The sequence below is a fragment of the Peromyscus leucopus genome, chromosome 17 (genome assembly GCF_004664715.2).
Source record: "Peromyscus leucopus breed LL Stock chromosome 17, UCI_PerLeu_2.1, whole genome shotgun sequence".
Lineage (NCBI taxonomy): Eukaryota > Metazoa > Chordata > Mammalia > Rodentia > Cricetidae > Peromyscus > Peromyscus leucopus.
The window spans coordinates 10,145,098-10,282,450 of NC_051077.1; the positions used below are offsets into that span (position 1 = coordinate 10,145,098).

At 46.3% G+C, this 137,353-nt stretch overlaps 2 protein-coding genes across 3 annotated transcripts; one reads left to right on the plus strand and one right to left on the minus strand.

Moving 5' to 3' along the window:
* Window positions 1-1,126: 1,126 nt before the first annotated feature.
* On the minus strand, window positions 1,127-56,587 carry Ikbkb (inhibitor of nuclear factor kappa B kinase subunit beta). Of its 2 annotated transcripts, XM_028887792.2 has the most exons (22): window positions 56,484-56,587; window positions 56,056-56,182; window positions 44,611-44,705; window positions 43,300-43,417; window positions 40,048-40,117; window positions 29,205-29,293; window positions 28,156-28,245; window positions 25,114-25,238; window positions 21,161-21,268; window positions 18,084-18,213; window positions 17,392-17,586; window positions 16,714-16,828; window positions 15,161-15,284; window positions 14,429-14,580; window positions 14,206-14,267; window positions 12,564-12,673; window positions 11,269-11,318; window positions 11,076-11,175; window positions 10,730-10,877; window positions 5,975-6,102; window positions 3,369-3,459; window positions 1,127-2,435 (listed from the first exon to the last, which is right to left on the minus strand). In XM_028887792.2, exons 2-22 carry the CDS (start codon window positions 56,158-56,160, stop codon window positions 2,382-2,384), a joined length of 2,259 nt encoding a protein of 752 aa, XP_028743625.1. In that variant the 5' UTR covers window positions 56,161-56,182; window positions 56,484-56,587; the 3' UTR covers window positions 1,127-2,381. The 2 variants fall into 2 exon arrangements, with proteins under 2 accessions (XP_028743625.1, XP_028743626.1); XM_028887793.2 differs by lacking the exons at window positions 56,056-56,182; window positions 56,484-56,587 and adding an exon at window positions 44,066-44,166 and having other exon boundaries at window positions 44,611-44,695.
* Window positions 56,588-109,074: 52,487 nt separating this feature from the next.
* On the plus strand, window positions 109,075-133,660 carry Plat (plasminogen activator, tissue type). The gene is made up of 14 exons (XM_028887804.2): window positions 109,075-109,307; window positions 119,962-120,049; window positions 121,061-121,103; window positions 123,703-123,840; window positions 124,243-124,353; window positions 124,656-124,830; window positions 125,649-125,740; window positions 127,221-127,395; window positions 128,658-128,743; window positions 129,944-130,139; window positions 130,268-130,404; window positions 130,505-130,645; window positions 131,111-131,274; window positions 132,763-133,660. The coding sequence occupies exons 2-14, from the start codon at window positions 119,975-119,977 to the stop codon at window positions 132,919-132,921; spliced, it is 1,692 nt and encodes a 563-aa protein (XP_028743637.1). The 5' UTR covers window positions 109,075-109,307; window positions 119,962-119,974; the 3' UTR covers window positions 132,922-133,660.
* The last annotated feature ends 3,693 nt before the right edge of the window (window positions 133,661-137,353 follow it).

The window sequence follows — 137,353 nt, forward strand, 5'->3', positions numbered from 1 at the left end:
AATGTACCTTGAGCTATGAGAAAAGTAAGTGATCCAGTAAAAAGAGACACTATCACACGCTGAAGAGTATCTGGAGCCACCAAAAATAGGAAGAGGCCAGCAAAGGCTCTTTCCCCAAACCTTTAGGGGAAGTACAGTCTTGTTGACGTCTAGATTTCAATTTCTTGCCTTACACATTAAGAATAAATTCGTTTTAGCTATGTCGTTTGTTATATAGAGAATTTTTTTTTCCTTAGGGCCTTTTTTTGGTAGGAGTCCACTAGCAGGCTTAGAACAGGCCCCCAGGGAACTCACTATCAATGTCAGTCCTCAGATCCCTGCATAGTCTGCCTTCTGCTTTATTTATACACAATGTTTCAGGATTTTACCTGTTCTCAGAGGAAAATAAAATGTATCTATTTTATTGTGCTGGCTAGTTTTATGTCAACACAAGTAGAGTTAACTGAACATGGGGAACCTCAATTGAGAAAATGCCTCCATAAGATCGGCTGTAGGACATTTTATTAGTGATTGGTGGGGGAAGGCCCAACCCATTGTGGGTGGTACTACCCTTGGGCTGGTGGTCCTGGGTTCTATAAGAAAGCAGGCTGAGTAAGCCATGATGAGTAAGCCAGTAAGCAGTACCCCTCCATGGCCTCTGCATCAGCTCCTGCCTTCACATTCCTGTCCTGACTTCCTTTGATGATGAACTGTGAGGTAGAAGTACAAGCCAGATAATCTCTTTCCTCACCCACTTGCTTTTTGGTCAGAGTTTCATCGCAGCAATAGAAACACAAACTAAGACATTGGTCTTTTGGGGAAACAGAAGTAACCCTTGAATTTCACTTTGTCATAAATTATGATGGTCTGGCGACAAACTTTCCAAATCACTGCTTTGGGTTAAAGTCATTTTCTTACATAAAGTTTTCCTGTGACTCTTAATTGCTTATTAAACCACAGCTCTTAGCCCAACATTCATTCCCTCCCGAATCTGCTCTCCTCCCATCCTTCCTGGTCTTATTCCCACTGCGCCCTTTCCAGGGTTTCTAAAATCATGCTTTGACTCCGGTACTTCTGGATGTTAGTGAACACTGAGCGCACATGAGGGGCGGGGCTCTGTGGTCTAAATACATTACTCACGGATGCGTTTACATTAGCTAAAGCCAGCGTCTTTATTATAAGTTTTCAGATGGTTTACGAGTGGACAGTATGATTCTCTAAGAAGCAAATAAAATGTGAAGCCCCTTCTGAACACATGACCATTGGTGCTTCATGTTGTCCCTGTGGTGGCCCCTTGGACTTCCTCTGTTCCAGCTTTGTTTATTCTCTAACCAAATATACCTGTTTATGATAACCTGAGACTGTTTTGCTTTTATACATACATGCATGCATACACACACACACACACACACACACACACACACACACACATTTTGTTGAAATGGCTCACAATCTAGATATACGCTATTTAATTTTACAAAATTTTCTATGGTGTTGAATTTTGAACTCAAAAGAACTAGTGATGGTATATTGTAGAAATACACATTTGAGACTAGAATATATATATATCTCTGAGTAATGTTACAAAAATATAGAAACTATTTATAAAATACACCATTTTAATAATGCTGCTAGCTAACGTAAGAGGCAGCCACATCCCATCCCACACACACGCACACTTGTGCATGCACACACCTGACAGGTACGGAGGGGTGGGAGAGAGCCCTTCCGCAGAGCAGCAGATGGCGGAAGCCCTTCATCTTCCTTTCGTCTCCATGACAACGGATGCCAGGTGATCTTTGGGAGTCAGGAGAGGGCAGCTGCCTTTCCGTTCTGCCTGGCTCTGTAAGTGGCTCACTCTGTGGCTTAAAGGGCCAGGACAGCAGGGAGCTTGGCATCACCACAACTGAGTCAAAGGTCATTTGCCACAGCGACCAGCACAGGAAGCAGAAAGAATATTTACCAGCAGTGAGGTGAAAAGAAGAAAGTCGGGACCATCAAACTTATGATTACAAGTCCAAGAGAGGCTCGATTCAGATGAAGCCCGAGCTGTAAGGCGAGGAAGGATGGGCAGGGCAGGTCTCCCTCCCATCAGGGGTCCAAAGGGGACAAGTTGGCTGCTGTCTGGAAACACTCAAGATAGACATTTGCCATATGCCGCGTGTGGCAAACTACTCAGAGCTTTCTTCTTACAGGAGAGGAAGCAGCGAGGAAGCTTTGCTGCTGTGAATGCCTGTAACTGGCACTTCCTGTGCTTCTGGGGTAGAGGAGGTCCGGTGTGTAGACGGGGCCAGCAGAGTAGGCTGCCGAGGGCAAACATCACAGCCGCTGGGAGAGGGGCGCTGGAGACACCAGACCATCATCACATCCAGAGCCATGGCGCCAGTCCGTGGAAACCTCAGTCACAGGCTACCCCTTTCTTCATCCTCCATCTGTAACCAGCTCCAGTCTAGAGTCTGAAAGTTAACAGGCACATTAAGCATTCAGTGGCCTGGCCATCTTTCCTCTTCAGGAGGCAAGCAACACAATCTAGAAGTATGTTTAAACTTTATCAGCATCAGTCCTGGTACTACAGGGCACCTTTCAGCCAAGTGAGTTATATAGTCAAACGTGAGGCAGATTCCCTTCGGACTAGCTGAAGTTCCTGGAGCTCTGTGCCTATGGGACGTGGAGGTCATTTTAGTACTACCTACAGAGTGGAGAGTTCATTTACACCCTCACTGCAGGGAGATGGTACTCATCTCAGCTATCTGTTTCCATGCCAACCGGAGGAGGCTTCCCTTCTCTCTGGTCAAAGTGCAAGCACGTAGTGAGGTGGAAAGCAGCAGGAGTTAGGAAGGCTCACCACCGAGACCCGTGAGCAGTTAGAAATGACGGTGGGCAGCAGGTTCTTCCGATTCCCCCCAAGTTAGACGTGAACACAGTTAGTAACGACTGCAGTAGCAGAAAGGCCATTGGACAGCTGCTATCATTGACACCTTGTCTGAAAGTACCTGAATTGTGACTAGATTTTCTTCAGGTCAGTTTCCCCGACCCTAGTACTGCCTGTGGCTAAACCGTGAGTCCCTGAGCCATGAGGTTATGACAGGTTCCTCTTTTGTCAGGGAGGCCGGTACAGTGCCCATCACAAACAGATGGTCTGCAACAGTCCCAGAGACAGGGAAGGGGCTGCTGGGAACGCTGCTGCCACCTCATCGGGATTAAGTCTCATAAGGGTTAGGATAACGAAGGTACGTGGCGTTTCGATGCATGAAATAATTACAAAAGACTTAAAAATGTATGAGTCCCTGCCCAGCCAAGGCTGACACCAAGTCCCTTCTCCTCCTCCTCCCCTCTTTTGCTGCAGAAAGGAAGGGAGTGGACAAGCCGGGGTCCCCGAGGGTTGTTACCGTGAAGCTGTGGTCTTGCTCCTTCACGGTGTCCTGCAGCGTATTTTCTAGCCGGGTGCAGAGGGCGTGGGCTTCAGCCACCAGCTCCTCACTGAAGACAATGATCAGATCACCAGAACAAGGTTGTCAGGATCTTACCAGAGCTAACATCCTGCTTTAGAATATGCTAGAGAACTCTCATACTGTTCTAAAAACAATGTAGGAATGACTCGGGTCTTAATGAGCCACATTGCTGATCAGTGATTCCTTGTGTCCAGTTAAATACTTTACAGATGCTTAGATCCCATGAGAGACAGATAACACGGCTGAAAAGATGGAACAGGAAACAGATCTTCATATAATAAAAAAGCAAAAGACTTTTAAAATGGATTTGTTTTTATTTTATGTGCATAGACGTTTGCCTGCATGAATGAATGTTTGTGCACATTGTACATGCAGTGCCCATGGAGGCCAAAAGAGGCCATCGGATCCCCTGGGACTGGGGTTACAGATGGCTGTAAATTGCCATGTGGGTGCTAGGAACTGAACTTAGGTCCCCCACAACAGCAGCCAATGCTCTTACCTGTTGGGCGGTCTTAGCCACAGGACTTCTTTTTGATTTACATATAACTAAATTTCTTTCCAAAGTGCCAAAATCTAAAAATGTTTCCATCACCCGTGTTCTGAAGGTTTTTTTGGGTGGCCGGGGGCGGGGGTTGGGGTGGGGAAGAGTGTTGGGACTTGAATCCATGCTAGTCAAGTGCTCTCCACGGAGCTATAGCCCCAACTCAGCTTTTGAAATGGATAACGAGCTTCCACAGTGCAAAGTTCTGGGAAGGGACTACATCTAGACTCAGTTTTCTAGTCTTCGTGGCACAGGGGCAAACCAAACAAACCGTGTCCTTTTCCAACCACAGCCGTGTGACACAAAGATAAGACAGTCACCCCACCCCTGCTCGTACGCAGAGGCTAACCTTTCTGCACACTGGGGAGATCACTGGAGGAAACGGACCAAGAGACGGAGTCCCGGACCTCCCTTCTCCTTCACATGTGACCTTCGTGGGGGAGAGAAGCAGGAGTGCATCAATACGACTCCTAGCTAGGCTAAAGGCTCACGTCATCTCTGGAGATCTGAGAGGTCCAGGACCCAGTGTCTGACCTCCAGAAGCTTACAAGAGATGGGCGAGTTAATTAAGACTCCACAGGAACATACAATTAAATATCAAAGACTATACTCCCTGGGAGCAACAATGAGAGTCTTCAAAACAGCTTTATTGTCATCTAATTTGTTATAGAGTTTGCCTGTTCACATGGTAACAACCCTATGGCCTCGGTATCTGTAGAGCTTCACACTCATCACTATTGATATCTACTTACAGAAAGGTTTTTATCATCCCCCAAATAAACCGTATATCCATTACCAGTCAGTTCATCTCTCCCCACACTCACTGTGGGCCATCATCCACCTCTCCCTATACTGAAAGACTTACCAACGGGAACTGCTTTCAGAACCTGTAACGCAGGGGGCCCAGTATGCAGAAGAAATGAACAACAGTGAGTGCGAAGGCCCGGAAGCAGTGTGCCTTGCAGGGAGAAATCACAACTAAGGACACCTGAGGAAGGCGGGTCTGTCTGGTCAGTGAGCAAGTCTTTGTGCTCCAGTGTACAGCAGAACCGTCAGATCTGCTGGGTACCACCCCGATTCAGAGGGTCTCAGTGGGACCCTACAAACTATTGTTATTGCTGCTGCTGCTGCTTCAGGTTGGACTAGACTAAGCAAGCCATCTGTACGAGACAACAGGCTAACCCAAGAACCACACCGAGGCGTTCGCAAACGCTTTAAATAGTTGAGACCTGATCTAGAATGGAGAAGAAACCCACTGTGGTTACTGATCCAACAACCTGGTCAGAATGTCACCCCAGGTAAACAGAAGACTTGGCTGGAAGTTAAGAGGCAGGAAGCAAAAGAGAAGCTAAAAGCCTTGCCAGGGAGGGGCTCGAGTGTCCGCCAGGAGAAAAGAAGGTCTGTGAGATGGTTCAGCAGGTAAAGGCACCTGCGGCCAAGCCTCGTGACTTGAGTTCAATCCCCAGGACCCACACGGTGGAAGAAGGGAACCAGCGTTCATAAGCTGCCCTCTGACCTCGGCGGCAGTGTGCCTTTGCACACACTCCCACCCACAGAAATATATATAAAAATTTTAAAAAGGAAAAGAAAAGAAGGGCTGACTGGAGGATGAGGGAGGGACTGGGTGGGAATGGCAGCTTGGTCACTCTGGACGGAGGGGCCTGGGAGGGAGAAGGCCAGAGACTCAGGTGTGACGAGGAAGGCACACCGGAAGTGGGTTTTAAAGGACAATTAGCAGCCATGTACAACACGACTAACCATTTCAGCATTCTCGCTAAACAATTTGTCATCCAACTCTTGGACAGGGAAAGTAGTTAGCAAGAGACAAGGGACATCAGGAACAGAATTAAAAACCATGCCTGTGTCCCCAGGACCTGGCAAACACGGACAGAGAAGCACACCCAAGATCCTCAGGCGGGAGGAATTGGTGACGAGCATGGACATCCACCCTCTCCCCGCGTGCCCTTGAACATTACGCTTGGCACTGTGAAGCATGGCTTACCTTTTCTTGGCGGAGTCAGGTAAGCTGTCACAGGCACTGGACGGCTGGGACATTAGCTGGCCCGGGTGACTAAGCCGAGACACATTCATGCTATCCGGGCTTCCACTGACTGGACCTCGAACTTTGCTCTGCATGACAATTAAAAAAGATAATCAACAAAATTATGGAGTCAGTGGGCTGGGGAGATAGCTCGGTGGCTATTCGGGCCCTTGTAGAGGACTGAGTTTGGTTCCCAGCACCCACACGGGGTGGCTCACGAATGCTTCTAACTCCAGTCCCAGGGGCAGGCACCCAATGCCTCTGGCCTCTCAGACATCTGCACTCCTGTGCATGTACTCACACGCAGACATATGCACACAATTTAAAATAAGTCTAAAAGAAGAGGAAGGAGCCGGGCAGTGGTGGTGCACGCATTTAATCCCAGCACTCAGGAGGCAGAGGCAGGCGGATCTCGGAGTTCGAGGTCAGCCTGGTCTACAGAGCGAGTTCCAGTTGAGCCTCTGGCTCTCCTTGGCTGGGTTACCTCATACACTTTTTGCTGTCCCTGCTCTTCCCACTGAGACCCTCTTCTGTAGGGCCCTACAGCTTCTTCTTCTTTTGCCAGAAGCTGTAGGGCCCTAACCTCAGCCCTCAGGTTGGAGTTCCTTTCTGGCTCAGTCCCCTCCCCTCTGGCTAACCGCCAAGGTCCACCCTCAACACGCCTTTTACATCAGCAGCTCTGTGCTGTTTGTTCTTCACCCATCTGCTGCGTCACCGGTGGAGACACACAGATACCTGCTTCCATTTCTACCCTAGGCATGCAAGCTTGGAAGGTCATTCCATACAGACCGGCTCCCACAGCTGGGGTAGCCTACTCCCCACAGGAACGCCTCGACTCTTCTCACCAAAATGCCTTTGTCTCTTCGTGCTGAGATTTGACAGTGCCTCATTCTGTCACTAGCTACCATGTGAGTGATTTCTCCTGAAGTGACGTCATTAGGAAGGGAAAGACGCCCCCTTCAGTGTTTTCTCCACCCTCTAAGAATAGGGGGTGTCCCCCATACGGCAGTATTACCCCTGTCCAGTCTTACCCTCGATGGAACACTACAGCCACTGCTCCAAGCCACTTTTACTGTCTGGACAGCACACACCCTTCTGGAATGTGCTCACCACGCATAACTCCAGGAGCCTTTCTGGTTGTTCCCTCACTTCTAAGAGAGCTGGCGTTCCTGCCCTGAATTCACATGCCACTACTCCCGTACACTTCAGGGTTCTACACTTCTTTACTCAGTCTAGAGTGCTCTCTCTCAAGTCCTCATCTGCGACGCTCACCAGATGACAGAGGACGCCACACTCAGCTCCCCGCGTACCTCTGCTTTCACACTGGACACTCAATGAACGCCGGCGGCAGAGCAAGGCGGCATGTATTATCTCAGATCCCCCTTCCCCCCCTTTCTTACAGGGGGAAATAGCCCCCGGCTCCCACCCTCAGGAAAATCTGCCAGTGGTGCTCCTGATTCTGACTCCCCTCAGTTCTCAGAGGTGACCATGAACTGTTTCCTGCCGCTGGGGATCTCCCCGTACACCGGCTCCTCCCTTGTCCTATAGAGATGCTCCAGTCAAGAGTTTTTACAAAGGGGCTGGAGAGATGGCTCAGTGGTTAAGAGCACTGACTGCTCTTCCAGAGGTCCTGGGTTCAATTCTCAGTGTCCACATGGCAGCTCACAACTGTCTGTAACTGCAGTTCCAGGGCTCCTGAGACCCTCACACAGACATACATGCAGGCAAAACACCAATGAACATAAAAAAACCAAAACAAAACAAAAACACCCCATCATTTTGTATCTTGCTTCTATAATAAGCCACCTCCTTTTTTCCCCCCTTTTGGGTTGGTTTGCCCTCTGAGGCAGGGTCTTACTATGTCATCCAAGCTAACCGTGAACTTCCTGCTCCAGACTTCCCTGTGCTGGGATCACAGGTGTGTGCCACCACGCTAGGTTCTCTCTTTGCTCTTGAAGCTACTAATGACTGACTTTCTTTTGGCATCGTCTCTTTCCTCTTGGTATCTTTTCGACAACAGGTCCCTCTCCCAGCAGCTCCCAGATACCAAGACATTCTATTACTGGCTCTTCCCCCCTTTGCCAGATTTTCTTTGTCTTACTTTTTCTCCCTTAGTAGTACCATAGCTGCGTTACAATAGTGTATACATGTTCACAAGTGTGTGTATGTGTGTGTGTGTGTGTGTGAGAGAGAGAGAGAGAGAGAGAGACAGACAGACAGACACAGACTGAGAGGGAACAAGCAAGTTCACATCTTGGAATAAATCTAACCCAGACAGTGAAAACTTTTAAATAAATTGAAGAAACTTGGAAAATGGAAAGACCCCTGCATGCTCACAGTTTGGTAGATAATTTTGAAAATAGCTATATTACCAAAATCACTTATAAAAAAAAGAGAAATAGAAAAAACAATAAAAAAAAAAGAGAAATAGAAAAACCAATCTCCAACTCATATAGAGGCACAAAGAACCCCAATTAGCAGGAAAAGTCCTGAGCAAAATAAGCAATGCTGGAGTTACCACACACTTCATTTCAGGTTCCCCAGGAGAAGCAGCACGGGACCAGCACAAAAACAGACTCACCGGCCAACAGGACAGACAGAGCGCTGGCATAAATCCACCCGGCTCCAGACAGCTGCTCCATGACAAAGATGCCAAGAACAGTCAGGGAGGAAAGGCAGTCTCTTCCACAAGCGGTACTGGGAGAACTAGATGTCTGTACATAAAAATAAGACGGGTCCCTACCTCCTTCTGCACACACACACACAAAGCAACTCCAAAAGATCAAAAGCCTTAAGGTTTGAAATGATTAGAGGCAAGTATAAGGAAAATATTTCACAGGCACAGGCAAGGATTTTTTTTTTTTTCAAAGAACTCCAAGTGCTCAGGAAATAACAGCACGGATTGGGTGTATGGCATTGCATGAAACTAGAAAACTTCAGCACAGCTAAAGAAACACAACTCATCTGACAGGTAATTAATATCTAGAATATATAAAACTGAAGACCAAGAAATCCACAATCCAATGGGCTAATGAAATAAACAGTTCTCTCAAAAGAGAAAATACAAATGGCCAATAAACGCAGGAAGAAATGTTCAACATTACTAGCTATTAGGACAATCACATTAAAACTACTTTGAGATTCCAGTTATCCTAGTTAACAATGGCAGCCGTCAAGAAAACAAGAAGGTAGCAAATGCTGGCAAGGATATGTACAGAGGGAACATTTATACTCTGCTGGTGGGAATATGCAATGGCTACTATGGAAATCAGTATAGAGGTTCCTCAAAGAAAGCATGGTAGACCTACCATAAGAGCCAGTACACTGCAACTCCTCAGCATTTAGCTGACGGACTCCCAATGAACACACTAAAGAGACTTACACAACAGCTTTATAGTACTAGTCACAATAACTAAGTTACGGAAACAACTTAGGTTTCCAGCAACAGAAATGGACAAAGAAAACGTCGTACATTGACACAGTGGAATTTATCACAGCCACAAAGAATGGAATTATGTTTGCAGAAAAATGGGGCTGGAGACAATCTTATGAAGCAAATTAAGTCATTAGAAAGACAAGTATCACATGTTTTCTCTCGTTTGTGGAGCCCAGAGTTGTCTAAAATATCTACGCATGACATAAAGCAGAAGAGAATGAAGGAAATAAGAGGGTGAGTGAAAATGGAAGACTGGTGGACTACGAAGGAGGAATACATGGTCACAGCACATTAGATCTTTGTATGCAAATGTCTCCATGAAACCCAATTGTTACGTACGACGACTAGACACGAACTGAACATTAAAAAGGAAAAGGTGTGCAGAAGGAGGTCTGGGCTACAGTCGGACAGCAGCACAGACCAGGGTGAGGGCCAACCAGTGCTGAGCAAGAGATGCCCATGTTCTGAGTCCCGGAACCTGCAAATGTGGCCTTCCAGATATGATTACGGCCCGAGATCACCAGGAGTTTCAAATTCAGGGACACCTCTCTTCATCTGGCCCCTAACACCTTGACAGGCTTCATAGCTTAGGCTGGCCTGAACTCACCATCCTCCTGTCTCAACAAGTGCTAGGATTATAGGTGTGCAACGTGTGTGTGTGTGTGTGTGTGTGTGTGTGTGTGTGTGTGTGTGTTGCTAGGGACTGAATCTGGGGCCTTATGCATGAGGCAATCATCTTTCTGCTGAGCTTCATTCCTGTTTTTGAATGTGTTTTTGTAAGAGACATTCAGATGAGAAACACTGATGTCACCTGAGGACACAGACACAAGGCCTGAGTCACTAAAGCGGGGGATGGGGAGGGGTGAAGAGAGGTGGGGAGGGATGGGGCGTGGGTGGCTCTGCCCTTTTTTTGTTTTTGTTTTTTTGTTTTTTTGAGACAGGGTTTCTCTGTGTAGCCCTGGCTGTCCTCAAACTCAGAGATCCGCCTGCCTCTGCCTCCCGAGTGCTGGGATTGAGGGCGGGCGCCACCACTGCCCAGCGACAGCTGGATTCTTAACTTCCGGCCTCTGAAGCTCTGAGAGAGCGATGTCTGCTGTTTGAAGCCCCTCTACTTGTGGTAATGACGACCACATGGGGAAATAAAAACACCTCTCACATAAACCTTCCCCTCAGGAAGCCTCCCTGCCCACTGTCTCGCAGGGCTGAGGGGCAGGCGCCTCCTCGGAGGGCAGTGGCACACACGGGAGGAGACCTGGGAGGATGGAGCATGGGGCACTCACACAGGCGATCTTCAGCAGGTTCCAGAGCTCCTTCTGCCGCTTCTCCTGCAGCCGGGCTACGGTCTTCTCGTCGTCGTTCATGAGGCTCACCACCTCTTCGACCTTGGGCAGCAGCTCCAGCGCCTTCTGCTTACAGACCACGGTTTTACTGTAAAGAATAAATGAGCCACACTCCCTGAGCTCTGGGCTGGCACGGCGTTGCTCCCGACTATCATGGACCCTATCAGCAACCGTAGATTGTTTCTTCTGCTGTGTAGGCGGACCAGAGCAGGAGCACCCATCTGACTGACCCTGGGCTTTGCTGTGACTCCGCATCCCGTCCTGGGGCAGCAGAGGGAGCGCCTACCTGAGCTGTGTGTAAATCACTCGCACTTTCTTCTCGAAGCTTTGGATCGCCTGAAGTAGCAGCCGGACCATTTCCTGACTGTCACCGTCTGTCCTCTGGTCTGCGGAGGAGAGTGGCATAGTTCTCCCCCTGGCCTCCGGGGTAGACCAGTGTCTCAAGGACAAGACAAAGGGCCAGCGCCACATCCACCTACCTCTTGGCTTCTCCCTTAGTCTTCTATAAAGCTCCCTCGCTTGCTCCTCTCTGGAAGAGAGAAAAGGCCCATCCACGACATTTAAAGAACTAGTCTGCTAATTCTTACCAGCAGAACCGCTGCTTTTCAGACAGCTGGTCACATGTTCTCAGTGGGAAAAAGCCTGCCAGTTTGGGTACTGTTCATAAAACCCAAATGCCCCAAACAAGAGCGAACTTAAGGATTACATTCCTTCTCTGCTTGGCTACAAGAGCGATTCAAGGTGCCGTGTTTGGACCTAAGAAAATACTTGCCCTCAAAAACGTTAGGTCCAAAGCTAGACATAGACTGCTATCTCTGCCTTTGATACAGGCAAGAGCGTCAGAAGGCCAGTCGACCCTGGGAGGATGGAGCAAGGGTCACTGACACACCTAGCCTGTGCACTCTGGAAGCTGGAGTAGCAGTGTTTCCGTGAACTTGAGGCCAGGCTTGGCCATCTAGCAAGTGCCAGGTCGGCCAATGCTATATAGTGATACTCTGTTTTGAGAAGGGGGTGGGGGGAACACACAGGACAGGACGGGACGGGGACGGGACAGAGACAGAGAGGAGATTCGTATTTGGAAACTTGAAGAAAATAAAGGGTTAAAAAATAAGACAGAGTGGGAACAAATAGTTCTTTCTTTTCAGATTTCTCACCCTAAGAATTCTAGTAAGAGCTCAGGGGACACTGATCACTCCAGGTGACAGAGCCCTTGACAAGCTGACCCCCTGCCTGGAAGGAACCCTTCGGTCAGCACAGGGCTGCATGCTGGGTGTTCCAGGTAGGGTGGGTCTGTGAGGATGCCTGGACCTCTCTTGGACACTCTGCAAAACTTCTGGACTCAGCAGGCTCCTCCCTCTGTTCTACTTCCTGCTCTGGGAGCCACACCTAGACAAGGGTGGGCTGGATGAGCGGGGATGTCTGCTGCCATGGGAAATCTGTGCGTGCGTGCGTGCGTGCGTGCGTGCGTGCGTGCGTGCGTGCGTGAGTGCGTGTATTCCACAGCCTTTAAAGGTTATTGCTTCTGAAATGTGTGGTTTGAACGGCTCCTTACACACTGTGAGGTCACTTTTCCTTGTCATTTGACAGACCTGAATGCCAAGGTGCAGAGTGACAGCCATTTATCTTGGCTGATCCCAGGGAACGTGCCAAGGTGATACATCAGGATACATGCCCCACAGAAGGAACCTCCTGAGGCCATCCTAACACATCAGAAACTCTACAGGGGGTCAGTGTGTCCTGGGGAACAGTGCAGTCCCTCCCTGGTGGTACTCACAGGTCATCCAGAGTGCCCCCCTGCTTCCGACCCATCGGGCTCCTCTGTAAGTCCACAATATCAGTCTGCAGGGCCATCATCTTCTCTACCAGATGCTTCACGTCGTCATCCTGATGGAAAAGCTGCGCTCATGCCAACTGATGTGAAAAGGGCATCCTGACGTGAGCGATGTGCTGGGGCCGGCTGGGGGGACCCTCCTACCCCACAGGAGACCCTCCTACCCCACAGGAGACTTTCAATTGCTTGGCTAGAATGTGGGCTGAGAAGTGTGTACAGTCTCAAGTTGGATCTCATGTCTACCTCTGTCGAGCTGTGGGACCCTCAGTAGTCACTTAACTGTAAGCCACAGCTTCCTTCCACAAAACCACCTCTAATTGGGCTTAACTGCAGGGTTATAAACGAGAGTAAGCGCACATCTGGCAGAGAAGATGCCCAATGCACAGCACTTCGTCTTCTCTTACTGGGTCTACCCGAAAGCAGGTGCTGTAGCCGAGTGTCAAGTTGGCGAGGAAGACACACACTTCTTCAGGATCAGACAAGGTTTTTAAGATTTATTTCTGCCTGTGTGCATGCCGGCATGTGTGTGCCGTGGTGCCTCTGTGTGCGCAGGTCAGGGGACACTTTCAGGAGTGGGCTCTCTCATTCTGCTGTTGGTGCTGACACATTGTGTACTCCAGGCTAACAGCTGGCCTGTGAGCTTCCAGGCAGTTCTCTGGTCTCTGCCTGTCAGATTGCTGTAGCAGTACGGAGATTACAGATGTGTGCTATTACCAGCTGCTTAAAAAGTGGGTTCTAGACATCAAACTCAAGTCAGGGGGCTTACTGCAGCAGCAAGCACCTACCCACTGAGCCATTCTGCTGGCCTCGTCTCCACATACCTGTAAGTGTGCATTAACCCATTAGGTCTCACTTAGAAAGTCAGGCACTTAGTCACACAGGCCAAGTCCCTGTCCAGGGCACAGGAAATGAAGACAGGAAAAGCTTTGGCATGTAGGGTCTTGGATCTGTGCACGATGCACCAAGTTACACTTACTCTCTGACCTTGTGGAAAGGGGTTTATCTAATGTACACTCTCCTGAGAGTTTCTGCCTCAACCCTTTCTTCTTTACAGATTTCATGTTCCAACGAATTCAAGCAGAAACCTTTGTGAAGAGGGAATATGGATCTCCCATCCAAAGCCCATTTTTATTTTATTTATTTTGGTTTTTTGAGACAGGGTCTCTCTGTGTAGTTTTGGTGCCTGTCCTGGATCTCGCTTTGTAGACCAAGCTGGCCTCGAACTCACAGAGATCCGCTTAGCTCTGCCTCCCGAGTGCTGGGATTAAAGGCGTGCACCACCGCTGCCCGGCCAAAGCCCATTTTAATAGCAGGTGGCCTTGGCTTTCCCAAGGGCATCTGACAATTTGCTTGTTTCCTAAATCTGGACACACTCTGCCCAGCTCTCAAGTCTGGTCCCAGCCGGGCTCCCTGAGGCTACTACTCTTGTCCCCTTCCAGCAAATCTGGCTGAGGTCAAAGGATGTGGTGAGGAAACCTTCAGTTTTGACAAAGCAGCTCAAACCAGTATTGGATAAGAAAGTGGAAAATTGTAGAACAAAGCTCCAGCCACAGCACAAAACAGAACCCTAGGATGGGTCTCCTACCCGCCCACACAGCTCCACAGCCTGCTCCATTTCCTTCCAGGCCAGCAGCAGTTTTTCTGATGCTGGAAAAAAAAAAATGAAAGGGGGAAAAATATGAAAAAAAAATCATAAAACCAAAACAGAAGTTAAAAACTGAACTCTGAGAGGACAGAGAAACTTCAGGATGAAAGCAGCAGAAGGGAGGAGGGAGTGTTTCCAGCTCCCCGCAGAGCACACTACTCACTGATCCCAAACTCAGTCTGCTCTTTGTACTTCTCCAGGTCGATCTGGATGCTGGTTTTAAAGAAATCCAACTTGGCCTTGAGCTGCTGCGCCATGGAGGCCATGGCGTTCTTCATCTTGGAAAGGCAGCTGTTGTTCCGAAGGAGATTCATCCTGCAGGTATAGTAAGAAACAGAAACAGAACCTTGGGACACACTTGGCATCTAAGGATACTTTCTGTATAGTAACAAAACCCCCTGCCAAGAGAGGCCCGGCTGTAATCACTAGCAGTCACCGCTTACCAAAACAGCCTCTTAGAATCGTAAGGACAACTTCCTAGCCCGCACCAACACATAGAGGTCTATGCCAATGTTGGAACCAGGTAAAATACTACACACAGCCCAGTACACTGGTCCTAATTGGAGAATCCATCAGCAAGTCCCCTGCACACCAGCCAGGGCAGCGTCCTTCACCCAAGGCTCACTAAGCTTCTCCAGGCTCCAGATCCCACAGAGACTTTGAGCTGCCAGGCCCAAGTTCTGCATTCCTGCCCCATATGCCAACCCCTGACCTTAGCAAGTCCAAGGGCCGCCCTCCAGCCGGGCCACCCAACCACTCCCTCTCATCCAAACCAGAGTCTCCTCCTGTCCCTCCCTAGAGTTGCTTCTGGATCCCTGCCTCAGCCACCTCTCCAAAGCCAAAGCCCACAAGCCATTTTAAATTTTAAATACACGAAGGAAAACCGGCACCGTACATGGCCGCTCGCTGTCCCTGCTGGAGTCGGTTACAGTCTTCCTTCAGCGTCTGGATGCTGTGCCAGACCTGGCCCCACACTTTCCTCAGCTGGAAGAAAGAGAGGTTCCGCTTGGGCTCCTGAACTGGAAACAAATAGTTGTCAGAGAGTACCTCAGTTCCAGGGAACCGCATCCTGGCCCACAGCATCGCTAGTATTTTTAGGGTTACATAATTGCTATACCGGGAATTATGGTTCACATTAGTTTAAACATTTCGGTGTTCCATCAATAGTGTAGACAGCCAGCAAAAAGCTACCACCAATGTGATTCAAAGAAATCCCATGGGTCAAGCATGGTGACACACACTTGCAATCCCAGCACTTGGGTGGCCGAGGCAGGACGTTTGCTGGGAGTCTGAAGCAGGCTTTGGTCACATAGTTAGTCCAAGGTCAGCCTGGGCTATGGACCACTTGAAGACATCATCCCAAGTGTACATGCCCATATATTTAACAGATGTTCTTATCGTCACCACATTTAGAACTGTGTGATATTTTCATGAAACATGAAAACACACCATCAGGTGAGATGCCTCAGTGGGTAATGGCTCTTGCCACACAAGCCTAGTGACCTGAGTTCAGTCTGTGGAGCCCACATAAAGGGATCCCACAAAGTTCTCTTCTGATCTCTACATGTGTGCTGTGGCACATATGCCCTCCCCAAAATAATAAAGAAATTAACTGAGCAAGCACTTTAAAATGTAGCACTAGCTAGATGTACTAAAAATGTTTAAATAATTGAGAAGCCTGGGAGAACTCTGAGAGATTGGATCTTTGATCTGTTTATTCTAAGTATGTATCTGTGAGGCAGGGGGCCTGAAAATGGGAGTAGGTCCATTATTAAAATGTCCCCCAAACAATCATGCAATGGAATACTGTACAGCCATTCAAAACAAAGCAGTTCTGTGTGCCCTGATATGAGGAAGAAGAAAGGAACATACTGAGCAAAAAGGCAGCTACAGAACAGTGCATATTTAGGTTATCATTTTTTTTAAGTTTTTTTTTTTTTTGGTTTTTCGAGACAGGGTTTCTCTGTGTAGCTTTGCGCCTTTCCTGGAACTCACTTGGTAGCCCAGGCTGGCCTCAAACTCACAGAGATCCGCCTGGCTCTGCCTCCTGAGTCTGGGATTAAAGGCGTGCGCCACTGCTGCCTGGCCTTATTATTATTATTATTATTATTATTATTATTATTATTATTATTTTAAAAACAGTCTCATGTAGCCCAGGCTGTTCTTGAACTTGCTATAAAGTTAAACTCCAGGTCTTCCTGCCTTTACCCTTCAATACACATTTGTTATTAAAATATCAATGCAACTTCAAAACTGAATCACAGAAGTAGGTTGCATTTCCTATCCTTTGTGCAGTACTCTAGTGAGTGTCTGGACTGGTCTCTGCGCATCTCAATTAAAGGCAGCTTTAGAACCCCAGGACCAGAAGAACACAGTTCCTTCATGTCTCCCCCTCCAACTTCACCCTAAATACCACAACTGACCGATTTTAATAAACGATTCACTTACGGATACAGCTGACGCTTTCCGGCTGGGGTCGGGGAGTGATCTGAGTCTCATAGGTGATTTTACTGTTGTCAAAGAGAAAAACAAGGTCCATGTCCGACGTGAGGCCCTCATTCGGCTGCAAAGGGACAAGAACAGAGTGAGACCTGTGGATCGCACTTCCTTCCCAGCTACACGTTGTCAGAGCGCTGCCAACCGCTCACCGAGGACGATCAGCCTACGAAGGACACGTCACAGCCTGCTTTCTCATCTTTTTATCTGAGCCTGCCCCTAACTTACATCATGTTCTACTCAGGCTGACTGATTCTCCTGTGTGGAAGTTCCCTGCACACATCACACTTCCCTGTGAAACCTGGTTCTCAGACGATAATGTGACCTCCACCCGTCAATCCATTAGCACTTCGGGGCAGGCTCCGTGTCGCACATGGACGGGGTGAGCACAGGTGCGCAGCACAGCTGTGTGGTCACAAATAGCTCTGGTTGACCAGAAGGACAGAGCACGATGTTGGCAACCGAGGTGACAAACTGACTATGGAATGACGCGTCTTTCAGCAAGCCACACGGGATTTCTGACCCATCGAGCAAGCTGTAGGGTGTCATTAACTGCTTGTCATGCTGACGGTCTCCTAGGCGACCAAGTCAGGGGGAGACAGGGCAGGGTGCAGGAAGGCAGGGACTCACCTTGCTGTCTGAGATGCACTGAGTAGCAGGCTTGTCGGGGAGCAGCACCAGCCCCGCCTCCTGCAGCAGCTCCTGGTCTTCCTCCAGGATTCCCGTGTCTTCCCGGATTCTGGTTTTCAAACTCTGCAGACTCTCGTCCTCGGTCACAGGGTATGTGTGCACGGTGCCTGTGACCATGTTCAAGATATGAACCAGCTGCAACACAACCGGACGTTACTGGAAAAAAAGTCCTCCTGACATTTATCTGCCTTCCGTGTTTGTACGTGGACTGGGGGAGGGGAGGGCATGTGCATGCCACCGTGCATGTGTGGAGATCAGAGGACAATCTGAAGGAGCTGGTTCTCTCTTTCACTAGGCAGGCTGTAGGGGTTGTCAGGCTTGGCCGCAAGCGTCTTTACCTGACAAGCCATCTCACCAACCCAGAAAGCGAATTTCTTTACAGACAGGTCCACGTATTGGCCCAGATTCTCTCCTACCCCCAATACTTGCTGATCAGGGGCTAGCTTGAGTCCCATTTTCCTCGCCAGCGAGCTGGCAGCCATGTCCGTCAGCTCAGGCTTTCCTGTCCTCTTATCTTAGCCCAGAGACTCAGAGGAACCTGAATTTCCTCACAAGCCAAGGGTCCCATGACCTGCTAAGTCCCACTGGGGACCACAGCGGCTGCCTTGGAGCTGCCTCGACCCTGCTCTCACCTTCAATTTCAAGATGTCATCGAGGGCTTGGAAACAGCCGTTGGGACCGTACTGGGGGTCCGTGCCCCTTTGCCGAGGGTGCCACATGAGCATGAGCTGAAGCCACTTCTCCAGACGTTCAGCCAGGACACTGAGGGGAGCAGAGGTAGAGAGGCCTGAGCCAGGCCGCCTGGAGGTGCAGATTCCAAAGCACAGCCTTGGCGGACGGCTCAGATGGAGTGAGGGGTTTGCTTTGCAAACACAAGGACCTAAGTTCGAGCCCAGATCCCATATATTTAAAAAAAAAAAAAAATGCTAATAGCAGACAAGTGGATCCTTGGAGAGTCAGCCAGCTTAGCCGATTTGTTGAATCCCAGACCAGTGAGCAACTCTGTCTCAAAAAAAAAAAAGAAGGTGGACAGGCCCCGAGGGCTGAAACCCAAGGCTGTCTTCTGGCCTGCAGACACACACGCGCACACAAACACATACACGGACATGAAACACATACGCTCATTTTTAAACGCAGCACAGCCTTGAGTGTGTCTCAGCATCACACACACACACACACACACACACACACACACACACACACACACGGTGGCAACCAAATGATTATCAAAAATGAAGCCAAGTGACCCGACAGAAAATGCATAAACATTTCCAAACAACGTAACAATTTAGGAGCTTCTCTCCTTCTGACAGGGTCACCCCCTAAGCCTTGGGGTGACCTCGAAGCTTTGATAATGCATTCTAGAGCTGGGGTGTAGCTCAGTGGTAGCATGCTTGCCTGGCTCTGTGGTTTCATGATCAGCACAGTTTCTGGGTCTATACGCATGTGTAAACATACACCCACAGAGAAAATATAAAAAAACAAATTTAGCCAAGTTTTAACTCTGTGTAAAAATAGATGAAGCACACATATTTTGTTAATCTTATAAAAATTTAATATTTGTATATACTTAATATTTTTCTTCAATAAAATTTAATATTTGTCTTTCATAAATGGTATAACTATATACACCAAAGAATTTAAAAATGAATAAATCTCTTTACGATTTATCAGTAGATGTTTTATTTGTATACTTTAATCTTTATATATACTTTACTTACTTTTATACGTTTATATACTTTATATACTCTGTATTTACATACCTGGAGTAATGTGAACATTTCTTTGGCACAAAGGGATCCCGAACTATAGGTTGTGTTTTTGTTTTTGAGACAGGGTCTCACTATGTAGTCCTGGATGCTGGTTGTCCTGGAACTCACTCTGTAGACCAGGCTGGCCTTGAACTCAGAGATCCACCTGCCTCTGCCTCCCTAGTGCTGGGGTTAAAGGTGTGTGCCACCATCTCCAAGTAGAAGTTTTAAGTAGCCCTGGTCTGGACCCTGAGCTGCTGATTTGAGAGAACCTGATGGATGTACATGCCAATCTCAAGTTCCTCCTGCTGCCCCGCACTGCCCCCTTAGAGCCAATCCCATGTGCCTCTGCTCAGCCTAACCTTCCCCGCTGAACTTCCTCTGTCTTCATCTGTCCACGTCTTCTCCAACCCTCCCCACCCCTCCCCCAACGACAGCACACCCAATGTCGCTCCACACCACTGAAATCCAGATGGCTCCTTCTCCTGTCCCCGAATATCCGCAGTAGTCTTCAACCTGGAGCTTCCTTTTGTATTATGACCCAATTCTGGTTCACTAAATAACTGCTTACATTCTAGCTCGAAGACTAGACCGCAACGCCATTCAGACCTCAAAGAGCGATTTGTTGGGCCAGACAAGGAACACAAAGAGGAATAAGGTACAATCCCTATCCTCAAATGACCTCCTGTGGAGTTAGAGACCAACCCTAAGCTGAAGTGAACACACTTCAAAGTAGAGACATATCAGTCAGCTTCTGCTGCCAATGTCAAACCCAGAGTCACCTGGAAAAAGGGAGCCTCAAATGAACTGCCTTGAAAAGGCTGGCTGGTGGCCATGTCTAGGAGGCATTTTCTTTTTTTTTTTTTTAAGATTTATTTTATTTATTTATTATGTATACAATGTTCTGTCTGCATGTCACATCAGAAGAGGGCACCAGATCTCATTACAGATGGTTGTGAGCCATCATGTGGTTGCTGGGAATTGAACTCAGGATCTCTGGAAGAGCAGCCAGTGCTCTTAACCTCTGAGCCCTCTCTCCAGCCCAGCATTTTCTTACTTTTCAGTTGACATGGGGAGGCCCTAGTCCACTGTGGGCAGCACCATCCCTAGGCAGGTCAGCCTGGGCTACATAAGAAAGCAGGCTGAGCTGGGTGGTAGCAGCGCTCACCTTTAATCCCAGCACTCAGGAGGCAGAGGCGGGCAGGTTTCTGAGTTCAAGGCCAGCCTGGTCTACAGAGCAAGTTCTGGACAGCCAGGGCTACACAGAAAAACTCTGTCTTGGGGGAAGAAAGAGGAGAGAAAAAAAGAAAAAGAAAGGAAGCAAGTAGGCCGAGCAGGCCAGAGGGAACGAGGGAACAAGCAGCATCCTCCATGGTCCTGTTTCCATTTCTACTCCAGATTCCTGCTTTGAGTTCTTGTCTTAGCCTCCCTCAAAACCAGTAAGGTACACAAATAAATTGTTACGTGAATTTAGCAGAGAGATGGTTTGGGAGCTGGGAATGTAACTCACGAGTAGAGTGTCTGCTTAGCATGAACAAAGACAGGGATTTCATCTCCGCCATATCAAAAAACAGCCAACCAATTCATAAAACAAGATTTCTAGGGAGAACCCATCCTATGTCTAATGTTGAGAGAGATTGGTCAAGTTCTCAAGCACAGGATGGCTTTCTGCTAACCATTCAAACGTTATCAGAGGGTCTAGAGATAGCTCAGTGGTTAAGAGCACTGGTTGCTCTTGCAGAGGACCTAGGTTTGGTTCCCAGCACCCACATGGCAGCTCACAACCGTCTGCAACTCTAGTCTCAGGGGATCTGATCTCTCTTCTAGCTTCAACAGGTACCAGTCACTCAAACATATAAAATTAAAACAAACAAACAAACAAATGCATCCAATGTCACCTCACCCCTGTATTTCTAAAGAAGACAAATGTATTCAAGAGGAATGCCAGGCGGCCTTACCTGTTAAGATTGTTGGGGAAGGGTAAGGAGCTGGAGAACTTCACTGTCCCGTTCAGATCTTCGCTGACAACAATGTCCACTTGGCTCTTCTGCCGGACTTTGGAGTGCCTGTAAAGGCCATGTGGAGAGGTCCCTTATGTCACTCAGGCAAATACCCGGCTTACACTTGTAACTTCACCACTGTGTAAGCTTTGAACTAATGGTCGGTAGGCTGACAGGTTTATGAGTGGTCTGTAGCGTGCTCAGGGGTTAGCTCAGTGGCGTTGAGTCCTCAGCAAGAGTGCGGCTCTGGTTCCGTCCACAGCATTTAAACAAACAAAAAGTGACCAGTGGTACGGAAAGAGGGGCTGAAAGACAATCCCCGGCAAGGTCGCTCATGACCTCATGACCTCAGGAAGCACTGCTGGCCCCGGTCTCATCCTTGATTACGTCTCTGGTTTCCTCTACTCTTCATTTATCAAATAGAAGCCCTCGTTTTTAAAAAAGATTTAATTTTCAATTACACATATACATGTGTGTGGATATGTGATGCCTGTGAGCTGCCTGATGTGGATGCTGGGGATCAAACTCAGGACCTTTGGAAGAGCAGCTAGTGCTCTTAATCACTGAGCCATCCCTCCAGCCCAGCTCTCATGTTTTGATAGAGGATAAAATTGGGTTTCTGAACCATGGTCACTGTGTGCACATCCGATTTATTTGAAATGTAAAGTATGCACACAAGTACTTTGCCTCATTTTAAAATTACATTTATTTATTTATTTATTCATGTGTGTGCTCGAGTGTGCGCATGCATGCACACTCATGCACATGCATGCACATACTTGCCATGGCATGCATGGGGCATCAGAGGACAATGTAAGGGAACTGGTTCTCTCTTTCCACCACTAGGGCCCCAGAGACAGACCTCAGGTTGTCAAGCTTGGTGACATACGCCTTTGCCACTTAGCAACCTAGTAAAGCAAGGGAAGCCCATACTTTATAATTATGTGGCTAAGCATTTTTTCTAGAATAAATGAGCTTTCATATTTGCCAATGTAGGGAACTTTCAAAGGTATTTGAGGTAGTGCTGGAAGGAGAAAAATTAAATCCAAGTGGCTTCCAACCTTTCTTGGTAACAAGGCCAACTTAAATTTGAATAATGCTTTATAAACAACCAAGCACTTTGCCAGGTCCCTTTGGTTTCAGCGGTAACCCCATGTGGTAACATTATTTTTAGTCTGCCACTTAGTGGTAAGGAAATGAGTAGGTGTTGTTCAATATTAGACAACCAGAGAGGGCCAGAACAAAGGACTCAAATTCTGGTATAATTTCTAGTGTATGAAAGTCCAAATACATCTCTCCCCTAAATAGGGGGACTCAAACTGAAAAGAAAATGCCTCAGCCTTAAACAGTTATCATTGGCAACCAGCAAGCTGGCCCGTCTAGGGCAGAGAGGAAGTACGAAAAGGTGGTATGTGCTTGGCAAAGGCCACTGGCATCATACGGCTCTAGTAGAAACAGACGGGTGGAGTCAGGGTCTCCTAACGAAAACGGGATGTGCTCCTAAGAAAACAGTCTTTCTTTCTTTTTTTTTTTTTAGATTTATTTATTATGTATACAGTATTCTGCCTGCATGTGTCCCTGGTGGCCAGAAGAGGGCGCCAGATCTCATTACAGGTGGTAGTGAACCACCAAGAGGTTGCTGGGAATTGAACTCTGGACCTTTGGAAGAGTAGTTGGTGCTCTTAACCACCGAGCATCTCCTAGGAAACCAGAAGCAGCTGTGTCAAGCAAAGCACGGACTGCTCAGGCTGCATCTTGTTATTTGAGAGCAAGTGATGCTAACAGCAGAGTCAACGAGGTCCTCTGGGAAACCAGCCCACAGAAACTGGGTTTCAGTGAAGGTGACTTCGAAGCAGCCAACAGTAAGGGTGGTTCTAGGGAAAAGATTTTGCGGACAACAGACACACTGCGAAGATGCTGAGCCACGAAGGGCGTTTTTAAACAGTATTTTTCTTTCAGTTCCTTTTTTTTTTTTTTTTTTTTGGTTTTTCGAGACAGGGTTTCTCTGTGTAGCTTTGTGCCTTTCCTGGATCTCACTCTGTAGCCCAGGCTGGCCTCGAACTCACAGAGATCCGCCTGGCTCTGCCTCCCGAGTGCTGGGATTAAAGGTGTGCACCACCACCACTCGGCTTCTTTCAGTTCTATTGGGTCTCATTTATCTTGTTATAAGCAGAGAAAAGGTCAACATTTGTGACGCTTTCCTCCATTCGAGGTATGGAACCCACCAACTTTGAAAAGTTAACCTTTGAATTGAAAATAAAACAGCCAATCCCTTGGCCAACTAAAACCAACAGAGTACAAATAAGTTGAAGCTATTTTACTACTTTATGGTTACATTATAATGTATGACTATGAACTAAGTACCTAATTCTCCCATATCCCAGGACCCATGGGCCTAAAGACCAAAGCCTGGTTTGTAAGTAGTTATCATAGGACAGTGGCTTTCCAGAGTGTTCTCTGCCTCTGCCATGCCAGCATGTGGCTCTAATTGTGGAATTGATGTCTGTTGCCACCATCCCAAGCTTCCTTCTAGAACTGATTCCAAAGGCCATGGTTCCTTTTTTATCGGAAACTATTTTCATGGAGATGTGGCTCAGTTGGTCTTGGGTTCCATCCTCAGCACTGGATAAAACGGTGTGGGAGCACATGCCTGCACTTCCAGCATTTGGGAGCTGGAGGCAGGAGGACCCGAGGTTAAGGTCATTTCTGCTATATAGTTTTTCTTGGAGTAAATACTTGTACTTTGAAAAGTTAGTGTTTTTTACTAATCTTACAATGTACTTAGGAAAATGAAGACCCCGGCATTAAGAATGGCAAAGGGAAAAGGTCAGATGGGTGCACTCCTGCAGAAGTATGTTTTTGTACAGCCTTTTCTGGCAGGTGGCACAAGACACCTCAAAGCCTTTAAAATGTGTGTGCTCTTTAAATCTGTTCATTCTATTCATAGGAATGTATAAATAAACAGATGAATAGCTGTGAGCAACAGCTTACCTACAAGGATGTTATTTGTGGTATTATTTTAAGAAGCACCAATTATAAACCACTCAACTTTCCAACAGCGAGCTGCATTTCAGTGAGTGAGTGGAACACCAAAGAGACCTTCCAAAGCCCAAGAAGACAGAGCATGTTCAGTGTGAGCCTGAAAGCAGGCTATATCAAAGGGCGAAGGAGCTAGTCTTTAAGAAGTGTGTGTGTGTGTGTGTGTGTGTGTGTGTGTGTGTGTGTGTGTCTGTGTATGTTAAATAAATTGCTCTGAAGAAAGTTTTGGTGTCAAATGCTTTCAAAGCACACACACAGCAGTGTTCAATTATGACACCCCTGGAGTATAAAGAGGGGCCGACACAAAACAAACAACCAGGACGACCTGGGGGGAGGACATAGGCATCCCTGAAGAACACAACACTAGTGGTCATCACATCTTTGGGGAGGGAGACCAGGGGTATGGAAACTTTCACGAGACAATCTTTTACACTATTATTTTTTTATACTTCGACGTTTAAAACACGTAAACTTATTACTACTACAAAACTACTTTAAGTAAAAACTTTCTACATAGAGACCTACTGTTGACAAATTTTACTACAAGGGTAAATATTCCTTCATTACTTGCTGTGTGTACACCTGTTCTCTTTACTAATCATTTGCTAACAGTCCTGCCATGGTCTGGAGTGGACCCCCTTGTTGACACTGACCCTATTAGGACCAGGGCTCTATTTACAGACGTTGTTAGCAACCGGTCCTCTGTCCAAGGCTGAGAAGCTTGAACAGCCACTGCTGGGTCCTAAGGGAGAACAGACCACAGACCATGTGGGCCTAACCTGGGGACCAGAAAGGACCGGGTGACAAGACGTGGAGCCAGGGGCTCGCTCTCCCCTCGAGATCGCCCTCGCCCCAGTACCCGGTCAACTCACCACTGCACGGGCTGCCAGTTCGGCAGAAAGGGCCGGAAGCCGGTAATGCACTCAAAGGCCAGGGTGCCGAAGCTCCAGTAGTCCACAGTCACAGTGTACTTCTGCTGCTCCAGCAGCTCTGGAGCCTGAAAGACACAGCGGGGCTGCCTACGCTGCCCTCTTTCTGGCTGGAAGAGCTACCAGGAGGAGAACCAGCTCCCTGCCTTCACCACCAGGGCAGAGTATGTCCACTCAAGAGCGAGATGAACCTGAACAGGGTCCGCTGTGGGTACGTAAGGGCTTTTGTACTTCATATCCTTTTGTTTGTTTGGGTTTTTCAAGACAGGGTTTCTCTGTGTAGTCCTGGCTGTCCTGGAAGTTACTCTGTAGACCAGGCTGGCCTCGAACTCAGAGATCGGCCTGCCTCTGCCTCCCGAGAGCTGGGATTAAAGGTATGCGCCGCCACCACCATCCGACTCTGTACTTCAAATCTTAATGAGACTGTGTTAATGAGAAGTGTGGACAGGACAGCTGAGGAGTCAGGATCCTGAGGAATCACTTCGAGGTAGACCAGAGTAAATCTACTGTGCATTTCACAGTCATTTAATCTTTCCGTATTTAAAAATGAGGTTGTAGTATTTATTGAAGATTACATGCAGGACCCAGAACATAGGAGACGGAGAGCCAAGCTATGTCCAACAAACAAAAAGACATCAGCTTGTACACACCCAATGCACAGTGCATATATATTAAACCAGATAACTCTGAATCCAGTAACATAGAGCCATACAATGAAATGGGATATTTACAATCGAGCAGGAGAAAGCCGAGATGCATGACTGCTGTCCAGGTTAAGAGAGCTACAGTGACCCAGGAGGGTGAGGAAGTCGAGGCAGGACAGTAACTGGGCTCACAAGGCTTGCAGGAAACACACAGCAGAACCATCCCAGGAAGGAATACCACCAAGCAAAGGCTCAAAGACAGGACCAGTCATGATCTATGTGGACATGCAAGAGTCATAGATGGGTCAGGGAGTCAAACCCAGGAGGAACTGAGCTAAAATGGCATGATTAGCTCAGTCTCCAGGTGTGGCTATGGGTGGGCCTTTAATTCACGCAGGTGAAAAACTGTTAGCGTCTTGAGTGGGAGCCCTGAGTGAATGAAGACCCGAGTGAACGTGTGCTGTTGACATGGCCGCCACCATGTCAAAGGGCGTAGCCTCAGACTCATGGGAAAAACCGCAAAGCCTTCCCAACTAGGGTGAGGCTCAGAGAGATGGCAAAGATTTCCTAGAGGGTCCAGGTATAAATGTCGTCAAATGTGTGTGCCAAAAAATGTCCACCGTAGCTTTTCCCATGCCGCAAATATTATGGCTTGAAGATTGCTCCAACCCACACCGATCTCCTTGACCCACCTCCGTGTTCAACTGTAACCTCGCCTCTCTGTGAACACAGTGAGCTTCTGAGGTGGGGTTGTTTCTCCACCAGAGAGCTCAGTCCACCCAATCCCAGCATTCCTGATGTCAGTCATGGCTTCATTCCCTCGCTATCTCTCGTCAGGTCCAGTTCCTGGAGCCATACGAGGATTTGCCAATCGTGGTCAGAGCATGGGTTCACCTCACCTCACTGTTGCTGAGCTAGTGAGGACTCCAGAGGGTACTTAGCAGGATGTATATAATTACAGTATCACATGGATGCACTGCCTGAATCACATCCCACAGTCCCGCTGGGAAAGCCGCATTCCATACAGCAGAAGAGAAACAGAGGGATCCCATTCTAACTGGTAGTCTACATAGGAAACATGAATGAGTTCAGAAAAACAAGACATAATTTCTTTCTTATGAAATGGGATGCTTAAACTTTTTTAAGCCCTGAGACCTTCAACCTTTTTTGTTCATTGAACTCGGATTCCATTATTCAACCCCAATCTGACGGCCATTATCACCAATAAGTCATCTATTACTAAGTCTTCCTTAGTGTCTGTTACCTACCCCCACCCATGGTTTATTGAAGACAGGCTCTCACTATGTAGTCCAGGCTGGCCCCAAACTCATGCTTTCTTGTCTCCACTATCCAAGCACTAAGGTTACAGGCAAGTGCTGAGATGACAGACAGCTATGCAAAACCGTGTCCCAGCCGAGCAAGAGCAAGCTTGCCTCTAATTGAATCATTCTGCACCTCCTACCCTCCTTGCCCAGCTGTGAACGTGTCTATTCCAACGGCTGCCTTACCACCCGCCACTCACTTGGTGCAATTCACTCTCCACATCATTCCACGGCAACTTCTTCAGTGTGGAGCCCCCCCAATGCTGTTCCACAGGTTTTTACCGTATGGTTTAAAACCCTTCAAGCCAGTAGAAAGGGATAAGAACTTGTCCCTTCTTCCTCCCCAGTTTCAACTTCAGACCCTCTCCGCATCCTCTAAGCCTGAGCCGCACTAGTGTGTCTTCCAGTGCGCTCTGCTTTTGCCAGGGTCCCCTCTCCCCATCCTTCCACGGCCTTCTCCTCACACAGCCCTCGACACCGTGCTTTTATCAGTGGCACTCGTGGCAATGGTGGTTTCTGGGTTATCTGTATATCACGGTGACTAATGCCTGCGTTCTTCTCGAATGTTAAGCTCTCAATGAGTAGTGAAATGCTTATCTCTTTTCTCATTGTACTGCCAGCTCTGTGCACACTGTCTGGCACACAACGTTCCAGAAGAATGAGTTGATCAAATCAGACTGCAGCATTCAGACCACACAACACACAGAGAAGTCACAGCCCCACCTCTTCCTCACTGGTTCCTGTGACCCTTCAAGAAACACAGCCTCTACAGATAATCGGAACTCCGTGGCACAGAGAGGTTCCGGGATTTGGGTAAAGGCACACAGGCCAGCCCTTCTCACATCAGAGCAGAGGGCACAAAAACACTCACGTGAGTGAATTATCAATTGTGAACTCACACAATAATTCTGAACATCCACGGAGCCAGCAGGCCTGAGATGCAGGCAGGCAGGACAAACAGACCCACAGACAGGAGCATCAGAGAGACTGAGAAGCAAACACTTGGGCCCATTGCTTACCAGGTATTGCAGGGTCCCCACAAAGGAGGTACACAGGCTGCCCTGATCCAGTTCCTTGGCATATCCTAGATCAATAATCTTGTGTATTAACTGGAAAAAAAAAGGGGGGGGGGAGAGAAGAAATCTGAAGTCTGTAAGAAGGCAGTCTCCTTCCACAGCATGAGTTGGTTTGCCATTACAACAAAGTCATTCTGAATTCCCAAAGAATGTTGGTTCCTAAATACCTTAAGGCCACCATATTCACAGGAGAATGCCCTCAGCAGGGTACACTTGGGGCACTATAAGAATGTTGGGCAAATGTTTTCCTTGCTTTGCCATCTATCAGTTAAGAGCCTACCTATCGGACCTCAGGGTCACCGAGCCTGGATCTGTAATGTGAGAGGCCAGGCCAGGCCCTGCTCAGGAAATATCCGGAATGACTGGAAGAATGAGTGTTCGATGAGCCTGCCACAGTCATGGGCTGGGCTAGGAACAGTGAGGGAAGCTGTATTGGGAGGGATGGGTGACCCCTCGTTGAACAAAGTTGGGAAAGACTACGGTATCTAAGCCCGTGGGGAGGTTATCACTGAGAAGGGCCACGAACAGCTTGTGTGTAATGGCAGAGCTGGAGCAGGCCCACGATGGGCGGGTGCCAGCTCTGCCTGCCTCTTCTCAACCACATCCACAACCAGCTTCAGCTCATTGTAGCAAACAAACGAAAAAGAAAAAGTCTATCTCCAAGAGGTGTCGGGTTGAGGCTGGAATAATAAACATTTTCCTTATCGGGTTCCTGCAACTTGGGCGATTAACAATGTAATACATTCAGAGCTGGAGAAAAATAAATAAATAAATAAAAAGAACGTGATACATCCGAGCTTGCCTCAATCTGCCAGCGAGAACAGTTTGCACCGCTGATTCAAAAACAGAAAGGCATCAAAACACAAGAAATTCTCGAGAGAACCGGAGTGCGGCTCGAGGAGATACAGAAATGAGCAGCTTACGAAGCCCCCCCTGCCAGAGCCGACCCCAGCAGCCCTGGGGACCCCCCAAGTCCCGGGACGGCCACTCACTCTCTGCTCGCCCTGCTGCAGAACGATGTTCTCTGGCTTCAGATCCCGATGGATGATTCTGTTGTCGTGAAGGTATCGAAGAGCCGAGGCTGAGGGAGCGCAATGGGGAATGATATGTTTATTATGTCTAGCACATGCTTTTTTCCCTCAGAACTGACCGGCCTGTAAAAGACGATATAGTGTTGTCTTGACACGTTTTCTGGCTTCTGGTGTATCAACTCTCAGGGGACAGAAGCAGCCTGGAGCGGACACTGCTCAGGCCAGGTGAAGGGGATCAGGCCAAGAGAGCAGAATTTAACTGGGATTTTTTGGATCATCCACTGATGGTGTAGCTCAGTGAGGACAGTGCTCGCCCAGCATTGGTCACGTGCTGAAGTACTGCATAAAAAGACAAGCCATGGTGGGATATGGGAGCACTTGGGAAGTGGGGGCAAGTTTAAGATCCTCCTCTGGGAAGGTCAAGGCCAGTCTACAGGAGGCCCTGGTTAACAAAGGGCAAGAAAGACAAAACATTTCGAAAATTCCTGGTCAAAGGCATCGTAAACAAAGCTCAAGCAAAGGGACTAGGGCGTCTGCAGTATGAACCCCACAGCAAACACAGCTAACACACAAACAGCCTTTAAAAACCAGCAAGAAGCAAAGAGCCAGGTGGAGCAGCACAGGCCTGTGATCCCACTACTCGGGAGCCCGAGACCAGGGGTGGGGGTGGGGTGGGAGGTGGCGGCAAGTTCACAGGTAGTCTGGGCAACTCAGTGAGACTGTCTCAAAATCAAAAGTAAGAAAAAGGGCTTTGAGATGTAGCTTAGTGGTAGAGAGCACTTGCCTAACAAGAATGAAAGCCTAGGTTCAATACCCAGAAATGGGAAAACAAAACAAAACAAAACAAAAAAACAAAGGCAAAGAAAACAGTGATTTATAAAAGAAATATAAATGGCAAACAAGTTACTGAAGAGTTGCTCACACTTGTATCAAAAACTGCAGAGCAAAGCAGTAACAAGGAAACTCCACTGCACTGCTGGGAGGAATACAAACGTGTAGTTTTGAAAAGTAATATGCCAAATAAATGTGTGTGTGTGTGTGTGTGTGTGTGTGTGTGTGTGTGTGTACATATAAAGTAATATGCCAAATGTGTGTGTGTGTGTATATATACACACACATAAAGTAATATGTCAAATAAATATACATATCTGACTTGACCTACAGTTTCCACTCTGAAAAACTAGCTTATAAAATTGAAATCATCACTGCTTAGCAGGTGCAGGGCTGAGTTCAATCCTTCCTCACATCATCAAAAGAAGGGGAGCCAGGACTGTGGCTCAGTAGCAGAGAGGGAGGAGAGGGAAAGAGAAAATCTGGATGTGACGGTGCCTGTAATTCCAGGGCTCAGGAACTGCAGGGTGATGAGTTCAAGGTGAGCACGGGGTTCTGTGTGAAGAACCTGCCTCAAAAGATCTTTCTCCCAAAACAGCATCATGACACACACATATGGGTACTGCATAATGTAGAGTAACAGTCAGAAATAAGCTGAAATTTAGTTAATAATCCAGGACTGCCTAGCTAAATTACGATAGAGCCACATTATGCTAGGCAATTCTTTGAGCCTGTGTGTACTGTTATGTGTTGACATATGTGACGTCATGCGCATGTGACGGTCAAAGACTCAGGTGTCTTCCTCCATCGTTTCCTATCTCTTGTGGGGTGTGTGTGTGTGTGTGTGTGTGTGTGTGTGTGTGTGTGTTTGTGTTCAAACAGAGTTTCTGAACCAGGAGCTCAGCACTCATCTACCTCGGTTTACCTGCAGTTCCTGGGACCCCTCTACCTTCGCCTCCCTGGGGATGGGATCACGGGTGCATGCTTCCACTCTTTTCACTCTGGGTGCTGTAACTGAACTCAGGTCCTCCTGCTTGCACAGTGTGCTGGCAAGTTTTACATCAACTTGAAACAAGCTGGACTTGTGTAAGAGGGGACTTCAATTGACAAAATGCCCCCAGCAGATTGGCCTGTGGGCAAGCTTCTAAGGTATTTTCTTGATTGATGACTGATTTGGAAGGGTCCAGCTCACTGTGGGTGGTGCCATCCCTGGGCTGGTGGCCCTGCGTGCTTTAAGGAAGCAGGCTGAGCAAGCCATGAGAAGCAAGCCAGGAAGCAGCATGTCCTCTTTCTGTTTCAGTTCCTGCCTCCAGGTTCCTGTCTCGACTCCCTGGATGATAGACCGTGACGTGGAAATGTAAGATGAAGTAAACTTTCCTCCCCATTGCTTTCGGTTATGGTGTTTTACTGAAGCGATAGACAGGCAGCTTCATTAAAACAATTTAGGTGTATGGCTTTTGATTTAAAAGGATGCTGATGATGTACTGCCAAGGGGATAGTATCAGACCCCACAAGTTTGTTGTTGTTGTTGTTGTTGTTTTAAATAATAGTTGGCATATGCCTATAATCTTAGCACGAAGATTACTATGTGGTAGAGGTCACCCTAACCTAAATATCAAGTTCAAAGCCAACTTGGTCTACATAGAGACCCCGTCTAAAATAGGGCAGGGGATAAAATCAATAACACTGAGAGGTTTAATATCAAGCCCTTTCGGTGACACATCACAAATGTACAAGCATGTCCACATACTAATCTATACCTATACATAAACATACGACACACAGAAACCACCCCTATCAGGATGGACTGAGTCATTTGGAATCTCCGGCAAACTGAAGAGGTGGTCATCTCTGCAGGCAGGGGGAGTGGGGGGAGATGGGTACCCACCAGCAGAGAGCAGAAGACAAGCCTTCCACAGAAATCAAGAGAGCAGGCTGACTCTGGGAAGACTTTCAGATGGTATTTCCTAAAACCATATCTGGCAGTCAAATATCGAAGAGAGTTCACACTCAGAATCACTAAGCCACATCAGCCACACTGAGTGAAGAGAGTTCACACTCAGAATCACTAAGCCACATCAGCCACACTGCAAAACCACTGAGTGAAGAGAGTTCACACTCAGAATCACTAAGCCACATCAGCCACACTGTAAAACCACTGAGTGAAGAGAGTTCACACTCAGAACCACTAAGCCACATCAGCCACACTGCAAAACCACTGAGTGAAGAGAGTTCACACTCAGAACCACTAAGCCACATCAGCCACACTGCAAAACCACTGAGTGAAGAGAGTTCACACTCAGAATCACTAAGCCACATCAGCCACACTGCAAAACCACTGAGTGAAGAGAGTTCACACTCAGAACCACTAAGCCACATCAGCCACACTGCAAAACCACCGAGTGAAGAGAGTTCACACTCAGAACATTAAGCCATACTGCACTGATTATATTTCTCCATTCAAACCTGGCCCTATCATTTCCTGCTTGCTTCTTATTTTCGTTCATAATGGTCAACAGTAGACTGCTATATCCAAACAAAGCCAAAGATTTGCTGCTGACCATGGACCCAAAGAATTCCACTCAACTGTTGACTTATAAAACCTAATGCTTCTCAACAGTACTTTGATTTTTACTAGTAAAATTGGTCATGGTGTTTTCTTGTTTGTTTTTTCCAGACAGGGTTTCTCCATATAGCCTTGGGTATCCTGGAACTTGCTCTGTAGACCAGGCTGGCCTTGAACTCAGAGATCCACCTGCCTCTGCCTCCTGAGTGCTGGGATTAAAGGCGTGTGCCACCATGCCCAGCTGGTCATGGTAGGTTTTTTTTTTTTAATTATTTTTATTTTATGTGCATTGGTGTTTTGCCTGCCTGTGTGTCTGTGTGAGGGTGTCAGGTCCCCTGGAACTGGAATTACAGACAGTTATGAGCTGCCATGTGGGGGTGCTGGGAATTGAACCCGGGTCCTCTGGAAGAAGAGTCGGTGTTCTTAACGGCTGAGCCATCTCTCCAGCCCCTGGTCATGGTGTTTTATTGAAGTGATAGAAATCTACGTAGAACACATAGGCAACAATTCAACTGAGCCATCTCTCCAGTTACTATAACAGGCAACTTTACAACAATTTAGGTCCATAGATTTTAACTTAAAAGGGTGTTGATGTACTGCCGAATGGATCGTATCAGACCCCATGACCATTTTTTTTTTAAGTAAAGCTTGGGCACGGTGGCGCAGGCCTACAATCTTAGCGTGAAGATATAAAAAGTCGAACCATGACACTCATACAGCGCAGCAGAGAGGAGGGGTACTGCTACTGAACCTGAGCCATGGGCAGAGAGGAGCCAGGCCAGGCCACAACCTGAAACACTGTCCAAAGGGCGGCCATTTTCGCGGCGCTCAGCTGCTGCAGAGGAAGCGTGACGGCATGTGCTGTGTGCAAGCTGAGTCCCACTGGATCTGAGCAAGAACAAACACAGCCTAAAACAAGGGCCCTGCAGTTGGAGGTGTAGCATCTGAGGCCAGTAACGTGGGCGAGCTGGCAGGAGTCCCAAGAACCCCGTCCAGGAGGAGGAACGCATGGCCGGCGGAGAACACTGACCCAGGCTGTCACCAGGCCTGTGCAGGGGAGGGACGGCGGGCGGTAGTCAGACCTCACGATGTATTAATGGCTACTGACTTTGACGAAGCAATGCTGCTCACAAACGCAGAGCCTCGTTTTAGTGTAGTTATGTATTCTCAAGTATTTTCCCTGACTTAACCATGTCTAGAACTAAGAAATCAGACAGGTAGAATCGTAGGTGCTTTTGTGGACTAAGTGAACCCTAGGTGGCTAAACGTTCTGATGGGCAAGGACTTCGTTTGAAAAACAGGTCCTCGATGGGCTGTAGGCCGTCTGGAAAATAGCCCTAAGGAACAGTGTCAGGAAGCCGATTAAGATGATCTCACTGGGAGAACCTAAACTGGTTTAAACTGGATGAAACATTCAATGTTGAAACTTGAACATAATACTGTGTTTAAATCCTTGGATGGAGCAATAGAAAATACCCCTAAAAACTAAAAACCCCAATACACAAAAACATAACTAACCCCTCATGTTCCAATTAGGGAAACATGCTGTAACAAACACTCCTTTTTAGACTACACTGTAGGGCTTAGCATGCGTAAGTTCCTGGGTTTCATCCCTAGCACTGAAACAAACAGTTCTCTGGGCTACACCTTGGCCTGTTATCGTGTGGATTCTGCAGAGATCCAGGTGCAGTATAAACAAACAGTTCCCTGGACTACACCTTGGCCTGTTATCGTGTGGATTCTGCAGAGAGATCCAGGTGCAGTATCCATAGCAGACAAAGAGCATCGTTGTGCTCCTTGTCAGGGTGGTACCCACATCTACACCCAGGATCTCCCTGGGCTTACAGGAAGAATACGACCTGAATTCCAAACCACATTGTTTAGATGATAAACTACAAGTTAGGGGGCAGACAAGATCAGCCAGGCTTCCAGGCAGGTTAAAGTGTTTTGGAAGGGGTGTGCCCGTGAAATCCCGATTTTCCTACAAGTCTTAAGAGCCTGGTAAGCTCTTTTCAGGATGCTTGTGTGAGATAAGTTCCCCTGGGAAGAAATGGGAAGACAAATGGACCAGAAGATTCTGGGGTGGAGTGAGGGGATGGGTAGAAATCAGAAGAAAAAGAAAAGTCAAAAAGCAACAAGTAGGAGGCAGGGGTGTATCTTAGTGGTAGACTGTTTGGGGTGGGGAGGGACGGAAGGAAGAGAAGAGAGGGAGGGATGGAGGGAGGTCAACCAGTGGGTGGTCCAAGTTGCCACTAGGTAATAAAAGAGGATGTCTGTGTTCTTCATTAAAACGCTGAGCCTACCGTGAGCTGCCCAGTTTGTTGTGGGACCTGCCAGGCAAAACAGACTTAGTCGGGTGCAAACAGCAGGGCAGAAAAATGGCAAGACCAAGTGTTAAAATCAAAGTGTAGCGTCATTTTCTCATTTGCTCAGTGACCATGAAGAGCAGCAGACTTCTGTGAAGGAAATCCAGAGTGACGAGCAAAGCCTAAGGCTAAGAGATGGGAAGGCTGAGGGTCCCTGGTGAGGTACAGGACTAGCACCCCAAGGAGAAGTGCTCAGCGAGCCGGGAAATGGAGAAGCCGGCCACAGGAGTCCTGTGCACACAGGCTAGCCACTGACTTTGGAAAGAAGGTGGGTGGAGAGGTCTGGAGCAGACAATGGTAAAAGTCTCCTTTCAGCCAGGCATGGTAATGCGCATCTGTATAACTCCAGGACTCAGGAACTGAGGTGAGAGAACAGCTCTGAGTGGGAGGCCAGACTAGGCTCCACGGTGAGTTCAGGGCAAGCCTGAGATACATAGGAGGTTGGTCTCGAAAATGTAAGAGAAAGCACCGTTCTGAAAAACAGATTAGCAAAAGCCAATGAGGAGGCCGGTATGAGGTCATGACAACGACTTCTGGCGATAACGTATTAGTGGAGGCTGTAGGGACAGACGGGAGAACAGGACATAATACGACAGACACACTGGATTTGGTGACCTTGTATTCTCATCCTTTTGTTTGCCTGCTTTGAGGCATGGCCTCTGGTCTCCAGCCCAGGCTGGCATCAACCTATGTAGTTAAAGATGATTTTAAATTCCAGATCCTAGCCGGGCAGTGGTGGCGCATGCCTTTAATCCCAGCACTCGGGAGGCAGAGCCAGGCGGATCTCTGTGAGTTCGAGGCCAGGCTGGGCTACCAAGTGAGTCCCAGGAAAGGCACAAAGCTACACAGAGAAACCCTGTCTCGAAAAACCAAAAAAAAAAAAAAAAAAAAAAAAAAAAATTCCAGATCCTGCTGCTCCTACTCCCCACCCTCACCCCAGAACTGGGACATGTGCCACTCCATCTAGTTTATGAGTCACTGGGCATCATGTATGCTAGGCAAGCGTTCTATCGATTGAGCTACATCCCCAGCTCAGTTTGGAGAGTGATTGTGTCCTTTAGTGTCCTTTCAGCCAGGCAGAGGGAGAAAGGTATGAAGTAGCAACAGGGGACGATTTTCAAAGGTGAGAATTAAAGGTTTATTTTGTGTGTATGAGTGTTTGTCTGCATGCATGTGTACTATGTGCATGTCTGGTGCCCATGGAGGCCAGAAGAGGTTTTTAGATCCCTTGGATTGTGAGCCACCATATGGGGTCTGGGAACCAATTCTGGATCCCTCATAAGAGTAGCAAGTCCTCTTAACTGCTGACCCAAAAGATGAGATTGAAACCTGACACTCATGTCTGGGCAGGCGGAAAGACAGGTCCGGTGAAAAAGAAGATATCACAAAGGGATCATGTGAAAAGAAGTCTAGGGTTCAATTTGGAAGTGGCTTTGGGAGAGATTCTGCAGACACAGATATCAGAGCACAGACTGGGGGGGGGGGGGAGATACGGTTGATAGAGAGATGCCACAAGATGCCAGGCAGGCAAAACCAGCAATAAGTAAAGCAGGGCAGAGCCGGTCCAGGAAAAGGAAGGTGAATGGGACGGGGCAAGAATGAAGAAAAGCAAGGAGAAGGCAGCGTGGAAGCTGAGGTGAGGTCTGGACATGTGCAATATGCCTGCAGTTCTAATATTCAGGAATTCAGGGGAGGGGTCCATGAGTTAGTTTAGTGACAGCCTAGGGTCACTGACCAAGACTCTGTGGTGGGACAGAGAGGGCTGCCACCTGCCTCTCAGTCCTAAATGCTTGGGAATCTGCTGCTTCACTGGCAGGAAGAAAAAACACTCTGAGGTTTTCTAAAGGACAATGACCATTCAATGTAACTGTGACTCCCAGGGGCTATTCCGGGGTCATGTTGTGGTGAAGTCCAAACTGTTACCACTGCCTCCATGTCTATCCCAGGATCTCTTGCCAGTATAAGGCAATGACCGGACAGGCTTGCTCTAGGAAGCAGGGTTCATCTGTGTCTGCCAGGCATCTGCTTGTTTTCACATGTATACTCTACTCACAAGTTGCTGGAGTTGTACTTGGCACCTTAAAATCACTGGAAGAATCCTGTCTGTGTGTCTGTTACCTTGATGATGTTCTATGTGGGCGTCCTAAGAAATTAGGGCCCAGATATTAGGCGCAAATACATTTAACCCAAATGAGAAGGCAATGGATCTGGACCCTGTGACCAGGAGTGTGGCTTGGCTAATCAACTGGAATCAACCAGGCAGGGAACAGCTGTGGTGACTCCAGCAAAGAGAATGTGGGGTTGCACTTGGAACGACATATGCTCAGGAGTGGTTTCCGAATACAAAACGGTTGTTAGCTGAGCCACTCGAAGTAAAGCTTTTAAACTGACTTAGAAGTGAGACTAAATCTGATGGTCTCATATACAAATCAGAAATGGCAGGGGTATGCAAGTGAAATGTAAATCTATCAGCAACTTCAACCAGAGTCAAAGGATAGGAATGCATCCCAGCAATGCATGTGTCTGGGGAAGACCAGGCATTTCCAGGAAGGGCATCTCATGAGCCTCCCACCTATTGGGTTTGCTAGCTCCAACCTCATTAGAAATCCACAGTAGGGACTGAGGGTTTTCAGGACCCAGCAGGGAGGGGTGGGGGTGGGGGGACCACAGTGACTTACTGTGTATCATTCTAGGAAGAGCACTACGCCAAGAGCTTATGTACAGCATCTCATTTTACGTTCAATGATGCTAAGGAGGTGAGCAAGGCTCTCACTTACAGGTAATGAAACAACATTCTGAAAAATGAAGTAACATGCCTCAGGGCACATGGCTAGGAAGTGGAAGAGCTGGTTTATAAGCTGGGTATTAATACAGAGATGTCCAGATTTTTTTTTAAATGAGAACTTATGTATTTTAATTCCTTTCGGAGCATTTGATCTATTATACATATTTACAGACAAGACAGTATATACCAGCTACTACTTTTCTAGATGCTAAAGACAGAACAGTGACAAAAGGTTCTGATTTTAAGAAGTCCGGCTGAAGAAGTGGGCGGAGCTCAGTGGTACAGTGCTTGCCCAGCTCGTGCGAGGCCACGGTTCCACCCGCACCACGGAGGCCCTTGAATAGATAACACTGAAGTCACCACTCCCAAGGAAGTAAAATGCCATATGAAGCAGTAATCCAGTTAGTGTAACACAAACCAATTATTTAAAGAGCTTTCCGATTTGTGCCTTTGAGACAGGGTTTCCACTGTAGTCCAGGCTATCCTCACATTCACAGGGATATTCTTGCCTCTATCTTCCAAAAACTAAGACTACAGGTGGGAGCCACCTGTCCCCATTTAGAGACTTTTCACTGCTGTATGAGAGCTGCAGAAATAATATAATGAGTAGAAGAAAAAATACTTGGGAGAATAACATCAAAGGAAAGCGACCTGAAGCTGTAACCAAAAGGAAGCCATGGAGAACAAAAGAAAATCACCCCCACCCCCACCCCCACCCCCACCCACCTTCTAGTCCTGCCTTCAACTCAAGCCAACAGGAGCAAATCAGGAGTTTGGCTGATGGACTTAAGAGATAAAATCAGGTAAACATCTAAGCAAAACACAGGTGGGTGAGACATGCTGTCACGAAAATAAACGGAGTTCTAGACCTCTGGATTAGATCCCGCAGGTGTACAGACAGGGCCCTTCCTGCAGACACACGTGCACCAACACACGGGGAAACCAGAGGCCAAGGGGTGGCTGCCCCCTGACCCAGCAGGTCGGACCTCAGTGATGTCACCTAATCCTCCACAGGACTCCATCCTAAAGGAAACCGCGGGAGGCACAGGAAGGGGGAAACTCTCCGTCACACTGCTTGGATCTCAGCCTTAAAAACATGGTGGGCTGGAGAGATGGCTCAGAGGTTAAGAGCACTGGCTGCTCTCCCAGAGGTCCTGAGTTCAATTCCCAGCAACCACATGGTGGCTCACAACCACCTGTAATGAGATCTGGTGCCCTCTTCTGGTGTGCAGGCATACATGCAGGCAGAACACTGTATATTATAATAAAAAATCTTAAAAAAAAAAAAAAAATAGAAGATCGACCCCATTCCCCAACACCCCCTTTCCTCCCCTCTACCCGAAGAAGCAGAATAAGAGCCTTAGACTCGTGCTGGCTAAGTTTCTGAAAGATGAGAGAATACAGCCGCACAAATGGGGTAAAAGCTAACAACCAGAGAACCAGGAAAGGACCCATGACGTCATCACATCACTGCACACCTTCTGTACGCCAACTGGAAAAACTAAATTTGAGTAAACAAATCATATATGTATAGATTGAAAGGATGAAATGGGGATGAAGATGGGGTCACTCCCCAAAATGGGGACATACGTTCAAGGATTAAACTCTAGATAACTCTAGAACCCAAACTATCGGTTTGCACATCGTCACCATCATCATCATCATCATCATCATCATCTTTAAAGCCCTAAGCAAGCTCTGTGGCACTTCTAGTATCTGCTTCTCCTGGGGAGAGGCAGAGCTGACCGTCAGAGCCCCACTTCAGTTCCCCAGTGGGGCCCCAGGATCTAGGGGACACCACACATCTCTACAGGCCCACGTGACTCTCCTCCCTGGGGCCAGCCTTCTCAGGCTGCCGCAAGCAAGCATTTGCGAATAAGGACACCCACAGTACCAGTGTACTGAAGAGCGGGTTTTTCTATGCCTGTGGCTGGCAAGTGACTGCCGCTGTGAGAGAAGGAAACTTCACTACCAATGGATGAACTGTTCGGATGACAACCTATTTCACTGGCCGTTCCAGGAAAGCAGGGAGTGGATCTCTTTGGTGGGAAGGGAAATCTCTTACTGTGAACACACAGTCATTTGCACCATGACTTAGGAAGGAAGGAACTCTATTTGAGCCCTGGCTGAACTCCTTACGCCAGTAGGTCCTTTCCACTTCTCACCACACCCTCGGCAGAGACAATTCCCCAAATGCCTGACTGGACACACATCTACCCTGCAGGGCCTGGCCTCGTTTCTAGGGCGGGGACTTACCAATGTCGCTCAGCAGGGTAAGGATGGCTCCTTCCCGCAGGCCACAGCAGTTTTCGAACTGGTTCAAGTACTACAGAGAACATGAAAAATGGGGGTCAGATGTGGGTGGTCACGGACCCCTGAAAAGCCCACCAGCGTCTTCTGTCGCTCAGACAGCTGAGTGCTGGCCCTATACCAGGGATCCAGGGGAGCTGGTTGGGGGGGGGCTGGGGCAGTAGGACTTGCTCCAGGGTCAAAGCGAGGCAGCAGTCTGTAGGTATCCATGTATTCACCTCCCTGGCCCTGGCAGGAAGCATTTGAGTCAGCTTCACTGCGGCTGCAAGTCTGAAGAAAGTGGCCAGGGTCTAACGTCAGTAGTAACTGAGTTTGCTCTGGAGACTCCTGCAGAAAGGGCAGGCAGACAAGACTCAACCAAAAGCCACCCTCCAGCCATTCTAAGAGAGTCTTCTTGGATAATTTAATGTGGAGAATGTGCACTTGCTAAGTGCCTGGCATTGTGCCTAGTTCTGCAGGGATGAATTCAGAGGACTGTATCTGCTCTACCCAGCATCACTGTCCAGAGTCCCACCACAGCGCCCTCTACCTGCTCCACCCCGCATCACTGTCCAGAGTCCCACAGCGCCCTCTACCTGCTCCATCCAGCATCACTGCCCTGGGTCCCACTGTCCTCTACCTGCTCCACCCAGCATCACTGTCCAGAGTCCCACAGCGCCCTCTACCTGCTCCACCCAGCATCACTGTCCAGAGTCCCACAGCGCCCTCTACTTGCTCCACCCAGCATCACGGCCCGGGTGCTGAAATCTCCATGTCAGAGGTGAAGAAACAGACTGGGGAGTCTAATATCAGCCGGCACACACAGTTGAGAGGCAGGCCTGTAAAGCGAAGCTAAACTTCCTGATGCCGAGCTTTGAATCCTTTGGTTTCTGGCTCTCCGGTTTATCGAGGGGCTCCACATGCTGCTGCGAGTCAGCTTGTGGTCATTAACATTCAAATTCACGAACATGCCAAAGTCTGTTTACCTCTGCACCATACATTTCACTCTTTTCACGGCTTTGGTTTGCTTTGAGGTTGTGGGTTTTTTTTGGGGGGGCGGGGGAGGCGCAGGGGACAGGGTCTCACCATACTTCATAAGTTGATCTCAAATTCTTGAAAAAAAGAGTCTCCTGTCTTAACTTCCCCCATAGCTGGACTACAGGTACAAACAAAGCACGGTGGACTTAAGTTTTGAAATTAACTCTGATTCCTAAATTTACTATCTGCTGATGAAGCGTCTCTAAGGCAGTGGTTCTCAACCTGTGGGTCGCGACCCCTTCGGGGGCTGGGCCGCCTAAGACCATCAGAAAACTCAGGTGTGTATATTATGATTCACAACAGTAGCAACAAAAATAATGTTATGGTTGGGGTCACCACAACATGAGGAACTGTATTATAAGGTCACAGTGTCAGGAAGGTTGAGAACCACTGCTCTAAGACATAACATAGATTTTGGCCACTAATACAGATTTTGAACTTCAAAAACCAAAATAATTTATTATTTGTTTAATTATTTTATGCATATGGTACTCGATCTGCATGTACACCTGCAGGCCAGAAGAGGGCGCCAGATCCCATTACAGATGGCTGTGAGCCACCATGTGGTTGCTGGGAATTGAACTCAGGTCCTCTGGAAGAGCTGCCAATGTTCTTAACCTCTGAGCCATCTCTCCAGGCCGATTTTGAACTTTTAAGAGAAAGGAAAGACAGGCTACCTTATTTAGGAAACAAAGAGAACAAGATCATCAAAGCCGTTCCCAGTGCCCTTTCCAGTGACAGCAAGCACAGAGGGCCTTTCATGCAGCCACATCCTGCCTCTCCCTAGATCACCCTGCAGCCCCTGCCAAGAGTCATGCTGAAATTTCCATCATCTTTTCCCTTGGCTTACGGGTTCTTTGCTGCCCAAAAGGGCAAGTGTGTCTCTCCACTGCATTTCTGAGCACCCAGTCACCTGGTCACACCCACTCACTTCTCAGTCAGGGCCCGACAAACTTGCCACTTGATTCTAACAGCTTACAACAGCACGGTGGCATTTCCACCTAACTGCAGATAGCAATCGGGTGACTGTCACCGGTCAGAGACCAGGAGAGTCACGGTGGTGCCATGAAGCTCTCCATTTCTCTCCTGTTATCATCCTACTTATGGAAACAGGTCATATCCTGTTCCCGAGCTACACCACTCTCAGGACTTCCCACCCTTCCAGCGGGAGAATCCCTCATGGAAACTTTCCTTTTTTAAAATAAGGGGGAAGGCCCCAAAGAATAACGAGCGTAGCACACGACGTCCGTCTGGGAAACTGCTAGGTCAAGAGAGAAGTGAGTGAGCATCCAAGCCCCGGGCTGTGACTCTTTTAGAGGCGAGAGCTGACCGGAGCTATAGCATGAGTAGATTAAAAAAACCACCCACTTGGAGCTTTTAGTTTTCCCAACACTAAATGACACGGCCCAGGTTCACAGATGGGGAGATGCCCTACACCTGGGGTGGTCTGTGACCCAAGCTCCACGCGCCCACTGTATGTAGCTGGTGATGTATCTGGTTAATGTCGCAGGGCCATGGCATCTACCTGCGGTGCAGGAATTCTATCTGGGCACCAATATGCTGAAACCATAAAGCGGGCACCCTACAAAAGCATAACGAGCATCTGGGTGGCACACAGAACTGTCCCTGTGACCAGGGAGAACTGCCATTGCCCTCTGCCCAGTGTGGGTTCGGACCTGTTCCCTGATGACTTAAGCTAGCTCCCTTCCGCCCGCTGTGATTCTGAGGAGCATGGTCACGTCTGTGAAGAAAGTCGCTCCCCATTGGACAGCAGTGATGCTGACCCCAAAAGAAAGTCTCTCCCCATTGGACAGCACAGATGCTGACCCCCAAAAGCTTGCAGTGGCCCTAACATGCCAGAGGGGGAAAAGTTTGTGTTGAGACTTCATTCTGTTTCTTCCCTGTGGTCCAGGTCTGATGGTACTCTTCCTTGTCACGTTAATGGTCATGTGACACAGTGCGTCTTCAGCTTACTTGCAGGCACTTCCGACTCAGCCTTTAGATTTACACATACAGAAACCACCCCAAAGGCGGCATCGAAGAGGGAGTCCGTGTAGACCAAGTTAGTTCACTGACTCCTTGAGTTTGCTGGATGATGGTGAATGGTCTCTCTGTTTCTCCCCTCCCAGCGTCCCAGCCCTGCCTAGATGGACCTACATCTCACAACCCAGGAAGACTCACTCTTCGGAGATCTCCTCCTTGGCAGTACTCCATGGCCAGTAGAGGCAAATCATTGGGTGCCAAGTTCTGCATCCCCTCTGGGACATCCCGGGCAGCCACCACATTGGGATGGTTCAGCCTAGAAAGAGGGGAAACCAATAAGCATTCAAACTTCAGTTCAAATCCAGTCCCCTTGTTCCACATCTCAGCTGATCTCACCTTCCAACAAAGCACAGAATAACCAGTCCCCTTGCTAATCAAACAGGAGAAGATGGGGGTCCAGGAATGGGAGACTTACCTGGTACTCAGTAAGTTAACATGCATTTACTCAGCCTTCCTTAGCCTTCAAAACTCCCTACAAGCATATCATGTATCATTTAATCGTCCTTAAAGGGTCCGATTTCAAGTTTTCCTTGTACTGTAAGATTGCTTCTGACAGGTGGCGACAGGGACCTCATGCCATTGAAGGGGAGGGATGATGTAACATGCATGTGACCATTCATTGATTCATTGATGAAGGAGACAACTGCTCTCTCTCTCTGTAGTTAAGACCACGGGGCTCTTCCAGAGGACCTGGGTTTGAGCCCCAGCACCTGAATGCTGGGGTACAACTGTCTCTCAACTCCAGTTTCAGCGGATCCAGCTTCCCCTCTGGCCCCCTCAGGCGCCAAGCATGCATGAGGGACACAGACAGATGTAGGCAAAACTCATACACATAAAAATGAAATACTTTTTAAAAAATGAAAGAAGTGAGCTAACTCTCACAGTGCTCATCTACAGGTCTCACCAGGTGGGAGGATAAGCATCCACCCAGGACAGAGAGATCCTATCTCCACACTGTGTGAATATCCACAGAGAGCAAACAGCAGCAGAGGGTCACATGCCACTCTGGAATTAGAAACATAGGGAAAACAAGGATTTTCGTTGAAATATAAAAACTTATCATGATTGACTGTTTTCATTAACTTAATTACTTGAGTAATTTTTGACAGGGTCTTATGTTGCCTATGCTGGTCTCAAATTCCTAGGCTCAACTATTCCTCCTGTGTCCAGCCTCCCAAGTAGCTGCACCTACAGGAACACACCACCATGCCTAGCTATGACGACTATCTTAAATTTAATGTAACAGAATTGACCACAAAGTCAATGTAGTGTTTAAATGTTACTCCTTTAGAAGCCGTGAGGACAGTCGCCTCTCGGGGCAGCCCGGGCAGTGTTGGAAGAGACTTAGGATTCTTTTCTAGACACAGCAGGTAGAACGTGCTGTGGTTTCCCTTCCAGCCTGGCAGGGCTGTGGGAGTGGCGCCCCCAGATATGGGCCCAGGCCCTCACCTTCTCATGATCTGGATCTCTAGGCACCAGCGATCTCTGTTCTTCGGGCTGAGTTCCTGTCGGCACTGCTTGATGGCAATCTGTTCGCCTGTCGCCTACAGAGAGGGCACACTAGGTATCAGAACAATTAACCCCCAAACACCCGAGCACCACGGAGCCCTGCCGGCCACACAGACGCCCTGAAGAACAAGCGGAGAGCCTGGCTGCTCTCTTCCGCGTCCCCACATCACGGCTCGCTTGCTTCCTCTCCCCAACCAGGGACACCAATCCTCCAAGCCTGCTCTGTCCCTGTACCCGCCACAAAACCTCTGTAGCAAATTCCTGTCCAGGGACGGCTCTCTCCATATCCCATTCGTTGCCATATTAGGCTAAACCACAAGGCATTGTTGGTGACTGGCCAGTTTCACATATAAAAATGGCACTTGCGTGTGATTTGACTTAATACTGGCACAGTGGGTGTCTCCATTACTTCGTGCAGGAGTTTTCTCTCTTCAGAGACAAGACAAGGACCGGGTAGTCAATGGGACACAGCTCAAACTCCACCTTCTTTCACCAGCTCTGCAACCTCTGGGTAAACCATGCAGAGACCGTGTCTTTATGAAACAGGAACACTGACCTGCCCCGATTCAGTGAATGAAGATGAGGATGTAGCAACATCACACAGACAGACAGACAGCCCACAGCGGGTATCTGGCAGCTTCACAAGAGGACAGTCCTAAGCATGATGCATACGCTCTCTCTTCGGAAGCTCGGCTTCACCGTCAGTTTACACACTTATTTACTTTAGAATGTCTCACGAACCCCAGGCCGGACTGATCATCACTATGGCTACAAGGACGACATTGGACTTCTGATCCTCCTGATTCCTTCCTCCCAAGGGCTAGGATTACAGGTGTGCATGGACCACACTGTGCAGCTCATACAGGGATCAATCCTAGGGCTTTGTGAACACTGGGCAAGCGCTCTACCAACTGAAGTACATTCTCAACCACACTGTGGTCTCTGCAATGGGAAAATCAATATTTCGTGACTAATGAGCTGGGTGACTGGTTCCTTTGGTTAACAGGTGCCTTTCTGCTGGTACACAAAGGAGTCCTTTGAACATGAAGGTTGGGAGGGTTCAGAGTCTATGGTTTTGGCAGGAGCAGCACAGAGACGCCCTGGTATGACGTGTCCTGGAGACTAAAGTGGCGGCCTCGAGGAAGGCTGAAGGACAACAGTTATCAGTATTCCCCATTCACAGTGACACCAGCCAGTTTGCTGGGAACAGCTAGAAAGAGAAATCCTTTCCGACAGAGATTACTACAATCTATTGCTCTAAAAACGCCTACAGTGGGAACAGGAAAGTAGAAGTTTATCCATGGAAAGAATGTTCTGTTCTGCCTGGGAATTTCTCATCTGGGAACTCTAGCACGACCATTTCGGCAGGGGCTTCCCCAGTGGATTTCTGATGGCTGATGTAATCACCTACCTGACGAGGCTTTAGTGTGTGCTGCCAACTGGACTGCTCGGGAATGTCCTCTGAATGTTCTAAGCGCCCAATTCGATGGTGCTTCGCTGTCTAGCTGCATGCTATTTCTGTTTGTCCTTCCGCTTTTGCTTGCTACAGACTTAAAATAAAAACTCACTCCTTCAAAACTGATGGTGGGTTATTTTCCACACACAAGATTTCTGCTTCCATATATAAAAGGCAAAGGACTGAAACCTCTAAAGACCTTCAAAATCAACTACAGTCAACACAGATAATACTGTCAGCCCCTGTGAAGGAGGTCCTAGAGGCCCCAGAGACCATTTTCCTCACTTGTACGTGTTATGAAAAGGATCCTCTATCTTGTAAGTGTGGAATTCACACACTTGAATGAGTGGGGCTTAAAATGACACGCAGGGACCTGCGGCAGGACCTCCCAGTGTGTAGGTGGCTGTCGTTAGGATCCAGCTTGCCTCGTATTTGTCCCAGCGGCCCAAACTCCCACAAGGGCTCAGACTACCTGGTAAGAGAATGAAAACGGAAATCTCCAGACACAGCGGGGCAGTTGTCTAAATGTGGTCACCGATCAACAAGTCAGCCTGAAAGCTTCAGGAATGGATGGTGGTGTTCATTACCACTCTAATGCCCGAGCACAAATATTACAAAACCTCCCAAGTATTCTCAGATCTGTTTGTAGTCCGAAACTGGTGCTTGAGTTATCCAAAACGCAGCAATCTCCACACCTAGTTTCCTGCTATCTTCTAAGTATACAACCAAAATAATGACGAATGTCGGGGCAGGGTCCCCACCCACAAACCCCACGCCATGGGAAGTACAAGTCACTTCCCATCTTCCCTGGAGTCTCTGTAGCCCCAGACAACACCCACCTACTGCTGCCTGTATGGATTTCACGATTCGGACATTCCATGTAAATTGAGTCACACATGTATAATTTTAGACTGACCTTATCACTTAAAGACACATCTCCATAGTCCATTCATGCTGTAGCTATCTGTCCCCTTCTGTGACTTCAACAGGCCAGCTCACAGGAGGTGGCGTCGCTAACTGGGCTCTGTCCCCACATCGCCCTTTCCTTTTCTGTCTGTCAGAATCTTGACTTTTAGCCAGGATTTCAAGGCTCTCTCTGAAGAGCTGACTTCCTTTTCATATTGTAGCTCCTCCTGAGGCTGAATCAATCACCGTGGCTACATACTCAAACCCAGGGAGAAGTCCATCTACGGTCTTGGAGAGTGAGAAGCCATATTAGAAAAGCATTTCTCTAGCCGATGTACATTCTCCAAGGCCACAGCTCGGAAAATGCCATACCTCGAGATCATGAGTTTCCAAGTGGTCTGCCCATTCGCAAACTGACTGGAGCTTAGTTTTCAGTTTCACTTCCTATTAGTGTTTAGATTCAAATATATATATATATATATTTTTTTTTGCCCAGTTCTAGGGTAGTTTCAGCAACAGCAAATCCAACCAATGCTGTATGCTAAGGCTGGAATGTTGACATTTAATTACTTCTGTAACAGTATTAAGAGGTGAGACTCCCGAGAGCTGATCGGGTCGTAAGGCAGCTATGGGTGAGACGTCATCACGTAGAGGCCTTTGTCCTTCCACCAAGTGACGGCGCAGTGAGAAAACTCTCACCAAGTGTCAGAACCTTGACCTCAGCTTCACACCCCACCTGTGCTCACATAGGAACCCCTAATTAAATCCGATGGACCATACACACCTCCAAGACACGGAAGCAGGGGGGTGTGTCGGTAAGAGGGGTTCAGTGGGAGGAGGGATAAGAGAAGGTAATGGAGATGATATGATCCAAAAGTGTCAAATAATACATTTAAAATTATTTTAAAAAGAAACATATTCCTCCCAAAATCTATATTAAATTATTTCCCAAATGCTTGGAAGATGATTTTTATTCACTTCGGTAAGATTATTCTTACCATTAAAAATAAACTACCCAGCCTCAAGAACTCTACACTGGCTTTCAGTCAGGGAGAATCTCCGGAGAAGCCTGGGCTTGTGGAAAGCGGAGTTCTACAGATGAGAGAGAAGCGGGAGGCCAAGCCGTAGTACAGAGGAGTGCGGGTGCAGACACTCCTTCAAGCAATGCGTCTGCACACTGCTGTAACCGGTGCTCCTTCATACAATGCTTCTGCACGCTGCTGTAACCGGCGCTCCTGCATGCAATGTGTCTGCACACTGCTGTAACTGGCGCTCCTTCATGCAATGCTTCTGCACACTGCTGTAACCGGTGCTCCTTCATGCAATGCTTCTGCATGCCGCTGTAACTGGTGCTCCTTCATGCAATGTGTCTGCACACCGCTGTAACTGGTGCTCCTTCATGCAATGCTTCTGCAAACCACTGTAACCGGTGCTCCTTCATGCAATGCTTCTGCACGCTGCTGTAACCGGTGCTCCTTCATGCAATGCTTCTGCACACTGCTGTAACTGGTGCTCCTTCATGCAATGCTTCTGCACACTGCTGTAACCGATGCTCCTTCATGCAATGCTTCTGCACACCGCTGTAAACGGCACTCTTTCATGCAATGTGTTTGCACACTGCTGTAACCGGTGCTTTAGCGGGTCTATGGTCACACAAAGATGCTGTAATTCATGTATGCTACCAGAGGATGACAGAGTCTAGGATGGAAGACTGAAAAGTCTGCACATCTCTAACTTTTAACACACAGAGCAGTGTGTTGTTTTCCTATGACGGTTGTCACAAATTAGCCATAAACCCAGCTGCTTAAAGCAACACAATCTTACAGCTCTGTATATCAGAAGTCTACTGCGAGTTTTCCTAGTCAATAATCAAGGTACCAGCAGAGCTCTGTTCTCTTCTGCTGGCTCCAGGAGGTCATCCATGATCTTGAAGCCAAGCTTAGGCATATTTTTGGGCTTATGGCCCTTTACCTCATCCTCAAACCCACTAACGGCCAACTACATCTTGCTCACCCAGTATCAGTCTGACACTGACTCTCCTGCCTCCTTTTCCTCTTTTTCAGGACTGAGGTAATGATGCTGGGCTCACCCACGTAAACTAGGCAGGTGATTAACAGAGCTAGATTCTCCCTTACCACGCAATCTCAAAGAAGCAGGAGACTAAGGTATGGACACCTTTGGGGAAGGAGGACACTCTCTACACAAACTACATGGCAAGTGAGCAGACCCCCTGTGATTAGGTAAACTTGTCTGGCTACTCATTGGGCGACTGTAATCTCTTGCCGGGTGTAAACACTGGCGCTAATGCCCAGTTGTCGGCTGGCTCAACCCAAAAGCCAAGATAACCTACACAAGGACACTGAAGAATACAGATGTGAGAACAGCCTTTACTCTCCAAACCTAAAAACGAAAACAGTTAACTCACGGAGACTAGAACTGCCTGTGTCAGCTCAGGTGAGCCCTGGAGTTGTAGGGGAACCCTAACGTCTGAGGCCTGGCAACGTCTGAGATAGAAACAAACTTTCCCTCCTACAGTTGTCTATTATTTTTGTTCTGGAATACGAACACTGGGAATGTGCTTGTTGGCAGGAAAATTCACATAGCAATAAATGATTTTATTTTACCCAGAATCCCTAGATCAAGAATCTTAGTTCAGAAAGCCAAACCTGGCTTGAATTCTATTTCTGGGCTGGTTAAATGTCTTTTGTTTTGCCAATTTGACATAAGCTAGAGTCATCTGGGAACCTTAGATAAAGAACTGTCCCCATCTAATTGCCTACAGGGAAGCCTGTGGGACATTTTCTTGATTAATAACTGATGTGCGAGGGTCCAACCCACTGCGGACGGTGTTGCCCCTGGGCAGGTGGCCCTGGGCTTTATAAGAAAGGCTGGGCAAGCTATGGAAAGCAAGGCAGTAAGTGGTGTTTCTCTACAGTCTCTGCCTCCAGGTTCCTGTCTCGGCTTCTCTTCATGAAGGACCTGGAAGCCACATAAACCTTTTCCTTCCTAAGTTGGTTTTGGTCATAGTGGCTATCACAGCAACAGAAACCAAACTAGGAATATCTCCAACTTGAGAGTAAGTAGACTCCTTAAGTAGAATACAATTTTAAAATGGTCTATATTCTCAATAAAAGGGAAAGGGCCAATTGTATTGTCTATATTGAACATAGCTGATTTTTTGAGGTCCTTAGAGTTTGCTGTTCTTTGCCTTTTACACAAGAGCACAAACCTTGTGTATATCCATGCATTATAAAACCTGAAGAAGGCAGAGAGTAAAGAGACATATTCAGAAGGTGACTGTACAAAGGCCAATCTAAGAGAAAACAGAAGAGTCACCCAAGTCCCTGTAGTCAGCCTCCTAATGATCCAGGGAATCTCACAGAAGGCTCACAACTCCCCTTAGAACTTTATTCCAGGGAGCCTGATCACTTACAACCATCCAAGCAGCCACAGTGTATAGATGTATCCAACAGTCTCATTAAATAAGAAACACAGAAACAATGTAAAAGAGAAAGCCGAGAGGTCAGAGCTCAGAGCTAAAATCTCACCCTTCCTCCTGCGGTGTCCCAGCTTCCCGAAAGAGAGCTATATCCTGTCTGTTCGTCTTTTTAAGTATTTTGTTCTGCCTTCTCATTGGTTGTAAACCCAAACACGTGACTGCCTCGTCACTGTCTGTACAGCCCCCCAGGTCTTAAAGGCATATGTCTCCAATGCTGGCTGTATCCCTGAACACACAGAGATCTATGGGATTAAAGGCGTGTGCCACCACCGCCACACTCTTGCTATGGCTCTAATAGCTCTGACCCCCGGGCAACTTTATTTATTAACATACAATCAAAATCACATTTCAGTACAATTAGAATACCACCACAACAGTGTGACAGGGAGCCGGTCGTATGATAGGGAGCTCTTTCTCAGATCCTGCCCAAGACCATTGTTTCAGGAAAAGAAAAGAAACCGGGCCCAGAAGGAGTTCATAGATGGGACTGAGGCTGGGGAGGAAAAGGTACGGAGGCACTAGCTACCACATGTGTCCTGGAGACCCAGACCAGTGCGTTACTCAACCTTCATCAGAGAAGTTTCTATTCTATATGCAGTGAATGGCATTTAACACAAAGGTCCACAACCGGTCAAAGTGAAGAGACTGTGGAATGCTCAGCCCTAAATGAGACATCTGTATCACACCCCTCCTCCCGAAACTCCGGGATCATCTGGGAAAGATTGTAAGAGGCAGAGATTGTGGGTGACTACAACAAAACAGTGTTTTCTGAACCAAAGAGATGAACTCAGGGCAGTTATGGGAGCAGGCACAGGCCCAAGCCAGGGGAAATCCGAGCTTGGAGAAGGAGGGAGGCAGTAAGTCCCACCACCCCTAGCTAGGCAGTTCATAGATGCTTAGAGAGGGAGAATAAGTTCTCTTTAAGGGGATGTTCTGTGATAGGTCAACCACACCTGGGTGGGAGGGGGAGGAGGCACAAAAAAAAAAAGGAAAGCTAGGTGGGGGGGGGTGGGGAGGGAGGGAGCTGGTCAGAGTCGGGAGACAGAAGTTGAGTACGATCAAAAGACACTGTACAAAATTCTCAAATGAGCACTTAAAAGTGAAGGTCTGGGACACATGGACAACACAACCCCTGCACCTCAAGCTCAGGGATCGTTGCAGAGGAGGAGGAAAGGTGGTGAGAGCCAGAGGAACTGGGGGGTTTGCTGGGAGATTATGTCTCCTAGGGATGTCAGAAGTTACACCAATAAAATCCTACCAACAAGACTGCCTGCACGTGAGCTGACCGAGAACAAAAAGAAAAGACGTGCTAACGTGGACAGGGGAAAGCCTAGGAGGCCTCAAACCTACACGAACAACTACAGGCAGCTAAGGAACGCTCAGATAGTCTTCCCCAGGGAAGACCACGCCAATTGGTTATCCAATACCTAATTGTCAGCCCTGAAAACATACATATATGTGTGTGTGTGTGTGTGTGTGTGTGTGTGTATCTATATCTATATACATATATCATTATACAGACCGAGCAAGTTGTATTTATGAACATATATGTATATCGATATACAGATAGGTATATAACAATAATTAATGAGAAAGGAGGCCATGAATTTCAAAAAGAGCAAGAAGGGGTATATGAGGGAAGTTGGAGGAAGGAAAAGGGAAATGATGTAATTATATTATAATCTCAAAAATAAAATAATTAAAAAAAAAAGCGTTAGATGCATCTTTATCCCTGACGTACCAAGTGATACATGAGAAAGGGCTACAACTTCTCCAGTCTTCCCGAAGTGCAGACACAAAACGACACAGTGGCCTCCAATCTTGCCCACAGATGTCGGGAACAGACTCAAGGGACAAACATGTTGCCGTCTCCTTGAGCAAAGTAAATACGCAGCACTGAATCCCTTAGACCTTTGGCTCTTCATCCACAGATGGAGAAAAAACTCCACCCATCCAGTGATGCCAACTAAAATGAAATGCAGGGTCCGATCCATAGGAAGGCCTGGGCAAAGTCTGAAACTATCAATCATTTCCTTAGATGATGCTCTACCCACGTAATCGCCTTGTTTCCTCACAGGCCACCTAAAGTCCACTTCCTCTCAAGAACCTGACGAAGTTCCATTTCCTCAAAGTCTTCCCTTGCTGCTGAGCAAGCAAGAGACTATGGAGAGAGCATCTGGCCCAGCTAGCATGACGTTTTGTTTTGAGACAGCGTCTCACTGTGTAGCCCTGGCTGTCCTGGAACTCACTATGTAGACTAGGCTGGCCTCAAACTGACAAAGATCCACCTGCCTCTGCCTCTTGCGTTGCAAGTGCTGGGGTTAAAAGCATGTGCCACCATGCCTCGCTGACACATAATATTCTTGATAAGCAGTAGTCATTATCACTTTCACACATGAGCACTTAAATCTAGACTTAGTCATATTTCTAAGAATTCATTCAGTGTGAGTAAAGACAAATTAAGGACAGTGTCTTCTCTTTATTTGCCTGCATGGAGCTCAGGGTCATGCCCAGCAGGTCCTTAAGGACCCGAGTTCCAAGATCACACATTAAAACACGGAGGCAAACAGAGTGATCTTAGCCTTATCAGTAAAGGTTAGCACTGCCTTGTAGGAGGAATAACTGCTAACACCTTGCCTTCTAACAGCCAGCACGTTCACTACTTCCTGTCATCCTCACACGGGTCCTCCAGACTGGCTAGCCTCCTCCCGCTTAGATCATACAGACGATGTAATATTTGCAAAAGATCCTGAGACATTTCCACAGGGATTTGCCTCACGTCTTTCCAGTCATGCTGAGAATCCACACCAGAGGTTGTGCCCCAAATCCAACAATGTGGCAAGTGACAGTCAGAATCCCAACCACGTTCTGTGTGATTATGAGACTGTGCCTCCTTCCCCTCCCTCCCCTCAAAAGGAGTTGCAGGCTGAGGCCCCTGGAGTTGGATCTTTTTCCTCTCTCTTTATATCTCAAGGTCTTCTGAAAACATTGGACTACCTGAACCACAAATAGTTTGTGCTGGGCCCTGAGCTGGGAGACTTAGGGGTGTTCCGATGTAGCAAAGACTGTCAAGCCCACGCCGTGGGGGGAAATCAGGAGCCAAGGGGACTGGAGTAGGGTCATCGCTACACTGCTCTTTTTCCTGGGGAATACAGATTCAAGCACCTCTTCCTTTCTCCTTAGTGCTTCAGAAATGGCTTGGATTGACTGTAAAGAACCAAATAGTGCCTCCAAAATAACTGGGAATGTGCTGGGCGTGTCCTAAACTCGAGTTCCAACCTGGAGAAGCCAGGGTGGGGGTATACGGTCTGGATCCAAATAGATGTAACGTTAACACGTTTCTGCGTATTACCTAAGTCCCCTGGGCTTCTGTTTCCTTGGCTACACAATGGGAATTAGAGCTGTCCACCCTGGAAGTGAGGCTTGTAAGATAAGACTGATGCACTGAGCAGCGGCTTAATGTAAAACGAAACCCGCTCGGAAGACGCCTGAGGTTGGCATGCAGTAGGTTTACAGCAATGACCCTGGTTCTTGGGCAGCACTTCTGACTTGGGCACTCCTGGGACAGCTACATGTATTCTCTTGCTTACAGACAAGAGAAAGCAGGTGACGTAGCAGGAAGAAGCCTGATGCAAAGTTCAACTACCACATCTTAGCTGCATTCTTCAATGCAGCGGCACATCCAACGGAAAACACGCTGCATCTTCTGATCTCAGCTGTGGATTAAAGATTGCTTCTACGCATCCAAAGCAGCCCCCTGGCTTTCCCTGAGGATCATCCCATGAGGACGTCAGAGGGCTACAGGCAGGTTCTTCTGACAGCAGGACGTTAGCCAGACTCCCCCTCCCCAACTCCGACCCCCTATGCCCTCTAACCCAGCCAAGTCCTGTTCATTTTACTCCGAAATGAATCTTAAATCTGCCCACTTCTCGCCATCATCACCACCATCAGCCAGGCTAGTCTCTCACCTGGACCACTCACTTCTGAGTCAAGACCTTAATTGGAGCTGTTTAGGAAGGATTCTAAGGGTGGCTTCCAATTTTGGTTATGTATCTCAAGTGTTACCCAAGACTGGAATTCCAAAAAATACAAAGTAAAAACGTGCCTCTGGAGAGCACCCTCCTGGGTCCATCAGCAGGTCCCAGAACTGGCCAGGCAGAAATGAAGATACTCTAAAGAGACACTTTCAAGCTGGGCAGTGGTGGCACATGCCTTTAATCCCAGCACTGGCAGGCGGATCTCTGTGAGTTCCAGGCCAGACTGGGCTACAGAATGAGTTCCAGGAAAAGCACAAAGCTACACAGAGAAACCCTGTCTCGAAAAACCAGAAAAAAAAAAAGAGAGAGAGAGAGAGAGAAAGAGAGAGACATTGAACCCCAAAAAGATATGAATTTCCCCAGAAATTTCATGTTGGGAAAGGAATAGGCACCACCCAGGAGGAGGATTTGTCTTCTGGAGAAGAGATTTGTAACAAATTCTCAGAAAATCTTAAGAGGATGACAAAAATGAGTCAGTGGTAGGCTGGATCACTGGGCTGCTTTGATGTGAATATCCTTGGCCTTCTACTTAAGCCTAACCCCATTTAGGATCCTGAAGACGGACTTGGGAGGTTTTCGGGGTCTCTCTGTCCCTCGTCCCAATGTGACTGCATTGATGGCATCTCCTGCTTTCCACTATTAATTTGACTCTTTTAATTGGCTTATTTAGGACAGGTGGCTTAGGGCACAGGCTGTGATCCCCAAGTTCGACAGTTACACATCATGTCTGATCTGAAGTAAGTGGTCTGCAGCAGAAGGATGGATGGAGCTACAGAAATACCACAAGTGACTGTATGCTTTAGGAATGACTATCAACTAATTATTCAAATTGCGTAAAATAACTCTCATATAGGAGACAGGTGTCTTAAAGGGAGTCTTGCAAAGAATTTCAGTGTACTTAAACCGCCAGGACAAACCAAAACATTCGGGAGAACAAAAACTTCTAACACAAGAAACTCACGCCAGACACTTAAGGGCTAACATAATGAGAATATAATCAGATCCAAAAAGAGATCAATCCACATCACTCGGCATCCCATGCGCTGCCCATCTTCACCCATTACCCGTAACTCTTGTGTTTTGTTCAGTACAGTACTGCAAAAGACCGCGGAACCATCAACTACTTAAAAAACAAATTTTAAATGTAAAAGTTATTTAAAATATTTTATTGCTCTCATCTTTTAACACTGTATTCGACAACGTCCACCAGCATGCCATGTATTACATGTTAGTCTAGTATTAGTAGACATAAAATTTGAAATACTTAGAATGGCAGCTTACTCTTCTTATTGAAGCAGCATGGCTAATAAGGTTTTTAAATGTCAGTTTAGCAGCTCTCAGACCCCCCCCTCCCCTTGGCGGCCCCCTTTCTTACTTCTCCCATGAGACTATGCCAAGAACAGGAGGGAGCCCACTCATCCACACCGGCCACGACAGAAGCAGCACCAAGCAAGGCCACCTACTGTCCCCGGGGCCAGAGTCCTCACCTGATTATGCCATCGGATGACGTTTCCAAATCCCCCGGTCCCGAGGCGTTCCTTCATTTCCCAGGCCCCACAGGTCTGGGTGGGGAGGGACGGTGACCAGCTCATCTCGATGCCCTCCCTGCTCACTCTAGAAGCAAGTAGGAAGAGAGGACAAGTTCAGAGGGACAAGTTCAGAGGACAGCGGCAGGTGGAGGGGCGGGGGGAGGGGGGGGGTGTGTGCAGCAGCGGCTGCCGCCCTTCAAGGTGAGGGAAGGAAACAGACTCTGGTTTAGCTCAGAAATAAAAGTTGTCGGGGCCCGGTGGCCCGGTGGCCCGGTGGCGGGTCCGGTCCCCACCGATCGCCGCCGCAGCCACAGAACCCCCCGGGGGGAAGAGGCGCAGCGCGCGCCCTTCCACGCGCCGCGAGCGGCCCCTCGCGTGGGACTCACCTGCCCCAGGGGCCGCGGGGCCGCCAGCGACACCCACAGAGGACATGAAAACTTAGGGTCCCCACGCAGCCAGCCCAGCGCCACTTCCTCAAACACTTCCTGCCCTGACGTCACGGGGACTCGGCGGCTCTTAAAGGAGACGTGCCAGCCGCTCGCTGCGGAGACGGAGCCACAGCCCGCCAGGGGGTTCTGGACTTGGCGGTGGCGGGGCGTGGAGAATTCTTTACCTCGGTGATTCCCCCCCCCCCCCCCCCCCCCGGGCTGAGCTTGATCCCACAAGCTAGGCAGTTTGCAGGAGGGGAAATCTGCTGAGCCCCCTCAAGGACTGTAGTAAGAATTGCCTTGCTGTCCCCGCTCCCCCTGCCCATTCATGAGTCTGAATGCTCCTGGTGCAGGGCTAAGAATGATAAACACTGATGCTCCTCAGAAAGTAGTACAACACCATCCCCCTCCAAAACAAACAAACAAACAGTGGGGAAGTACGAAAACAAAGCAAAACAAAAACTAGTAGTGTCTACCTACGCTGGAGGTGCAGCTTGTGGGAGGCCAGCTCCCACTTTTTCCCCAGGGTACTCTTGAGGAGAGAGGGATAAGAAATACTAGGTAGAAAGATAGAGGGGAGAGAAGACAGACAAACACAGGATCCACGGAGGGCCTGGATCAATATCCACCGGCCCCTTCTGTCTCTTCAAAGGGGCTTTTCACAGGAACGCCAAGGGGTGGGGCAAAAGACCTCCCCTGGCACAGCCAAGTGCAACCCTTCCAAACACCTGGTAACCACACAAGGTCAAGCCATCCCTTAATGCATCCCTACTGGGTAAAGCAAGCTCAGATCTCACTAAGTAACCTCTGTGGGTCCCCACAGCAGCACTGGTAACAACGGGAACATCTGAAATTACTAGTTATTAGGTCAAGAATCTGGACACTGCCCCCTCCCCCGCTCTACACTCCCCCCCCATCTCCAACCCTCGCCTTTAATAAAGTCAGGTTCAGACACTCACCCTCCATAGCCTAATTCACCACACAACTAACAAAAGCAGAAAGAGAGGTTTATTTAATATGACTATCTTAGGAAAAGACAGAAAGTGGCCCAATCACTCCCACCCCATGCCTCTGCCAACCCAAGCCCAATTTTGGGGTCCAGACATGAGGTTTGGGTTTAAGTGAAAGGCAGGAGGTGTGTATAACTAAGCAGTCCAGCTCAAGGTGTGTTCTGGTCCACCATCGTTTTCTAGGCTCCAGCCTCTCCTGTCGGGTGTCAGAACTGTGTGAAAACTCTTTGTTGGAGACAAGCATCTCTGATGTCTGGCACAAGGCTTCTGACTTTTACCGGCTTTTTTTTTTTTTTTTTTTTTGGTTTTTCGAGACAGGGTTTGTCTGTGTAGCTTTGCGCCTTTCCTGGAACTCACTTGGTAGCCCAGGCTGGCCTAGAACTCACAGAGATCTGCCTGGTTCTGCCTCCGGAGTGCTGGGATTAAAGGCTTGCGCCACCACCGCCCGGCTTTACCCACCTTTTATACCCGCTTGGGCAGCGACCAGCAAGATGAAGTCTCAGTGGATTGAAGGATATGCCACAGATCTTCCTTGGATAACTGGGTGCTCCAAGTATTTGAACTCAAGAGTAATGCAAACAAAGTACTTCTCGCTCCTTTATTATTAAAGCAACATGAGGCACATGTTTTACATGTGAGTTTACAGTGAGATTAAGCAAATATAAATACAACATGGGAATATACACTTGGCATTCCGTCTTATCGTCTTTGGTCATGTGAAAAGAGCCAAGACTATCCCTCCCAGGCCTTCGCCTTTCCCACTAACAGAGATAATGTGGACGTCCCAGGGCATTCCCTTCATGTCCCTGCTGTCCAGTACATCCACTTATCATAGTTTATGCAATTATTTCTAGAAGGCCACCTTGTGGGAAGAACATTCCAAACTCTGCCTCATCCATAGTTCACAGTAAGGTCACAGCTTTCTTACACAGGCTCCCCACATGGCCTCAGCATGATATTCCTGGGGAAATTCCAATTTCTTGGGGCCTGTTGTTTCTATAGTTTAGGAGCCAAAAAGAGGGGCTCAAGTGTCTTACTGGAATATCTTCATTCCTACCGGGACAATTGCATTTCCTGTTGTCCCTTTTTCAATGGGTGCTGCCTTTTAAGCCACAGCTGTCCCAGTCAGCAACTGTAACTCCACCACTACCCAGTAGCAAGGGCCATAGCGGGAGGGGAATCTGTTCCCTCAGGCTCCAACTCTTGCAAAGCTATGAAGGGAACTTAATTAACTAAACCTCTCTCCCTCTAAAGAACTCAAGGTTCAAAGGTTAAGGTGGAATTCTGCTCTTCAGAGGCTGAATAGCAATTAGCTCATCTCCTCATCTCTCCTTATTATAAACCCTTTCTCACCTGGCTCCTCCCTACCACTTCCTGTCAGCTAGTTGCTGACGCAGCCTCTTGACCGCAGGTGAGTTTTATTTAATCAAACACATCTTTGCATCATTAAACAAATGTTCCAGAGCATAAAGAAAAGTAACATACCTTGAAATAGTATTCTACAACATTCTATTTTTTTTCACTTCAGTCTTGAGATAAAAGATTCCTGTGTGTGAATCAAATATAGACAGAATAAAAGAAGGAATCAAGGGTGGTCCTTGTCATCAAAAGAAACAGCTCTTACCTCAAAGGAAGAAAAAAAACATAGTTTATTCTGAAGCTTATATGCGTGATCATAGCACAGGATTATGCGTTTAGGTCTCCCAAAAGGTAATGTTCCAACGTGGAAGCAGTTTTAAGACATTTTATAGTTTTACAGAACTAAGAAAATAGTTAATCAAGGCAAGCTTGAAATGCATCCATGGATACACCAGAGGTGATTACAGCAAGATGGGGGAAGATCTCCTATGAATCATCAGATGTTATCTGATGACACTCTTAGCGTTTGGGTTAGTGGAAGATACCAATCCACTAAGTTAATTTCCAAAGGTCTTTTAAAATCTATTAGTCACAGAATGTTAGTTCTGACACAGAGGTGGGCAATGAGTGGAGGTTCGCCTATGTGACAGGCCACCACACACAAGAACCATCTCTCCATAACCTCTTGGCTTGAATTATTTTGGGGAGGGCTGGCACAAGAAACTCCATTCTGCTGTTGGCTTTGAGGCAGAGTCTTGCTGTGAAGCCCAGGATGGTCTAAAACTTATGATCCTCCTGCCTCAGGTCAGCCTTCCAAGAGCTGGGATTTATAGGCAGAGGCTACCATGCCTGAGGAGTTGCATTTTGATTCTGAAAACTTCTTCCCTTGCCTCTGAAGGACATTCTCTGAAGGCACCACTGATTAGCCATCTGGTGGTTTGGTCTCAACTGCATCTCATGACTGGGATGAGATGCACCCCTCTGAGCTGACCCTGCAGAGGAGCAGATATTACCTGGCCTGTGACATAAATTTTAAACAACTAAGAGTTACAGAAGAGTTGTTCTCGTACTTTTAATTCCATTTGTCCTGTGGATGATGTCCTAGCATTTCAAAAACACTATTCAGTCAGTGACTCTTAAGTGTCGACCGGAAATGGGACATCTAGACAGCATTCCCCCGACCCCAAGGCACAGAAAACACCAAGGAAGAAGGGGCAGAAAGAATGTATAAGTCAGAGGATGGGAAGGAGTGTTTTCCAGGGTCTGATGTCTAGATAGGACACAGTTGTTGCACTCATGAAATCAGAGCAGCTGTGGTCACCTACCCGAGTCAAGCCAACAGAATCACTCCATGTCTCAACAGGCAGCTCTAACTGGACTTAGTAGGTTACAGAAAACATTTTCTCTACAGGGAGAGAATGTGAGACTAGTGAGAAGGGAGACTTTGGAAATGTATATGATCAAGATATACTATAGGAAGTTGTCAAAGAATTAATGAAAAATATTACTTAAAAAAATATTTCCAGAAACCACCAAGATGGTTCCAGTAGACAAAGATGCTTGCCCCCAAAACTGAGAGTCTGAGTTAAATCCCAAGACCCCATGTAGTAGAAGAAGAGAACCAACTCCAACATGTCTTCTGACCTCCATGAGTACACCTTGAGACACACATGTGCATATGTAACAAATAAATGTAGTTTAAATGTTTTCTTCTTTATTTATTTTTAAAAGTTTTCATACAATATATTTTGGTCATATTCTTTCCTTTCCCCCAACTCTTCCAGGAATCCCCTCTTCCTACCCACTCTACACCATATTCTTTCTCTCTCTTTAATAAACGAACAAAGGCACATGCACACACACACACACAAAAAAAAAAACCAAACAAATATTTAGTCTACTTTGTGTTGGCCAACTATTCCTGAGCACTCCATAGCTTGTCTTGTTCATGCTGTCACAGTCTCTGTGAGTTCACATGTGCACTGGTCCTGTTGTGTCTGGAAAATGCTGTTTCCTTGGAGTCATACATCACCTCTGGCTCCTATAATCTTCCTGCCTCCTCTTCCACATCGATCCCTGAGGCTTGAGAGGAGGAGTGTAATACAGCCATCCCCCACTCAGAGATGAGTGCCTCAGAGTCTCTCACCCTCTGTATGTTGTCCAGTTGCCAGTCTCTGTGTTGATTTCCATCTACAGCAAGAAGAAGCGTCTCTGATGAGGGTGCAGCAACGCACCAACCTGTGAACATAGCAATGTGGCATTGGAGCCTTTGTCGTGCTATGCTAATCTATCAGAATAATTATAGTGAGTTTCCCCCCAGGCCTATGACCTGTTTAGCCTCAGGTTCTCTGCCTCCTTAACAGTGTGGGGTATGAGTTTCATCTATTAAAGTGGGCACTGGTTCCAAATCAAACGGTGGTTGATTGGTTACTTCCATAGCGTTTGTGCCACTATTGTCCCAGAATATTTTGCAGGCGGGTCATTGTTGTGGGTTGTAGCTTATAGCCGGGTGATAGTGGTGAATACCTGTCCCCTCTGGCAGTGTGCAGAGTACCTTCCAGTGTCGTCAAGATTAATCCATAGTAAATAAAGCATCTAGTTGAGCATCAACTCGGGTTTTCCATGTTTGATGATATAAGTATATGGTGTCTTCAGCAATAGGGTGTTGCCATTAGGTTATGGAGGACAACCAATAACACTGGTAATAGTCTGTAATGCTTTTGCATGGGGAGGGGCCTCTATGAGAACCCTTTGGCCAATGACTCAACAAGATGTAACCTATTCCTGGTGCTGGGGATTTTATTTGGTAATTTGTGATGTCTAGTTGGGGCATTCTCCACCCTCCCCCATTATATAGTAACTCCATTTAAATTCCATTTCTGTATCTATGTATTATAGGAAACTTTCACAGTAGTAGGTTTCTATATGGCTTGTCAAAGGGGCTTTAGTGTTAGTTACCCTGTCTTCCCATTCCCCGCCCCGTTAAATCCTCTTATTCTAATGTCCCCTTTATGACACTGTAACCTATTTACCCTTCCTTGGATGCCTTCTTCAATTTCTGTCTTGAAGATACAGTTTGGTTTTTACCTCTTTTTCAGAAATCAGGTGTCTTTAGATATATGGAGTTATGCCTGGGTCTTCAATTCTATTCCATCAATATGCCTGTTTTTATGCCAATACCATGCTAGTTTATTATTATAGCTGCATAATATAATTTGAAATATCAATAAGTTGATACCTCCAGCAGTTCTTTTATTATTCAGAATTGTTTCAGCTATCCTGCATGCAGGATCTTATTTCAATTTTCTTGTATCTGTTAAGGCTTGCTTTGTGTTATAATACGAGATCAATTTTGGAGAAAGTTCCATAGGCTGCTGAGAAGAAAGTCTGTTTCCTCGGGTTTGGGTGCACTGTTCTGTGGATGTCTGTTAGGTCCCTTTGATTTGTGATGTTTTTTAACCCCAGAGTTTCTCTGTTTAGCATTTGTCTGGATGATCTGTCTATTGGTGACAGTTGGTCACCGTGGTTGGGGCCAATATGAGATTTTAGGTAAAGTAATGTTTCTTTTATGTAACTGGGTACCCTTGCATCTGGTGCATAAATGTTCAGAATTGCAGTATCCTCTTGGTGGATTTTTCCTTTAATGAGAATGTAGCATCCTTACCTTTTCTTCTGGTAAGTTTTCATTTGAAGTCTATCTTGTCTGGTATTAAAATGGCTGTGCCTGTCTGCTTCTCGGTTCCATTGGTTTGGAATACCTTTTGTCATCCTTTTATTCTAACGTGATGGATGTCTGTCCTTGATGGTAAGGTGTGTTTCTTGGAGGCAGCAGAAAGATGGATGCTGTTTTCTGATCTAATGTTTTTACCCTAATCTAATAGGTTGTGGACCAGTAGAATGGTGTCAGGCTTTCAGTCTTGGGCTACCCTGGGGTTTAACATTCAGATCAAGTGTTTCCAGATCTAAAGTTCTGTTTAGTACTCTTTGTTCAGACTCCAAGCAATCCCATTAGGCTCAATGGGTGGGGTGGGTGATAGGCATGGAAAGTGGACTGATTCTGGAGGTCTCTTGAGTAGGACTCAGGGTCTGGCTCCACAAAGGGTGTCAGGGGCAGAACTGGGCGTACTCTGGGTTTTGCTATGGTTGGTAGAAAGTCCCAAGGCAATGGAAGTAGGCTGGGAGGAATAGCTGAGGCATGCATACAAGGTTGGACTAGCAGCAACTTAAAGAAATCAGAATGGAGGGGGGTAGTAGGGCATAGGTAGCCTATTTGGGTCCCAGTCAGGAGTGGTGGCTGTGGGGTCCCTGGGAGAAAGTAGTTCTGGGGACAGGAGGGTGTCACACAGGAACGGGTGATCTGGAAGGAATGATTGCAGAGAGTGGTAAGGAAGAACTGAGAACCATGAGTTCCTCCTGAGAAAAAAGATAGGCTGGGAAATGGAGCTGAGGTGCGCAGCAGGGACAGTTCTCAGAGTACCCTACAGAGACCAGAACGGTTAGAGGAAGGAGAGAACGGATAGCCTAACTGGGCACCTGGTGTAGAGCAGTTCCGCAGTGGGAGCAGGGAGTTACAAAGCCGTGGAGATGGGTGAAGGAGTGGCTGAGGAGGGCAGTGAGGAAGAACCAGGATCGGTGGCCCATGGAGAGCCTGCTCCAAGGCTACCGCCACGATAATGCAAGAAAGTCCACGAAGGTGGCGAGAGCTAGACTTTTTCTATCTGAGGGTATTTAGAAATAAGTTTCTGTCTATCTGACTGGTAAAAATAAGAAGTACAAATTTCATCTTAAAAAATGGTTTCTGGCTGGGCGGTGGTGGCACATGCCTTTAATCCCAGCGCTCAGGAGGCAGAGCCAGGTGGATCTCTGTGAGTTCAAGGTCAGCCTGGTCTACAGAGTGAGATCCAGGGCAGGCACCAAAACTACACAGAGAAACCCTGTCTCAGAAAACCAAAAAACAAGCCAACCAACCAAACAAACAAAAAAATGGTTTCTGACTGTTTCTGTCTCCATACAGCTACATATCTCCACACTGCTACATACAGATACATATCTTTACATACATACATCTTTTTTACATGGCTACCCATCTTTCTTTTACATACATTTCTCTTCTATATGTCTTCTCTATACAGCTTCATTTTCCTTGTCTCCACACAGTTACAAATCTCTTTGGCACAGTTACATCTTTTTTTTTTTTTTTTTTTTTTTTTTTTTTTTTTTTTTTTTTTTTCGAGACAGGGTTTCTCTGCGTAGCTTTGCGCCTTTCCTGGAGCTCACTTGGTAGCCCAGGCTGGCCTCGAACTCACAGAGATCCGCCTGGCTCTGCCTCCCGAGTGCTGGGATTAAAGGCGTGCGCCACCACCGCCCGGCTTGGCACAGTTACATCTACACATTTCTTCTCTCTACTCTGTTACATTCCTTCACATATTATTACATCATTTATTCACTCAAACTTTCATTCATTCATTCTCTCATCTTACTCTCATATTTCTTCTTCTTCTCTGCCCAGCTTTGGACAGTTCTATGTTACATTTTCTCTCTGCCCATTCAGCTACATTCCTCACTTAGCACGCACGCCTACACACACTCACACATTCACTCTTACCCTCTGGCCAGTTCTTATACTGCTCCTTCACATCATTTGCTGTCACTCACTCTCTCACATTCCCTAACGCTTCTTCCTCATCTCTCACTCAGCACACACACACACACACACACACACACACACACACACACACACACACACACTTCACTCACGCTTTGCAGCAGCTCTCACATAGTTCTACACAGCCATCTCTCTCCACACCGCCACTGCTGCCCACAGTCAAACTCTGGACAATTATAAGTTGCATTCTCAGGGTCCTACTCATACTCACAACACAAGATAAGTCACGGAGTGTCTCTTAGGCTAGTAATGTCACATTGACCCATGCACATAGCTCTAAGTTGGTGAGGGGTCCCAGACATTAAACAATTGGCTGAACCTTGAGCGGTCAGGGTACGTGCAGAAAGAGAGCTACTGCAAGGAGCCAATCTTGGTGTAAACAGCCTGGCCTCGATTTAGCAATAAACAACACCTGGGAATTAGTCTTTGTGTATATTCTGTAGGGGCAGCTTAGTCTGTTTGGACTTGTTCTAAGGTCTTTGCAAAACATGTCGGAGACTGTCTTTGAGACTGAGAATACTGTTACTTTCCTGTGTCAATAAAGAAGAATATTCTGGTACTATTTCCGTTCATCAGAATTATACAGCTTAAGCAGAAATCCACAGCTAAATGTGTGCCCAGAGATGTTAAGCACACTACCAAAGGGCCGTGGAGAACACCCACAGCTGTTCTTATTAGGGAGGCATAGCAGTGGCACCCGAGAAAGCTACCGACCGAAAACAGCGGATTTCCACAGCCAGCGACCCTACAGCTTTTCCAGGTGGGGCTCCACATCAGGAAGTTATACGTCTGATGGCTCAACTTGTCAAACACTAGTTGTCACCTGCTGTATACTGCCACAGCCCTCGGCAAACCAGGGAGACCATGGATCTGCACCAAGAGGCTGCATCCCAAGAGGATTGAAGGTGGGCTCTAAAATTTTTGTTTGTTTGTTTGTTTGTTTTTCAAGACAGGATTTCTCTGTGTAACAGTCCTGGCTAATCTGGAACTTGCTTTGTAGACCAGGCTGGCCTCAAACTCAGGGCTCTAAAAATTTTAAAAATACTATTCTTTTACTTCTTTTGTTAGAAGTTGCACTTTTAACAGACAACAATTACAAAGTTTTACAAAAGTACAACCTAAAGAGTAAATATTTAGGAAAAGGTAACTTAAAAAAGAAATACTTGTTTACAGAGTGTGATGGTCTGAATGAGAGTGGCCCCATAGGCTCGTATATTTGATGCTTGCTCACCAGAGAGTGGCACCATTTGAGAAGGATTAGGAGGTGCAGTCCTGTTGGAGGAAGTGCGTCTCTGCAGGTGGATTTTGCAGTTTCAAAAGCCCATACCAGCCCCCCTCCCCCCTCTCTCTGTCTCTGTCTCCATCTATATCCATCCATCCATTCACTTATTCATCTATCTATCTATCTATCTATCTATCTATCTATCTATCTATCTATCTATTTATCTATCTATCTATCAAAGCCCAGGAGTCCAGCTCCCTGAACTGCTCCAAGTTGTGAATAGAAGACCTCAGAGTGCAGGACTTTAGGAAACTTTTTTATCTGAGGGTCTTTAGAAATAAGTTTTGCCATGCAGTGGTGGCGCACGCCTTTAATCCCAGCACTCGGGAGACAGAGGCAGGTGGATCTCTATGAGTTCAAGGCCAGCCTGGGCTACCAAGTGAGTTCCAGGAAAGGTACAAAGCTACACAGAGAAACCCTGTCTTGAAAAACCAAAAAGAAAAAGAAAAAAGAAAAAGAAATAAGTTTCTATCTATCTGAGGGGAAAACAAGGAAACACATGCTTTCTGATGGTAACTTTCTCTTTTACTTCATCTTGAAAAAATCCTTTCTTAAAATCTTTCTTGTTTTCTCTCCTGCCTAGCTATTCATTCTCTCTCCTCAGCTTCCTCTGCACACCCACCCACACACTCACACACCCCCCCACACACATTCACTCTTACCCTCTGCACAGCTCTTTTTACAGGGGTTCTCTCCATAGCTTTACACAGCTTCCTCTGCAACCCACCCCCACACACTCCCTCACCCCTCACTGCTCTTTACACAGTTCCTTCACATCCCTCCTTTCCAGCCACGTTCTGCACACATATGAGTTACATTTTTAGGGCCACAAGGCTTTTCTTGAGTAAACAATCAGAGATAGAGCCAAATTGATACACATAAGGAGTCACATGATTTTTTTTCAGGGTCTCAGGAGAGAAGGGTCACATTAACCGGTCAGTAATGCTTGGCCAAGCATGTAGCTCTGAGTTGGTCAGGGTTCCCGGAGAGAAAATGACGTTGAAATTTAGGACTTAACAATAACAGTTAGCTGGCTGAAACTTGAGTGGTTGGGGTACCTGCAGAAAGAGAATTATTGCAGAGGGTTATGTCTACCAAAGTTGCTTCAAGTCTGACCTTGATTTAGCAATGAACACCTGGGATCTTGTCTTTGTGTATTTTCTGGATTTGTTCTGAAGTCTAAAATTAGCTGTCTTTGTGACTGAGAATACTGTTATTTTCCTGTGTCAGTTTATGAAAAATATTCTAGTATTTCTATTCATCATAATTATACAGCTTAAACAGAAATCACCTTCCTGACCATCTACAACTATAAGTGTGATCAAAGATGGAATATTTTCATGAAATAAACACACAAGCAGTGGGAAACCACCCATATCAGTTCTTAAGGAATAAATGTAGTGGCATGTGAGAGAAATTACAGACGAGAGCAACCAGTCATTTACAGTCAGTAACTCCATGGCTTTGCCAAGTGGGGCTCCTCAACAGAGAATTATTCATCTATCTATTACCTACCTACCTACCTGTCTGTCTGTCTGTCTGTCTCTATTTCTCTATCTCTATCTCTATGTTCTTGTGGATCAAGACGCAGTCCTCAACTATGTCTCTAGCACCATGCCATCATGATCCCCACCATGAAGATCATGGACTAAATCTCTCAAACTGTAAACAAGCCCCCAATTAAATGCTTTCTTCTTCTTTTTTTTTTTTTTAAATAAGAGTTGCCTTAATCATGGTGTCTCTTCACAGCAATAGAAGAGTGACTAAGATACAGATGTACTCCATAGGGAACCAATGGTTGATGCCTTTTTATTATTAGAAGATGCTGCTTGGATACATGGTATTAGATTATGACTAATTGCCTTTGCTTAAAGAAAATACTCATAATACAATTAGGAACACATGAACACAGACCTGGAAAAGATCAGGACCACTAACAAATCTAGTTTGGAGGACACATCTTGGCAAAGTGGTCTCCTGAGTTTTGCCTTTTAGAAGTCTTATATAATACAGCAGATACATAACTGTACTTGACATATAAAGGAGTTTGCAACAATTAAGCATCATTACACAGAAAAACTATGCAGAAGTCATCTATGTATTAACTCAGGTTCTATTTTTGAAGAAAAAAATTAGAATTTTTGAGTCAGTAGGAAAACGAGTCTTTCTCATTAACAAAAATCAAAACATTAGACTTGTTACAAATTTAGTGCTAGTGGGCTGGCGAGATGAAGAGCAATTGAGAAAGTGTACTGCTCTCACAGAAGATCCAGGCTCAATTCCCAGCATCCACATGGTGGCTCACAACTACCTGCAGCTCCAGTTCCAAGGGATCCAATGACCTATCCTCACTTCTGTGGGCTTCTGCACACATGTGGTACACATACATATATTTAAACACACATACTCATTAAATAAAAAAAAATCCTTTAAAAATTTAGTTCTGATGACCACAGACATTCATTTTCTGGTGTTTAAGGGCATGCCACATATACAACAAATAAACAGTCAAAGCAATCGATGTAGAGCAGGACTTTAAATAGCAGGGCTGCCCCAATGGGTATTTTTCATATGAATAGTACTGATTAAAAATAGTAGAAGTAGGCTGGGTGGTGGTGGCGCACACCTTTAATCCCAGCACTCAGGAGGCAGAGCCAGGTGGATCTCTGTGAGTTCGAGGCCAGCCTGGTCTACAGAGTGAGTTCCAGGACAGGCACCAAAACTACACAGAGAAACCCTGTCTTGAAAAACAAAAACAAACAAAAAAAAAAGAATAAATAAATAAATAAAATAAAAAAAATAGTAGAGGTACCAAAATAATTTCACTGCCCATTTTTTTAATTTTTTTTTCACTGCCCATTTTACATGTTGCATCTCAATATGATTCATGTGTATAACACAGAGCACTTATTGGTCACTTTGAATAGAGTACATTTATACTCTTTAACTCTCAAGATTTTGCATACATCATAAAAATGATATATATGCCTCTGCACATTTCTAATTCACAGGTACATAGGGCATTAAATGTACTAAAATCACTTCAAAATATTCACTCATAAAATGGTCATTAAAAACATTTTGGCGCGAATAGATACTTAAATGAAATGAGTGTTGTGATTTCTTCCCCCAGTATTGGAGATTAAAATTGGAGTCTTGAGCACGCTAAGCAAGTGTTCTGCCACTCTAATGGTTTGACATCATCAACTTGACAAGATCTGCAGTTGCCTAGGAGACAACCTAAATGATGTCATGAAGGAATTCTGTCATCTCTCATGATGCCTGATCTTGACTACTAACTTGACACATGTGAAAAGAGAGAACTTCAACTAAAGAACGTCACAAAATATCTTATAATGTTTTAAGTAAGTTTACCATTTTGTGTTAGGACATATTCATTGATGTCCTGTCATGTACCAAATTTACATCAATGTCTTTTAAGAGTTGTCATTTTGCTCAGCTCAAAATAATTTTTTGCTTTCAACTAACCATAGTCTGATAAAGTTAAATATTAAATAGTTTTAATGATGGTTGTGGAATATTAGTTGAAGATGTGTTACATTCATTTATGCTGTGGAACATTTGTTCAATGATGCAAAGATGTGTAGCATTCTTTTATGTTGCATTTGTTTAACTCTGTGAAATTATGTTACTGTGCCTGTCTAAAACACCTGATTGGTCTCATAAAGAGCTGAATGGCCAATAGCTAGGCAGGAGAGGGATAGCCAGGTAGATAGCCCCAGATAACGGGGCTGCCAGATAGAGAGAACTAAAAGAAGGATAGAAAGAGGGAGAGAGTAACAAGAAAAGGAAGAGAGGAGGGTGACAGGGGCAAGCCACACAGTCAGAGACAGAATAAGAAGGAAAGAAAAGATATACAGAAATAAAAAAAGGTAAAAGCCCAAAGGCAAAAGTAGATGGGATGATTTAAGTTAAGAAAAGCTGGCTAGAAACAAGCCAAGCTAAGGCCAGGCATTTATGAATAAGAATTAGTCTCCATATGATTATTTGGGATCTGGGTGGTGGGACCCCAAAGAGCAAAGAGTAAAGAGTTAAACAAACAAATAAACAAACAAGACAGCTACAAATGATGGCCCTGGATTGGGATGCAGATTCTGTCATGTCCTAAGGTATTTATCAACTTAAGCCCACTTTCCCACCCAGAAAAGGCCATAACCAGATCACTGCCTTCAGCAGATCTCAGCCTCACTCTGCAGACGTGAAGAGCCCATTTACAGGTCATTACTCAATTTGTAGGCTCTAAGACTGAACTACTGAACAGACTGGCAGAGCTGTAGGCATCAATGATTCCAGGAGACCAAAGTAGCATAGCTTGCTTCGGAGGTGCTTAGAATCTTCTGGGGGACATAACATCCAGAGAGAGCCACGGAATGAGGACAAAATAAGTTGTAGGCAGTGTTGATTCGGGTTCTGGTTCTGGTTCTGTTGCAGAGGTAGAACTGCAGTAGTGATGAGAAGAATTTCCTTACATTGTTGATTTTAATATAAAAATGTTCTTCTTAGAGAAAGTCGCAGAAAATAATTATTCTTGGTCATTTTTTACCGTCAGCAAATTAAACTCTGCTCACTCAGCCGATAACAGCAAACAAAGCAACCCTGAGCTCCTCTGAGTGAGAAAAACATACTTTTTGTACTGCCTGAAGCTGAATCGTAGGAGGAGAAGCTGGTCTCAGGGACAGGAAAGCAATAAAACAGAGCTCTTAGGATGGGGAGGCATCCCAGACTCAGTGAGTCAGCTACTCCTTCCTTATCTGTCAACATTTGTTTAAGGGCAGCCTTCAGAGAGAGGGCCATGTGAGTCGCGTCTTGCCTTGTCAACAAATAGCCCTCTGCCAGACAAGTCAGGAAAACACTCATTTAGTTGAGCACATGAGGAAATCTATCTTTTGTTGGTAAAAGGGAGTGAGCTGATAGAAAGAGTGAGCCTTGGCCAGACCGTTGTGACCCAGTAGCGAGCGGTCTGCAGAATGAGGGGAGTAGGGGATAAGATTCTATGAGTATACCTGAGAAATGGCTAAACTCCCAAGGAGTCAGACCACACAGGGCACAGGCTTCAGGTACTGAAAACCTGAAGCCCTGAGTTTCCCCTCTCTGAAGGAACAGTGTCTTAGGAGAGGGAATCATTCAGGAAGCGCTCCTGACTGTACCCACCTAGGCTCCTATTTCTATAAGTTCAAATTAAAGAAGTCCCAAAAGACCTGTTAGCAGGCTGTGGTGGCAGGGAAGTTGTATGCAAAGGATGCATACCTGGCTGCTAATCATTCTTGGCTCATCTCTGAGTGCCTGCTCTTACACTATTGGATCCAAGACGTTTGCTTACTGAAACATCCTTACTACTCCTTGGTACACCATCAGTACTCAATAAAACTTTACTGGCGGGCTGGGCATGGCTTAGCGGTTAAGAGCACTGGCTTCTCTTTCAGATTCCCAATGTTAATCCCACCGGAAGAGAATAAGGCCACTACAACAATTTTTGAGTCAAATTTGAAGCAAGCTTTATTAAGTACTGGCCAGGATGAAGGACCCTGGCAAGGTCCATACCTGGAACTCCTAGAGTAAGACATGAAATTACATTAGTCAAAGGCTTATAAAGGCAAAAACCCACAAGGTTATGTATGTCCCACTTTCATCCAATCAGGGGCAAGCATACATCCTGACATGGTTCCTGCCTACATGTGATCAAGCACACCCTGTGGCAGTTGGGGCAACCATGCTTATTTACGGAAGTGAAAACACATGGCTTGTTATTTTACAAGAAGTTACCTGTCCTTGGGTGAGTGGGGCTCACAGGCTAGAGGCATTTTTGTTTTATGGATCTCTTACACACAGTAATTTAAACTTAAAACACAACTTTAGCCATCACACCAGCCCCCACATTGCGCCTCACAACCAACTGTAACTCCGGTTGCAAGGGATCTAATGCTCTCTCATTAGGTCTTCTCAGACTGTAGGTGCTCATGTGGGGTACAGACATACATGCAGATCGAACACCTATACACATAAAAATTAGGCAAAACAAAACAACGTTTTCATAGTGGGACCTGTATTGTGGTGGTTAGAGTCTTTCTTAGAAAGTTCCACTCTCTGGGTTCTATCTACAGGACAAAAAAAAAAAAAAAAAAAAAAAAAAAAAGCACTCAGCATCCATTTTTTTTAAGGTCATCCATGTCTTACCCCTCCATCCGGGGGCTTGGTGTCAGAGAAAACAGTTTGTGTGGTGCTGAGGTAGCTGGGATAGTTTGTATTCACTATTGACTCTAACTATCCACTTCTGCAATTTTTTTTTTTAGTGTTCTTGTCTTTGCTTTCTCTTATTGAAAATAGATTTTTAATAGAGTTTTTTTTTATTTACAATATAGTCAGATTACAGTTTCCTCTCTCCTTACTCTTCCCAGTCCCATCCCCACCTCTCTTCCCATCCAGATCCATATCCTTTCTGTCTCTCCTCAGAAAACAAACAGGCATCTAAGGAATAAAAATAACAAGGCCAGGCAGCGGTGGCACACGCCTTTAATCCCAGCACTCAGGAGGCAGAGCCAGGCGGATCTCTGTGAGTTCGAGGCCAGCCTGGTCTATAGAGCGAGATCCAGGACAGGCACCAAAACTACACGGAGAAACCCAGTCTCGAAAAACCAAAACAACAACAGTAACAACAACATTCCTGGACATAACAGCACCTCCTATTGAACTTCTTGCAAGTCCGATTACTACTTAGAACCTCAAATGACGAGAACAGGAGATAGAGTGGGCCAGGAAGGGTGGAAACCGGAAGCAGGAGTTCCCAGAATTGGGCTGCAGAATGGGGAGCAGGGCAGCCCAGCTCAGCCAGTAAGAGCACTGACTGCTCTTCCTGAGGAACTAGTTGGATTGTCAGCGACCACCCGGCTGCTAACAACCATCTGTAACTCCAGTTTCAAAGGATCTGACGCCCTCTTCTGGACTCTGTGAGCTCTGCAGACACATGGTACACAGACATACAAACAGGCAAACCACCGTATGCATAAAACGAAAATTACTAGTCTAATTTTAGAATTAGACTAGGAATTCATAGACATAATGAGTAACAGAAGTAGAGACAGTTTATGGAGGAAGAGGAAAGCATTAAAGAGAAAAGCCAGAGAACTGGGACAGGTCTGACACTCAAAAGCTTTTGCATCATGATGTTCACAGGTCAATTACACAGCACCCATTTTTTTTTTCTGGTGTTTGGAGACTGCAGGCATTGTTGGACGTGCTCTATTTAGCTACCTGTTGTGTAGTTGTGTAGTTACAGGTTCTAGTCTCCCTCTGACATTGGTTTATTTCATATGTTAATCTTGATGCCTCTTTCTCCACATCTGACTCTCCTGAGAGCTGTGGTCCCAGAAGTCTTTCTGGGGAGATGAAGGATGATGACCGTTTTTCTATACCTTCTTCCACACTGATGAGAGGTGAAATCCTTATCCAAGAGGAAGCAGACTCCCTAATTCATCCATCTTTAGAGGGAGGACATTGGAATCTCTTAAGTAGGTGTTGGTTGGAGTCCCTGTATCATAGGAATTTAGTTTGAAACTCTTCTATATCCCAGGTTATACAAATTTCACAATTCGTGTGAAATTAAAAATATCAATCAGTTGCCCCAGAAATGGCAATTCTCTTTACTTTAGGACAAAACTACCATTTAAAATATATTCTCTGAATTTCTCTCTCTCTCTCTCTGTGTGTGTGTGTGTGTGTGTGTGTGTGTGTGTGTGTGAGAGAGAGAGAGAGAGAGAGAGAGAGAGAGAGAGAGAGAGAACTAATTAAATTGCTATAGAAAGATTGACCAAGAAAGGGCAGCTAAAGAATTTCACATGTTTAAACTATGTAAACTTAAGTGAAGTGCTGGCTAGTCTTATGTCAGCTTCACATACAAACTAGAGTTATCTGAAAAGAGAGAATGCGATTAAGAAAATGCCTCCATAAGGCCCAGCTGTAAGGCACTTCCTTAATTGTGGGCGGTGCCACCCTTGGGCTGGTGGTCCAGGCTTCTATAAGAAAGCAGACTGAGCAAGCCAGTAAGCAGCCCCCCTCCATGGCCTCTGCATCAGCTCCTGCCTCCAGGTTCCTGTCCTGTTTGAGTTCCTGTCCTGACTTCCTTCAGTGATGAACAGTGATGTGGAAGTGTAAGTCAAATAAACCCTTTCCTCCCTTTCCTCCCTAAGTTGATTTTTGGTTATGATGTTTCATTGCAATAGAAACCCTAACTAAGACAGTTAATTTGTTAAAATAATCTCAAAAATGGGCTGGGGTATAGCCTAGTGGTAGAGAGCTTGCCTGGCATAACAAAGCTCTGGGTTCTACTCCAAGCATTAATGGGGCGGCGGGGGGGTGGGGGGGGGAGAAAACCTCATAAAAGTGAGATTTAGTATAAAAACACTGCAAAACCGGAGCTCTGTCTTCTCTGTTATGATATCCAGTTGCTCTTGATACAAGGCTGGGGAGGCTGCCACCTTACTCTCTAAGTCATGTGACTAGAAATCTAGGGTCTTCCCAGGAAGATTTTATGTCCTATCCTGCCTTGGTAGGGAGAGACATGAATATGCCAAGTTGAAGTCAGCCCTGTTTCAAGCAAATAAAACCATATCTTTGTTTCATTTTGCGCGCACACACACACACACACACACACACACACACACATATATATATATATATATATATATATATATATATTGTGTTTTTCACGCCATGCATCTTGATCCCATTCATTTCCTGTCCCTTCCTATCTACCCTCTGCCCTTGCAACATTTTTATCAGGTCTTTCTGTTAGTTAGGAAATCCAAGTCTTCTCTGTTGTTGGTGTTTGAATTTGGCTTCTGTTGCCATGACAACACCATGACCATCTATCACACTGGGGGAGAGGGTTTATTTCATTTTACAGGTTGCAGTCCACCGTTGAGGGAAGCTGGAGTAGGAACTCAAGCAGGGCAGGAACTTGAAACAGAAACCTCGGGGGAGCGCCACTTACGGGCTTGCTCCCAGGTTCATCGTGTTCAGCTACCTTTCTCATACACCCTGGCCCACCTACCTGGAGACAGCACAGTGCAGAGTGGGCTGTGCCTTCCTACACCAACTGTCAATCAAGAAAATGCCCCCGCAGACATTCCCAAATGTTGCTGGAGAGCTTCTCTCCAGGTTCCACCAAGCCCCGCAGTCCCACAATCCACATATAAAAAAATCACTCAGACGCTTATAATACTTATAAACTGTATGGCTGTGGCAGGCTTCTTGCTAACTGTTCTTAAATCTTAAATTAACCCATTTTTATAAATCTATACCTTGCCACGTGGCTGGTGGCTTACCGGCGTCTTTACATGCTGCTTGTCCTGGCAGTGGCTCCAGTGTCTCTCCCCCTTCTTCCTGTTTCCCCAATTCTCCTCTCTCCTTGTCCCGCCTATACTTCCTGTCTGGTCACTGGCCATCAGTGTTTTATTTATATAGAATGATATCCACAGCACCCAAAGGCCAATCAATTGAGGGTCCCCCCTTCGCAGGTGTCAAGTTGCTAACTGACCTAGGTTCTTGCTTTGCTTGTTTCTTATCACAGCCGTTTATCTTTCTATATTTGGGCTTGAAGTCTTGTGTGACTTCATTTAACTGGATAAACGACTCCTGTTCCATTTAATCAGAGTTTTAAAGTTTTTGAAAGCTTTTTGACATACTTCCCCAAATCAAAATCTGAATCAAAATTTTTGACATTCAACAAACTGGGATCTTCCAGAAAGATGTTAAACTAATTTAGCTCATTGTTTAATCCATGGGAAAAACTGTGGGAAAAAATGCTTAGTTTTTGGTTATATTTACATAAATATGTGTTATTAATGTTCTAGAAATATATGAAACTCCTAGTTAGTCTTATGCCACAGCAGAATATTTTCAGCCATATCTCTAGTTATTTTATTAAAACATTGTATTGTGGAAATACATGAATTTCTTGTTAATTGTACTTTTTAAACTTTTATTGATTCTTTGTAGAGTTCACATCATGCATTCTAATCCCACTTATCTCCCCGTCCCCTTGAATCCCTCCTCTGCCCTTGCAACCTCCCCCCAGAACCAAAAGCAAATTAAAAGAAAAACCAAACTAAACAAAGAAACAAAACGAGGGCTGGAGAGATGGCTCAGCCATTAAAGGCTAGGCTCACAAGCAAAAATATAAGAGTTCGGTTCCCAGCACCCACGGCTGTCTCTCCAGCCACTAAAAGAAAAAAGAAAAAAAAAAGAAACAAAACGAGAGAGAGAGAGAGAGAGAGAGAGAGAGAGAGAGAGAGAGAGAGAGAAACCTTGTCATGGAAGCTGTAGTGTGGCCTGTGGAATTACAGTCGACCCTTTAATCCATCATCTTTACTTGCAAGTGTTCATTGCCACAAGTCACTGGTCTAGCTGGAGGCCTCTGGCTTCTGCTACCCCAATGCCACTGATAATGGGCTCTCCCTGGGGCTCCTCTCAGACATCCTGTTGTTGTCCTGTGTTGTAGATCTGTAGGTTCATCCCCTTCATCTGTTCTAACAGTTCATAGATGACTTAACTACATTTTAATTAGCTGTTAAAATATTTTAACATAATCATTTAAAATCTTTGTCTTCAAAGAGATTGATGTAAATGACTGACAAACTGACAAGTACCAGATTCTGGTCACTTTAAGAACATTATTTTGGGTTGGTTAACTTTCAGAACGCTAATGAACAAATTGATGGGTATTTAAGCTAATAGATACAATCACATAGATCTAGAATTAGTTGCGTGGGACTAAATCAACTCATAAGGATGACTGTATTCTTTATCACTGCTTTTTAAAAATAGCTTGGTTCAGAGCTGGAGAGATGGCTCAGAAGTTAAGAGCACTGGCTGCTCTTACAGAGATCCTGAGTTCAATTCCCAGCAACCACATGGTGGCTCACAGCCATCTATAGTGAGATCTGGTGCCCTCTTCTGGTGTGCAGGCATACACGCAGACAGAACACTATATATAATAAATGTCATTTTTTAAAAATGTAAATTGTGATAAATCTCATATATTAACTAAAATAGATTGGTTCTTTAGTGTTTTGCTTTTGTAGATTTTTAAAATTTACATTTAAGCTGGGCATGATGATGTACACCTTTAATTGCAGAGGCAGAGGCAGGCTATCCTGGTTTATATAGAGAGTTCTACAGCCAGCCAGTGCTGCAGATTGGGTCCCTGTCTCAAAAAAAGTTACATTTATTTATTATTTATTTGTTTGCTTGTTTATTTTGTGTGTGTGCATGTGTGTGTGTGTGTGTGTGTGTGTGTGTGTGTGTGTGTGTGTACTTGTGGCGTGGTGCATATGTAAAAGTCAACCTGTAGGTGTTGGTTTTGTCAATGTACAAACAAACTACAGTTCTCATCCCAAAGTAAACAAAGGACAGCTTATTCTGAAGCCATTTTGAGTAATCACAGCCCAGGGACATAGATTTAGGTTACCCCAAATTTCATGCTCAAATGTGGAAGCAGTTCCATGAAATTTTATAGTTTTACAGAACAAAGAACATCATAAATCAATGTTTAAAATATATTAGTGGATATATCAGAGAGGTAGCTACAGGGAGATGGGGGAAGCTCTTCTATAGGTCTAAGATGATATCTGATGACAGTAATAGCGTCTGGGTTGGTAGAAGCTAGTGGTCAACTCAGTTAATAGATTCCAAAAGGTTTCTATCAGTCACAAGATGTTGTTGTGGGGTATCCATCAGAGAAGACTACTTAGACACAGGCTTAAGGCAACAGAAAGTCTTTACTAGCTGGCCAGTGGCTACACTGAGTGTTCCAGATCGGAGTGTAGCAGTGAGCCTTTCTCAAGGTGAGCTTTTAAGCACAAAAACTGTATCCTGGGCTGACATACTGAAGTTAACAAGAGCATTTAGCCATAAGTGAAACCACAGAAGCCAAAAGAGCAAGGTTAGTGTGTTTAGAGACTGCCTCAGAACTATGGACTGTGATGGACTAGGTCTTTGTTTTTGTTTTGGCAGGTGTTACTGTCTACCTGTTGAGTTTCATGGCCTGAATGGTACTTCCACCATGGAGTCAGTTATGCTAAGGCCGGGGGGCCTGTTACAATGTTAGCTCAGACAGAAATGAGCAAGGAATGGCTGTCCCAAGGACTAGGACTAGCCCAAGATAAGGTAACTAGCCTTGGACCTGTGACATTCCAACCTCTTACAGGTCTGAAGTCAATCAATGTCTTCAGACACAACTTCTCTTCAGTTTTCATTTACTCCATGGAGCCTGGGGATTGACCTCAGGTTGCCAGTCTTGTAGAAAGCATACTTACCTGCTGAGCCATCTCTCCAGCCCTATTTTTCTCCAGTTAGCAAACTGTTAAGTCTTTTTTCCCCCTCCAAGAAAGCAATCTGCTGTTAGGTAGCTAGACAAAGATTAATAGCCTTGGCCATTATGGATGAACCCATTTGCCTCTGTTGGTATTGAATACCCTCCCCCACAACCTCCTGTTTTCTTGGTAATGCCAAAAAGGAAAACATCAACTTTGGTCATATAGAAAAGTAGAGATACTGGGACTTTGTTGAGACCCATTAAGAGAGAACAACCTCCTCCTGGTCAAATGGATGAATTCTTCCTCTGGTTCTGGGTGGAGATATAGCATTCTGATTTGTTCCCACAGTTAGAACATTATATACAATTGTCTCCTCCCTTAACTGTTAATCCAACTGAGCATGTCAGTCACCTGGCCAGGAGACCACCCCTTAGGGAGGCTGATTTAACTAAAGCGATGCTAAGGTGATGGGAGCAATAATTATCCCCTTAAAGAGACAATGTACTTGTCCTTCCCAGAAAGCCTTAACTCACAGGGCTGCTCATGGAGCCTCTGCCATGTGGTCTCCCCTCTCTTCTGTAACTTTCCTTTGCCTTCCTTCTATCTCTCTCCTTCTGGTACTAACCAAAACCTCTGTGGACATTTGGGACTTCTCACTCCTTCACTGAAGTTTCCCACTCACTGCTTGCTGACTCCCACTGCAGCATGCATGGCTTTCCTTCTTCCCCATCTCCCTCCTCTTGGAAACTGACAATATTTACTGCTGGTCTGTCCGGTTCCCAATCTTCCTTTCTGAGTCCATTTCTAAATTATTTTAGGAATGTAACTTAAACTCCAAAAGAGGGAACCCCACTTTTTCTGGCAACACTAGTAAAGTCTGCCTTTGTAAATGGACCTGGGAAGCATCTACCCTTTGCACTCCAGCTCTTTTAGAACTCAGGAATTTCTTGAGTATTCTTACTTTGTGGCAATGCAGTTATGTGCATGGGTTCAATGAGAAACTGTTCATTGTAGATGGAAATAAATGGAAACATTATATTACTAAGGCAGACAGACAGAGTCACCTGTGAGGCTGATGGACATCAACCAGATGGTTTTAAGGAAATAATTTTGACTTTGTGAAGTGAATAAAATCTCCCAGAAAAACTGTTGTGGGGTACCCACCAGAGAAGACCACTTGGACACGAGTTTAAGCCAACAGAAAGTCTTTATAAGCCAGCCATTGACTACACTGGGTGTTCAAGATCCAAGTGTAGCACTGAGCCTGTCTCAGGGTGTGATAAGCATAAAAACCACATCCTGGGTTGACATATCCAGTTAGCAACAACAGTTAGCCAGAAGTGGAACTACAGAAGTAAAAAACCCCAGGTTAGTGCATTTAGAGACTTTCCCAGAACTATGGACTGTGACGGATTGGGTCTTTGTTTTTGTTTTGGTAGGTGGTGCTGCCTACATGCTGAGTTTCATGGCCTGAATGGTACTTCCATCATGGAGTCAGTTGGGCTAAGGTCTGGGAGCATGTTACAAAATTTGGCCTTGGCCTTGGCCTTGGCTTAAAGGCATTCCTGGTCCATAGACAATCAAGGACTTTTTCTGAAAGGCTTGCAACTGTCAGGGTAAGGCAGCATGGACAGACAGAACACTAAGGAGATCCGAGAAGGCAAAGAAACAAAGAAACCCCTCATCCTGAGATCTAGTTTGTGTTTCCTGGTGCCTGATAGCCAGACACTTAATGCCAGTGATGGAATTAAAATTGGCTACAAGGTCAATGCTCATTTTCCAAAAGATATTAAAAAAACGACAAGCTATGCTTAGTGAGAGCCAGGTTCTTTGTGACTCTTGAGCTTAGTCACATTATCACTCCTATCTCCCCCATAAGTTTGAACACGGCACCTCATGAATCCACCTTGCAATTTCATTTACAAAAGGAGATTCAGGAAGGGTACTGTGAGTATGCCAGAATTACAGGTTTGGATCTGAGTCCAGAGAACACCTGCTGGCTTTCAAGTTCTTGTGCCTCAGGACAAAGAATTATAAAGAACATAAAGTAGCAGAAATAGAGATTCTGTATTAATAAAAGTAGAAAGAGTCTACGAAGAAAGAGAAAGCGCCTGAGAAAGTGAGGATAGGCGAGGGAAGCCCTGCTTCTCACAGATAGCAGAACTTCAGGATCAGAAAATGGAGGGTGGGGATCCCAGGGAACTGCCAGGGAAGGACTCACATGGCAGAATCCCAAGACGGCCAAGGCTACAGAGACCAATGGATGGCTCCCACTCTCCCCTCCACCACACAGCACAACGTGGAACCTCCTAGAGCAATGGTTCTCAAGCTGTGGGTCATGACCCCTTTACTTTACCCACCTTGATTTTTTTTTTCTTCTCACAGTTGATCTAATGCTTAATCCTTTTCCTTACCCGCCCTACTAATCCCACTCTTACCTTACAATAAGGCCTGAGTAAACTGGTTGATTGGTTTTCCTCCAACAGTTATTGAAGTTATAGAAGCCACTGCTATTCACTGGCAAGAACAACAATTGAACAGTGACAGATTCAAACAACTGTGGTTGCTCTCCTAATGAATAACCTACTCTAGGTGTAAAATAGTTTTTATGAGGCATACTGAGCTCCTGGACAGAGATATTTTCTAAACTACACATCCGACTCTACTATATCCAAATCCCACATGAACACTACAAATACTTCCACTGAAAGAACATAGGTGATAAAAAGTAAACCAAGAAAAAAAAATAAAAGTAGATGCATAAATCCTAATACAGCAACATTAAAAAACAAACAAACATGAACAAACCAAGTCAACGTGACTCCTCCAAAAGTTATTAACCCCACAGGATGACATATAGTGTGGGGGGTGTTAGATGAAATCCTAGAGAAAGGACTGAAAATAATTGTACAGTCAATACAATTGGAACAATACAAAGGAACAGCTGAACGGAGTGAAGAGATAGATAAAATGAAAGGAGATCTCAACAAAGAGAATACTGAAGAAAAACTAATCTGAAATGTTGGAAATAAAAACGTAGTGAGGGGAATAAAAAATTCTTTGGGGAGTCTCTAGAAGACAGAATATCCAAGCCTGAAAATATGTGGAAGAAATAAAACAAGATAAAGACAAAATAATAAGCAAGTAGCAGTGGGAATTCCAATATATGCATGACACTGCGTGTTACAGGTATAGAAAAAGAATCTTGTTCTAAAGGCATAAACATTTTCAAAAGATTAACAACAGGAAATTTCCCAGAGTTAGGAAAAGATATCAATCTACATGCAGGAGATGTTTAGGATGTCAAACAGACAAGACCTCATCATATCACAATTAAAACACTAAATATATAGAACAAAGAAAGTATGTTGGAAACATCAAAGGAGAAGTACCACTTCCTACAAAGGCAGGCTCATTGGAATAACACCATATTATTCAACTGAAACTTTAAATCCAGAAGCGCTTGGAATGATGTATTTCAAGTTCTAAAAGACAGCTGCCAAGCCGGGCTACTGTACCCAGGAAATCCATGTGTCATAATTGAAGGAAAAATAAAAACTTTCCGTGATAAAAATAAACTAAAGGGATTTATGACCTCTAAGCCAGCTCCACAGAAAATACTGAAGGAATCTTCCATCCTGAAGAGAAAAACAAACCTACCACTGAGGCCACAGGAAATAATAAACCTTGCTTAGAGTAATAGTTAAGCAAAAGCGGAAGAAAGAAGAAAAAAATAACAAACACCACAAAACCAACAACGGCAGGATCAATAGCAAACTTTTAATAATCACACTGAATATTAATGGTCTCAATGACCCGATCAAAAGACACAGTCTAGTAGATGGAATCGAAGAGTGGCCGCCACCTACTTGTTGCCCTATGAAATTCCCGTCTCCGCAGAAGATAGCTGTCACCCTAGACCGGAAGGAAGAAGAGGGTTGGAATTCTAAGAAAACGGACCTAGGGAACAAGCAGGTATATCTGGGAAAACAGACTTCGAACCAACACTAGTGAGACAAGATAAAGACGGTCACTTCACCCCGACTAGAGGAGCAGTCCACTCAGAGGTCATTACTATTACAAACATACATGCCCAAACACAGACACATCCAAGTTCGTAAGACGAGTGTGGCTGCAGTCAAAGCCACAGATTAATCCCAGCACAGCAGGGTAGGTTATCTCTCTCCCCCACTCTCGACAACTGACAGGCCCTCCCGACAAAAATAAATGAGAAATATCTGAATTAAATGACACCATAGAGCAAGTGGACTTAACAGACATCTATAAACTAGTCCATCCGAACACTACAGCGCACACATTGTTCTCAGCAGCCTATGGAGGAACACAAAGCTGTGAAATTTTCAGGAAAATGGATGGAGCTGGAAAATGTCACACTAAGTGAGGTGACCTAGGCCCCCAAAGACAAACACCCCCTGTTCTCTCCCATACGTGGGTCCTACCTAGGAAGCTTTAGATTTATGTATTTAAGTTGGACTGTCTATAGAGTTCAGGAAGCTAGAAAAGACCCATGAGAGGAGGAGGGGAAGAGGCCTTAGAGGGTGAGGGATAGTATGAGATATGTGATATGAACGAGGAGAGGAATGGGGTCAGCTAAGCAAAACTAAGGATGTGTGAAAAACATTGTTGAAACTGTATTAGCTGCTTTTCTATTGCTGTGATAACACACCATGACCAAGACGACTTATACAAGGAGAAGTTCATTTTGACTTACAGTTCCAGAGGCATAAGAATCCATCATGTCAGGGAGGAATGACTGCAGATAGTCAGGGCAGCCAGAGCAGGAGGCTGAGTGATAACATCTGCAACCACAAACATGAAGCAAAGAGAGAAAACTGGACTGGGCAGTGGTGATGCATGCCTTTAATCCCAGCACTCGGGAGGCAGAGCCAGGCGGATCTCTGTGAGTTCGAGGCCAGCCTGGTCTACAGAGTGAGATCCAGGACAGGCACCAAAACTACACAGGGAAACCCTGTCTCAAAGAAAAGAAAAGAAAACTGGAATTTAGGGTAAGGTCTTATATTCTCAAGGTCCAAGCCCTGTGATGTACTTCCTCCATCACGGCCATGAGCATATGGAGAATGTTTTCATTCAAATCACAACAGAAATGTATCACTTTGTAGGCTAATTTAAGAGCATAATTTAAAAAATAAAAAGAAAGAAAGGAAGGAAGATAGCCAAGGCGGATGGACAATGCTTCCCTAGAAGACATGGAGTTATTTATTGAAAATCTCAGTGTGGAATGTTGGATACTTCCCTATAAGTTATTAGTCAGAAAGGTCCCAGAGGTTCCCCAAACAACACAGGACAATGCCATTGCTCTTGATTTCCCACTAGAACTATACGGCAAGACCCTATTCCTGAAGACACCACACACTGTGATTTCAGAACACAGAGAAATCAAACTGGAACTGACCTAAAAGCTTCTTCCCTGATGGTTTGTTTGATTTCATAATGTCAGAAGTTGTTCTTCAAGCCACTGGAAGAGAAAAATCTATCAATGGTATCACCTAATGGTAAACCAGATGTGCTCACTGGTGTAACAGTGGTACAATGGTTACGGGGGTAACCATTTATTTGGGAATTGGATTTAAGGCCTGATCCACAGAAAACAACTCATGGCTAGTCCTGTAAACCTGGGCAAAATTTTATGGCTAAGGAGGTCATAGGCCTATGAGGGGAACATACTAGTGTTGCCTTGTTAAGTGGAAATGCTTGTCAGCTGACTTCTAAATAATATGAGGGCTGAGAAGATGGCTTAGTGATTAATAACTTTTGCTGCTTTCACAGATGACTGAAGATTCCAAGAACCCATGTCAGGAGTTCACAACCATCTGAAACTATAGCTCAGAGGATATAACACCCTCTTCTGTCCTCTGTTCCCACCCACACCCACACTCACAGGCATGCACCCACACAGAGAAACATAATCAAAAATAAATCTTTAAAAAGTTTTAAATATTTATACTTATGCATATAGATTAGTGCTGTCTCAACCTTAGCTACAGAAGTTTTTCTCTGAAATGATCATCATTTAATTCAGAGGCTCATAATGGTGAAAGTGCTGAGAATAAGTGATTATTGATTGAGTATTCAGCCCTAAATGGGACATATATATCAACCAATACACACATCCAAGGTTCAGGGAATATTGCATAAAAGGAAGTATTGTGTTTTAATTTTCTCTGAAATAAAACTGTACTCCTGGAGGGAAACTAATTAACACACAGGATGTTATACAAACAAAAAAAAAACAAAACAGTGAAACATCACATTCTGTAGGCAAGCTCTTTAAGACACGGGAAGTATACAGTTTACTAACTTCAGGAAGTCCCTACAGTTGAGAAGATTTATTAAGCTTCTCACACCCTAAATATATGTAAGCTGTAAGGAATACTGAGAGATATTCTCAGATCAGCCAACTGCCAAAAAAGGCAGAGATCAGCAGAGCTTCCTGGAAATGGCCCAGACCAATTGAGCTGCCTGGAAGACACAGCCTCCAACTCGCTGAGCTGCATAATGTATGGTGTACTCTAAGTTTCCAGATTTTGTGAGTCATTACCCACGCTGGGTGGTGTTGGGGAACATTATTTTAAGGTGTATTACTTTTGTTTATTTTGCATTTGTTTAACTCTGTGAAGCTGTGTTACTGTGCCTGTCTAGAACACCTGATAGTCTAATAAAGAGCTGAATGGTCAATAGCCAGGCAGGAGAAAGCACAGGCAGGGCTGGCAGGCAGAGAAAATAAATAGAAGGAGAAATATGGGAGAAGAAGAAGAGAGAGAGGAGTGAGAAGAAGTAGCCAGAGAAGGAGGAATACTCCAGGGGCCAGCTACGCAGCTACACAGCAAGCCACAGAGTAAGAGAAAGTAAGAGAAAAGTAAAAGCCCAGAGGCAAAAGATAGATAGGATAATTCAAGTTAAGGAAAGCTGGCAAGAAGCAAGCCAAGCTAAGGCTGGGCATTTATAATTAAGAAAAAGCCTCCATGTGTGATTTACTTGGGAGTTGGGTCGTGGTCCCCCACAAAAGAGCAAAAAACAAAAACAGGGTGGGCTTTGATGACAGTTATCTTTGAGTCACTCCTGCTCTTGTAAGTGACCTCTTGCCCACACTTACGTTAGTAATCCTAATAAAACTCATTGATTGAGCACGTTGGATTTTGGTGGTATCCTGACTTTGGCTTCTCATTGGTTCTATATCTGGGGTAAGTTTGTTCATGTCTTCCCAAGAATACTGTCACAAACAGGGGGAAGAAAGAATGTAGGAGCCAGAGGATGTGGAGGAGTATTGTGAAATGTTGCCATCCAAACATGATATCACCACTGAAACATGAACACAGCAGCTATGGATGCCTAGGTACATGATCAAGCCAACAAGATCCATCAGCATTCCCATAAGCAACACTAATTACACTCAGTGGCCCCTTAAAAAGAAAGGAGAGAATATGAAGGTGGATGGGTAGCATGGGACTGCCTGGAGAGAGTTGGGGTTTGTAGTTAGCAACAAATATGATTAAAAAATATTAATTACACCTATGAAATGTCATAGAATAAATAAAATATTATACTAAGACAGGGAGGAGTCAGAGGCAGGCAGACCCTTGTAAGTTCTAGGCCAGCCTGGTCTACATAGCAAGTTCCAGTCTCAAAAACAAAAAGGGGGGGTAGTAGGGCAAGGTAGAAGTACTCATGTTCACCATGAAAGACTGATACTCTAACTTTGATCCCCAGAACCCACATAAAAAAGTTGGATGTAGTCCCACACCTCCCTTCCTATACCTCTTCTGGACTCTCCCTTCAGGTAGTGCTCCCAAACTCTTGCTGCTAACTCCATCCATCGCAGCTAATCCCACCCATCCCTGTTGAGAGCCTTTAGGCAAGGAGCCTAGATTCCTACCACTAACTATACCCATCCCCACCAATTCCACACATCCCTGGTGTGCACACCTGATCCCTTCTCTTGACAGAAACACTAGACTTGTTCCACCAATTCTAACCATAGTCATGACTCCAGAACTTCCCCTCTCTGGGATGGACACTAGACCCATCCCACCCACCCCCACAACTTACTTGAGGACCACATGTCCTATCCCTGACTTCTGGGGCTCACTATCCTACCCCTCCTCATCTGGTAGGTATCCTAGACTCATATCACCAACTCTACAAACATCTAGTACCTGAGGAGAGGTCATGAAGGTTGGCTGTAAGAATCTTCTAACTTTACAGAAGGGCTACTCCTGGGCTCAGAAGCCTTACTTACCTCAAGATGAGCCACAACTATTTCTGATATCCCATTAGAACATCAACACTGAATTGTTCAAAGACTGATGAAACCCAAGCCAAGTCAAGCACCTGGTAACATGGGATAACAGGAACAGCACCTCAAACACCCACTCAACAAAGCAGAGACAATATTTCTGTACCAAGAAACATGACCAAAAACCTAACTCTACATGTCCAGGTCCCATCGAAAACATACAAACATGAATATCCAAAGCAATAATCCTTTACCCAAAACTAGTACTCCCATAATAATACCCCCCAAGAAAAATGACTCATATCATATAAGATGATTAACCCAAAATAGCAATAAACAAGCTTATGGAACTCAAAGTGGATATGACTAGATACCATAATGAAGATGGAGAAAGCACAAACAGTTGAATGGAATGATGAAAACAATTCAAAATACAAAAAAGTAGAATTCAATAAAGAGACTCTCTAAAGAAAGCCCAAAGTGAAATAAAACTTTAAATGAAAAATTTAGGGATTCAAACAAATGCTCAGAAGAAAGCCTCACCAATAGACTGGATGAAGTGGGAAAGAAGATAACAGGTCTTGAAAACAAAGAGGATGGACTGCATCATTCAGTCAAAGAAAATATCAAATCCAAAACAAGCAAGACATAACCCAAAATAGAATTTTCAAAGAACTCTGGGTCACTGCAGAAGACCACAGCTATGGATAATAGATCTAAAATAAGAAGAAACAAAGGTCAAAGGCACAGGAAATATTTTCAACAAAATCATAAAAGAAAATTTCTCTAACCTACAGAAAGAGCCTATCAAAGTACAAGAAGCATACAGAATACCAAATATACAGGACCAGAAAAGAAATTCTCCCAACATAATATTCAAAACACTAAATGTACAGAACAAAGAAAAAATATTAAAAGATATAAGGGAGAAAGACAAAGCGACCTATAAAGGCAGACCCATTAGAATAGGACCCACTTCCCAATGGAGTCTCTTAAAGCCAGAAGGGCCTGGACAGATGTTCTAAACTCTGAGAGACCACAGATGTGAGGCCAGACTACTATACCCAGCATAACTAGCAACCACATAGAAGGAGAAAAACATTATATGATAAAACCAAATTTAAGCAGTACCTACCTACCTTTCCAGCTCTGTAGAAGGCACTAGAAGGAAAATTTCAACCTGAAGAGAATAACCATACCCAAGAAAACACAAGAAGTAAATAATTCCAGACCATTGATGCATGAGACCCAAGGGCACCCAAGTTCATAAAAGAAGCACCACTACAGCTAAAATCACATTAACCCTAACACAATGATAGTGAGTGATGTCAATATCTCACTCTCCCGAATAGACAGGTTATCCAGACAAAAACTAAACAGAGAAATGCTAGAGTTAAATAATGTCACAAATCAAATGGGCCTAGCAGATATTTATAGAACATTCTACTCAAACACAAAAGAATATACCTTCTTCTCAACAGCTCATGGAACTTTCTTGAAAACTGACCACATGCTTTTACACAAAACAACTCTCAAAAGGTACAAGAAAATTAATTTCTTAATGGAGTCTCACTGGGTATACACATAACACTTAAGGCAGGTCCCATGCCCTGGATGGCCAGCAATAGATGGCTAACACAAAACAAACTCCAAGGTTTTTTGTCTTACCTTATTAGTCTTTTGCTTTTATATTATGGTTCCTGATTTTGTGTTTTTATGGTGTGTGTGTGTGTATGTGTGTGTGTACTTTTCTTGTGCTCTTTCTTTGTTTTTTATTTGTTCCTTTTGTCTTACTCTCTATTTTGTCTTTTTTCATTAGCTGTATGTTTCTCTCTTAGGAGAGAGAGAAGGAAAGTGTGGACTTGGAAGGGTGGGGACTTGGGAAGAATCTGAGAGGAAGTAAGGGAGGGGAAACCGTGATCAGAATATATTATATGAAAATATATATACTTACTTAAAAAAAAGAAGTGTATAGGGATTTTGATGGGGATTGCATTCAAACTGTAGATTGCTTTTGGTAGTATGGCCTGTTTCATAATATTAATCCTACTTTTCATCTTCTGATGTCTTCTTCAATGTCTTAAAGTTTTTATTATATAAGCCTTTCACTTGTTTGGTTAGAGTTATTCCAAGATATTTTTTGAGGCTATTATAAAAAATGTTTTCCTGATGTCTTTCTCAGTATGCTTGACATTTGTATATAGGAAGTCTACTTATTCTGTGTGTTAACTTTGTATCCAGCTACTTTTATGAAAATACTTCTTAGCTGTAGAAGTTTCCTGGTAGAGTCTTTAGGGTCTTTTATGCATAAAAGCATATTATCTGCAAATGTGGATAATTTGACTTCTTCCTTTCCTATGTGTATCCCCTTGATCTCCTTCAGTTGTCTTATTGCTCAAGCTAAGACTTCAAGTACTATATTAAGTAGGTATGGAGTGAGTGGACACCCTTTTTTTGTTAACTGATTTTAGTGGCAATATTTTGTGTTTTTCTCTGTTTAGGATGATGTTGCCTGTGGTTACCTTTAAATTGTCTTTATTATGTTGAGGTATGTCCCTTGTATCCATAGTCTTTCCAGGACTTTTTTTATCATAAAGGAATGATGGATTTTGTCAAAGGCCTTTTCTATATCTAATGAGATAATCATGTGGTATTTGTCTTTTAATCTGTTTGTGTAGTAGATTACATGTATTGGTTTATTTATGTTGAATGATCCCTGCATCTCTAGGATGAAGTTGACTTGATCATAGTTGATAATCTTCTTATGTATTCTTTCAATTTTTTTTATTATTTCTGTATATGGATGTTTTGCTTGAATGTATGTCTATGCACCATGTGCTAGATAATTTTGTGTCAACTTCACACAATCTAAAGTCATCTGGAAGGAGAGAACCTCAACTGAGAAAATACCTCCACAAAATGGGGCTATATGCAAGACTATAGAGCATTTTCTTAATTAGTGATTGGTGGAGGGGGAACAGCCCCTTGTGAGTAGCTGGTGGTCCTGAGTTCTATAAGAAAGCAGGCTGAGCAACCATGACAGCAAACCAGTAAGCAGCACCCCCCCCCCATGGTCTCTGCATCAGCTTCTGCCTCCAGGATCCTGCCCTTGTTTGAGTTCCGGTCCTGACTTCCTTAGATGATGAACTGTGATGTGGAAGTATAAGCCAAATAAACCTCTTCTTCCTCAAGTTACTTTTGGTCATAGGGTTTCATCACAGCAATAGTAACCCTGACTAAGACATACTTCATGCATGACTGGTAACCACAGGGGTCAGAAGATAGCACTAGATCCCCTTGTACTGGAGATATTCGTGATCCACCCTGTTTGCTGGAATCGAACCCTGGTTCCCTGGAAGAGCAGAATGTGCTCTTAGCTGCTGAGCCATCTCTCCAGCCCTTTGGTTTGTTCTTGAACTTGATTTTCAAGTATTTTATTTAGAATGTTCCTATGTTCATAACCACCACAACAAAATAATAGGAATTAATAAACACTGCTCAACAATAACTTTCAATATCAATGGTCTCAATGTCCTAGTAAAATGGCACAAGATGAACAGATTCTATTAGACAACAGAATCTATCTTTCTGCTGCATCTAGGAAAGAAACATACCTCATCCTCAAGGACAGAGAGCACTTTAGAGTGAAAAAACAAACAAACAAACAAAAAACCAAGAGGTAAGCAGGTGTAGCTATTTTAGTGTCGGAAAAGTAGGCAAAAAACAAGCTTCCTTTGTGACCTTATATCTAGGCCTGCCTACTCTGAAAGAGCTGCTACTCTAGAAATTTGATTTCTATTGCTGTGGTAAATACCATGTCAAAGCAGCTCGGGGAAACATGGGTTTATTTCACCCTTTAACTCCCAGGTCACACCAAGGGAAGTCAGAAAAGAAACTCCAGGCAGGAACTTGAGGACAGGAACTGAAGCCAAGTCCACAGAGGAGCACTGATGACTGGCTCCCTCCTCATGGTGGGCACAGCTTGATTTCTTAGACCACTGTGGACCACCTCTCTGGGGGTCTCACCACCTACTGGGAGTCAGGCCCTCCTATATCAATCGTTAATCAAGAGAAATTTCTCAGCTGCCCCTAGCCTGTATCAAATTGACAAACAACAGCAAATGTAAGGAGGACACCCCACCCCACCCCATCCCACCCCACCCCTGGCAGCTAATCCTTCTAAGAGTTAACCTTAGACAGTAAAGCATGTCTCTTAATTCTAAGGTTTATTCAAATTGACAACTAAGATTACCCATCACAATGTACATGAGACACACATGTGTTAGGTATAAACCATAAATAAACGTGAAATAAGACCAATTCTATTAGTTTACTACAAGCTCTCCTAACACTCTGAATAACCTGGCTCCATTCTTTTTATTATCTTCTTCAATTTCTACAGAATCTACAAGAGCAATAGCTATCCTGTATTCAAAGGCTAATTATTAAGCAACACTAAAGTCAGAAAGGATGCTATAAAAATTTAAGCTTGGATTTAAATGTATATAAATTATATGATCTTATACGTTCGTAGAGATACAGCATATGAAACTTCCTGACTTAATTTGAGTTATATCCAAGTTGGGCTATTATAGAACCAGGAATCTAGTTAGTGGGCCTAGCTCTGCTGCTACTGTCTTCAAATTATGTGTGTGGCCTCCATTCCCTGATGAGGAAGCCTTTTGGGTCATGGAGAGCTGAAAGGCAGTAACCCAAGCCCACCTGTGGGAATTTAAATGAGAATGGCCCACATAGACTCATGTTTGAATGACTGGTTCATAGTTCGTGGAAATGTTTGAGAAGGATTCAGAGGTGTGGTCTTGTTGGAGAAAGTGTGTCACTGGGGGGTGGCCGTTGAGGTTTCAAAAGCCCAAGCCAGGTTCAGTGTCTCTCTTTCTCTCTCTGCTGCCTTCAGATCAGGATGTAAAGCTCTCCACTATTGCTCTAGCACCTTGCCTGTCTACTTCCCACCATGATGACCATAGTCTAGCCCTCTGAGACTGTAAGCACGCCCTTAATTAAATCCTCTCTTTTGTAAAAGTTTCCTTGGTTACAACAGTAAGACTAAGACATCACCAGAAGGCAACTCGGCATGTCTTATCTGACCATGTTCCTATGGGATCAGCAATGGTTTTTAAAAATCATGCCATAAAAGTGGATTTTTGCAGCCATTCCTATTCTTGTAGTTCATTTTGTTTTGTTTTGCTTTGAGAGAGGATCTCATAGCGTAGCCCAGGATGGCTTCAGAACACTCTCCTGCCTCAGCCTCCCAAATACTAGGATTGCAGGCATACATGGGGTTTTGCATAAGCTGTCCTCAGAACGACAAATTTTATCCTAGGAACTAAGCTCATGTCATTGACCTAAACCTATTCCCACCACCAAATATATATATATATATATATATATATATATGACATATATATATACATATATATATGTATATATATATATGACTTAAAAAGTAAAGCACGTAAGAAAATGAATATTCAATTAATTTTTTAAAATAAAGGAAAATTTCAACTGTGTATGAAAAACTTCACCTGAAACAAAAATGAAAACAAGAAGTATGTTAGTTACTCTTTCTGGTGATGAGTGAGGGGACATTTCAAACACACAGAGAAGTTGAAAATTTTCTTCCCAGATAAAGGATGCTTTGCATCTGCCATGTCTATATTCTCTGTTCCTTTGGCCCTCTCTCAAATAGATAGATAACAGATAACAGGTAATAGATGAAGACATAAAGTTGATTCTATATTTTGCTATGTGATCCGCTGTCACAAAGGCATGTGAGTTTTGAAAGAACAGGGATACTCTTCTCTACACTACCAGTGGTATTTCACAGACCTAGAAGGCTATGTCTCAATCCCATAGTGCACTTGGTATCTAGCTCCAGAATGTCCCTGAAAGTCACATGCATTGGTTAATGGCACTATTGTGATGTGATGGAAACATCTCAGAGGTGGGTCTAGTGGAAAGTCTTCAGGTCCCTGGGGACACACCTTTGAAAGGAATTGTGGGACCTTGGCCTCTTTCTCTGTTCTTTAGCATTCTGGCCATGAGGAAAGCAAACTTGCCATCTACTTGCTCCCTTTCCATGTCCCAAGAGCGCTGTACTAAACTTCTAAGTCATGAGTGGCCATATACCTTTCCTGTCTTCATTGGTAATCACAGGTGTTTGTGACAAAGTTGACCAACACAACACTGTTCACAGTCCATGTTCAAAGCACAAAAACTGTCTCAGGTGCATCTTTTACTGTCTTCACTGCCCTGAAATTGTTTGTTAAATGTTCTTTGCCATGCCTTTCTTCCATTGGTGACCTTGATAGTCTTGGGGGTGCTCTACAGTTCAAACTGCTTAGATTTGTGTACTTGATCCCTTGACATCACTTACCTTTTGTTTAGCCCCAGAACTCTATTGTGATGCCTATTCTTTTTTGTCAACTTGACTATATCTGGAATTAACTAAAGTCCAAAACTGGAAGGCATACCTGTGAGAGATTTTTACTTAATTTGAAGTGGGAGGATCTGCTTCTAATCCAGATCTTGGAGGTAGTAAGACACAGTTTTAATCCAGACCATTTGAGCCTAGAAGACCCACCTCTAGTCTAGGTCATGCCTTCTGCTGGAAGCCTCTATAAGGACATGGAAGAAGGAAGCTTTTGCTTTTTGCCTGCTTACTCTCATCTCACTAGCAAGTTTCATTCCTTCACTGGCATTAGCACCTACTTCTTTGGAATTCCAGCATATACTTAAGACTAGCTGAGACATCCAGTTTTGTAGACTGAGCAACCACTGGATTTTTGGACTTTCCGTTCAAAGTCAGCCATCATTGAATTAGCTGGACCATAGTCTCTAAGTCATTCTAATAAATCCACTTTCTATATATAAAGAGAAATTTATTCTATAAGCTCTGTTACTCTAGAGAACCCTGACTAACACACCCGTGAAACTGGAAGCATAAGTTTATAGCCTTAAATAGACTCTAGTTACACATTCTAGGCAAAGAGCACTTTATATGTCTCATGAAGAGGAACATACAACCAGAGTGTCTCCCATTCATGAGGTTTATTTTGATCACTTGACCAAAGTGGTGACCACCAGATCACTCTACTATAAGGTAAGTTTTCTCTTCATAATTTACAATCTACAGATGATTTTGGTACCGTGAAAATTCTCCTTACTGTACCTCTCATCTACTGTCTGTAACATCTAGCATCTATAGGTCATTCCACATTTGGGATTGTAAACTTCTGACTTTAGTGTTGGAAAATTCATAAATTGGGGCTGGAGAGATGGCTCAGCAGTTAAGAGCACTGGCTGCTTTTCAAGAGGATCAGGGTTCAATTCCTAGTATCACCATGATGGTTCACAACTGTCCGTAATTCCAGTTCCAGGGAATCTAAAATCTTCATTTGCACAAACATGCAAGCAAAACACCAATGCATATGAAAATAAGTAAATAAATCATTAAAAAAGAACTCATAAACTTAAACTCCGAAAAGAACTAAGTAATTTTTTCATGTTTTTATCTTAACACAAAACATTGTTCTTGTGTAAATGGAATTTCTTGTTATTAATGGTTTCCATCAGCAGATAAATGAAAAAAATATGGTATATATGCACAATGGAATATTATTCAGTTGTAAAGAAGGATGGAGTTCTAACATTTAAGGTACAGTAGATGGACCCAGGAACACAGTAAGTGAAATAAACCACCCACAGAAAGACAATTACCAATGTGTAACAGGAGAGATTGTATTTGTTGGTGGTGTTTTGATTGTTTTTAATTGCTCATGTAGCCCAGGCTAGGCTTCCACTTGGAGTACTCTTTTACTCAGTCTTGCGAATATTGGGATTTTAAGTGTACACCATTATTCCTAGCCAGGATGTGGGATTTGGTCAACCTGTGCCATGTTCATATATGGAAATATAATGGATCTCATTATGGTCAACCTGTGCCATGTTCATATATGGAAATATAACGGATCTCATTAATTTGCATATTCATGCATATTAATAGGGAAGAATTGCTAGTGATGGGTTATAAGCAATAATGTTTCTGATGATGATCCTGAGTGTCTGTTTTATAATCAATTATTGTCCTATAAAACACATTTACCCACTGTGTCAGCAAAGTCTGAGCTTACTAGAAGAGCAAACACAAGGAGAGCTGATGAAAAGACATGAATGGGATTTAGCGTGAAAACCAAGTACACACACATTGTGAGGACTCGCGGTCAAAGAGATAAAGGAAAATCTGACAACAAAGCTGTACAAAGTTCTCTCTCGCCCACCTCAGAGGAGAGTTGTAATCACACGTGATCGCGAGAGTTGAGTCAGAGCACCGGGACCAGATGGAAGGGTCTGTGTGAGGGAACCCACTTCCGGCTCAGTCAGCGCAGTCTGAACTCGCTTCCATTCTTCCCTGTTTAATTAAGCTGTTTAATATTTCCCAAAATGTTCGTATTTAACCGTCGGGGTGAAGACGTTGGGAGGGCAGCAGAAACGCTATCAGTAAATGATAATCAAAATAGTCATAAACATTACCAAAAATAAAAACGTACATCTCTTGCATAAACAGTTAGCCAGAACTATGCTCTAAAGTCTTATCAGTTTGTAATTCCACGAATCAATGAACAGTTTTTGAGCAGTTAATGGGATGAAGTCATTTTTGTTGCAAAATTGCAAGAAGATTTGTTATCACAGAAGAATCGGCCTTTGCCTGGGAAGGCTTGTGGAAATGGGATTTCGATTAAACCACAGGAACAACCTGCCTGCTGCCGGACACCTTGTCCTGGCTAGTTTTAAGTCAACCTGACACAGGCTAAAGCCATCTGAGAGGAGGAGACCTCTACTGAGAAAATGCCTCCATAAGATCACGCTGTAGGCAAGCCTGTAAAGCATTTTCTTATTAGCGATTGATGGGGGAGGGTCCAATCCATTGGGGGTGGTGCTCCCCCACCCCCAGGCAGATGGTCCTGGGTTTTCTAAGAAAGCAGGCTGAGCAAGCCATGATGAGTAAGCCAATAAGCAGCACCCCTCCATGGCCTCTGCATCAGCTCCTGCCCTGTTTAAATTCCTGTCCTGACTTCCTTCAATGATGAACAGTGATGTGGAAGCGTAAGCCAAATAAACCTTTTCCTCTCCAACTTGCTTTTTGGTCATGGTGATTCATCACAGCAGTAGAAAACCTAACTACGACACAGCCGAAGGTTAGTTTATGGTATGCTTTGGGGTTTGAGCTAAGTATATGCCTACCACTGAAATATACCAGCCTCCTTAAGGTTACTTTAATAAAAAGTAAGAAATAGCTTTTGTAATACATGAAATATTCTTTGTCAATGACTAAAATACAAAAGTTAAGCAACTTTGTTCTTATAATTAACCAATACTCTAAGGACACCAGACTTACTTCTATGTTTGTGGAATAATATTAATGTAAGTTAGAAATAAAGAAGTAAAATGTCTCAGAATTTCACAGGACATTCAGAAGAGAAATTGGAGATCTGGGTTTGTGTTCCGTGATAGTGTTCACCAAGTAGCTGCAAGGTCCTGGGGTTGCATTCCAACAGCAGAAAGGTCAGAAGGAGGAGGAGGAGGAAGAGGAAAAACAGAGGGTGATGAAGAAGTAAGTTCTAATGAGTTTGCACATTCTGTCCCCGAAGCTGAGAGTCACAAGGCTTTGAAGGCAGGAAGCAATGTGAAGAAGGCATTAGTGGGAACAACTCTTCCCCATTTCCCTTTCCCTCCTCTCTGCTCCCCTCCTTCTCCCTGTCTCCCCTTCCTCTCCTCCCCCCTTCTTGTTCTCTCCTCTTCCCTCCCTTCTTGTGGAGGGTTAGTGTCAAACCCGGGGCCTCGGCCAGGTGTGTGCCAATGCACATCTACAATCCTAACAGTGTCAAGACACCAAAAAACAAGGGAATCGACACCCCAAATTCCAGGGCCTAGCACGTGTTATGTAAGCGTTCTAACACGCTCCAACCCAAAGCAACTCTCTGAGCAATGAAACTATTTAAACACACACACACACACACACACACACACACACACACACACACAGCCTCACCGGGTAGCCCCATCGGCCTTGAACTCTTCCTGCCTCACCCTCTCAGGTGCCAGGATTACTGGTATGTGCCATCACATCCTGCTTGATAGCTATTAACCTTTGAGCCTCCCCTATGTGCAGGGCAGGCTGTTTGCAGGCTGTATGCATATTCTTCCTCTAATTCTCAAAGCCATCCTGCAACGTGCAGATGGATCCCATTTCACCAAGAGGAAACCTGATCCACAGCAGGCGTCTTACTGCAGGCCACCCTGGCACTAACCATCCTGCCTGGAGCTGCAGATCTGAGCAGAAGTGTTTGCCTCTGAAGCTGACCTACCGGGGCTGGAAGTATAGAGTCCCTGCCTGCTGTGGCAAGAGAGAGCTGAAGGGAAAGAAAGGCCTTGGGGTGGGGACTGTACTCCTTCCTGGGGCACAAGGAGCAGAGCCCTGGGTGCACGTATTTCTATTTCCTTAAAATTGTGGCCTAGGAAGGTCTCCTTACCTTATTCTCAACCTCAAAAGGCTTGGCAAAAGAATTATGAAATAGGGTTCAGAATAGGCATGGCTGTGTAAGACGGGAATTCCACAGGCAAGGCACTTGGCTCTCACCTCACATGTGTCATTAACCATTTTTCCATTTGTACTTCCTTCTGACCTACCCAACCCAACCATCATAGCTGCTGGGGATCCGAGCAAGTAGCCTTGCACTAGCCCCAGGGATGGACGGATGAGTCTAGAGACACTCTCATGGGAGAGTGATCCGGTAGGTGCCGCAAATGTTCCCTGGGCTTGGAAGAGATCTGGATTCAGATGTATACATTGTAACACTTTCCAAGTATCCAAAGAGCAGGCCTGGTAAGGCAGCTCAGTTGATGGGGCGCTTACCCAAAATGCACCAGGCCCTGGGCTCAGTCCCCAGAACCGTATACACCAGGCATGGTGACCTAGACCCGTAAACCCAACACTCAGGAGGTGGCAGCAAGAGCATCTGAGATTCAAGGTCCTCAGCTTTGAGTGAGTTTGAGGCTAGCCTGGGTTAAGTTCCCTGCCCCATTTAAAAAAATATATATATATTATATATATCCTTGATTTTTTTCTGCATACAAGCGCCAAACCAAGTCTCCAGTGTTCCTCAAATTTGGATGTGTCTATGGATTACCTGTGGATCTGATTGTAATCAAGGTTCCCTAGTCTGGGAGGAGCCTGAGACTCTGCATTTTGCTTTTTTATTTTGACTGTGCTGAAAATGGATTCCAGGCCTCAGACTCACAAACATGGCTCTACCACTGAGCCCCACACCAACCCAGACTGCAATTCTGTTGAGCAAATACCGTTAGCCCCAAGTCCTGCTGTGTATGGCAGATGCCAGATTCCTGTAAGGACAAAGGTCTGTAAAGTGGTGGCGGGTCTCAGTGTGGAACAAGTGTGAAGAAGTGTGAAAAACCTGCACACGTGGCGTCCTCCAGCATCCATTGTTAAACTCAACAAATATTTATTAAGAACTTAGCCATGCCTGGCATATACGGCAGGGAAAACAGAAACCTGTTCCTGCAGGTTACGCCAATTTTGGGGATGGTGGAATCAAGAACCAAAGGGTTGCGGCCTGAGAGATGACTCATTAGTTAAAAGCACTGGCTACTCTTTCAGAAGACCCTGGTTCGATTCCTAGCACCCACATGACGCTCATCGCCACATGAACTCCAGTCCCAGGGGGTCTTTCTGGTCTCTGTGGGCACCAGACACACACATGGTGCAGCAACAACCGTAAAGACCACATCCCAAACACGTAAGTAAAATTCATTTTTAAAGAGAAAAGAGAACCAGAGTGTTCGCCCGAGTGAACAGTCAAGTGAATGGCGTGTGGGTGAGGTGGGTGGGAGGGTGCTGGAGGGCGTGAGTCGTCTTGTGGGGGTGAGGTTTGCCGGAGGAGGTGAGCTGGCCTTGAGCCCTCTGCCGGTCTTCTGGAATTCCTTGCGAGTCTGATCTCAGGCCTTGCCTGGCTGCAGAAAAAGAGCAAAACTGCTCTGGCTTCCCCTAGCAACAGTTCAGGGCCCAAGGGGTCTCTGCCTAACATGGATTGGTGACTGGGGACTGAAAACCAAAAGGGTTCTCCCCCACCCCCATCCCCACCCACTTCCACCCCACCCACCCACCCCGGCGGCGATCTCTCACACTACCCAGAATTCAGCTTTCTTTCTCTCAGCCAGTGAAGTTGTGTCCAGCCCAGCCCTGGGCCATTATGTCTTCTCCAACTCCTGTGGCTGGTGGGCCAGAACCAGCCTGAGAGACAGGCTGTGGGGAGGAGGCTCCCTCGGCATGGGACCAGCAGGAGTCAACACCATGGAGAGGGAAGATCTGGGTTTGAATCATGATCTGGCTGCTGTACCCTTCAAAGAAGGCCCAAAGGTCCCCGGGAAGGGCCCAAGGCCCCACCCTGAGCTGCCTGCCTCTTCTTCTCTGTCTGAATCTGGCTCCCGGTTTCCCCAGTGCCCGTCGCACCGGTCCAAGGTGGCTGCCTAAACTCCCGTGCTGTGCATTCTACAGCCTTTGCTTCCGCATGCACCTCTGTCTGGCAAGGCTGTTCCTCCTTTGGCGTGGCCCGCTCGGTAAATCCACACTTGTGTTTAAAGTCACTTCATCCGAACTTCCTCCTCAGGCAAGGTGCTGTCTCCTTAGGGCCACTCTGTGCACAGTACTCACTTCTTCTCTCCTGAACATCTTCTAGTGTGGAGCTTAGGTCAAGACAATCACCACTTGACTTTTTTTGGAAGATTTTGTTGTTGTTGTTGTTGTTAGTTAGTTAGTTTGTTTGTTTGTTTGAGACAGGGTCTCACTATGTAGCCCTGGCTGTCCTGGAACTCGCTCTGTAAACCAGGCTGGCCTCAAACTCACAGAGGTCCACCTGCCTCTGCCTCCCGAGTGCTGGGATTAAAGGCGTGCGCTGCATCACTATGTCCAGTTTACTGCCCTATTCTCCAAATAAAGTCTTATCAGAACACGGAGACACTCATTGGATTATATTTTGTTGAAGGCTGGTTTCATATCAGAATGGTATGTCTGCACCTTTCTCTTAGTGAAGAATATCCAAGATACATAATTTATCACAAGAAAACATTTATTAGGGCTCGTGGTTCCAGCCTATCATTGCTTGGCCACGTTTCTTTGGGGCCTGTGGCAGCGTAGAACGTCACAGTAGGACCACGTGTCGATGGAGACAACTTGCCTCAAAGCAGTACCACCAGACGAAGGGAAGGGAGGGGAGGGGAGAGGAAAGAAGGGAAGGAGGAAGAGGAGGGGAAGAAGGGAGAAGAGAAAGGAGGGAGAAAGGGGGAAGAGGAGAGGAGAGGAGGCAGAGAGAAGGAAAACGAGGGGAGGGGAAAAAGAGGGAACTGAAGAGGAGGAGAGGAGAGGAGAGGGGAAGGTGGGGAGCAGAGGAGGGGGAAGGAGAGGGAAAAGGAGGAGAAGGAAGAGGAAGAGAGAAAGGGGAGGAGAGCGTCAGGCTCTCAATACCCCCTTCAAGAACACACCTTGAGTGACCTAACCCCTCCCATTAGACCCAACGGAAGATTCTCACTGTCTCCAACAGTGCCAGAGGCTAGGGACCGAGTCTTTATCACACAGCCCTTTGGGGGAACATTCCAGACACAAAACATGCAAGATGGCAGAGGCAGAGCTAGGACTCCCTAGATAACCCAGCTGCTGTCTTCTTCGCTCATAGGGAGAGGGGGCCCACCGTGTGGCTTGAATACCGAGACACTGCATCTACTTGATGCAGACAAGGCTATTCATCTCCTAATAAGGACATCAGAATGAAATGGCAAAGCAGAGCAGCTGGCCAGTGTCGTGAAAAGCCCAACTATTTACAGGAGATTCGCCTGCCCACAAAGTGCTTCTGAGAGAGCCCATGACGCCCCCGGAAAAGCACACAGTTGGGCAGTGGGGAGCAGAAACCTGACAAGAGCTGTCTAAACCGACCTCTGTCAGAGGGGGAGTTAGTTCATCGTCAGGGCGTGCAGATACCAGAGTCAGTTTGCTATGAAATGATAGTAGCACTGACTGGCAAAGGCATTTTATACCCGCCTTCTTCGGCATACAGTATCCCTGCCTTTATGGCAATATCCAACTTCATCTGATTTAATTATTTAGGCATAATGTTCATTTCACAAAGTGCTAGGAAGAGAACTGGAGTCTTGCCTTGGTTATACCACTGGCTGGTTGAGTATATAAGTGTCCAGAGAGATGAAAATGTAAAATAATCAGCTAGACCAAATGAAAGATTTTTCTTTTTATAGTTCTGTGATTCTGAAAGCTTGGTTTGTTTCGTATTTGCTTTGGGAATACAGAATTCCCTTCCTATTCACAGGGGCGGAGAATCTTAGAGAGGAAGAACAGCATTTCCTCGCGGCAGTATTCTGTGCACATTATTTGTGATCCTGGATCCCTTTGCTAGAGTTTGAATCTGAACTATCCCCCAAAGGCTTATGTGCTAAAAGCTTGGTCTGTAAGGTGGAGCTATTTATTGGGAGGTGGCAGGCCTGTGGCCTGAGTCCTAGTGGGAGGTTCCCAGGTCGCAGGAGGTTCCCAGGTCGTGGGAGCACTCAGTGAGGCTGTGCCAACTTCTTTCTCTATCTTCTTGGCTGCTGGGCTCAGGACCTAGGAGTTTTTGTTCCACCAAGCTTTCCTGGACTTGCACTTCCAAACTGTGACCCCCAAATGACCTTTTTCTCAAAGGTACGTTGAGACTTTCAGATATTTTCAGGTATTTTGTTGTGGTAACAGAAGAGTAACTAGCACACCTCTCTTGCTTGTTCAGGTAAGAGATGCTACTCACCAACCATAGTAGTAGATACGTAACCCAGGCTAGGCAGATCCTGAGGATGTGTCAATGGTCATGGGCTGTAAAATCTGAGCCTGGCCGGGCGGTGGTGGCACACGCCTTTAATCCCAGCACTCGGGAGGCAGAGCCAGGTGGATCTCTGTGAGTTCGAGGCCAGCCTGGACTACCAAGTGAGTCCCAGGAAAGGCGCAAAGCTACACAGAGAAACCCTGTCTCGAAAAACCAAAAAAAAAAAAAAAATCTGAGCCTGGAGTTAATAGTGTCAGTGACTCAGGGTCTGTAGCACCCGACTGAGAGAGAAGCCCACATAGCAGAGAGATGGAGGACAAAGTGTGGTCTGCTCCTGGCAGGCCGGCTCACTGTTCACCCAGGCCAATGCTTCCACCTCAGGAGGTGCTGTACCTTCTCCAGCACATCAGGTCCAGCTCCTTCACAACACCTCAGAGAGGAGACACACAGCGTCGCAGAACGAACCGTGCAGTGGCCAGCAGCGGTCACTTCTGAGAACACAGCCACACCTAATGGACCCGACGCCTAGGGAAATAAGGATGTAGGTCCAGGGCCCCCAGAATGTTCTCTCTGGGGAATGTACAAATGCACGCTGTTGGGGTGTGGGGGGAGCCACAGGTCTCTGATAGCTCCTCATTACAGTAGTGGAAGCTTGGATTACCACAGAGACAAGAGCTGCTTTCAGTACAGGAGGGCTATCACCTGCTCACACTAGTCCACGTCTGTACTCCCCCCCCACACCCCCTTTCTTTTTGCCCAACTCCCAGCCGGATAGAACAACTCCAGACGCATTCTTATTTGTTGCTTTACCTCAAGTCATTTACAGGAAGGCAGCACTCGGGCCCACTTCCTGTTTAGGAGAGGACGGGGTGTTTAGGAAAATGTGCTGTGAGGTCTTTCCAACCCTTTGCTGTCAACCCCACCCCAGTCACAGCACAGCTAGATGGCCTCAAGGTGACCCCACGAAATGCTCGAGGCTGCTCATCCCATCTCCAGCCTCCACGCCACCTCCGTTCCAGTCTGGACTCTTTGCAAAGGAGCTTCGTGGAGACTAGGTTTTGTTCGTGGTGCCGGGAATGGAACCAAAGACCTTGTTCATACAAGGCAAGGACTCTACCACGGAGCCATATCCCCAAGGAGGAAATAATTCAGGGGCATGTGTACTTCCCAGTGACACAAGAGTTTGGGGTTCTCCCAAACTCCAACTTACAGGCGAGACAACTAGGTTGGAGAAGCCAAAAGCCTGGCTTAGTTGCCCTCGGCAAATAACCTTGGTCATGGCTAGAGTTCTCAACAATGTCACTGCTAACACAGAATGTCAGAACCTTTGGGCAGATGTGTTCCAGATGTGGTCTACTTATCTCACCCCCACAAATCCAACCCTGCTTCTGTCAGCCAGAGAGTGGCCATGGGCCAGGATGCTCCCCTGACATCCCTCTGCTTCCCACAGGGTACCAGGACACAGGGACAGTTTCCTCTCACCACAGGCTGCTTTGGGTATCTCCCTGGATGGAGTGACCTGTCCTCTCAGGCATGACAACACAGAAAAAGATGAGAGCTGAATGCCTTTACAGCTGCAACAACCCGGGGTCAATACCCTCCCCCAGTCAGGAGGTCGTGGCCTTTGAGAGCAAGCATCCCTGTGTTGAATAGTTTCTGAAGGGCTTGGGAGCAGAAAGGCCCAGGAAAAAGATTTGACAGTCACAAGACTCAAAGAAGGCTTTTCTGTTCCCACGAGGCAAGAGACACATGGATAAAGAACCATTTGAGGTCTTTGGAACAGTGCAAAGCCACGAGCCTTGCTGGCCTTGCTATGAACATGTGAAGATGAGGCGGGTGCAGGAGGGTCAGAGTTCCAGGAGGCCACTTGGTGCATAGATCTGCCATAGCAGGGTCCCTTCCGGCCTGTGGACGGTGGTGATTTTGAGTTGTACATGCCGTCGGCATGGGTAGCAGGCAGATGAAATTTTATCAGCCTCGGTCCGTGAGGAGACAGGTGCTGGGTTCTCCGTGGCACCACTGACAGGGGGCAACAGAAACTTAATAAGGCTCTGGTGCTGGTGCCCTGCTGAAACTCAGGGTCTAAGAGCCGTTCTCGGGGTGTAGTAGCCCTCAGAGTACTGACCTCAGTTCTCCAAGATCCCCTGGGAGGGCAGCATCATGGTTAACCTTGGTAATTACCAATCTACAAAGAGCACTTCCATCCTCTGTACACTAACCACCTTTGTTCTTTCCGCCTCCTCACTCCGGGTGCACACCTCCTGTCGAGAAACTTGCTTTTAGGCACGTTTAAAAGAATCATGTCTCCAGGAGGTCTCACTGGCTGCGCTAAATACTCTCTCTCCTGCTAACTTTGCCGAAGATACCTTCTACAGGTAGGTGATGACGACAGCTCCCTCCTCCAGGGTCTCACCTGTCCCTTGTATATCAAAGGACACCAGGTGCCTTTTGCATCCTCAGCCAAAGCCGCTCTCTCTGGGCTGTCTGGACTGTGCTGAGTACCTGCGACTGTGCTGAGTACCTGTGTCTATACTGAGTACCTGTGACTGTGCTGAGTACCTGTGTCTGTACTGAGTACCTGTGACTGTGCTGAGTACCTGTTTCTGTACTGAGTACCTGTGTCAGGACCTCGTGTACAGTGCATTCTAAAAACCCACGCCAACGGCTCTTATTACCTGATTCAGTTTTCGAAATCACAATATAATGTCTGTACTAGTCCTCACACAGCCAGGGGTAACTTTAGAATGAGGGGAGCGGCTGGCCATGGCTCTGCCAGCTAAGTGCTGACGACAATGGATCTTTTTCTTCAGGCAGCATTAGGTGAGGTATCAGCTCCACAGAGTCCATTCAGTGCTCTGTTGTCTGCTGATTCCTCCTCATGGCTTCTCTTTTTCTTTTTCTTTTTCCTTTTCTTTTTCTTTTTCTTTTTCTTTTTCTTCTCTCTCTCTCTCTCTCTCTCTCTCTCTCTCTCTCTCTCTCTCTCTCTTTTCACTGCTGGTTTGGAAGACCACACGGGCTAGGCAGGTACCCTATTCTGCTGAATTCCACCTCCGATTTACTTCCTCAATTTTCTAATAAAAGCTGTGGACTACCCAGCCACTCCTGAAAAGGTGGTAAGATAGATCAAGGGACGGTCAAGATGTCACCATTCCAGTCTGTGACTAAAATCAGACAGGAAACCCTGTGCCCCATAGATAAAGGAAGGCTGGGGCCAGGAAAATGACCTCAGATTTGTTTGGATTGCTATAAATCCTTCATGGGGAAAAATGTGTGATGCAGTTAGAATGAGGTAAAAGGGCATCTTTATAAATCATGCCTCATTTGCATGAGGGGGGTTGTGGGAAGTGATACTGAAGCTGTGTTTACTAGGTAAAAATACCTGGCCCAGGAAGAAGGCGGAAAAGGGTGTCCTGCGGTGGGTGCGTAGAGGGAAGGTGAGCTCAGCGTAAACACTGCTGATCCTGTTCCCCTGGACACGTGCAGCCCCCAGCGGGAAACCAGGACAGGCAGATGGAAGAGCAGCCACTGCCTAAGTCACTATGCCGGTTCGGAGTGTGCCTTGCTCCTGAGGAGCTGTCAGTGAAGGCTCCGGGCTCTCCCCACAGAGCCTGCCCACAACACAACTCCTTTGGGGACCAGAAGGAAGTGGACTGATGTAGTCAGTTGGTTTGGGTTATTGTCGTTGTTATTATTTTTAAAATAAACAAACAAACAAAATAAACTTCCAAAGAGCTCCCGGGATGGCTGAAAGGGAACAAAACACATTCCGCAGGCCACAGGAAAAGATGAGTAAGGGCCGAAGTCTCGTGTCCCAGCGTTGGCTGGCAGGGTTTCCGGGCTGTCACTTTTCTGTGTCCTCAAGCTTGAAATGCAAGGGTTGGGCTGGGCAGCTGGACAGCGGGAATGTACTCACCCAGCATGAGGACTGAGTACTAGATCCAGTACCACAAAGTAAAATAAAACTAAACAGAAGAAAAGAAAGAAAGAAAGAAACGACAACTTGGATTAGAATAGCTCTATTATGCTAAACGTATTAATCATGGACACGTTTAAAGGTACGAAAGTATGACAGAGCACTTCTGCCTGGGCATGAAATATGCTGGCACGAAAACAGGGGGCAGTGAATGAATTCACAGAGCAACTTATCTCATCAAAATAAGTAAGATCTTATGTATAATGTGTATAGTAAATGTTTTATAGATCTGTTTTAATATCAGAAATGGCTCTAATATACATTTTAAGCACTTTTTAAATGAATAGACTTTCTTAGAGCAGTTTTTTAAGAAGATTTATTTTTATGTTTTTATTATTTTTGTAATCATGTGTGCTTAGGCCAGAGACATTGGAGCCCCTGGAGCTGGAGTTACAGGCAGCTGCCAGTTGATGTGGATGCTGAGAACCAAACGCAGGTCCTCTATAAAAGCAGTACGTGCTCTTAATGACCGAGGCATCTCTCCAGCCCTCTGAGAGCAGTCTTAGGTTTATAGAAAAGTCAAGGAGAAGGCACGGAGTTCCCACACACCTCTTGTCCTCCAGCTTTCCCTCGTATTACCTTGCACTGGATGCGGTGGTTTTGTTCATGTGTGGGGCAGCAGCGTGCCTTAGAAGACACTTTTGAGAAAGTTTGATGCCGGAAATCTTTAAAGGCCCCTTCACCATCTCTGAAAAAACACAGAACCTTCCCTTCCAAAGGGCTTCCCACCTGAGCAGAGGCAGCCACCTTGCCCCGACCCACATCCCCAGTCCCGAAAACCATAAGTGGTTTATTAAACCCCCAATAGCAAATCATTCAGCGAAGGGCATTTTCTTTCCCGTGGCTTCCCATCTGAGTCACGTACTCACCCTATGACTCTACCACTCTCATCTGAAACACAAGAAAGCAATCTAAACACAAGGCAAACAGAGAGACGAGAGAACAAACTTCCTGGTGTCCGACCCTGGTCTCTCAATGGGCCACATAGCTCTTGGGTGACTCTGCGTGGGATTGGAAGCTCCACCGAGGGGCGGTAAGCCCAAAGGGGTAAAAAAAATCCTATTTTGGAGATTCAAAGAACCAACCAAAGAAACTTGATCCCCACTGCCAAGGAATGGACTAAAAATAGAATGTATGGGGAAAGAAGTTGGATAAATCCATGAACAAGTGCATGACACGTGATTAAAGGCAAATCGCTATCCCTGGAAGCTGCTCCTATGGACAGCCATTGCTTCCTCTTGCCTGTCAGATACAGTCACCAGCTGGGCACATCCAGACTTGCCTGTCTCCAGTATGGAGTCACTTTCTTTTTCTCAGAGCAGTGAGCAGGTACCATGAGAGGAACTGAAAATAACCCACCGGTCGCTACAGCACTCCAACACTTAATGTTCTTTTTTAATCTTTATCCACTCATTCCTGTAGGGCTTGTAGAATTCACACCACAGTTCACATACAAACTTGTTTTCAACTTACCTGGGGGGAAAGGTGATATTTCTAATTTTGATACGTCTATGTAATTATTTTGTCAACCATCTTAATACTATACAATACCGTACTACATTGATTTGTTGTATGGCACTGTTCCTCTATTTTTGAACTTAATTATTTCCAGTGTCACATAATCAAAACAGTGTTTTAGACCAGGTTTGATGCTGTGTTGTGGTCTTGGGAGTTCAAGGTCAGCCTAAGTTACATAGTCAGTCTCAAAACAAACAAACAAACAAACAGAACCCAATGCTTTAGATCTATTATAATCACATGTGGAATTTAAAAATTTATTATTATTAGATTAAAAATTCTGATGAAGGACTACTTCAAGAGAATTACCTGATTTTTCACTTTTAATTTTTATCATTTGAAACTTACTAGGGATTTGAAAGAACAGTGCAAAGCCCTCCCCCCCCCCCAGCACGCCTGGCGAGTGATTCTCCCTAGGCACCACCATTTCTAAGAGTTGCTTTCATACTTCCCTCTGTCACATCCATTGTTTCTCAGAATGTGTGTGAGTGTGCAATTCACACATCTGGTCCAGCTGGCCAGTTCCAAGTCTCCAGTCTAGATAGCGGCCTAGACGGTATAATGCTGATACTTCTTAGGAAATATGAACAGTTATCTATTCACCTTAGACACGTTACTGAGACAGACAAAAGAAAGAATTCCTGAGTCTAGCTTGGAGAATTAAACAGTGAGTTTAAACGAGGATTACGTACAGGAGTATGGGTGAGGTGTAACCTATGGGAGCACAGGTATATAGTTATATCACAGAGGAACAGTCCCTCACCACCACAGCATTTGTTAATAGCCCATACATCCTCTGGAAAAAGTGGGGCCAGGGAGAAGCAGGTCTGTGAGCCTTGGATCTTGGTAGGGTCTAATTTCGAGACAGGACCAGCCATGGCATGCCATGAGGGGACACAGCACCAGGGTATGCTCCAATAACCCCAGCTGGGTGCTTCCCTTTAAAAGGAGGCCCTCTTAGGTGGTAAACAGAACGCCTGCCCCCTGGTCCGCAGCCACACAGCCAGCTTCTTGCCCATGTCTCTTTCCTTGGGCTTTTCTCGGAACCACATCACTTCTTCTTCGGTGTTGGGTGTCATGCTGGTCTCTGTCCCGGTGCCCATCAGCTGTCCACTGCCCTCTGCCCACAACACTCTCTCCAGAGAGGACCCCCACTGCAGAAGCTTGCCTTAGGGATTCTTTCTTCCACACTTCTCACCCACCCGCCCCGTTATCAGATGTGGATTTTATTTCTCTTCAGAGCAAAGGGCTTCTAGGCACGTTTCCCAGGATGTGATGTCACCAAGATTTATTTTCATTGTCCCACCCCATGCAATCCTTTGACTAAAATCAAAGTTCCCATTGTCAGGGCCTCAGCTTGCCTTACGTCTGGCGTCTGGGGCTCCCCTGGAGTCTGACGGGGGAAACAAACGCAGGGGCAGGGACGGTAGAAACACAAAAGCTGAGGTTTCTGGAACTATCCGGTTTTAGCTGGTCCTATCCTTTGTGTGCATTTCAGCAAAGCTGGAGCAACTATGACCACTAAGAAACACTCCTCTTGGCTACTCACCAGCCAAGAGTGACAGACAGAGGTCACTGGCCGAGCCTCTATGATGTGCAGACAGCTGCAGAGGAAGACTAAACTGGAATTTTGGGTGACTTGGTGCCCCGGGACCATTGAGGCTTCTGTCGGTTGTGAAAGGGTGTAGGTCATCAGAAGAGCAGTTTTCAGGAGCTCTCATTGAAGGGGAAGGCTTAGGGGAAGGATGGCTTGTAATGAATTTCAGAGGGCCGACGCGGAAAAGACCTGCTCCATTTGTCCTTCCCTTTTCTCAATTCCCTGAGAGCTCTCCGCTGAGAAGTGGCCGGGAAGCGCCTCAGCCCAGCGGCCTGGGAGAGCAGCAGGTCAGAGGTAGGGAGAGCATCAACAGCCCTGACGTCATGTGCTGACTGTCCCCAGTCACTCCCAACCCCGCACACGTCTGCCCGGTGTCCAGAAGTCCTGGAGTGTTGTTACTTCTTCAAATTCCAGAAGACATCCCTAGTCGGGCGGGGCTGTTTAGAACTATAAACTCATGGTCACCACAGGGGCTTAGAGCAGCCGATCCTAAGAGTCCCTTTTAGGCCTTTGAGACCAGGATTTGAAAACAGGATGATTCTTAAGTCCCTTCCAACTCTGAAAATTCCTGTGATTCGATGACATCAGGACGGTGAATAATCAAGCTGGCGCCAAGCCAAGGCTGGCTGTGCTCCTCCGCGCGCACTTCCTCCCCCTCCTTAGAGACACAGACTGCTCCATTGGCTCTTCGAGTGGCCCGGTCCACCCGGCACCCACCGGCACAGGAGGAACCCGCCTACACAGAGCCGCTGGCCCCACCCCTCCTTCACCCTTAAAATCGGCTTGAACTGTTCAGGGAGACAGAGCCTGCGGTAACCCAACAGCTCAGCGCCAAGGAGAAGCCCCTGCGAGGCTGAGAAAGAAGCAAGAATTCGCGGTAAGCTGCATTGCTGCGCCCATGTCACAGCCGACTCCTCTCCTTTTGAAGTGTTTGGGGGATAAACTGAGCCAGCGAAGGAATGCTTGTTGGAAGCACTGACTTGTAATTCGGGCAGAAAGAGGACCAGCTAGCATCCACACTTAAGGGGGAGGTCTTTGCAATGACCCCGGGTAAGCTGAAGGGGTTCCTAGAGGGAGAGAACAGGAGAGATGCGTTTCTTGCAGAAGTTTTGCTTGCACAGTAAGGGGAGAAAGTAAAAAGAATGACTCCGGTTCTCTGCATAGACAGCGGGAGCGGCACTAACGGGCAGTAGCTGCATTCAGCTGCCTTAGAGAGCTGAGAGGATCCTGGCGGATGCTGCATGGCTGCCTTCTTTCCCTTGTGGCCCCGCTAAGAAACAGGCTGGGCAACAAGGAGGGGGATTTGCCTGGACAGCATGATTAATAGGCAGGAAGTGCTGGGAGAGAGAAGTCGGGACTTTTAGGAACCTCTCATTACCACTTGGAGTCAGGATGCAAAACTGCGTCTGGTCCCTCACCCGCTCCATCACATCCTCTCAACGTTTTACCAGTCAGTTTCACCCCTTGCTCATCACCCACCAGTGCGTTTGCTTTCTCATGCTGCGGTAGGAAAAGTCTAAAAGCTCTGGGGATCTCTCTCTCGGGATTCAGGACCTTTGTTTTCCTAGCCTCACAGAGACAGTGGGAGGACCCCAGAGGGTGGGGGAGGGAGGGAAAGTATGCAGAGCTCCCAGATAACTAAGAACAAACTTCAGTGCCAAGAAATGCGGTAGCCATGGTTTACTTGGTGGCCAGTTTGGAATGATACAGTGGCCTTCCGCATCGGATAATGGGGTGGGGGCATATAAAAAAAAAAGTGTGTGTGTGGTTCAGGTGAGGGTTTGTAATCTCGAATACATGGAGTATACTTACTGAAAGACTATTTAGGAATTTTTTGCTGCGCTCCAGACCCTGGCCGATCCAGAACCAACCAATGCAGGTCAGCAGCATGCTGAGTGCATATAGCCAGCCGGGGTTAAATCCTATTCAATCCCAGACTAGCTACTGGAAACTGCCCATCAGTTTATTCCACCTCAAGTGTTCTCAGGAGAGCCAGCCTGTATCTTAGTAGAAGCAATACTAGACACACACACACACACACACACACACACACACACACACACACCCCGAAGCTGGATCAGGGCAGACTTTCCAGGACACCCCCAGATTATTTGGGAAGCCTCCTGTGAAGCTGGTCTGCTTCCTCCCAGACCCAGGATGCTTGATGCAGCCGGGAGGGGCTGAGGAGCATCCGTGTTTCTGCGACAGCTTTGGGGACTGATGAGGAGAGGAAGAGCTGCATGCATTCAGAGCGCTCACTGAGCAGTGTGCTCAGTCAGGGAGTGAAAATGACTCAGAGTCGTGCAGGGCTCATCAACTGGAAGAACTGGTGTGAGCTTTAAGGTGAAAGCATATGTGGTTGTTTGCAGTCTGTGGTGGAGGCTGCAACGTGGCTCATCAGCAATGGCCATGGGCTTAGTCCATTCAAAACGTTAAATTCCCACACTTCTCTGAGACACCAAGTCTGTGAGTGAGAGCCGTTTGCGGTCTGAGTTGAAATAGTTACTGCAATCTGACTACTCGGCCACTGTGCATCTATTGTCTCAGAATAGTTTCTCGCTTCTTTGTTTTCTCTGAGTGATTTCAGCTGTGGTCTGGTAAAATCGGGTCACGAAGAACTGGACTATTCTGTTCATTCCTTTTGGGGGGCCATTTGCTTTGGGCAAATTGGCAGAAAATTCTGCACGAAGTGACTAAACACAGAAACGGAGAATGAATGCCGGCTTCCAGCTAGCCATGTGACAGGTCTCGCTTCAAACCCAGAGTGCTGATGACCCAGATTTATAGAAAATTAGAGCCAGAGCTGGGGCTGTAGCTTAGCTGGAGGAGTGTTCACCTCACATGCAGGGAGCCTTTAGGCTTGATTCCCAGCACCACATAAACTGGGTGTGGTGGTGAACACTTGTGATCCCTAGCGCTCCGGAGATAGAGGCAAGGAGATCAGAAGTTTGAGGCTAGCCTGGAATACAATGAGATCTTATCTCAGAACGAAAGAAAGAAAGAAAGAAAGAAAGAAAGAAAGAAAGAAAGAAAGGAAGAAAGAAAGAAAGAAAGGGAGTAAGGGAGAAAGAAAGGGGAAAAGAAAGAAAGAAAGAGGAAAGGAAGAAAGGAAGGAAAGAAAAAGGAAGTTACAAATAGAGAGTCTCAAAGTCTTGGTTAAGCTCCATCATCTTCTAATACTGGCCTGACTGTCTACTTTCACCTTTGTGGGAGACAAACTTTCATAGATAGGAACACAAGCTAAGATTAAACTCGATTCCTGGTTACTAGAACAGAGAATGAAGCAGAATGCTGGGCATGTAGCACTCATATCTCTGGCATGTTTGAAGGGGCGGCCCAGGAGAGCTGTGTCAGCACAGCCCAGGAAACACGAGCCAGCTGTTCTCCGTGCAGTAATTAAGGAACTAGGTGTCCTTAGCAGCGCTTACCATGCCACTGGCCAAGATTCTGGGGGTGACCTATGATTGACAGGTCCGACTGAGGTGTACAGACTGACTATGCGATGCTCCTGGTACACATCAGACAGAGACCTCTAGAATTTTCTTTTGGGGATTGACCTAGAAGACCCGAGTCCACCCGGGGCCTCTGAAGTGATCACTGCAAGGTTAGGCTGGCCCCACACACTGTAGACTTTTGTACTGGAAGTCTTTTATGTGGAGGCAAACATTTTGTTAGCTTACACCTAAGGATTAAGGACATCACACGGAAGTGGGTAGATATGTCAGCTGCTAATTCCAAATTCCCGAAGAGCTTTAGAGGCCCCGGTGTGTGGTGTAAATGGGCCTGAAAAGACACATAAGAATACAGATTAAAGATGGGATACAAGATGTCACTTTGCTCTCAGGAAATAATGGCTCCTGTTCATACTGCTCTCTGAACACGGATGAAGGAAGGGCATGACAAATTCTATCATCTGTCATATGAGCTAGGAAAATTTGTTATTAACTCTTGAAGACTGTAAGGACCCCAGAGGGCTTGGCACTTCTTCTTTATCAGTAGCTTCAAAGCAATTTGAGCTGTTGACGAGGGTATTCATGACGAGTGCAGTGCATACCGGCCATGCATCAGGTCTCCAGGATCTGTATCTCTTACTTCTCTAACTTTTGGAAAAATACCCAAGATGGAAAGGATTAGCTCATTAGGAAGCCCAGGAAACTAAGGCTCGGAGAAACAGCATTGCCCACCCAGACCTGTAAGGGGCACTTAGGGGGTCTAAGTTGAGAGTTCAAGGGTCATGTTCCTTGCATTGAGAAACGCTAGCTCTCTCTGAGCACTGTTACTGAGAATGTTACTAGTAGGACTGGGTTTAGGGTCAGTGGTTGAGCATATGCTGCTAAGTATGGGCAAGGCTCTGGGTGTAACCCACAGCTCCTGAAATTTAAAGAGAGAAAGAGAGGAAAGAGAGGAGAGAGAGAGAGAGAGAAGAAGAAGAAGGAGGAGGAGGAGGAGGAGGAGGAGGAGGAGACCGGGATAACTCAGGAGGCAGGTGTCAGTCCCCAAGCTACCAACCACCTCAGAGAGTTCTTTTGAAGGTCTGTCTTGGTTTCATAACTGTAAAGTGAGATATGTTGTCTTAAGTGATTAATAAACCATAAAAACCCAATGCCAGGCAAGTGTTGGCATTAAGATCCCTGCTGAGTAAGTGGGGGTCCGTGTTCATCCATGCCCAGTTCTCATTCACTGCAGCGCTGCTTTCTGGAAAGGCTGGTAAAATTCAGATTCATTGGTGGAATGGAATGATGAACCCTTCTGATCATGACCTGATTCAAGAGTGTTACCAGCCAGGGGCATTTCACGGTTGATTCATTGCACCTGGGTAGGGTGGGGTTCACTTTAGGGAGTGAAAGGAGCCTGGGAGCCTAGATGGATCCTGGACTCTCTTTGTTTAGCACACCCCACCCCCCACCCCTTTGGAATGAACATTGCATTGCATGGCACTGACTGGCTGAGCTCACCTTTTCTTCAGAAGACTATGAGATCATTAAAGCCAGTTTCTTTTGTTTTTATCCTAAGAGGATGCAGGATACACTTCCTAAACCCACAACCAACACTTGCTTACTTCTTCCAACAACCAGGTCTCCTGGTAGAAGGTAGAGCAGGAGAGTCAACATGTAGCTTAGACGCGCGACCACACACACACAGACCGAGACAGAGGGAGGGAAGAAGGGGAAATTCTGTGTTATAAAGAACTCTGTTCAAATTTGAAAAGAGAAGATAAGCATTTGACCTATGGAAAATTACTTTTTCGAGAAGTTAAGAATTGCTTTTGAAAATCACATTTATTTGTTTATTCATTTGTTTGTGTATGTGTGTGTACGTGCATGAGCACTCATGCTTGGGATTACAGACCAACTTCCAGTTGATTCTCTCCTCCACCACGTGGGGCTCTGAGCTTGAACTCAGGTCATCATTGCCTTGACCTGCTGAAGCGTCTCATCAGCGCTAGAGTTTCTTACACGCTGGCCGATTTTGAAAATAGTTTAGCTGGGTGTGGTGGTGCATGCCTGTCATACAGGCATCCAGTAAACAAACACAGGAAGGTCACAACTTCAAGACCAGCCTGAAGGATACGGCAAGTTCTAAGTCAGCCTGAGCTACCTAGGGAGATCCTGTCTAACACCAAACAACAACAAAACCAAACAATAAGGCCCCAGAAAGAAAAAAAAAACCAAGGGCCAAGAATATGGGTCAATGGTAGAGCCTAGCTTGCTCAGCATGCTGATTTAATCACTGGTACATCCACTCCCTGCACAGGGAGGCAAATAAAAGCCCCAGACTGTACTGTCTATAGGGGTGAGGTGGGCTGTCTTTGCTTGGACAAGGAAAGATAAGCTGGTTTTCCTTTCTTTCGAGTCAGGGTCTCTGTGTGGCTGGACCTCAATTTATAGGCCAGCATGGCCTCAAAGTTGTTACAGTCCATTTTCCTCTGCCACTAAGTGCCAGGGTTCTGGGTGTGTGCCACCAGGCCAGGCCAGAGGGGAGCTGATGTGGAAACTTGGTCCCCTTTCCTAGACCCATTACCTACTAACAACTCACCTCACCTCTTTATCTGTTCTAAAAACATGTCTGTGGTGTTGCAGGGGTTCCAGAGACTTCTCTTAATTGGCTGGCTTTCTGGGCTGTGTGGGTGGAAGTATGGCTTCGAGGCCATGTGTTATCTTGGGATTGTTGTTGTTCTTACAAGCTGACTCTCCAACTCAGCTCTCCGAGGAATTTTTCAACAAAGCTATAAGAACCCCTGGAGTGTCCTTGGCAAAGACGGAAACAGTACAACGTAGCATATGGTACGAAGAATGACAGCAGTGTGGCTTTCCCAGTGGCCTGTCCGGCTCTGGCCTCATCTTTCCTGCTGGCTCCCTTGCTCAAGTACAGAGTACAAGTCCTCTAGTGCACCGACATCTAAATGAACAACAGCATTGCTTGCACACAATCTCCGACTGAATGTATATAGTTGACCACATGGACGGAGTTCCTTTATTGCGAATCACTTTCCCATATACTATAAAGAAGGGAACTATGGTCAGTGTGTGAGTAAAAGCACGCTATCCATTTACCACTTATATCACAACAGAAGCCCCAGAAAACCAGCTCTGGAGGAGGATGCCAAGACTAGCTACTTGGGTTTGCTTTGTTGGAAGCTCATTTTCTATCCAGGCATGGGGAGCAGCATCATTATTCATCTCTTCATTCAGTCATTTTTTTCCTTCCTCTCGAGTTATTAAATTCCTTCCTGAGAGCAGATTTTGTTGGGGAAAGATGGCTGTGTGAGGGATGTAAAGAGGACAGAGCCATGCAAAGGCCCTGAGGACATGTCCTTTGCCTTTCCTGAAGCTTCCTGTCAATCAGCTCATTGCTATTTCAGTAGCTTTGTCTGATCCAGAATCTAGCAGGTACTGCCTGGCATCCATCAAGCACTCTTCCCCCTTGTGGCGTGCTTCTGATACAATCTCCACTCTCTCAAAATGGTCCATGCTCTTGGCTCTTGGAAACAGTCCATGCATCTCCAAGGAGAGCCAGCTTAGAGCAAGTCCCCCATCTTTTCTTTCTCCCATCATTAGCAGATGAGGGGGGCAGTTAACAGTGCATGGTTGCTGCAGCTCACAGGACTGCACCTGCATCCAGGCAGGAAGGGCCGAGTCACCCATGAGATGAGCACATATTTCAGAAGAAGATTTGACTGACAAATGCAGATGTGCAGGTTGCATACTACCCAAGAATGCCCGTTGACACTACGCTTCCAGGAAATCTAGACCGAGCTTTATTGGCAAAGCCATGTACCCCATGTTTTCTAATTCATACAACAGAAGCTGTGTCAACTTGCTGGACTGTCACTAAAGAAAGTGCTTCTTTCAAATCCATAAAATCCAATTTTGTGCCAGGGCTGGGACTTTGGGGCCTTAGACATGACAGTCTCACAGCCATTTTACTACCCTTCTCCATATTCAGGGACAACAGCCCAACAAAAGTTAAGACAGACATCTTCCCTACCTCTCCCTCCCTTCCCTTCCATTTGCTCCTCCCTTCTATTTTTCCTCCCTCCCTCCCTTCCTTCCTCCTTTCCTTCCTTCCTTTTGCTTGTTTGTTTCATTTTAGTTCTTTAACAATACTGGGAAATTACTATATATGCAACATGGAGAGAGCACAGAAAAAATATTTATATATTTGTACTCATAAAGCAAGCCTCAGATGCATTCCTTAAATCCCACCCACGAGCACCCATGAACACCTCTGGTGGGTGCCCGGAGTCTATGGAGTCAAACTCTCACCCTCTGGGCCTTGAGTTTGGGTCCACACTTCTACCGGCCGCTTTATTTTCTGTCCCAGCATTGACCGTGACCTCTACACCCAGTTTCCACAAAATCAAGCCAAGCTTCCAAGTTTTCCTCCCCTTCTTTCTCCTGCTTTGGGACTGCACTGTTTTTCATCTGGCTTGTGACTAATCCCCTCGTCATCCTCTTAATGCCATGTGGCCCATCCAGCAGCTTGCTAGCACTGTCTCAGGGTAGAAAGAGAGATTGGTTGCTTATGTGCAATTCATCTTCACTGGCTCAAGGCCCAGAGAGGCCAAAAGCCCAGATGCGAGCAAGTGACAAGTCCTTAAGACCTGAGCTCCTGTCCCTCTTGTAGAGAAGGGACTTACTGTGGTGCCATGCAGCTATTGGAGTCTGCCCAGCCAGCCCTGTCTGTGAGATCCGCCTCTTTATCTGCTGCCCCTTCTGTCCTGTTGCCCAGAAAAAGAGCTGGCCTCTTGGGGGAGAGCAGGGTGTGCATATGCATCATTGATGTACTTTTTTACTCTGTAACTAATTGTCTGACATCTAGCAAGCCCCGAGTTAGTTCGGTATGGTGATGGACTCCTGTAATCCTAGTGTGGTGGTTTGAATGAGAACGACCCCCACAGACTCGTATTTGAATGCTTGGTCGGAAGTTGGTGGAACTATTTGGGAAGGATTAAGAGGCGTGGCCTTGCTGCAGGAGGTGTGTCTTTGGAAGTGGGCTTTGAGGTTTAAAAAACCCCACACTATTCCTCGTTTGCTCCCCACCCACTCACCCCCCACCCCCCACCCCCCTCACCTCTAACTCATGCTTATGGATCAAGAGGTAAGTTCTCAGCTACTTCTCCAGAGCCCAGCCTGCTTGCTGCCATGATCCTGCTATGCTGGTCATGAACTCACCCTCTGAAACTGTAAACAATCCCCCCCCCTTAAATGTTCTCTTTTATAAATTGCCTTGGGCTTGGCACTGTGTCTCTTCACAGTAATAGAAGGTTACCAAGACACCAGCACTCCAGATGCTGAAGCAGGATTGGACCATTGCCCTGTCATCAAGACCAAACTGGCCACACAGCCAGATCCTGTCTCAGAACCACAGAAACAACCCCAGTAACTTAGTAGGTGTCCAGAACAAAGATTAGAAAGTGCCCCCCCCCAAAATTGGGCTGATTGGTGTGAAAAGAAGAGGGGGTGAGTCATGGAGTCACATTTGCAAAAATGGTCCTCCAGGCCACCAGGTACTAAGGCAGGAAAATCAGGGGATAGCTACACTGAACTCTAGTGACAGAATTAAGGGTGAATTGACGTGGAATTTTGGGGAAACTGGGAAAGGGAGAAGTTAAAGGAAGCTGGGAAAGGGAAAATTCCCCCATGAAAAGATTCCACGTGCCCGTTGGGGTGACCCCCATTGCCACTTCCTTCCTTTTGGAATTGTCAAAGGCAGAAAGGTGCTATAGCCCTGCTGGCCCCCAGTGAGGAAAGGCTTCCACAGCCCCCAGTCAACCCTGCTAGGGGCAGGGCAGAAGAGCAAAGATCCTGGGAGCCCTTCCGTCCCTGCCAGGGGGAATAGTCATGGAGGGTGGGTCCAGCAGGACAGGACTTCTTGTGAGTTCATGACCTGCGCTTCCTCACATCTCCAGCGTGCTCACTCTCTCCCCCACAGCTTTTTGTTTCCTTCCCGGGTCTCTGTACTTCTGCCCTGAGGCTCCAAGCTCCCTCTACCGTGGCCATCATCCCATCATGCACTTTCTTACTGAGCCACTTTTCTCAGCTCCTCTACATTCTCGTGATAGCTCTGTGCTCCCTCCCTGCAGCTCCAGATGAACGCAGCAGGCACTAGTCTCCCAGCTCAACCTCCTTTTCTGTTTTCATCTTGGAGCCGAAGGGATCCTGGGGCACGTGAAGAGGCTAGGTGGCACTCCAGAAAGTCCATCCTTTTCAAAAAGCAGAGTCGGCAGGCAGGATGGACACTGGTAACTTCGGAGCCAGTGGCTTGGGGGGGGGGGGCTGAGTGGGTAGTGGTGGGAATCAGGGTTGTTGTGACTGAAGGGAAGTGAGTCAGGGGAGGAAAGTCCTGCTTTGATTCTGCGGACGGACTGAGGAGTGAGAGGGCTGGCCAGACCGCAAGAGAACCGGGCCAACTAACCTACTTTCAGCCACCCAAAGCAGAAAGCGTGGGGGAAGGGAGTGGAGACTGGATGGGGGTGGGGGGGTCAAGAGAGATCCAGTTCAGTGAGCAAACAGCAGTTGCCACCGCTGTTTCTGCAGATCTGCTCTTCACCAGATCTGTGTGTCTACATAAAAAGAGACAGGTGTTCCAAAGGGAACTGGGGCCAACATGGAGGGAGCCTCCCCTTTGATGGGAGAAGAAGGCCATGCCTCAGAAGCAGGATTGTCCATTACAAACCAAACCAAACCAAACCAAAGCTGGTGCATCTGAGGCAGGCCACCTGGCACCATGACACGCCAAGTAATAGAATCTCTACAACTCCTTCTGAGGTAGTTAGTGTGGTTTTAAGGTGTGTTACTTTTGTTTATGCTGTGGAACATTTGCTTAATGATGCAAAGGTGTGTTGCATTGTGTTTTGTTGCGTTTGTTTAACTCCGTGAAGCTGTGATTCTTTGCCTGTCTAAAACACCTGATGTTCTAATAAAGTAAAGAACTGAACGGCCAATAGTGAGGCAGGAGAAAGGCTAGGTGGGGCTGAGAGGCAGAGAGGATGAATAGGAGAAATCTGGGAGAAAAAGAAGGAGAGAGAGAAGGAGGAGGATGCCAGGGGCCAGTCATCCAGCTACACAGCCAGCAACGGAGTAAGAGAGAGACACAGATATAGAAAAAGGTAAAAACTCGGAGGCAAAAGGTAGAAGGGATGAGTTAAAGTTAAGAAAAGCTGGCTAGATGCCAAGCCAAGCTAAGGCCGGGTGTTTATAATTAAGAATCAGCCTCTGTGTGTAACTTATTTGGGAGCTGGGTGATGGGGCCCCCAAAAGAGTAAAAAACAACAATTAGAGAGGACAATACTGTGACTCCTAGCTCATCCCAGGACAGGGGTTCCTTCTCAGGAGGTCAGGCCCAGGTGATGTGGCCCCTGAGTGGCCAAGAAGTGCCAGAGATGGTCTTACTTACTTTTCAGGCCACAGGAATGCTTGGGAAAAAAAAACACTTTCAGCAACCATTATCTATCAGCAGATAACTGTGTAAGCAAAAGACGGTCTAAACAACAGACTGTCGTTCAGCCTCAAAAGGGGCAAGAATTCTACGGTGTGGATGACCTTTCAGGACATCGTGCTAAGTGACAGACACTGTATGAGTCCATGTCTGTGATGTATGCAATGTAGTCAAAATCACAGGCACAGAAGATAGAATGGTGGTGGCCAGGGGTTGGGAGAGCAAAGAGCCATTTATTAATGGCTAAAGGATTTCAGTTCACCAGGATAAAGTTCTGGAAATGGGTGGTGAGATGAGTGCATGGCTGTGTGTGTGTGTGTGTGTGTGTGTGTTTAATGCCACTGAGCTGAATATTTAATAATTAAGGTGGTAAATCTCATGCTACCTGTACACTCTCCACACACACACACCCCTATATGTATAGACAGACAAACAGACATGTGTAAAATCTTCCAGACAGTGTCTGTAAGAGTCAATGCTGAAAGGCTCCCCTGAAATAAAGTCATCACAGGGTCCTGAATTTCCTACAGTCCTTTGCCCTCCCACATCACATGCGTAACTGCTTTTGTTTTTTTCTTCTAAAACTTAAGGGACACAGAAGACATGGGGAGCCAAACGAAGACCAAGCTGTTGTGTGTAGTGCTGCTTTGTGGAGTGATTTTCGCATCGCCTGGCCAGGTGGGTCCACCTCCACGCCTCACCCGGGTCGGGCCACCAAGCTTACAGACAGATGTTCATGGTGTGACCCAATGTTCATGCTTCTCCCAAGCACGTCGGGTTGGGAGAAGTTCCGAGGAGTGGTCCCAGACACACTGCACACACTCCCCTCCGGGTAGGATACTGACGATGATCCAAGACCGGGCAGCAGGGTCGGGGCGTGTCTGTGACTGAAAAGCTCTTAACACTGCCTCTGTGACCTTTGACTGTCTTTTTTAGAGCCGTTTTGTTAAAAAATGTGTGTGCCAGTGAGTAGGGGTGGTGGACATTTGCAATCCCTCCAGTGAGGAGGCCGAGGAGGGGAGATCACAGGTTTGACCTTAACATAGGCTTCAAGGAACCAAGTCCTAGGGCGAAGCTCAGTGGGAAAGAGCTTGCCTAGGGCCAGGATATGGTCCCCCGTCGGGGGTGGGGGATGGGAGGTGTATTTGAATGCATCCATAGGGTACTAAGAAAAGACAGGCATCACGAACCACCTAGTAGGTAAGCTGACAGAAGCTGCACCCAAAACCTCACCTCAAACACAGGGCACTGTGGAAGGCCAAATGGGCAACAGCTGGGCACAAGATTTTGCGAGAAGGGGGCATCCCAATAGCTACATAAAGCAGGCAAGTGGATTCCCATTCTGGAATCCACTATCCATGCGCCACTACTTAAATATAAAATGACCTCAGTAGAATTGGAGTTTCAGTTCATCGGTCACATTGGCTACATTTTTAAGCAGTCTGTGGCCACATGGGATTAGTGACGACAGCATTGGACAACACAAATCGGAAGCGTTTCTGTTGTGCCCCAAGTTCTTCTGGGTGGCATCAGGTGTGTAGAAAGAGCAGAGACTTTGACAAAAAGGTAGGAAAAGGGTGCTCTGTCCCGACGGACCACTTACCTGAAGGGGGAGCTCGTGAGCAGATGGCTCCTGATTGGTCTTCCCTGGCCTGCACTGACCCCTCCTCCATTCCGGTCTCTTTGCAGGGAATGCACAACAGGTTCATAAGAGGAGCCCGGTCCTACAAAGGTAAGGGGTGGATGAAGAGGCAGGCCCAGGCCTCATAATGCTTTTGACACTCCTGGGATGGATCACTGTTCCACCCAGTACCGGCTTGTGGGATGGTTATGAGATCTTCCCAGGTGATTCTGTGGAAATGCCTGCTTACTCACCATTTGTCAGTCAGCTGGGGCTAACCAGCCCAGTTTCCAGGGGAACCTAACCAGGCTGTCCTGGGATAATAAAGCTCGTGACATATAGCTGTGTGTGGGGTGGTACGTACGTGCCTATAATCCCAGCACTTGGGAAGCGGAGACCAGTCTGGGCTGCACAGCAAGACCCTGTCTCAATATGGCTCAAAGCATTTGATACAGAGATGAGAGAACAGCCCTAAAGGACGTAGATGACTCACAGAGGCTGCCAAGGTCCCCCAGCAGAACCTGGGGGTGCACTGCTGCCCAGTCCTCTAGGTGTTCCCGGCCTGTGTCCACCTAACTTCTGCTACCATCCCCATGTTTCTATCGACTCCTGTTGGTAAAATCAGAATAACCGACCTGGGCTACCTCACAGAAATCTTCCAAGTTCCTGTCTTGAGTTGATTCTAGAAAGCAAAGGTTTCCAAGAAGAGTAAAAAATGCCCCTAACGGACTTCCTTGACTGGAAATCAACCAGCTCTAAGTCCAGTCTCAGGTCCCTACCATTCCCCCTCTCTATCTCTCTGCCCCTCCCTCCCTCCCTCCCTCCCTCCCTCCCTCTTTCCTTCCCTCCCTCCCTCTTTCCTTCTACCCACTCATCCCTCCCCCAGCTCTCCATTTCTCTGTCTTTATCTCCTCCCTCCCCTTCTCCTTACCCTTTTTTTGTGAGGTGAGGGGGTTCCAGGCCTTTCTCTCTGTCTCATTTTCTTTTCTTTCTTTTTAATTTTTTTAGTTTTGTAATTTGTTTTTTTTTTGGAGATGGAGTCTCATTATATAGCCCAGTCTGGACTGGGACTGACCTTGTAACTGGTGCAGGCCTCAAACTCGGCCATCCTCCGGTCTCCACCTCCTAAGTGATGAGATTACAGCTGTGTACCACCAAGGCTAGCTTTGGAACACTTCCCTAAACTCCAAAGAACAAAGGAAGGGGTTCAGTGTCCCAAGAGTGTCCCTCGTGGTGCTTCCGAAGCTCCTGTTTTTGGTAGAGAAGGAACTAGAGGTATGCAGAATGGAGCAGTTCTGCTCCAGATGTGGCCTGAGAGGGGAGCGGGCTCCCGCTGAGATGCTGTGCCTCTTGTAGGCTCAGCCTCCTTGTGGATAACAGCTCTCCCCGGGGTGGGGTTTATCTACTGGAAGCCAAGGTGATTGCAGGTTTAGGAAGATGACTGGAGACCTTTAGGCAGCTTTTGGAATCTGGAGACCCGGGGACTCTAATCTTTGTCCCTTCAGCTTGAAGAGGAATAGAATTCCTCGGTATCACTGTTTTTTTTTGGGGTGGACACTACATGAATAATAAACCTCAGCGGAGTCAGTGTCTGATTCAAAGTAAAGAAGACAAAGCACAGGCAGATGTGCCCGCTTTTATCCCGCTTTCAGTTACCAGTGATCCAAGTCAACACTTCTTTAGAAAAGCGGGGGAGGCAGAGGCAGGTGGATCTTTGTGAGTTCGAGGCCAGCCTGGTCTACAGAGCGAGATCCAGGAAAGGCACAAAGCTACACAGAGAAACCCTGTCTCGGGGGGGGGGGGGAGCGGTTGCTAAATGCCTGCTATAGTTTTATTACATGAAAAATCCTATTAAAATAGCACATTTTCTGACAGATGTAAGTGCCAGTTTCCCTTACTTTAGCGTGAAGTGTTTTTTTTTTTTTTTGAATGGTAATACTCTAAGGGTTGGAAACCCTGGTAGTCAGTTACACAGAGAGTTATTGTTTTCGCTGATTTTGTTTGTTTTGTTTTTGCAAGACAGGGTTTCTCTATGTAGCCCTGGCTGTTCTGCAACTTGCTCTGTAGACCAGGCTGGCCTTGAATCCAAAGATCCGCCTGCCTCTGCTTCCTGAGTGCTGGGATTAAAGGCGTGCACCACCCCCCCCCCAAATTACCAACTACAGTGGGAAAATAGACTATTACTTAATATAAATTTATTTTAGTAGTCAAATTATCTCAAAATAAAGGTTTGTCCAAGGAAGATAATAATAAAAGAGTTCTAGTGGAAAAAAAAGTATTTGCTATCATCATCATATTTCTGAGAAATACACACTAGATTATAGTCACCCGTATCTATTGGGGATTGGTTTTAGGGCCTCCCTGGGGTACCAAAATCCACAAGATGCTTAAATGTTTTTTTGTAAAATGACATGGTATTTGTGCAAAACCCATCTTCCCATACACTTTAAGTCACTTGCAGATTATCCATGATATCTAATAGACTCTAAATGCTGTGGTCCCAGATATAAAAATAACAGGGCACTTTGTTGTATTTTGTAAGGAATAATGACAAGAAAGCCACACATGCTCAGGGTAGACTCTAGGCCTCACCACAGAACCCAGAGCAGCTACAGAGGTTCCCTGTGCGTTGAACGCAGACTCCGGAGTGGTAGGGCTTTCCTCTCTTCTCGCGTGTGTCCTGACGAGACCACCCTGTCTTGTGTTTCAGCGACCTGCCGAGATGAGCAAACACAGACCACTTACCAACACCAGCAGTCCTGGTTGCGCCCCATGGTCAGAAGCAACAGGGTGGAATATTGCAGATGCATCGGCGGCTCGGCGCAGTGCCACTCCGTGCCTATCAAAAGTACGTACCAGCTTCTCAGCGAGACCTTGCACGGGAGCTCAGGCTCAGGGCGCCCCCCGAGCCCTTCCTCAATGCTTCCTAGCACGGTCAGATCTTCAATGTGTTTTGGGGGTGACCTGCCCCTGGCCAAGGTGGAGGCACTCCAGGAAACTGAGGTGGGAGGGGTGGGGGAAGGGGGTGGGGTGGGTGGGTGGAGCCTTCACTTGCCCAGCCTCAGTGTCCACCTATGTGGAGCCGGGAAACAGGACGCATACTGTGGAGTTGGCGGTGGGGTTTTAGTCCGCTGTGCACTGTGGAACACGGTGGCGGACACACAGAAGAAGACTTTCGCGGTTTTAATTCCTATATTCTTGGAGCGGCTTTGAAAGTAGTTCGGGGGGTTTCCTTGTTCACACTCGACAGGCTGCAGTGAGCCAAGATGCTTCAATGGGGGTACGTGTCAGCAGGCCATGTATTTCTCCGACTTTGTCTGCCAGTGCCCTGATGGATTTATTGGGAAACGCTGCGACATAGGTGAGCGCTTTGGTTGGGTGGGTGTGAGTGACATTCTCCTCTCAAACAGACCAGGGAAGGAAAGGAAATGCGTGCTGGAGGGCAGAGGACAGGGAGGAGAGATGAGGTCATTTCAGGAAGGACGGTATTGGGCCAAGTGGTCAGGGCCTGAAGTGTCAATCAGGGTCTCGCTTGGCCACAGTGTGACCCTGTTCACCCAGCTCACGATGAGCTCCAGGGGCTTCAGCAGCCAGCCTGCTCCACTGTGCTGTGGCAAGACACAGGTTCCTCTGAGAGCCCTTTGGTGTCCTTTTGTCAATCAGATACCAGAGCCACATGCTTCCAGGACCAGGGCATCACCTACAGGGGCACGTGGAGCACAGCGGAAAATGGGGCCGAGTGCATCAACTGGAATAGCAGTGTTCTCTCCCTGAAGCCCTACAATGCAAGGAGGCCGAATGCCATCAAGCTGGGCCTTGGGAATCACAATTACTGCAGGTGAGAGGTGTCTTCCACAGCGTGAGTGTGTGTGTGTGTGTGTGTGTGTGTGTGTGTGTGTGTGTGTGTCTGGTATGAAATATTACATTCAGAGGAAGACCATGTATTCTAGAAAAGCAGAGCTGATGATCCTTAGACAGGTAGATATAGATAGCTATATAGATATGTAAATACATACATAGATACATATGTAGATGGGTAGAGAGATGATAGATACATATATGCATAGACAGATACATAGATGATGGCGATAGATATATCAATGCATTCATCTGTCAGTGACTGGTAGATTGGCACATGGATGGTAGGTAGATAGAAGAGGTAGATTTGAAGGCATCAATTCCCATCTCTGGGTAGGCATCTGAATCTGTAATTGTAGGGCTGGGAAGAGGCAGGAACTGCCATTGCTGTCTTGGTGCTTTTCGGCCTTAAACTGACAAGACAAACATGTACCCTCCTTGTCTGGGATAACTTAAACTCAACTGATTGTGGATGTTAGCCACAGCTACAAAACATCTTTATAGCAGTACCTGGGTCATTGTCTAATTATGTACCCGAGACTATAAGTCAGCCGTGTTGACACATGGGCAGTTATTGTACACACTTGTCAACTTGGCACCCTTACACATTTCCTTATAACGTGCTTAATCCCCCAATAAAGGGCGCAATGAAGTCATACTTGTGCCTAACATAGTAAAACTTGACAGCAGTTGGCCCATGATGCTCTAACCTTGCCCTTAAAAGCGTGTCTAGTCTTTGTGCCAGGAGGAGAGGCTTTCTGTTCAACCCTCACTGGTCCTCCCGGGCTGATTTTTCAGAAACCCCGACCGAGACTCGAAGCCCTGGTGCTACGTCTTCAAGGCAGGGAAGTATACCTCAGAGTTCTGCAGCACACCAGCTTGCCCTATGGGTAAGTGACAGCTACCCTGCACCTTCCCCGGAAGTATCTCCAAGGGAGAAGCATCTGGGATTGTCAATCTAACTGTCCTTTCATGCCCAAGGGAGGAAGGAGGAGCAGGCTAGGAGCTAGCCACTGTGGCCGCCGAGTGAAGCGGCCGAAAGGCTGTCTCCTCAACCAGCTTGTCTGCTAGCGTTGGTTTAGCCTTGGGCTGATTCCCTACCTCCCATCAACATCCTCATCTATAAAGCATGGGATGAAGCTGAACCCATGGTTTCCAGTCCTTTTGGGTTTTTTTTTTTATTATTATTATTTCTTTTAGTTTTTGAGAGACTATAATTGTATCATTTTCCTCTTCCCTTTCCTGTCTCCAAACCTTCCCACATATACTTTGCTGCTCTTTTAAAAATTCATGGCCTCTTTTTTTCATTAATTGTTGTTACATGCATATATATATATATATATATATATATATATATATATATATATACACATACATACATATACGTATATATATTCTTAACTTTAGTTACTTGTATGTATGTTTTCAGGGCTGTTTGGTACCGATAACCAATTGGTGTGTTCTTCCCTGGGGAAGACTATATTTCCCGTTCTCAGCAGTCCTTATTTGCCTGTAGTTCTCTGTGCCGGGCTGAGGCCTCGTGGACTTTCTCCCATCTGCTTGGCAGGTCTATTGTTGTTGCTCTTGTTTAGGCAGCCACGTTGGTGAGACTTTATGGGTGTGGCTTCTGACATTCCTAGGAGACTCATCGCAAACTCCTAGATCCTCTGGCTCTTACGCTGTCTTTCCGCCCCCTCTTCCCAAATGATTCCTGAGCCTTGGGTGCAGTATTTGTATCCAATGGGACGGGCCTCCACAACTCTTCATTTTGATTGGTTGCGGTTTTCCTTCTATAATGATCTGTCCCTCTTCTGAAGAGAAGTGTCCTTGACGAGGGGCCAGGACTACACTTACCTCTGGGTATGAGGAGAAATATTTAGAATGTAATTAGGGATTGTACTGGCTTAGTAAAATGGCTGCTGTAGATTCTCCTCCAATACCATGACTTTAATAGCCCTGGGTAGCTGGCTAGGTTTCCAGGACCAGGTGTGATTTCTCTTGCTGATCCTTTCCTCCTCTAGTGAACATTAGGGTTCAAGGATCAAGATAACTTTACAGGTACCTTTCCACCATAGTGAAGTAGAGAGGCCCACTTGGTTTCACACCGAGGGGAACAAGGACAGGGTGGGGCAAATAGACGGAAGTGGGTAAGGCTGGCAGAGCGAAGCTGAGGAGGCAGGGCTGTCAGCATGACCCCACGGCAGCGCCCGGGTCCCCTCATCACGGACTGTGTAACCCCTCTCACGCCTGCACAGTGTCTCCCAGCACGGTCACCGCGGGTGGGACTCACCCCTTCCTGCTGAACCTTTGCAGCTTGCTACATCAACATTCAACCCCTTCGCCTTTAACTTGAGATATATTTTGTTCCAGGAAAAAGTGAGGAATGTTACGTTGGAAATGGGTTAACCTATCGTGGCACCCACAGCCTCACCACATCTAGGGTCTCCTGCCTCCCGTGGAATTCCATGATCCTGATGGGCAAAAGTTACACGGCATGGAGGACCAACTCACAGGCACTCGGTCTGGGCAGACATAATTATTGCCGGTATGTAGCCGTGATCTAAGGGAGTCAGCTCCCAGCAGAGAGACTGGGTGATCGGGTGGGAGAAGACTCAGTGTTAAGCATGAAAGATAATGGACATTATCTAGATAAACCTGTTAGTTTTCTACAATTAGACTTATTTTTTATATACATAAATCTTTTTAATTTTGAAAGATTTATTTATTTTATGTATATGGTGTTCTATCTGTATATATACTTGCATGCCAGAAGAGAGCATCAGATCCCATTAGAGATAACTATGAGCCACCGTGTAGTTGCTGGGAATTGAACTCAGGACCTCTGGAAGCTCTCCAGCCCTAGACTTATTTTTGAGAAACAAGATACATCAGTTTTGTTATTTTTGGGCAGGAGTAGAGTGGGGTATATGTGTACTTGTTAGTGTGTGGGTGTGTGTACATGCATGAAGGTACATGTATACATACATAGGTATGTGTGTGTGTGGCCTGAGGTTGACATCAGGTATCTTTATTCTTCTTGATTTCTACCTTTATTTTTTGAGACAGAGTCTTTTACTGAACCTGAAACTAATCTACTAAACTAGGCTGGCCACTGAGCATCAGAGACCTGCTCTCTGCCCCGAGACCCCTGCCTCCTGTCCCCACTGGGATTACAGGAGCAGATTGCCATGCCTGACTTTTTTTTTTTTTTTTTTTTTTTTTCAGACCAGGTCTCACTATGTAGACAAGGTTGCCTGGAACTCACTGTGTAGACAAGGCTTGCCTGAAACTCACTGTGTAGACAAGGCTTGCCTGGAACTCACTGTGTAGATAAGGCTTGCCTGGAACTCACTATGTAGGCAGAGACCTGCCTGCCTCTGTCTCCTGGGTGCTGGAATGAGAGGTGTGCTCCACCACACCCAGAGCTGCTGGCTTTTTATGTGCGTTCTAGAAATTCAGACTCAGGTTCTCATGAGAATGCAGCAGGCACTTTCCCAAATGAGCCATCTCCGCGGCCTACGATACAGAGATTTTGCAGACAGAAGCCCCATTCTTTTCTCACGTGGCACTTCCGTTATGTTCTATTGTAAAAACCCCTCCACAGGGCACCTCCAGTTCTCCCCAACACTGTGTCACTCATACAACAAACGGAAGCTCAAAGGAATTCTCTTCCCTCCGGGTGGGCCTGCTAGAGTCAAGTGGAGTTTGGGGTCCCTGCTCCTGGCTTCTTGCTTCTGCCATGGGACTGGCCTCCTTCTATTCCTGAGATGTGACTGCCACCAAAACTCTCAAACTCTTATTTTACAGGAATCCAGACGGGGATGCCAGGCCTTGGTGCCACGTGCTGAAGGACGGAAAGCTGACGTGGGAATACTGCGCTATGTCCCCATGCTGTAAGAGACACTCCACCACTCCCCTTTTCCCAGGCTCACCTCTTCACTGTTTTCTCTGCCGCCTCCTGTGTCTATACCACCGTCTTAGCCTCTGTAACCTCTGGACCTCCAGGAAGGCCAGGCCTTTGGGGCAGCGGTGACCGAAGCTAAGGTGGACAGTCATACTTGTCCAGATCTGTCGGGGTTAATAAGGAGGGACAGAAAGGAAGACCAATGTATCCCGTTCTCTTCAAATGCAATAGGCCCCAGCTTTTCTCTCTGGCTACCTCTGTTGAAGGTGGTGATAGTCCTGGTGACCATGAAGAGAAAGAGGTCTCACATTGTGGCTCTTTCGATAACAGCTCTCCAGTAGCATGGTGACAGGGAGACTTTAGTGTCCATTTATTTGAAATGCCCTCAGAAGTCATGTGCCCTTCCACATCCCCATGGAGTCCAGTTAACACAGGGGAACTGAGGTGATAATGGAGAACGGGAGATAGAAGATTCAAGTTGGCACATGTCCCCTGCATGAAAGTTTAGTTTGGAAATTGCCCAAGAATAGATTACTACCCCGTTCCCATGAACACACGGTAAGCCAGAGCGTTCCTCTAAGAGCAGACTCTAATTGGAAAGTAAGGCATAAACTGAGCTCCCAGTTAAGGTCATTTGTGATGGGTTCATCTCAGGAAGTCCATAAGGGCCTCAAAGGCTACCGTGTTAATAAGAGCCTTATGATACAGTGGAACTTGACTGGCCTTGGAGGATGGATCAGGCTGAGTAGATGGAAAAGAAAAGGGGTCTCAGAAGGAAGTCTGCAAGCCTAAAGCCTATGTGTTATCTTAAACCAAGAAATCACTGTAGGCAAGATTGGAAGGAAGGGTGTACAGAATGCACAGAAGAAAGATTCCCTGCTTTTGGAGTCAGGAAGACTTGGGGTCTAGTCCTGGTGTTCCTGGGACCTCCAGTGAAAGTTTCCCTGCCTTCCTGCAATTTAGTTGGGAAGGATTAAGATACACATCTGTGTATATCTTATTTGGCAATCACTGTCCTCAGCAAAGGAAAGATGTGGCTTTCACCATCCTTCTGCACCAGCATGTCGAAGGGCAGTAGCCTGTAAAAATCAAGGTTCTGACGGAAAAAAAAGCTATGGTGGATCCTCTCAGCCTTGTCCCCACACTGCAGGTCTGACCCCTTCCCCCTTCTCTGTTCTTTCCTCGCCAGCCACCTGTGGCCTGAGGCAATACAAACAGCCTCAGTTTCGAATTAAAGGAGGACTCTTCACAGACATCACCTCACACCCTTGGCAGGCTGCCATCTTTGTCAAGAACAGGCGGTCTCCCGGAGAGAGGTTCCTGTGTGGAGGAGTGCTGATCAGTCCCTGCTGGGTGCTGTCTGCAGCCCACTGCTTCCTGGAGAGGTACGGGCTTCCCGTTCTCTGAGGCTTTGGAGCTAGTAACCCATGGGAGTCACCCATGGCAAGCACCAACCGCAATTTAAAAAAAAAAAAAAAATTTACAAAACATCCTAATAGTGTTTTTCCGCCAGGTTTCCTCCCCAGAATCTTAAAGTGGTCTTGGGCAGAACATACAGGGTGGTCCCTGGCGAAGAGGAGCAGACATTTGAGATTGAAAAATATATAGTCCATAAGGAATTTGATGACGACACTTACGATAACGACATTGGTAAAACGCCATTATTTTCACACGCCCTTCTTGCTCAGCCCGGTCCCTCCCCTCCCCCACCTCCCTGATTCACTCCTCTCCTCCTTTCTCCTGCTCCCAGCATTACTGCAGCTGAGGTCAGATTCCAAACAGTGTGCCCAGGAGAGCAGATCTGTCAGCACGGCCTGCCTCCCTGACCCCAACCTGCAGCTTCCTGACTGGACAGAGTGTGAGCTGTCTGGCTACGGCAAGCACGAGGCATGTAAGTGGAGGGAAGTCTTGGTTCCATCCTCATCCATCATGTGGTAGTCAGGCCGATGGAGGGGAAGCGGTCACACAATGTTCTGGTCCCCATTCTGGCATGACACAGAGACATGCAGGCGAGGACTCGGCCTGTCTGGATGATGAGAAGCTACCATCCGCTTCCTCGCATTCTGGGGGACACTGTGTGCGGGTCACAGAAAATTGGGACAGGGAAGCGCTCTGAAGAGCTTTACAGTCCAGTGGAGACAGACAGGAAGGGTGTAAAGGTGGCTGTGTTCTTAGATACTGGAATTGGACAGGCTGAGTTTGTAGCCCCAGCTTGCATCTGGCTTAGTTGTGGGACCCTGGGTGTGTCATTCAGCTTTCTAATAACGTCAGCTGTTAGCGGAAGAGTCAGCTTTCTCTATCCAGAAGGCTTGTAAGTGATGCTGAGACCCTAAGCCGTCTGTACCTTCTCTTTCAGCATCTCCCTTCTTCTCTGAACGGCTGAAGGAGGCTCATGTGAGGCTGTACCCATCAAGCCACTGTACGTCACAGCATTTGTCTAACAAAACTGTCACAAACAACATGCTGTGTGCCGGGGACACCCGGAGTGGAGGCAACCAAGACCTCCATGACGCCTGCCAGGTAAACATGCTGTCCAAACACTCCTCAAACTTAAGAAATCAAAACTGCAGCGAACTTTCTGAGTTTGTGGACAGGAAACTCCGCCTAGCACAGGATTTCCCTGTGAGCCCCATAGAAATGATAGGTAAAGCAACATAATTAAATCTTTGTCTTCTGAAGGCGTTGGGGAACTTGGACCTGCTTTGTAGGACGAGGGAAGGTATCCCCCTGGGATACAAGATACTGATAGAATGTGAGAAAGAGTTCTTAAAGTGCCTGGGAAGCAAAGCATTTTAGGTTCTCAGTGTCGAGTCCTCACTGGACTTGGTACTCACATTTCCTGATTACTAAGGGGCTAGGGTGTAAGCACAGAGTAACCACTGATGTAAGACCCAGATAGTAACCACACAGAGCAACCACTGATGTAAGACCCAGATAGTAACAGGCAGAGCATCGCTGATATTAACATCCAGATAGTAACCAACACAGAGCATCACTGACATTAAGACCCAGATAGTAACCAGCACAGAGCATCGCTGACATTAATATCCAGATAGTAACCAGCACAGAGCATCACTAACAGTAACATCCAGATAGTAATCAGCACAGAGCATCACTAACAGTAACATCCAGATAGTAACCAGCACAGAGCATTGCTGACATTAAGACCCAGAAAGTAACCAGCACAGAGCATCACTAACAGTAACATCCAGATAGTAACCAGTACAGAGCATCTGCTCACATTAAGACCTGGATAGTAACCACCTGATTAGGAAAAGTGAACCATAGTTCACTGAGGCCATATAACTAATTAGTAGCAGAGTCCCCATCACATTTATTTATTTATTTATTTATTTATTTATTTATTTATTTATTTATTTATTTATTTATTTATTTATGAAATGGATCTCATTATGTAGTCCTGGCTGGCCTGGAACTCTGTGTAGAAGAGGCTGGCTTTGAACTCACAGAGAGCTGCCTATCTCTCCCTCCTAAGTGTTGGGGGTTAAAGGTGTGCACCACTATGTCACCCACTCAAATCAGATTTTATAAAGCTTGAGCAGTTTTTGTTTTTGTTTTCTGGGTGCTAAGAATGGAGCTCTTGGCTTTTTCAGAGGTCAGGTGACTGCTTTACTGCTGAGCCACACCCCAGGTCTTGACAGTTAAGTCTGTGTTTTTTGGTTTTTAGTGGATATTTATTTATTGGTTTTTTGAGACAGAATCTCATTCACTGTGTGGTCCTGAGTGTCATGGAACCCTATTTGTAGACCAGGCTGGCCTTAAACTCAAGAAATTCCCCTCCCTCTGCCTTTTGAATGCTGTGATTAAAGGCATGGGCCACCGTGTCAGGCTCTTAATGCTATTTTACCAGAATTAAGATACAGTTTAATCTATCGCCTCGTCCCCCTCCCTGAACCAAGTTCTCTGAGGGCTACAATCTTTGTACTACAAAGAGCCATCCAAATACTCTGCCATATGTACAAACAATTAATCTATGCTCTTCCACAGGGTGACTCCGGAGGACCGCTGGTGTGTATGATCAATGAGCACATGACCTTGGTTGGTATCATCAGCTGGGGCATTGGCTGTGGGCAGAAGGATGTCCCTGGGATATATACAAAGGTTACTAATTACCTAGACTGGATTCAAGACAACATGAAGCAATGACCAAGAAAACCCAGCTCCTTGGATCCGGAGGAGGGCCTGCCTTCCTCTCCTATATAAAACACACCTAAAAGGCCGAACGTTCTTTACTTTATTATCTTCCTAGACTGCCACTCGGCAGAGGGACGGAGGGTCTGTAGGAGAGGACGTAGCGTTTATCTATGACAGGTACTTCACAGTTCCTAAGTTTTCAGGGACGAAGGTCTGACTTTAGGATAAAGTCTGTCTGATGAGAAGATGGGGAAATGCCAACCCTCCCATAACTCTAGGATTTAAAAGAGAAAGGTAGACCAAAGTCCACTCTCCTGGTCCGCCATTTTGTACACTGGACTACCAGACACAAGATCATGTCTCAACAGTAAAACACAACTTGATCTTTCAGGAGAGAAGTTTGCAGTAGGGACAAGGGACTATACGTATTTATAGTTACAGCAGAGCCCAGCAGAAGAGACAGGAGTGTTGGCTGGCCAGATCACAGCCCCATAAAACCCTTGAAATCAAATATTCTCCACGTCCTTCCCACTCCTCAACTCTTGGGAGGTATTCCTTTGTATACAGTGTAAATCTTTTTATCTTTATAAACATTATAGATGGTTGGGAGAACTATGTGATTTTAATAATTGATGAAGTAGCATTAGCATATTTATATATTAATCTATTTTAGTTTTTACTTTGTTACCATAATTTTGTATTATATTGTACTTAAATAATAAACCCAGAGGTATTTTTCACACTTTTCAAATGGTATGTATCCATGGTTTATTTGTGTTCCCTGTTCTTTTTTTTTGGGAGTCAGTTGAAAGACTTCCTTTCAAACATGGGAAATCCTGCTTACCCGCAAGGCAATATGCTGGGTGCCACCAACAGTAGAAACAGGGTGGGGAAAGCTGGCATGGGCAGGAGGCATTCACAGAAATGAAGTAGATTGGAGCAGGTCCCAGCACAGCAGAGACCTCACCAGAACTCAGTTGTGAGAGTGGGAAGGGATCATTGGGAGCAGTAGGACTCAGAAGGGTTTCACACAATGGCTAAGACTGGGCAGTTGCAGGCAGGCCAGTGCTGAGACCCAGGATTTCACTATTGCAACAACAAAGACCCGTCGGTCAAAGAGGCAGTAGAGTACAGGGAATGACAGACAGTCTGTCTTTATGTGGGGGAGGGCAGTTTTAGGAGTGCCCTGATGCACACCCGAAGGTCAGAGGGTACCCACAGTTCTTTGCTTCCACCATGTGGATCCTGAGGATTAGACTCAGGTTATCTGACTTAGTGGCAGGTACCTGCAAACAGCCCTAGGGATTGAACTCAGGACTTGGGGTGCACTAAACCAGTACTCTACCACTGAGCTATATCCCAACCTGATCTGAACTTGATCAGGACTGTAGATCGGACGCTAGGGACTCTGCAGGGCAAAATGAGTGTTTTGCTCCAGGAGGTGATGAATGGAGAGGGATCTGGAAAATCAACCACACTATGACCACAGACTGGGCCGATAGCTGTTACTCTGTGGACAGTAGCTACAGCAACACAGAAAGACAAACCCCAAGTCATCCCTTATCAACGCAGCAACGGCTCAGCTGATGGTCCCTATTAGACGCTGCTCTCTGGATTGCTTTTCTCCCCTCATTCTGTTTTGTTTTCTCCTTGGAAACAATTACCTCACAGACCAGTGCACACCAGTCTGCTGCTTACGTCCGTCCTGAATGTTCTAGTAGCTCCTTTAGTGTGTGTGATAGGGGTCTGAGGGTGTGTCCACACACAGCGCAGGTGTAAAGGTCAGAGGACAACTTCCAGAAGGCATTTCTCCTCTTCTGCCACAGGCTGGATCAAACTTTAGGCCTGTGTGGTGAGCGTTCTTGTAGCTGACCTCCTGCTGGCCCTTGCACACTGTCTTACCACTCGGGCAATGCAACCTCTCTTCCTGCCGTGGTCTCCAGCTTGCTTGGCCACATCTTAGTCCCAAGAATCTCTCATGATGTAATGATTACTCTCGGGTGTGGCTGGGTAAATGTTTCTTTTAGGAAGAAACGTCTTTCTTATCTCTTGAGGGGTTGTCAGTACTGCCCTGTTAGAGGCTCTTAGAAGAAAAATAGTTTAAACTCACAAAAGAAATTCACTGTAGCCCAAGAACTTGATGGGGGGAGGTGTTGAGTGGTTTCCCAAAATCTCTGAAGTCTCCAGACCAGTTCCATCAATTTGAATCAGAGACTAGGTCACAGATTTCTTGACTTCACGTAAGTCTGCCTTCGTGTTGTGATCTAAGAAATATATCTCATCCCATTCCCGAAAATGCTGCTTGAGGACAGCAGTAAGCCAGGCTCCCAGGCCTGCCCAGGGCAGCTGGCTCCACCCCCCCCACCCCCCCCACCCCGCTGGGCAAGCTTTTCTTCAGACCCTAGGGTTAGTGAGACTGAAGCCGAAAAGCCTCCTGGGATGGGAATACAAAGTCAAAAGGCCCCAACATTCCTGAGTGGAGTCCTGGAAACCATACCCAGATGAAGACAATTGCTGACTCTTAGAGAGCGGTGTCCAACAAGCCATATGAATCACACTGAAGGGTCAGAGTAGCACATCCCTCCCTGCCCGGTATTGGTTAAGAAACGCAGGGGACAATGTCTGGAATCCACCAGAGGAAGAGAGTGAGTCACGGGGAAAGAAAATATGCCCCGTTAGTCCTGGCTGATGACTAAAAGAGGCCAACAGAACTAAAGAGCAAGTATGGTCCCAGGTAACTGGGTTGGTTTGGGTCGTTAAAGACCAAAGGAGCACAGAGCCCCGGTCCTGTCCCTCCCCGCCCCCCAGACCTGTACCTCACAAAGTGTTACAGACTTTCAACTCCGCATATGAAAGCTGGACACACAGTCCTTAGTATTTAAGACCTGCTTGGGGTTCTCATTAAGTTCCTTTTTAAAGCCACTAACAATTATAGACGGTATTGATGGTACCTAGTCACCACCTACTGGCCTAGAAGGAAATATAAGTAGATACCATCGCCTGCTCCCCGTGCCCCCCCCCCCAACCATCCAGACTAAGGGAGGAATATAGCTGTCAGCCCTGATCCTGGAGGAACATGTTCCAAGGTCCCAGTGCGGGTCTGGAGACAGACAGCACCTCCCCTACAAAGTCTGTTTCTCCTGTAAGTTGTATACTACAATCAGCTACAGTAAGGCATTAGTGGTGACCACTGGCAGAGCAGAACCAGCTAGCCTCGACAGGTGTCTCTTGGTCCAGGGAATCCCCAAGTATCGGTGCAGGCTCCACACAGCATGTAGGAAGGGCAGTCAGAATACAGGTTTTCTTCTGTATCCCCCAGTGAAACTGATGCCTTTGCCATACACAGAGTAGACCTGTACGCATTTTCTCCTGCTTAAAATTGCAGTTAGAAGTACTGTTTTTGCTGAGATCTCAGCAGGCTTCACACACGATTGTTTTTATTGGGAACTTTGAATGTCTCAATGAGAGGAAGCATTTTCTTTCAACCTTCTTGGCTTTTCTTTGACCTATCCAACCCCCCCCCCCTGCACTACTACCCTGTGAGTGAGTGAGGGTTCCTTGAGCACAAAGAGTTAATAAAGAGTAAAGACAGGCCCTTAGTGACCAGCAAGCAGAGTGTAGACATGGGGCAAGGCGTGATTTGTGTCCAGGGAGAGACAGTGTCTCACAGGGTGGGATGGGATGGAGATCAGTTAAAGACTTCATCAGGCTGCTCAGAATGGCCCACAACTTAAATGTTACCTTTTCCTGGAATTTTCCATTTCCTATTTTCAGAATGTAGTTGCTAGGAAAGTAGGGAGGGCACCGTACTAAAGAATGTCAGAGAAGGGGCAACCAACTGGTTCCTCATGTAAACGTGCTTACAACCATGCCGGATGACTTGAGTTTAGTCCTCGGGACTCACACAATGGACGGAGAGAAGTGACTTCCTTGAGTTCTTCCATTTCCACATACAGGCTGTGGCCTATATAACCCCCAACCCCTTCCCACAAACTCATACATACATATACCAGTTCAATGTCTCCGAGAAACAGAAACTGAACTTTGAACAAGCCCCACACACTCCCAGGGAGTCAACAGAAGTCTGTAGAAAACCAGTTTAGACGGTGTCTACATGTTGATGTTGGCTGGCAGCCATAGACTCCATGTGGTTGTTTGAGTGAGAATTGCTTCCTGTGGGCTCCGATGTTTGGATCCTTGGGGCCCAGTTGGTAGAACTGCATGGAAAGGATTAGATGTGTCTTTATTGGAGGAGGTGTGTCATTGACAGTGGGCTTTGGGATTTCAAAAGCTCACACCATTCCCAGCACGCTAAGTTCTCGGCTCTTCCTGCTGCTCTGCCTTTGTGCCGCCATCATGGACTCGAACCTCTGAAACCATCAGCCCATGAAGTGCTTTCTTTTATAAGCTGCCTTGGTTATGGTGTTTTTGTCGCAGCAACAGG

Excerpts from the sequence above, each read along its gene's own strand:
- Plat (XM_028887804.2), top strand. The coding sequence starts at position 119,975 with ATGGGGAGCCAAACGAAGACCAAGCTGTTGTGTGTAGTGCTGCTTTGT. Across the intron at positions 121,104-123,702 it reads AGGAGCCCGGTCCTACAAAG|CGACCTGCCGAGATGAGCAA; the intron begins GTAAGGGGTGGA and ends CTTGTGTTTCAG. Across the intron at positions 124,354-124,655 it reads TGGGAAACGCTGCGACATAG|ATACCAGAGCCACATGCTTC; the intron begins GTGAGCGCTTTG and ends TTTGTCAATCAG.
- Ikbkb (XM_028887792.2), bottom strand. The coding sequence starts at position 56,160 with ATGAGCTGGTCACCGTCCCTCCCCACCCAGACCTGTGGGGCCTGGGAA. Across the intron at positions 21,269-25,113 it reads AACTGGCAGCCCGTGCAGTG|GCACTCCAAAGTCCGGCAGA; the intron begins GTGAGTTGACCG and ends TGGCCTTTACAG. Across the intron at positions 6,103-10,729 it reads ACCTGCTGAAGATCGCCTGT|AGCAAAGTTCGAGGTCCAGT; the intron begins GTGAGTGCCCCA and ends ATTGTCATGCAG.